Source organism: Oncorhynchus nerka, linkage group LG10 (assembly GCF_034236695.1).
Source record: "Oncorhynchus nerka isolate Pitt River linkage group LG10, Oner_Uvic_2.0, whole genome shotgun sequence".
Lineage (NCBI taxonomy): Eukaryota > Metazoa > Chordata > Actinopteri > Salmoniformes > Salmonidae > Oncorhynchus > Oncorhynchus nerka.
In genome coordinates this window covers 80,298,399-80,420,294 of record NC_088405.1, presented here as the reverse complement: position 1 = coordinate 80,420,294, position 121,896 = coordinate 80,298,399, and the positions used below count along the sequence as shown (strand labels likewise).

Sequence of the window (121,896 nt, the reverse complement as noted above, 5' to 3'; positions counted from 1 at the left end):
CATTCTGTAAGCTATTCAGCAGTCTTATGGCTTAGGGATATAAACTGTTCAGGAGCCTGTTGGTGTCAGACTTGATGTGCCGTTTGTGCAGAAGCAGAGAGAAGTCTATGGCTTGGGTGGTTGCAGTGGTGAACAAGGAATTACTTTATTTTCACAAAGACCATCTGAGAAAGGCTAAAACAAAAACAGAGAATCTGACAATCCCATTTAAAAGTTCTAAAACTGAGATTTTCTCAGTTTAGAAAGATTGAACATGTGGATTGATCAGTTTTGGATTTTGTCTGATTTTCTATGTGAACAGGTTCCAGTGTTCCAAAATCTAAACCAGCTAGTTGAGATTGGTCTAGATTTACTCAGAAGGTCTCTGTGAACTCAGCTTTAGGTATATGGAATGATGGTCAAATAGAGTAGCCTTATCTGCCTGTTTCTGCTTTTTCCATAGATAATGTGCGAGCGTTGATCCTTGCTGGGGCTTCTGCTGGCCTTCTGATGGCCTTACTGGCAGCGAGATGACTTACTCAGGGAGATGGAGAGTGTGACAAGGGTGTTTCCCCAGCCAGCGCTCTGAGGAGTACAATCCACCTGGGGAGGCACCTCCAGAAGGCCCAGCCCTCAGAGCCGGTCATCTTGATGCTGACAGCAAGGCGAAGAAGACATTGCACTGCCAGGCCCAGCGCCTGGCCTCCGCCTTCTCCTCCGCCCTCAATGGCTAGGTCTTCCACATCGACGAGGTCAGCAAGGCCGACCAGGACTGCGACAGAACAACCTGAAATCTGTTTCACAGATTCTTCATAGTAGTGCAATTATCATCATCATATAGAGCAGCCCCCAGGTAATTTTATGTGGCACCCCAAGTTTTCTGTGCAAAAAATACAATAAACGAAATAAAGGGTTTAAAAAAAAAACAATTAATTGTTGGACATAAAAGACTAAAAACACCAGCAAATCAACTACCAGTCATTTTAATTTTGGAAATCTGTTACGAAGTATTCCTACGCATAATAAAGAGATATAGTGAGTGTATAGCGACGTTATCATTACTCATAGCATAGTATTAAGTGTGTTACTTTTCTATTATTTCTTTGGCCTGGTATTGTATCATTAATACAAGGTTGGTATCGTGAAAACACTACAATGTTAAGCCAAGTTATCGTTACTCATTGTATATTATTATAACTTTTACTATTTAGTGTCATTTTTTTATTCTATTGTTTCTCTATTTTTCTTTCTTTCTGCATTGTTAGTCTACAACTGTTGTTTACAAAGCATGTGACAAATATCATTTAATTGGATTTTGATTGGATTTATGTGATGGTATACAAATTTAAGCAAGGTTTGAAATTATGTTTTAGTCTAATGTTATATTTTTTGGGCTTCTTGAGGTCAATTTTCAGTCTGCATAATTATTTGTATTTATGTTCTGGCCCCCTGAACATCTCTCAAGAAAAAATCTAGTTGCTGATCCCTGATATATAAAGTTGTGATGTTATATCACTCCGCATTGTGAATGTTTTGCAGCTGGCTATTGCTTCTGGTTGTTTGTGTGTATAGTATGTATGAGAGACCAGGTTGATAATGATGGATAACTATTTTTCAAGAGGAAAACTAGTGTGATAAAAGGTCTTAGTTAGGCCTCAGAACGGAAAAGGTGTCCCAAATAACCAGCAGGTGGAGAAATAAAATGTAGTGTAATAGTTGTCAAACACTGACCTCTCCAGTTTCTCAGGAGACGCAAGTTTAAAATAAAGACATCTTCGAGATGATCGGCCAATAAGTATTGCAATTTTATTTGATATGCAAAGTCATACACGCACGTGTCAAAATATACACTGGTAGAAATGTATTTGTCCCTTCACTGTAAATCATGTAGTGGTTTATACAAAACTGGCTAAGTTAAAATACTTCCGACCTGCTATATGTCCCTAATCTCCAACTTTGTCTTTAAAATTCCCATAAGGTGGCTGAGGTACAGTACACGTTAGCCCCATACAATGAAAAACCCTTTGTAAATACTATCCATATTATAAATACTATTATTTAACCTACCTCGCATACTAATTTAGAAGACACAATCTCTTCATATTTGTCCCTAAATGTTTCATCCTTCTCTACCAAAAGAAAACCTTGTGCAAAAGTAACAAGAAGAAACAAAACCAGCCCCAGTGTTGCCACCCCTAAGGTCAAACAATATCACTGCCGTCTTCTCTCCTCTTCTCACTTTATGTTGGGAGGGGCTAAGGAGAGAGGGAAGGTGCTGATTGGTTAATTTGTATTTTTCTCCACCCTACTTGCCTGGGCTGGCTACATAACTATATAACTACAGGAAGTTGTGGTATTAGGGGAGGAGTCTCCCTTTCTATGGCCAAAACCAAGCCGGTTGCTCAGGCTCAGGCAGACGCCTTGCTTCCCCCTCGGAATGGAAACACCATCCGAGGTCTCTAAAGCCAGAAAACAGAGGTGGGCATAACCAGTTAATTGGGAATGAGGGTTATTGTGTAATAAGACTATCATTATGAACAACAGAAGATCTACATTGTAAAGTGAGGCGTTATCGACATAGCCATCCATCAATGGGATCTTATTCAAAGGCTGATTAATATACAGATAATACATTTAACAGTGGTGGTTGGTAAAGGAAAGACGGCTCATAGCAATGGCTTGAATGGAATGTTAGCCATTACAATGAACATATCCTTCGATTTAAAGTGACACCAGCCACCGCTGACATATCAACACATGCAATTCAAGGGGGAGGAAAGTACATGATTAGGACACAACAGATCTCACCCCCCAGAGTTGTGATCCTGGATTATTTCTACTTCTGGTCAAGGGTCAAATGAGGAGAACAGGATAAGAGGAAAAGATTGCATAATATGCATCTGCTGGAGATAGTACCAAAGGTCACACAGAACTAGGTGTCAAAAGAGAGGGGTGGGGTGAGGTAGACCTATTACACACACACACACACACACACACACACACTTCTCTACAATAGAACAGCCATGTCAATATGCCTTCTAAAATAGTTAGTATAAAAGCTTTACCTTTTATAGAATGTCATAACAATATCAATCATATGATAAATCAGCAATGCTGCTATGTAACATGAGTTGATTTAAAGGCCCAGTGCAGTCACAATTACATTTGTTGTGTATCATATTGTACAAGAGCTGTTTAAACAAACATTGGTTTCCTCATTGGAAAAACATACATCAGTGTTATTTCCTGATAGTTTCTGGTTGAAAATATAATCTACACAGGACCATCTAATCACCAGGTTTGCATGAGCAGGGGTTTTGGCTTTCCGTGGCGACACAAAAAGCCATTTTCATGTACCGAATACAAATCTGAAGTTCAATGTGTTTCCATTGCATTTTGAAACTCTACTGATAATTTTGTCCAAAAAAAAATTCCGTTAAATAGCGTTTACCTGACAAGATTATTATGGATAAGAGCGAGAATGTTTATTTGTCAAATGGATGTCAAGCATCGATCATCATATCAGTAGAATAAGACCCTCAATATTTATTGTAAAGCAGTATCAAAATCCCTGTGCACTTTCACAAGCCTGTGAAGTTCATACATGTATTTAATCTGAAGCCTAATAAACCATATGGTAACACTGGTATGACCACTAGATGGCACATGACACTTACTATTGAAACCATACCAATGCTGTATGGGCTGCATGTCTCAGAGTAGAAGTGTTCATTTAGGATCAGGTCCCCCTCTAAATATCCTGTTCATGTTGGGATAAAAGTAAACTACATCATTAATGGGATAAAGTTTGGTCAGAGAGTGAAAGAGGAGGGCACGTCACATCTATCTAACGTTTAAACTTACAAGGCACCAATGAGTTTGCAGGAAAAGTTTATTTCTTCTTTCCTCCTAATGACTTGCTCTCAGTTTTTTTCTTCTGTGCCTTGTAGAACAAAAGACACCTTTATGTTAACACAAGATGGCGGTGGAGGGATTTTATAGAGTAATAAAGCTGGTAGATAGTCTAAGGACTAAGGCCACAGTTATTGGGTGAAGTTACCCCTAGCCGCTGATCTTGGGTCAGTTTAAACGTTTCCCCACTAGTGCGAAGGTTAGGATTGAGGAAGCTGAGTCTCGATCTGCACATAGGGGAAACTTCACCCCTGAGCCAGTTATTATCATCACTACTCTGCTGTAGTAGTGCCTTATAACAGGACATACCGCATCTACACACAATAAAAGGAAAGCAATGATGAGGCAGAGGTGTCATGCACTTAATTTTTTCAAGGGGGAACTGATGGCCAAATTCGATATCTTTGAGTTAATTATGCATTGAAGAAACATTTATTTTGTATTTTCAGCAAACAAATGTATAAAAGGACCCCCATTTTCAATGGTCATGACACATTCAGCTTAACTTCAGTCAATTCAGGAAAATAATGAAACGCAATTTTAACTACAAATGCCCATGTTCTCTATTGTTTTTTTTTCTCAAGAGTCTGTATAATGAGTCAGCCATAATGTATTCCATGTTTGTTCCATTTATTTTTAACATACAATGTAAATGAGATTGACCTCGATTCTTGAGGTCAACGAGGTGTGAGGAGAAGGGTTTTACCTCAGTCATGGCATCGTCAATCTGTTTAAGTTCTTCATAGTGGTCTCGAGAATCCCGCAAAGGCTGCACCATAATCTCCTCAATCTGGGGAAAAAGCTAGGACACACATTTAGATGTAGTCATTTAAGAGTGGCTCAGAACATGAATGTGTGTCATCCCATTAGCTTTTTGTCCCAAAATAGTTTTCATCCATTATCCTACAAACATTTTTTTTAAGTCACCTGCCACCACTGATTTACATCCATAGATTAACCTCTACCGGGAAGGTTGAGCTAATGTGATTAGCATGTTGTTGTAAGTAACAAGAACATTTCCCAGGACATAGACATGTCTTACATGGGCAGAAAGTTTAAATTCTTTTTTTATCTAACTGCACTGTCAAATTTACAGTTGCTATTACAGTGAAAAAATACTATGCTATTGTTTGAGGAGAGTGCACAACAACAAAAAACTAGTATCACGGCAACTGGTTTGATACATTCACCTCTGAAGGTAAATAATGTACTTACATTCAGTTATCTTGCTCTGATTTGCCACCCTGAGGGTCCCAGAGATAAAATGTATCATAGTTTTGTTTGATCAAATCAATTTTTATATTAAAATGTAGGAACTGGGTTCTAAAGTTTGAACACCTGTCCAGGAAACTGCCCCACAGTGTTATAGCATACATTTTTGTTGGCAAACATTTTGGATTGTTGAATCTCACTCGGGATCTCAGTCTCAGGCTCACTCGGAAACAGAAACACACCTTCATAACAGTCTCAAACATGGGAATGAGGACGAATTTGATGAAGCCAATCTGAGCGGTGGGTTTGGTCACTTTGTCCCGATCCATGAATGGAGCTACTGGGAGACCCTCAGATTTCTCTCTGTCACTCTGAACACAAAAACAGATCATGAAAGCCTATACAGAACATTTGCTTCTTTCCTCATTGGAAAGAAAGAGGCACACCTCCCCACACCCATTGGCAAATGCATATATAGTTTGCCTTAAACCAAGGATTTGTGTGATTTCATGAGAAGAAATGTAAATATCTTTAAGGTGAAAATACTTCCTTGCAACATTAAAGGTTGGTCAAGACTCGTGGACATCTATCGTTGACAAATACACGTACCATAAATGGTAGTAACATCTGTCGACAGACTGTGGGATTCAACGACTAATGAGAACTTTGTTCCAGTACACAACTGTTTTGTCACTAATCGTTTGGACAAATCTGAATTTCACAGGCTCTCACATTTTCGAAGGGGAAGGGACATTTGTCCCATAGACATGCCCGAAACTGGCTGAGAGTTTTCATTTGGAGGGGTGGAGACTTTGCTACTCTTGTCTCCCCCAGAACTTAATTTGCATGATTTTTGTTCTGTGACCGAGATTAGTCAAGACTATACTTTTTCTTCACAATTATGGTTATTATTTAAAATAATGGTGAGTTAATTGACAATCATTTTCAAAAAAGCAGTAACTCACCTGCATAAAGTATTCCTCCAGCAGGCAGTCTAGCCAGGGCTCGGCCACCTCCGTGGGTCTCACCTCATTGGAGATGTCACAGCACTTGATCAACACCAGCTTTAGCTGCACAGAGACGCAACAACAATCCTCAATCATAACGGATGTAACACCTAACAACCTTGTAAAGAGGTTCAGACGTCTTGGCATTAAGGTTAAGGTGCTGGGTTGTCCATTGCTAGACCCGGGTTTGGGCATCCCCCAAAGTCTCTGCAATACATTTGACACATGCTGTATATCAACCTTGACTTGAGGATATACGTAATTGCATACATACACATGTCACATGCTTGTGGTTGGTGAAGTCAAAGTTGTCCACGTTCTGCTTGAAGGAGTCCAGTATCTCACCGTGTCTGGCCATATCTGTGGCTAAGATGAGAGTGATGATAGCCTGCCAAGGTCGCAAATAATATCATTATACTATACTAGAAACCAATCCTGGCCAAAATCACAAACAAAAGCCATCCCTATGTTTAGGTGGTGATGTGTAATACCATTTATTTTACAATAATGTTGGTTTCTAATCATGGTAGGCTATACACAGTGTACAAAACATGAGGAACACCTGCTCTTTCCATGACCTAGACTGACCAGGTGAATCCAGATGAGCTATGATCCATTATTAAAGTCACTTGTTAAATCCACTTCAAATCAGTATAGAGGAAGGGGAGGAGACAAGTTAAAGAAGGATTTTTAAGCCTTGAGACAATTGAGACAAGGATTGTGTGTGTGCGCCATTCATAGGGTGAATGACAAAAATATTTAAGTGCCTTTGAACGGGGTATGGTAGTAGATGCCAGGCGCACCGGTTTGAATGTGTCAAGAAGTGCAACGCGGCTGGGGTTTTCATGCTCAACAGTTTCCTGTGTGTATCAAGAATGATCCACCACCCAAAAGACATCCAGCCAACATGACACAACTGTGGAAAGCATTGGAGTCAACATGGGCCAGCATCCCTGTGGAATGCTTTCGACAACTTGAACAGTCCATGCCTGATGAATTGAGGCTGTTCTGAGGACAAAAGGGGGTACAACTCAATAATAGGAAGGTGATCCTAATGTTTTGTACACTCAGTGTATAGTTATCCTACCTTAGCTAAACCCCATTTTTAGCTTCTGAACTATAATACATGCTACTTCACAAATGCTTTGTTATTCAAATTGCAGTGAGGTCCTTGCTGTGAGAAACCTGGTGCCTCACCTGTCTGAGGTGTTTGAAGGCTTCCGTTTCTATGTTGGCGAAGATGTTACACTCTGGCATGGAGATGATCTGGAAGGCCACGGCACAGTGATGGTTCTCCAGGGGCGAGATGTCGTTGTAGCGCACCGCCAGCTCTGTGTGAGCATTTATCTGGTACCTGCCACAGGACATAGCATTAGCACACAAGTATATTCAGGTCTCTCCAGATATGTTAAATCGGTTTCCAAGTCCGGGCTCTAGCTGGGCCACTCAAGGACATTCAGAGACTTGTCCCAAAGCCACTCCTGCATTGTCTTGGCAGTGTGCTGAGGATCGTAGTCCTGTTGGAAGGTGAATCTTTGCTCCAGTTTGAGGTCTCCCTCCTCCCCTTTCTTATTTAGTAAGTTTAATTGTCATCATTGCTGTTCTTATTATAAGTAAGTTTTCATCCAGGATTTTCTGTACTTTGCTCCGTTCATCTTTGCCTCTATCCTGACTAGTCTCCCAGTCCCTGCTGCTGAAAAACATCCCCACAGCATGGCGCTTGGCATTCAGGCCAAAGAATTCGTCAGACCCAAGAATCTTATTTCTCAAAGTCAGAGTCTTCAGGTGCCTTTAAACACACTTTAAGCGGGCTGTCATGTGCCTTTTTCTGAGGAGTGGCTTCCGTCTGGCCACTCTACCATAAAGGCCTGCTTGGTGGAGTGCTGCAGAGATGGTTGTCCTCCTGGAAGGTTCTTCCATCTCCACAGATGAACTCTAGAGCTCTGTCAGAGTGACCATCCAGTTCTTGGTCACCTCCCTGAAGGCCCTTCTCCCCTGATTTCTCAGTTTGGCTGGGCTGACAGCTTTCGGAAGAGTCTTGGTGGTTCCAAACTTCTTCCATTTAAGAATGATGGAGGACACTGCATTGTTGGGGACCTTAATGTTGCAGACATGTTCTGGCACCCTTCCCCAGATCTGAGCCTCAACATAATTGAATAACTTTTAAAATAATAGATGTGCACATATTGTACAATCTACATGTGCAAAGCTCTTAGAGACAGATTTGCAGCTGTAATTGCTACCAAAGGTGATTCTAACATGTATTGACTCAGGGTTGTGAATACTTATGTAAATTAGATATTTCTGTATGGATTTTTTATACATTTGCAAAAATGAAGAACTTATCCAAGAACTTATCCTCTGCAGCAGAGGTAACTCTGGGTCTTCCTTTCCTTTGGCGGTCCTCAGAGCCAGTTAACTCTAATGAACTTATCCTCTGCAGCAGAGGTAACTCTGGGTCTTCCTTTCTTTTGGCGGTCCTCATGAGAGCCAGTTAACGCTAATGAACTTATCCTCTGCAGCAGAGGTAACTCTGGGTCTTCCTTTCCTTTGGCGGTCCTCATGAGAGCCAGTTTCATCATAGCACTTGATGGTTTTTGCGACTGCACATTTTACGTATTGACTGACCTTCATGTCTTCAATCAATGATGGACTGACGTTTCTCTTTGCTTATCTGAGCTGTTCTTGCCATAATATGGACTTGGTCATTGACCAAATAGGGCCATCTTCTGTATACCACACCTACCTTCTCACAACACAACTGATTGGCTAAAACTCATAAAGATGGAAAGAAATTCCACAAATTAACTTTTAACAAGGCATAACTGTTAATTGAAATGCATTCCAGGTGACAACCTCATGAAGCTGGTTGAGAGAATGCCAAGAGTGTTCAAAGCTGGCATCAAGGCAAAGGGTGGCTACTTTGAAGAATCTCAAATCTAAAATATACTTTTGTTTAACATTTTTTTGGTTTCTACATGATTCCATACGTGTTATTTCTTCACTATTATGCTACAATGTAGAAAATAGTAAAAATAAAGAAAAACCCATGAATGAGTAGGTGTGTCCAAACTTTTGACTGGTACTATATATAGACATAAACAGTGGGGAGAACAAGTATTTGATACACTGCTGATTTTCCTACTTACAAAGCATGTAGAGGTCTGTAATTTTTATCATAGGTACACTTCAACTGAGACGGAATCTAAAACAAAAATCCAAAAATGATAATGTGATTTTCTAAGTAATTAATTTGCATTTTATTGCATTGGTTGGTAGGTGATTTTCTGGATTTTTGTTTTAGATTCCGTTTCTCACAGTTGAAGTGTACCTATGATAAAAATGACAGATCTCTACATGCTTTGTAAGTAGGAAAACCTGCAAAATCGGCAGTGTATCAAATACTTGTTCTCCCCACTGTGTGTATATGTATATGTGTGTGTATATATATATACACACACATATATATACACATACACACACACACAGTTGAAGACGGAAGTTAACATACACCTTAGCCAAATACATTTAAACTCAGTTTTTCACAACTCCTGACATGTAATCCTAGTAAACATTTCCTGTCTTAGATCAGTTACGATCACCACTTTATTTGAAGAATGTGAAATGTCAGAATAATAGTAGAGATAATGATTTATTTCAGCTTTATTTATTTCATCACATTTCTAGTGGGTCAGAAGTTTACATACACTCAATTAGTATTTGGGAGCATTGCCTTTAAATTGTTTAACTTGGGTAAAACATTTTGGGAAGCCTTCCACAAGCTTCCCACAATAAGTTGGGTGAATTTTGGCCCATTCCTCCTGACAGAGCTGGTGTAACTGAGTCAGGTTTGTAGGCCTCCTTGCTCTCACACGCTTTTTCAGTTCTGCCCACAAATGTTCTATATGTTTGAGGTCAGGGCTTGTGATGGCCTCTCCAATACCTTGACTTTGTTGTCCTTTAGCCATAACTTTCGAAGTATGCTTGGGGTCATTGTCCATTTGGAAGACCCATTTGCGACCAAGCTTTAACTTCCTGACTGATAATTGTCCTTCCTCATGATGCCATCTGTTTTGTGAAGTGCACCAGTCTCTCCTGCAGCAAAGCACCCCCACAACATGATGCTGCCACCCCCGTGCTTCACAGTTGGGATGGTGTTCTTCGGCTTGCAAGCCTCCCCCTTTTTCCTCCAAACATAACGATGGTCATTATGGCCAAACAGTTCTATTTTTGTTTCATCAGACCAGAGGACATTTCTCCAAAAAGTACGATATTTGTCCCCATGTGCAGTTGCAAACTGTAGTCTGGCTTTTTATGGCAGTTTTGGAGCAGTGGCTTGTCCTCTTGTTGAGAGGACTTTCAGGTTATGTCGATATAGGACTCGTTTTACTGTTGATATAGATACTTTTGTATCTGTTTCCTCCAGCATCTTTACAACGTCCTTTGCTGTTGTTCTGGGATTGATTTGCGCTTTTCATAACCAAAGTACGTTCATCTCCAGGAGACAGAACGCATCTCCTTCCTGAGTGCTATGACAGCTGCGTGGTACCATGGTGTTTCTACTTGCGTACTATTGTTTGTACAGATGAACATGGTACCTCAGGCATTTGGAAATTGCTCCCAAGGATGAACCAGACTTGTGGAGGTCAACAATTTTTTTTCCTGAGGTCTTGGATGATTTTCCCATGATGTCAAGCAAAGAGGCAGAGTTGGAAGGTAGGCTTTGAAATACATCCACAGATTCACTTCCAATTGACTCAAATTATGTAAATTAGCATATCAGAAGCTTCTAAAGCAATGACATAATTAATTTGTGGAGTGGTTTAAAAACGAGTTTTAATGACTCCAACCTAAGTGTATGTAAACCTTCAACTGTATATATATATAAAGGTATATGTAATGTGACCTACGTGTTGTTGTAGCCTGGGTGATCTAGGTCGTGACACACGGCAGCTGTCATGAGGATGCACATGTCAGTCATGGTGAGCCTCTCCTGAGAAACACAGCTAGAGTCAGAGTGACACACACACACACACACACACACACACACACACACACACACACACACACACACACACACACACACACACACACACACACACACACACACACACACACACACACACAATATGAGGTGTGTTCTCACTTGTAAGTTGCACAAGTGAATCATTCCATACATCATCTGACTGACACAGAAGCAGTGGCGGAAGTTATGGAACGGGTTGTTGCGGTAATTCTCCTGGATTCCAAGCTGAAACACAAAGCAACAAACATCTTACAAACAAGAAATCAAGCCTTTTTTTTAATAGTGTGCATATTTTGAATCAGCTCATAAGTGCATATTTTTACTTCCATGAGATAAAGAATGGAAATCGAGGCAAATGACTACTTGGGTAAAGATAGGGGTTTCACAAGTGTGGATATAACTCACCAGCCATCGTTTCAGTGTGATGGGGTTCATATTAAATTCCTTCACCAGGCCCAGATCATGATACATGTACTCCAGACAGCTTAACATCTCCACAATGGAAACACAATACAGTAATGAGTACCATCAGAATATGTTTAATGCTACACATAGCAATTGGGACTAAGACGCTGATTAGCTATCTTTATAGATTGCCTTGGAAAAAGTACCAAAGCAAGAATAATCATTTGTCAGATAAAAATACATTTATACATACATGCAATGCATATTTGCCCAAATTAGGCTACATGAAATATCCCCAACCTCATTGTGCTCCCAATGCCAAACATCAAATGTAGGTTTCTTCAGAGCTTCTATGGTCTCCTGGGATAGAGTATACTGTAGACATAGTGCAAAGAGTAATGTAAGTCATTTATTCACCATTAACAAACGGTGTACTGGTTATTATGCTTTAACGGTTTACCTTTGGGTAATTTGGAACGTCTCGTCTTGGGGAGAGTTTCTTGCCATCCTCTGTGAAGCTATATTTGCAACCACAAGTCACTCTAATAATAAGAAGCAATATTGGGGAAAACAGAGGGGTGGTAGCTTACAAGTTAAGAATATATAAGAACATATTCAAGGGTCTTTCATGTAATGGGCCTTCAATCAACACTGATTTAAGGGCAACATATGGCTTATTTGAATCATAATAGACCACGCATGCAGTATTAATTAGACAATCTGCAGTTTAAAGAATAACAAAAGCGGCTACCCTGCCTCTGTTTTGGAAAGAGCTGAGGATTGAGCTGGAGAATGGTAACCACTCAAATTCATAGACAAATCTGACTATCCACTAGGAAACAATTATGGTTTGAACCATGTTTTGAGGGTATACAGTGTTTGTTTACAATTACATTGTTTACAAAAAAGGTATTAAAACATGCTTATATTTTGGGATCTGATGGGGTAGGACAGTTGAACTTAGGCATTTATAAGTTATATTCTTTAAGAATCAATGGATATCATTAATTTAACAATCCAAAAATGGATGTAGCAATTGCAGATTGCCCCTTAAAGGGAAATGTACTGAACAATATGTTACTTTGGGCCCTTAAAAGGCCTTTTGAATGAATCAACACGGATTTGAGTGTCTTCTATATAATCTTTTCAACATTGACCTCACCAACATTGACCTTTTAAACTTAAATGTTGTAAATGTAGACATATACATCTGGATTCTGTTTAATTCATTATTATTATTATTATTACTACTATCTGATATGATAATTTGGTTTATTTGCAGTTGTCTGACCTTCCTCCTCCCTTTGAGGTCATCTCATCCCGTAATTTCCTCAGGTCATTCTTGCACTTCTCAATCTCCACCATTTTAAGCCCCTCTACTGCAACAGAGAGTCAATGTATACAGTATTTCACAACAAAACCGATATTATTTTTTATATATTCCATTTTTATATTGCATATAAAAGTATATACAGTGTAGGTGTGAATATTCCCACAAACTAAAGCCAGTGGCGCCAACGTTAATACAGTAACGCCATCACTCACACTCCACTCTCTTCTCCAACATGGCAAGCCTATTGGTCACCTCTGTCTTCAACTCATTGATTCTAAAAGCCCTGAAACAGAAATAGAGGAAAACATAGCTCCTTGAATTGAGCAGAAATCTGTGTGAGCCTAGGCAACAGTGGACACGTATGCATTCTTAAAATCAATCAAATCAACACATTAGACTGAACAGATGAATGAAAAGAGAGACAAAACCAGAAATTGGTGCGATGGCCACAGATATTTTCTCAGATATAATTTCTAACTTGATCAAATAAACTATACTAAACACTCTGGATAAGAGTTTCTGCTAAATGACTAAAATATGACAAATGTAATACTTGTATATCACCTGCTAAATTGCTCTGCCACCTGAGACAAAACATTCTGGAACATGTCTTCTTTGTCTGAAAGGAGGAAAAATATGTATCGGTGGTTCTGACTTTGTTTCTGTATTATCTGTTTACCATTACTGTATGTGTGACTGAAAATTATAGAATTCGCAAATGCTTCGTATTGTAGCGTACCTCCCACCTGACCAGTCGACTGAGGCATTACCTTGTACTGGGAGCTGCGATGAGACAAAACAACAACAGATTTCAGTAACCACAGTAATTGCAGCTAGTATCCCACCCTCCAATTTAAGTGATTTAGCTTGAACCATCTGGAAAAACGTTTACAGTGTCACAATATTACTTTAAAGTATTGTTCCAGTTCATTTTTTGTTGTTTACATTTGACATACCCCAAGCGACTTACAGCTGTAATCGCAGCAAAAGGTGGCGCTACAAAGTATTAACTTAAGGGGGCTGAATAATCTTGCACGCCCAATTTTTCAGTTTTTGATTTGTTAAAAAAGTTTGAAATATCCAATAAATGTCGTTCCACTTCATGATTGTGTCCCACTTGTTGTTGATTCTTCACAAAAAAAATACAGTTTTATTTCTTTGTTTGAAGCCTGAAATGTGGCAAAAGGTCGCAAAGTTCAAGGGGGCCGAATACTTTCGCAAGGCACTGTATATACACTACCGTTCAAAAGTTTGGGGTCACTTAGAAATGTCCTTGTTTGTGAAAGAAAATATTTTTTTTTGTCCATTAAAATAACATCAAACTGATCAGAAATACAGTGTAGACATTGTTAATGTTGCAAATGACTATTGTAGCTGGAAACACCTGTTTCTTTTAACAGAATATCTACATTAGGCGTACAGAGGCCCATTATCAGCAACCATCACTCCTGTGTTCCAATGGCACATTGTGTTAGCTAATCTAAATGTATAATTTTAAAAGGCTAATTTATCATTAGAAAACCCTTTTGCAGTTATGTTAGCACAGCTGAAAACTGTTGTTCTGATTAAAGAAGCAATAAAACTGGCCTTCTTTAGACTAGTTGAGTATCTGGAGGATCAGCATTTGTGGGTTCGATTACAGGCTCAAAATGGCCAGAAACAAAGAACTTTCTTCTGAAACTCGTCAGTCTATTCTTGTTCTGAGAAATGAAGACTATTCCATGTGAGAAATTGCCAAGAAACTGAAGATCTCGTACAACGCTGTGTACTATTCCCTTCACAGAACAGAGCAAATTGGCTCTAACCAGAATAGAAACAGGAGTGGGATGCCCCGGTGCACAACTGAGCAAGAGGACAAGTACATTAAAGTGTCTAGTTTGAGAGGCCTCACTAGTCATCAACTGGCAGCTTCATTAAATAGTACCCGTAAAACACCAGTCTCAACATCAACATTGAAGAGGCGACTCCGGTATGCTGGCCTTCTAGGCAGAGTTGCAAGGAAGACGCCATATCTCAGACTGGCCAATAAAAAGAAAAGATTAAGATGGGCAAAATAACACAGACACAGGAACACTGTCTAGAAGGCCCGCATCCCAGAGTCACCTCTTCACTGTTTTGCAGGTACTATTTAATGAATCTGCCAGTTGAGGACTTGTGAGGCGTCTGTTTCTCAAACTTTTCTTTAAAAAAAAGAACATTTCTAAGTGACCCCAAACTTTTGCACTGTAGTGTATATATTGTAGGAAATGATATGGTAATAATGTATACTTTCTGCTACCATGTCTACACCAAACCAATGACTAATATAAGCGTATTACCTATTCACACTGTATTATCTGAATAAATACCAGGTCAAACAACGGACTGTAAAAAATAGTGTTTCCAAAAACACGTGTCATTACTTTGGGGTGTTGGTAGGCATTGTGGGATCGATGGAGACCAGCGCTCCCTCCGAGTCCACCAGCCTTATAGCAGTATTTCTGAGGACAAATCAAAGTATTACACAAAGTATTAAATAAATCAAAGTATTGTAGGCTGCATCATGTTAAGTGGGGAAAAGGGAAATGGTAAGTAAAAAAAACACTTTGAAGCAGAGGACAGACAATGCAAACTTCAAAGGCGAGGAGATCCATAATGCAAACTCAAGAGTTTTAGCATAATAAGTAATGTTAGACAGTTGGCATATTGATTTAACATTGTTGATAAGTGCAGGACATAAGGGTGTACAGATGTATGATCTTAATTTGACCACCCTGCTGCAGGAGAATTTTCCTGCAATAGACGAAATGTAAAACTGGTGTATTTGAGGATTAAAAACGCTTCTGACGTTTGTAATTTCCACTTTAAAATTTTAGACTTGATTTCACCTTACAAAAAATGTATCAACCCCAACCAAAATGTCCATGAATTATAATCCACATTTTCTGTTGCTGCAGGACTATTTTCCTGCTGTAGCAAACTGGCTCAAATGAAGATGTGTTTGTGTTTGAGTGAAAAGGGGCAGTGAGGTGCCACTGACCTAGCTATGTTAGAGGAAGAACACAGCAGTTCTCGGATGTCACAGGGGCTGCAGTATCGACTGAAAATCACCTAAAAACAGGGGCAAGAACATTTAAAGATACAAATAGTACTGATGTTGATCAAACTGCACATCTTCATACTTAATAGTGCCTTGGTACTGTAATTCAGGGATACTGAAGATAAATAATACTACTCAAGTAATGGTTTTCTTTATAACCGTAAACTCCTAACAACTGAAATCAATAGAATGAATATCAATAATGATGACAGCATGTTCACTCCAGGTGTTAGACCTGCCTTTGTGTCACAACCACCTGTGAATCACCTGTGTCTTATCTCGGCATCTCTTGACCTGACCAAAGCCCCCATACGTTCACAGGAGATGAACACAAGGTGGTCACATGTAAGGCAGAGAGAGTTCAAGTGGTTTGAGTTGTAAGCTCTATCCTTCAAACTACTTCACATTTACTACATCTAAAAATCCGCTAATGCAATCAACGTCAAACATAAAACACATTTTCCTTCAACTTTCTTTACATCCTCATTCATGACAATTACAAATTAATATAATTGATGTACCTCAAGCATCCATCCCTTCAATACCTATGATTCAGTTACACTACTTAAAGCTCCTCCTTATAAAGTGTTATATAATTCCTTAAAAACATGCATGTCATTGTTGTTGTAATGCTGTAATGAACTGATAATGGCAGCTGGTGTACCAGGATCATAAGTTGTGTCACTCAGTCTCACCAAAGAGGAAGAGGCAAGAAGTTTCACTCTTGCCAAAATCTGTCAAAAATAAGCCCAATGTGTTTTCATGAGCTTATTTGGGACCTAAGCTTGTCGCCTGCCTCCCCGCCTTTGGAACATGAGCATCTTGTCATTATATACAGATCGCTGGTCTCACTCACCTTCTGCATTTTCCCATCCACATCTAGGTAGACTGTCTTGGGGGCGTATGATGAGGAGCTGGTACCCATAGTGACCTTGTACCTCACTCTGTGAAAAAATGAAACGGGAACTGAGAAAGGCACAAATAACAGTTGTACTTTACTCATGTGGATCGTTGGTACCACACTCACCGGTCTACAATTCATTTCATATCATTGTGGTGTACCGTGGGGTTGAGAATAAGTATGCAGGTACAGAAGGAAATACAAATGTTGATGTCTAGGATGAAATTAATTCAGAGCAGCTATTTATCCATTCCATGTATTACATTCATGCTGGATCATTACCATGAAAAGCAAGTAAAAGTAACCTTATTTATCATAATTTTTAAAATATTAATTGCATATACTTTCAATAAATTAATTAATAGATGAATATAGATAAATACTATAATTTTCCTGTCAACCAGTTGCTACATAACACATTGAAATATAAATGCACTCCTGTAGCAAAAAAAGAATATCAAGATCAAAAAGTATCTCAATGCTAATTCATCTTGCAAAGAATCTAATGAAACTAGACTTACATACTTCCGTCAGTCACTGTCAGAAGCAAACCTCTCCTGCCTGTTGATATGCTGCAGATCCAGAGAGCGAGTGAATACAACCTGTATGAAACCTGGGGGAGGGATCCACGACCAGCCCTTTAAATATCACCCATTAACTCTGCAGTTGCCAAGGTACCATTACTACCGCGAAGTAGGCTATCCCCTGACCCTCTCACATCATACACTCCTTTCAGGAAACTCTGAATTGAGATCATGGAGGTAAAATCTCAATAGTATTTAATTGATTCCTCGCGTCCAACACAGTTCAAGGAGGCGGCTAAGAAAAAGGAATCAAGGAAACACATGAGATGCACCCATGGTGGTGGAATAGAATCAAATATTGACATCATGTGCATGTGTTTAGCTTTGATGGTCTCATTAGGTAATGCCTATTCAAGGGGTTACCTCAGATTTGAATGGTGAACGTCATACATCATTAATAAAGTGGGCTTGTTCTGATTAATTATTAGTTCACTAAGGGTCATGGAAATGAAAGGTCCAGATGGTGTTAGAAGTATGTGTGCATCCCAAATGGTACCCTTTTACCTATATTGTACACTACTATTGACAAGTCTCACGGGCCCTGGTCAAAAGTACTGCACTATAAAGGGAATAGGGTGCCTTTTGGAATGCAACGCAGACATGGGTGATGTGGTAGCAGAATATGTTTTTGATGGATATGGGATTTAGATAAGCGAGTATGAGCCGTTAACAATGAAATACGACAAGATAAAAACATCCTGGAGCATGTTTACACCAGTCAAGTAAAGTAAAACAAGCCCTTTTCAGGAAATGAAATACAGTTGGTCATGCTCAGATTTATTCAGCTTAAATCAGACATCTGATGTATACACACTACTTCATCATTTACATTTTTTCTTAATGTATTTGGAATATTAGTCATGTAACATAATACAGCCTGCCCTCTGCATAGCTTATGCATGGTATAACATCTGACTTTATTTGGGGCACTGCAACTATCTGCATCCCTCCTCAATTATATTAAAAAAGATTACGCCCCCTCTAACAATGCCTCTGACTACAACAAAGCAACAGAGGGTCCCTGAAGTACAATTATCACCTTAATAACATGGGCCACCGGCGAGGATGCTCAGTTGGTAGAGGATGATGCTTGTAATGCAGGGTTGTTGGTTCGATTCCCTTGGGGGACCAGTACAAAAAAAAGTATGAAAATGTATGCACTCACTACTGTAAGTCACTCTGGGTAAGAGTGTCTTCGAAATGACTAAAATGTCAACAACAAAAATAAATATCTACAAAGAATTCATTGAAAAAAAAAAAAAAAGAATACCATTTGTGGACACTGGTCCCCTAGGTATTTACTTGGCCAGTGAAGCTAAAACTTTTAAATTCAGCTCAAAACTCCAGCATTTTGGATTTGATATTAAATGTCTTATATGAACCTACAAGATAGAATGTCACCTGTTATTTGAGGGTGAATAAGGATGAGCGAGACAGTTAGACGCACAAAGATCATGCCCCTAAAACATTCTAACCGCTCACCATTATCAATAACAGGAGAGGTTAGGGTATAATATTTATGCCTCTAACTTCCTCACTCATCATTATTCACAAATCACTCATGATTATCTGGAATCATGGAAGCATCCACATTAATGTAGAAGTGTTCAGAAACATATCATATTCTTATTTACAATAGAAGTGACTCCAAAATGACAAAATACATTATATACCATTACATTTCTATTGGGCAGAGTAATCTGAAACACAACCTAAAAAAGCAAATGCATCCAACAAATTTGTAGTCACAAGCTTGATGTAGCCATAGTGTGCTAGGAATATGGGACCAAATACTAAACTTGAATAAATGTAATACACTAAGTGAATTTGTCTAAAAACGTGTGAAACCTTCAAAAATGGGGGGACTAGATACATAAAATGCTTTCATTTCTAGATAGTGTTAAGGGATTTTTTTAATCAATGACTAATTATGTATACATTTCAATCAGGACTGACTAATCAGAATACTATTATGTTACTGTATAGATGTATGAATTTTATTTTAATCCTAGTACTGAATGTGTGTGTAATTATAATCAAGAATTAGAACAATGACTGGCTGTTCCTTGGTAGAAACGAATGAACTTATCGTCAGACTGGCTAGAATGCTTATCTACACAGGAAGACCTTGGCTTGGTCATAAATGATCTAAACCCCTACAACTCATCCAGAACGCCGCAGCCCGTCTGGTGTTCAACCTTCCCAAGTTCTCTCACGTCACCCCGCTCCTCCGCTCTCTCCACTGGCTTCCAGTTGAAGCTCGCATCCGCTACAAGACCATGGTGCTTGCCTATGGAGCTGTGAGGGGAACGGCACCTCAGTACCTCCAGGCTCTGATCAGGCCCTACACCCAAACAAGGGCACTGCGTTCATCCACCTCTGGCCTGCTCGCCTCCCTACCACTGAGGAAGTACAGTTCCCGCTCAGCCCAGTCAAAACTGTTCGCTGCTCTGGCCCCCCAATGGTGGAACAAACTCCCTCACGACGCCAGGACAGCGGAGTCAATCACCACCTTCCGGAGACACCTGAAACCCCACCTCTTTAAGGAATACCTAGGATAGGATAAAGTAATCCTTCTCACCCCCCCCCCCCCCTTAAAATATTTAGATGCACTATTGTAAAGTGGCTGCTCCACTGGATGTCATAAGGTGAATGCACCAATTTGTAAGTCGCTCTGGATAAGAGCGTCTGCTAAATGACTTAAATGTAAATGTAAATGAAGGAAGGCTTGAGAACTATACTGCCATTGTACCGGAGTGGGGGAGAGACGGGACAGTTCGAAACCTAATGACGTCATTTTCTGTTTATAACCTGTTGTAAATTGTATCATGTTCAGTACTCTCGAGAATAAACGCTAGTGCTTGATTTTGAGACAGGTGTCCGCCCATTTTATGCAAATAAGTTTCTTACAAATCCTTAGAAATGGGCTGAGTGTATTACTTTAATTGGGTATTAAACATATAGAAATTTAATTCCACTAACAAAACACCCCAAAATAAAAAATGATGTATTTTCGGCTCATTTGATTTCAAATCCAAAAAGCTGGAGTATAGAGCCAAATTACATTTTTAGCTTCTCTGCCAAATAAATGTAGGAGAGTAGGTAGCGTGCCACTAAAAGAGATACATTTACAATCAAAGTCACACGTGAAAACATTGGGTGAGCTCGTTTTGCATGGCTCGGTCCCCTGGCTGTTTGTCAACTTGCAATTTAGGAGCCCGACGGCAAAAGTCAAAACCCCTGTTATGATACCGATGGTTTGTCGGGATAGATGGTTCCTACGATTGTGACTAGATGGAGTACAGCTCCATCTAGATGTCGCGTCGAGGACAACAGTTGTTGACAAACGTTGCATTTTAGCTAAGCCCAACCCTTTTCCTAACCTTAACTTCATTCTCTTAAGCTGCTAAATTATTTATCCTAACGTGCCATGTACAGAAACTTCTCTCCATAGCTGAACTCCATCTAGCCCACCGTTTTCCAATGGGGGTCGCAAGAGAAAGTCTGAAATCTTGCTTAGTTCATAGAAGCTGCAAGTTTTAGTTGTAATAAACAGAGTGGTTTCTGTTTTCTTCCTACAAATGTGGCTCTATCCTTTGAATGGTTTAAGCTACAAAATATTATGACCCCATGACTGAAAGATAAGACTCTTAGGAACACGTATGTTTTCCTCTACAATGCCCACAAGCCACGCAGGACTCATTAGAACAGAGTGCAAAAGACTAGGCGCTAACTAAATCAAACTGGGGGGGGATCATCAATGATGGTATTCTTTTCTACACAGAATTATTGACTGATGATCTTCTGAACTTCCCAATACCGCTGATGCATTTCAGTCATTTCAAACCATACTTCCTTCAGATTGAAATACTGTCAAAAGTGCTGTCAGATTGATTTGTAATAGACGGTTATAGACAATTTAAAAAAAGTAAATGTTGGCCGTTTGGCAATTATTATTTTATTTTTTTACATGGTGGGCAGGGGGGGGCGTCACAAACAAAATTGAAAGGGGTCGTGGGACAAAAAAAGTTTGGGAACTCGTTATCTAGCCACAACCGTAAAAACGTTTAGTCCAGACAAACCATCAGTATCATCACATACCCTGCTCAAAATTGACAACAGGGCCGGCTAGGAGGGGTGGAGTCAAAAACAAAACAACGAAGTGCACATGGAGGATAAAAACTAACTTCTAATCATTGATCAATAAACATTTCAACAAACATTTGCATCAGAGACAAATGGAATAATGTGATGGTGCAGTCAGATTTGTTTTTGATCAGTCAGCAAACTTTTCCTTATCCGTTGAGTTTTTGTTGGTGATGACATTCACCTCCACAGCCCTTGATTACCTTGAAACTCCTCCTTTACTGCTTATGTAGTTTGGCATCCCTCGGCTGTGCAAAATGAGCTCCCCCTGTATTCAACTTGCCCAATACTGGTATGTGATGTCAACTGGAGGGGAGATTGGGGAAAGGCACAGTGTGCACAGAATTGTAATGATAAAACATGAAAGATGCACACAGCACTGAGAGGGGCTATAAGAGAGACAGTCTATAAAAACATGTTTTAAAGTGTATTTTTTGGGGTTTAAAAGAGAAAGAGCTTTGCGGTCACTTGAGGAAGGGACATGTTCTCTCTGTCAGACGGTCCCAGAATATCAATGGCCCCTTCCTCCTTTTTCAGCTCCTTTCATCTGCTGGTGACGAGGTATGGATCTATTAAGGCTGAAGGATGAAAGGACCAGTACTGTATGAATCACGGTGTGCCTCAGGGATTATTACTGGGTCATTTTTCCTGCGCCCTTCCTCGCAGGTGTGATACGGTCTCTTGTCCCAGGCGGCCACTCAGATTTCTTTGAACCTGCAAACACAAGGTTAGATTAGCCTATTTCAGAATGGACCGAATGCAAACCTATTCCGGTTATTAACATAGGCACCAGATCATTGGATCTGATTAATTCAATGTCATTTCATATTTGAGGACTGGCAGTGTAGGAACAACCACAGAATCTTCAACTGAGAATATCTTGCTACCCGAATAAAGCACTAAATAAACTTCAGTTAGTGCTAAATAAGGCTGCTAGAATCTTGAACCAAAAAATTTGATCATATTACTCCAGTTCTAGCCTCTATACATTGGCTTCCTGTTAAGGCAATGGCTGATTTCAAGGTTTTACTGCTAACCTACAAAGCATTACATGGGCTTCCACCTACCCATCTTTTCGATTTGGTCCTGCCGTACATACCTACACGTACGCTACGGTCACAAGACGCAGGCCTCCTTACTGTCCCTAGAATTTCTAAGCAAACAGCTGGAGGCAGGGCGTTCTCCTACAGAGCTCAATTTTTATGGAATGGTATGCCTACCCATGTGAGAGACGCAGGCTCGGTCTCAAATTTCAAGTCTTTATTGAAGACTCATCTCTTAAGTAGGTCTTATGATTGAGTGTAGTCTGGCCCAGGAGTGTGAAGGTGAACGGAAAGGCACTGGAGCAATGAACAGACCTTGCTGTCTCTGCCTGGCCGGTTCCCCTCTCTCCACTGAGATTCTCTGCCTCAAACCCTATTACAGGGGCTGAGTGACTGGCTTAATGGTGCTCTTCCATGCCATCCCTAGGAAGGGTGCATCACTGACGTGGTCTTCCTGTCCGGGTTGGCGTCCCCCTTTGAGTTATGCCGTGGGGGAGATCTTCTTGGTCTATACTCGGCCTTGTCTCAGGATGGAAGGTTGGTGGTTGAAGATATCCCTCTAGTGGTGTGGGGGATGTGCTTTGGCACAGTGGGTGTGGTTATATCCTGCCTGTTTGGCCCTGTCCGGGGGTATCGTCGGACGGGGCCACAGTGTCTCCTGACCCCTTCGGTCTCAGTCTCCAGTATTTATGCTGCAGTAGTTTGTGTCGGGGGGCTAGGGTCAGTCTGTTATATCTAGAGTATTTCTCCGGTCTTAACTGGTGTCCTGTGTGAATTTAAGTATGCTCTCTAATTCTCTCTCTCTCGGAGGACCTGAGCCCTAGGACCATGCCTCATGACTACCTGGCTTGATGACTCCTTGCTGTCCCCAGTCCACCTGGCCGTGCTGCTGCTCCAGTTTCAACTGTTCTGCCTGCGGCTATGGAACCCTGACCATGTTCTGTTATAATCTCCACCCGGCACAGCCAGAAGAGGACTAGTCACCCCCCATAGCCTGCTTCCTCTCCAGGTTTCTTCCTAGGTTCTGGCCTTTCTAGGGAGTTTTTCCTAGCCACCGTGCTTCTACACCTGCATTGCTTACCGTTTGGAGTTTTAGGCTGGGTTTCTGTACAGCACTTCGTGACATCAGCTGATGTAAGAAGGGCTTTATAAATACATTTGATTGATTGATTGATAAAATTAACAAGTCAACAATGGCACCTAGCCTACTCACAATTGTGCTGGAGAGAGGCTAATGCTATTGAGTTAGTTTGGGAGGTGGAATAAATGGGGGGCAGCATAGAGCCATGAGGCGCACAATTGTTGTTGGGGATGGAGTCTTGCTTTATTTGAAAGCAACATTATTTCACAGGATGTGAGGGTTAGTTTGGAACTTGGAATAAACGGGACAGCGTGTGGCCAGCGCGATGCGGTTGTGGATTATCCACCATACAGCTTCCTTTAACCTTCAACACTGTCTTGTAGCACAAAGAAACAGACACCGTGGCTGGTAGTGCAACTGTATTATGACAAACCCAGACACATTACACTGTGTATTATGCTATCATTTTTTTTAAAGCCTACAAGCCCCAGTGCAGCCAAAAACTAGATTTTCAATGTTTTATTTATTTATTTGGTGTAGGAGCTGGTCAAAAACACTGCCTGAAATGTCAGCCTGTTTTGGTGTGATGGAGTTTTGGTCTGCCTGGTGACCTCATCAGGTGGTAAATTAGTTAATAAAACAATAAGGAAGAGCATTCTAAATTCCATTAGCTAGTTTTCAGTGTTCCCCTCACCACTCAGACCACACCAAGACAGCCCTAGCAAAATTAGTGCCTGAGTAACATGAACATTTCCCAGGATACAGACATATCTGATATGGGCAGAAAGCTTACATTCTTGTTAATCTAACTGCGCTGTCCAAGTTACAGTAGCTATTATATTGAAAGACTACTGTGCTATTGTTTGAGGACCGTGCACAATTATTAACTTAAATGTATTAGTAAACCAATTAGGCACATTTGGGTAGACTTGATACAACATTTTGAACAGATTGGATCAGTCTAAAACTTTGCAAATACATTGCTAAATCTAAATTGCAACTGGGCTAGAATAATATACTATGGCCTTTCTCTTGCATTTCAAAGATGGTAAAACATTTTTTTAAATATATGTACACTGCTCAAAAAAATAAAGGGAACACTTAAACAACACAATGTAACTCCAACTCACATGCTGTTGTACAAATGGAATAGACAACAGGTGGAAATTATAGGCAATTAGCAAGACACCCCCAATAAAGGAGTTGTTCTGCAGGTGGGGACCAGACCACTTCTCAGTTCCTATGCTTCCTGGCTGATGTTTTGGTCACTTTTGAATGCTGGCGGTGCTTTCACTCTAGTGGTAGCGTGAGACGGAGTCTACAACCCACACAAGTGGCTCAGGTAGTACAGCTCATCCAGGATGGCACATCAATGCGAGATGTGGCAAGAAGGTTTGCAGTGTCTGTCAGCGTAGTGTCCAGAGCATGGAGGCGCTACCAGGAGACAGGCCAGTACATCAGAAGACGTGGAGGAGGCCGTAGGAGGGCAACAACCCAGCAGCAGGACCGCTACCTCCGCCTTTGTGCAAGGAGGAGCACTGCCAGAGACTTGCAAAATGACCTCCAGCAGGCCATAAATGTGCATGTGTCTGCTCAAACAGTCAGAAACAGACTCCATGAGGGTGGTATGAGGGCCCGACGTCCACAGGTGGGGGTTGTGCTTACAGCCCAACACCGTGCAGGACGTTTGGCATTTGCCAGAGAACAACAAGATTGGAAAATTCGCCGCTAGCGCCCTGTGCTCTTCACAGATGAAAGCAGGTTCACACTGAGCACATGTGACAGAGTCTGGAGACGCCGTGGAGAACGTTCTACTGCCTACAACATCCTCCAGCATGACCGATTTGGCAGTGGTTCAGTCATGGTGTGGGGTGGCATTTCTATGGAGGGCCGCACAGCACTCCATGTGCTCGCCAGAGGTAGCCTGACTGCCAGTAGGTACCGAGATGAGATCCTCAGACCCCTTGTGAGACCATATGCCGGTGCGTTTGGCCCTGGGTTCCTCCTAATGCAAGACAATGCTAGACCTCATGTGGCTGGAGTGTGTCAGCAGTTCCTGTTTTAAGGACATTACATCAAAGTTGGATCAGGCGGTAGAGTGGTTTTCCACTTTAATTTTGAGTGTGACTCCAAATCCAGACCTCCATGAGTTGATAAATTTGATTTCCATTGATCATTTTGGTATCAAGAACATGCATATCCTTGCGTCAGGTCCTGAGCTACAGGCAGCAGGATTTAGGCATGTCATTTTAGGCGAAAATTGAAAAAAGGGTGGAATCCTTAAGAGCTTTAATGCAATAGCTTCCCGGACTATCTACATTGAGCCTTTTTGTACTAACTTCTTTTACTCATCACATAAGCTGCTGATACAGTTTATTATGTCACTTTACCCCCATCTATTTATTTATTTTATTTTATTTCACCTTTATTTAACCAGGTAGGCAAGTTGAGAACAAGTTCTCATTTACAATTGCGACCTGGCCAAGATAAAGCAAGTTCATCTATATGCACATACAATATCAACCTCAATTACTTCGTACCCCTGCACATCGACTAGGCACTGGCATTGTGTATTTAATATTAGTTTTTTTTTTTTTACATTGCTATTATTTCTCCATTTTCATTCTCTGCATCGTTGAGAAAGGCCTATATGTAAGCATGTCACTGTTAGTCTACACCTGTTTACCAAGCATGTGATGAACACACACACACACAGCAAAAAAATAAACATCCCCTTTTCAGGACCCTGTGTTTCAAAGATAATTCGTAAAAATCCAAATAACTTCACAGATCTTCATTGTAAAGGGTTTAAAACACTGTTTCCCATGCTTGTTCAATGAACAATTAATGAACATACACCTGTGGAACGGTCGTTAAGACACTAACAGCTTACGGTAGGCAATTCAGGTCACAGTTATGAAAACACAAATGGCCTTTCTACGGACTCTGAAAAACACCAAAAGAAAGATGCTCAGGGTCCCAACTCATCTGCGTGAACGTGCCTTAGGCATGCTGCAAGGTGGCATGAGGACTGCAGATGTGGCCAGGGCAATAAATTGCAATGTCTGTACTGTGACACACCTAAGACAGCGCTACAGGCTGGACAGCTGCTTGTCCTCGCAGTGGCAGACCACGTTGGACACCTGCACAGGATCGGTACATCCGAACATCACACCTGCGGACAGGTACTGGATGGCAACAACTGGCCGAGTTACACCAGGAACACACAATCCCTATCAGTGTTCAGACTGTCCGCAATAGGCTGAGAGAGCCTGGACTGAGGGCTTGTAGGCCTGTTGTAAGGCAGGTCCTCACCAGACATCACCGGCAACAGCGTCGCCTATGGGCACAAACCCACTGTCGCTGAACCAGACAGGACTGGCAAAAAGTGCTCTTCACTGATGAGTCGCGGTGTTGTCTCACCAGGGGTGATGGTCGGATTTGCGTTTATCGTCAAAGGAATGAGCGTTACACTGAGGCCTGTGCTCTGGAGCGAGATCGATTTGGAGGTGGAGGGTCCGTCGTGGTCTGGGGCGGTGTGTCACTGCATCCTCTGACTGAGCTTGTCATTGCAGGCAATCTCAACGCTGTGCATTACAGGGAAGACATCCTCCTCCCCCATGTGGTACCCTTCCTGCAGGCTCATCCTGACATGAACCTTTAGCATGACAATGCCACCAGCCATACTGCTCATTCTGTGCGTGATTTCCTGCAAGACAGGAATGTCAGTGTTCTACCATGGCCAGCGAAGAGCCCGGATCTCAATCCCATTGAGCACGTCTGGGAACTGTTGGATCGGAGGGTGAGGGCTAGGACCATTCCCCCCAGAAATGTCCAGGAACTTGAAGGTGCCTTGGTGGAAGAGTGGGGTAACATCTCACAGCAAGAACTGGCAAATCTGGTGTAGTCCATGAGGAGGAGAAGCACTGCAGTACTTAATGCAGCTGGTGGCCACGCCAGATACTGACCGTTACTTTTGATTTTGACCCCCCCTCCTTTGTTCAGGGACACATTATTCCATTTCTGTTAGTCACATGTCTGTGGAACTTGTTCAGTTTTTGTCTCAGTTGTTGAGTCTTGTTATGTTCATACAAATATTTACACATGTTAAGTTTGCTGAAAATGAGAGGATGTTTCTTTTTTTGCTGACTTTATACATACTACCGTTCATAAGTTTGGGATCACTTAGAAATGTCCTTGTTGAAAGGCACATTTTTTGTCCATTAAAATAACATCAAATTGATCAGAAATACAGCGTAGACATTTTTAATGTTGTAAATGACTATTGTAGCTGGAAACGGCTCATTTATGAAATATTTACATAGGCGTACAGAGGCCCATTATCAGCAACCATCACTCCTGTGTTCCAACGGCACGTTGTGTTAGCTAATCCAAGTTAATCATTTTAAAAGGCTAATTGATCATTCGAAAACCCTTTTGCAATTATGTTAGCACAGCTGATAACTGATTAAAGGAGCAATAAAACTGGCCTAAATTAGACTAGTTGAGTGTCTAGAGAATAAGCATTTGTGGGTTCGATTACAGGCTCAAAATGGCCAGAAACAAAGAACATTCTTATGAAACTCGTCAGTCTATTCTTGTTCTGAGAAATTAAGTCTATTCCATGCGAGAAATTGCCAAGAAACTGAAGATCTCGTACAACGCTGTGTACTTCCCCCTTTACAGAACAGCACAAACTGGCCCTAACTAAAATAGAAAGAGTGAGAGGCCCCGGTGCACAACTGAGCAAGAGGAAAAGTACATTAGTGTCTAGTTTGAGAAACAGACACCTCACAAGTCCTCAACTGGCAGCTTCATTAAATACTACCCGCAAAACCCCAGTCTCAACGTCAACAGTGAAGAGGCGACTCCGGGATGCTGGCCTTCTAGGCAGAGTTGCAAAGAAAAAGCCATATCTCAGACTGGCCAATAAAAATTCAAGATTAGATGGGCAAAAGAACACAGACACTGGACAGAGGAACAATGTGTAGAAGGCCCGCATCCCGGAGTCGCCTCTTCACTGTTTTGCGGGTACTATTTTATGAATCTGCCAGTTGAAGACTTGTGAGGCATCTGTTTTGGACAGATGAAAGTTTTGGACAGTTATGGACAGACAAATCTAAGTTTGAGGTGTTCGAATCATAAACAAAAACAATAGTGAGATGCAGAAAAAATAAAAAGATGGAAGAGTGCTTGACACCATCTATCAAGCATGGTGGAGGCAATGTGATGGTCTGGGGATGCTTTGGTGGTGGTAAAGTGGGACATTTGTACAGGGTAGAATGGATCTTGAAGGAAGGCAGGCTATCACTCAATTTTACAACGTCATGCCATACCCTGTGGACGGCGCTTATCTTGAGCCAATTTCTTGCTACAACAGGACAATGACCCAAAGAACAGCTCCAAACTATGCAAGAAATATTTAGGGAAGAAGCGGTCAGCTGGTATTCTATCTATAATGAAGTGGCCAGCACAGTCACCAGATCTCAACTCTATTGAGCTTTTGTGGGAGCAGATTGACCCTATTGTACGTATGAAGTGCTCATCAAGCCAATCCAATGTGGGGGATGCTTCAGGAAGCATGGGGTGAAATCTCTTCAGATTACCTCAATAAATTGACAACTAGAATGCCAAAGGTCTGCAGGGCTGTAATTGCTGTAAATGGAGGATTCTTTGACGAAAGCAAAGTTTGAAGGACACAATTATTATTTCAATTAAAAATCATTATTTATAACCTTGTCAACGTCTTGACTACATTTCCATGGAAAACAAGGAAATTTCTAAGTGACCCCAAACTTTTGAACGGTAGTGTATGTATGTATGTATATAAATAATTATGATCCAGTGTCTAATAACACCAACTCTATTCATCCATTCAAAGACAATCACGTCTCAAGTCCTATGGGAACCTGGTGGAACTATACTCTCAAGACGCAATCAAGGTCCCAGGTTAATCGTGAATGACAACTTCTGATTTTTAAAAATAGCCTGAGGTGCAATTGCGATTTTCCCCTTAAAGCTAGCCAATTAATCAGCAGCCTGGAGGCCACTTTGGAGTAGAATAATGAGCACCCTTAACCTCTAGGGAAAGGCTAATGTATAAAGCCCTGGGGAGTAGCTCTATTTGTGGCTTTGACCTGTATTTAAAGGAATAGTCATTTTAGTCCACACTCAAGTTCAATTGCATTTTGCCCCTTTTAAGTGGAGTAGCCAGTATTTGTCCACTTCTTGGATAAAATGGGTATGATTTTATGACTAACATGACTAATTGCACTTAGCAGCCACTTTATCATAATAAAAGGAAACCAACTTTGGGTTTCCTGTTTGGTTATATGATTCCCAGCGGTGTAGTCGTGAGCGGCTTACCCTCTATGTCTGGGGCTGTGTCCACACCAGCCCCTCACCTCTTTATACACCAGCCTGGACAGCAGCTGGAAAACAGGGAGACAGCACACTCAACACAGCTTACTAAAATAGATCTATGTTTTTACACATATAAATATAAAAAATATATATGTAACACAATTTAAAAACAGTCCCAGAACATTATTCCTCCACCAAACTTTACAGTTGGCACTATGCAGTCGGGCAGTTAGCGTTCTCCTGGCATCTGTCAAACCCAGATACGTCCGTCGGACTGCAAGATGGTGAAACTTGATTCATCACTCTAGAGAACGTGTTTCCACTGTTCCACCCACCAATGGCACCCACCCCACTCCACAATACGCTTGGCATTACACATGGTGATCTTAGGCTTGTATGAGGCTGCTCGGCCATGGAAACCCATCTCATGAAGCTCCCAATGAACAGTTCTTGTGCTGACGTTGCTTCCAGAGGCAGTTTGGAATTCAGTAGAAGTGTTGCAACCGAGGATATACGATTTTTAAACGCGACATGCTTCAGCACTCGGTGGTTCTGTTCTCTGAGCTTGTGTGGTCTATCACTTTGTGGCTGAGCCGTTGTTGCTCCTAGACATTTCCACTTCACAATAACCGCAATTACAGTTGACCGGGACAGCTCTTGCAGGGCAGAAATTTGACGAACTGACTTGTTGGAAAGGTGGCATCCCATGACGGTGCCACGTTGAAAGTCACTGAGCTCTTCAGTACGAGCCATTCTACTGCAAATGTTTGTCTCAGGAGATTGCATGGCTGTGTGCTCGATTTTATACATGTGGCTGAAATAGACAAATCCATTAATTTGAAGGGGTGTCCACATACCAAATTATACTTTTGGCCATGTCGTGTATCAAGGGTATCATTAATTTTGTACACAATCCACAGGTGTAGCACCTTCTTTGAACATGTGGCAAAAATCTTGTAGTGGTTTATAAAACATGTTAATAAAAACAAAGACTAAAAACTAACCAAACAGGCGAGGATATCAGCAGTGATCAGCATGAAAAAGACATTGTTCCATCCCGTCGGAGAGATCAGCCCTGCTAACAAAGGACCTAGGGCGGCACCTAGAGGAGAGTCAGAAAATAAGAGTCATGGGAACCCTAGCACCTAAAACCAGGACTGGATATACAATCTGATTTGGGACAACAGTCATAAAAAGTCTGCCTTTAGAACACTACATGACTTACAATAGAAAATAGTTTTGTATGAGCCATGGACCTTGTACATAAACTGTATACAATTTGTAATTGTCACATAACACTGCAATGACTGAGCATTGAAGTTAATCTCTCAAAACATAGGCAACCTAAAATAAAAACCTTCCTTCATGCATTGACACAGGCACCCAAAGGCATCTTAGCACCACCAACCCATTACAAGCATCAAATCTAAAAACAACAATATGAAAGAGTACCAATCCCCCGTGTGTGTCCTAGAAATTCCCCACATACCTATTGACCCTGTGCCGTCAATAATCGCAGTGACCGTTGACAATGCTCTAGAATTTCCTCTCAGGCTCTCATGCGTCCCCTATGAAAGGAAAACCCTAATTTTGAATCAACATTCAGCATAAAAGACTTGGGCTCTTTCCAAATGTTTCTCTCCTCAATTCCTTGTGTTCTCTCTCTCCTCTGCCTCTTCTCAAAACGCATGGAAGGTGAAGGTCTGACGGGAGGGACCTTGGGATCTTCTTCTCCAATACGGTTTGAGAAAGAGGTGAGGGAGATAGAATGCAAGGAATCGAGTAAAGACGCTTTAGAAAGTGTTTTGGACTAACAGGGAACCTGGGGAATTTGGGGCGAGAGGGGCAATGACGGGCTTATCTCCTGTGTGACTTCGGGAGAGCTGAGGACTTCATGTGAGAAAGGCATGCAGCAGTGCAGTCTGGGATGGATGTGCTTACCAGGTCAGCAGACACAGCGGTGGTGATGAGGGCGTAGGGTCCGTTCACCAGGGCTCCGCACACCAACAGCATCCCTACAAGGCAGAGGAAAACAGCAACAAGTGGATCAGGCATGTACAGTACGCTAGCTAGCAGACAAAGGCTATTTTTAATAAGCTTTTCATAGTGATATTGTGGTTGTTATGTTGGTTGCACCGATTGCAAGTCATAGATAAGAGTGTCTGCCAAATGACAAAGCGTAAATGTGAAATCCACAGGCTACAAACACACAACCGACACACAGTAAAGACAATGTGTTAAATTGGAGCATTTAGGTAGTTTTCAGTAAGAGGCGTTGAAACCAAAATAGCTCCATGGCTTCAAAGTCAAATTTCATACAGAATAACTTAAATCTTACCGATTGTGGTTGCTAGGCTATGCTGTCCAATGTGGTTGTACAGGAACAGCTAGGAAAGCAACAAAAACAAACATTTAGACTGGATCGTGGGTCAAATGTGTCACTTTTGAAGGATTTACTAACCCACATGCAGACCCAAAGGAAAACATTGAGCTATGCTGAAAAACGGATTGACACACTACTGTAAAGGAGCTCACGGACTAACATAAAATGTTTTCAGGCTTGGGCAGCGGGTGAAGTTCACTGCCAAATCCAGAGTTCCAAGCACAGCCAAATTCCTTTTTCTGTGTCCATAATGGAGTCATATTTACATTGCATATATGTGATTGTGTGATCAAAACTTTGACATAGAGAATTGCCTCTTTTCATAAGTGAATATAAAGTGTCTAGTCCACATTTATAATTCAGGCATTTGTGCAGGCCTTTCCTTATCTACAGTATATTTTGCCCAGCACCGGTTTTCTAAAGTCTGGAATGTACAGATTTCCCTGTGAACGGCGCTTAGAGACACTATAAATGGCCCTGGTGTTACACATGGTTAAAAGCCAGTGATGTCTTATGTGTGAATGCACACTCACCATAGGGGCAGCCAGGATTAACATGACACAGCAGGTAGAGGCTCTGCCCCCAGTTTGGTCCGACACCAGTCCAGCCACGATGCCCCCTGCAGAAACACAGCACACACCCTTAACACACAGGGGGAGACAGCAGTCCTACATTAATGATCAATATTATGGGAAGTGCTCTGACACCATACAGTAAGAGCCATTAATTGACCCATTCTAATGAGAACTCTTCTGGCAGACTACTACAGCAGTTACTTGTTATGACTATGGTCTGTATTGTGTTACAAAATGGGATTAAAATCGATTTCATTGTAAATGTTATAACTAAAATATAGTTGTTGCTTAAGGATTGAGCTCCCTCAGTCAATACATGTTAGAAACACCTTTGTCTGCGATTACGGCTATGCATCTTCTTGGGTAAATCTAAGAGCTTTACACACCTGGATTGTGCAATATCCAAGCTCTGTCAAAAGGTTGGGGATGATGGCTAGACAGACATTAAGACTTTCCATAGATTTTCAAGCAGCTTTAAGTCAAAACTGTAACTAGGCCACTCAGGAATATTCACAGTCTTCTTGGTAAGCAACTCCAGTGTAGATTTGGCCTTGTGTGGTAGGTTATTGTCCTGCTGAAAGGGGAATTCCTCTCCCAGTGTGTTGGAAAGCAGACTAACCAGGTTCTCCTCTAGGATTTTGCCTGTGCTTAGATCCATCCCGTTTCTTTTTATCCTGAAAAATTACCCAGCATTTGCCGTTGTCAAGCGCACCTATACCATGATGCAGCCACCACCATGCTTGACAATAAGGAGGCAGTTCCTCAGTGAGGAGTTGTGTTGGATTTTCCCCAAACATAAGGCCTTGAATTGGGCTAAAAGTGTATCGTTTTGTGTTTTTTTTAAGCATTATTCATTTTGTGCCTTGTTGCATACAAGATGAATGTTTTGTAATATTTTTTATTATGTCCGTTGTATTCTCCTTTTTAGGTCATTATTGTTGAGTCACTACAATATTGTTGATCCATCCTCAGTTCTCTCATCACAGCCACTGAACTCTAGCTCTTAACATCCCCAATGACATGGTAATATCCCTGAGCCGTTTCATTCCTGTCCTGCAGCTCAGTTCAGAAGGACGACTGTATCTTTGATGTGTCTGGGTAGTTTAATACATAATCCATAGCATATTTATTAACTTGACAATGCTTAAAGAGATATTGTAAGTCTGATTTGTTATTGTTACCCATCTACCAATCACTGCCCTTCTTTATGAGGCTTTCGAAAAGCTCCTTGGTCTTGGTTTTTGAATCTGTGCTTGAAATTCAATACTTGACTGAGGGACCTTACAGATGTAGTACAGTTGAAGTCGGAAGTTTACATACACCTTAGCCAAATACATTTAAAGTCAGTTTTTCACAATTCCTGACATTTAATCCATGTAAAAATTCCCTGTTTTAGGTCAGTTAGGATCACCACTTTATTTTAAGAATGTGAAATGTCAGAATAATAGTAGAGAGAATGATTTCAGCTTTTATTTATTTCATCACATTCCCAGTGGGTCAGAAGTTTACATACACTCAATTAGTATTTGGTAGCATTGCCTTTAAATTGTTTCACTTGGGTCTAACGTTTTGGGTAGCCTTCCAGAACCTTCCCACAATAAGTTGGTTGAATTTTGGCCTATTCCCCCTGACAGAGCTGGTGTAACTGAGTCAGGTTTGTAGGCCTCCTTGCTCGCACACGCTTTTTCAGTTCTGCCCACAAATTTTCTATAGGATTGAGGTCAGGGCTTTGTGACAGCCACGCCAATACCTTGACTTTGTTATCCTTAAGCCTTTTTGCCACAACTTCGGAAGTGTGCTTGGGGTCATTTTCCATTTGGAAGACTCATTTGCAACCATGCTTTAACTCCCTGACTGATATCTTGACATGTTGCTTCAACATATGCACGTACTTTTCCTTCCCCATGATGCCATTTATTTTATGAAGTGCACCAGTCCCTCCTGCAGCAAAGCACCCACACAATATGATGCAGCCACCCCCGTACTTCACGTTTGGGATGGCAGTCTTTGACTTGCAAGCCTCCCCCTTTTTCCTCCAAACATAATGATGGTCATTATGGCCAAACAGTTCTATGTTTTGTTTCTTTGTTTCATCAGACCAGAGGACATTTCTCCAAAAAGTACGATCTTTGTCCCCATGTGCAGTTGCAAACCGTAGTCTGGCTTTTTCACAGTGGTTTTGGAGCAGTGGTGAGTGGCCTTTCAGGTTATGTCGATATCGGACTCGTTTTACTGTGGATATAGATACCTTTGTACCAGTTTCCTCCAGCATCTTCACAAGGTCCTTTGATGTTGTCCTGGGATTGATTTGCACTTTTCGCACCAAAGTACACTCATCTCTAGGAGAGAGAATGCGTCTCCTTCCTGAGTGGTATGACGGCTGCGCAGTCCCATGGTGTTTATACTTGTAATCTAATGTTTGTACAGATGAACGTGGTACCTTCAGGCATTTGGAAATTGCTCCCAAGGATGAACCAGACTTGTGGAGGTCTATAAAAAAAATCTGAGGTCTTGGCTGATTACTTTTGATTTTCCCATGATGTCAAGCAAAGAGGCACTGAGTTTGAAGGTAGGCCTTGAAATACATCCACAGGTACACCTCCAATTGACTCAAATTATGTCAATTAGCCTATCTGAAGCTTCTAAAGCCATGACATCATTTTCTGGAATTTTCCAAGCTGTTTAAAAGGCACAGTCAACTTAGTGCATGTAAACTTCTGACCCACTGGAATTCTGATAGAGTGAATTATAATTGATATAATCTGTCTGTAAACAATTGTTGGAAAAATGACTTGTGTCATGCAAAGTCGATGTCCTAACCGACTTGCCAAAACTATAGTTTGTCAACAAGAAATTTGTGGAGTGGTTGAAAAACGAGATTTAATGACTCCAACCTAAGTGTATGTAAACTTCCGACTTCAACTGTATGTATGGGGGGGACAGAGGAAGGGTTAGTCATTCAAAAATCATGTTAACCTCTATTTCTCACAGTGAGTCAAATCTTTCAGTTAGAATTGTTCCACGTTGACAGAGTATTTTGAGTAGATTGTTGACAGAAAAATGCAACTAAATCCATTTTTATCCCGCTTTGTAACACAATAAACTGAATAAATCCAAGGGATATGAATACTTTTCCAAGACACTGTATATGGTTTGTTTTGTTATGACTGCAGACATGACTTGTTAAGCCTGTTTTGTTATGACTGCAGACATGACTTGTTAAGCCTATTTTGTTATGACTGCAGACATGACTTGTTAAGCCTATTTTGTTATGACTGCAGACATGACTTGTTAAGCCTATTTTGTTATGACTGCAGACATGACTTGTTAAGCCTATTTTGTTATGACTGCAGACATGACTTGTTAAGCCTATTTTGTTATGACTGCAGACTTTACTTGTTAAGCCTATTTTGTTATGACTGCAGACTTTACTTGTTATACCTGTTTTGTTATGACTGCAGACATTAGTTGTTATGACTGCAGAAACCACTCATTATTTCTATGATTTGTTAAAACTACAGTGCAGACAAAACATCCAGGTAATCAGGGAAGAGCTTCCTGGTTCCTCATATGATCTTATAGATTATTGGGCTATAAGAAACAATCCACCACAAAACTGTTAAGGCTTACCAACAATTCCTCCTACATCAAATAGTGTTGACATGTCCCCAGCTTCCTTGGGGTCAAAATGGGCTGAGGAAATAAACATTGGTAATTTTAAGTGACACAGTACGCAATTGACAGTGCATCTCACAATGAAAAGCAAATCATTATCAGCTTATAAACATTGTTAGCATTTGAACCCTCAGGTGAAATGACAACTGTAAACAAATAGACGCTAAACTGAGTACGTACCAACGTTAGCAATGTAGAGAGGAAGCCAGTAGAGGAAGGTGTAGCTAACGAGCTTAGCGAACAGAAGACAGAGGGAGAACTCCATCACGCCCTGTAAGATAACACACATATTACACAGTTATAGCAACTGTCATAACAACAGTCAACTGCATTCATGTGGGTTTGGAGAGTAATTACAAACAATGAGTCACAACAGAGGTGAAACAGGAATTCAAGGCTTAGGTGCAATGACATAAAATTACAACCCATTATTATGTTGATTGCCTGTGTCTGTTTTGCCAGAGGGATACTTGTGTAACATTTGATGAAATTCAGCAACTGAAAAGGCTTGAAATGAAAGTAGATTGTGATCCCCACTCACAGGTATCCTGAGGGCCCCGCAGAAGCTGATGGCCTTGGTGTGCTCCTCTGCCGACTCAGAGGAGATAGAGTTGGACTGGCCAGGACTGCTGAAGATCTCATTACTGGATGAGTTCTGTAAGAGAGGCTCCTTCTCATTGTCCTCCTGCCCATACACAGCAATTAGCATGGTTCTAACCAGGGCTGCAACTATTGACTGTTTTAAGGTTGAATAGATCTGTTTGACATTTATTTTATTACTCTATAATATCAAGTCTTACAAAGGAAAGTAATGTAATGACAAAACGTTGGTCATCACAAAACAAAAATAAGGTCAAAAACTGGGCATAGCTGGTAGCCTAGAGGTTAGTGAAGCGGGCCAGCATCATATCTCAGGTGCAACCTACACCTACTGCCCTTGTGGCCTTTAGCAAGGTAGCCCTTCTCTATACTACTAAGGGCACCAATTACTTCATGTGTTCTTTGGTTGTACTTACATGGTGTTGTGGAGGGCTGCAACCGATATCTTCTGGTTCTGTGACAGAAAAAAGGTTTTGCTCACAAATACATTTTCATGTCAAAATACAGTCTTGGGACAAGCCAACTCTCATTTTACATTTTGTCTTAATGTTAACAGTCTAAGTTTAAGATGAAATGCCTGCAGTGAAAACTCTGATAAATGTAGCATGATCCTTTTTCAAACTAGCTTAATAAAAATGTCTCCTCCATAATAACTGTATAGTGGCAATGAACATGACTATGATCTATCAAGCTTCAATAGGTTGTAATGGATTACAGTCAGCACTATTGGCATGTTTTGAACAAGGTCTGGGCATATCGATAAAGCGTCTCAATGTAGGAACTCTGAACTAGGATAAGGCCCCCTCTGTCCATTCATTATAATCTCAAAGGCAAAACTTCTAGATCAGCAATCCTACTCTGAGACGCTTTAAGAATACGGGCCAAGAGGTCAGACTCACTTTCCACCAGGAAGAAGAAACAGAGAACGCCAGTGGAGGCGATGATGATGCCAGGCACGATGAAGGACATGCCCCAGGCCGAAGATACGAAGACGCCAGCGATGAGTGAGCCCAGTATGTTGCCTACCGAGGTGTGGGAGTTCCAGACGCCCATGATGAATCCTCGCCTGGAGGGAGAGGGACAGACACATACAGATAGGATAGAAATGAGAGGTAGATTTACCTTGAGAAACATTGTACATCTTGACGGTGAACAGTGAGACAGCTTACTAAATACTGAGGACAGCTTTTGGCATTGGCATTGGACGCCTGTTGCTTTTACTTTCACATCATGTGACTGACTGTGAGCAACAGATAAAAACCCTGCACGAGATGGAAAAGAGGGTACTGATACTGCGTAGTCAGCATTGCTGAACCAGTCTACAGTAAGGATGTCTCACTCACTTCCCTTTTCCGAACCAGTTCCCAACGCAGGCCACCACTGCAGGCCAGCCTGTCGTCTGCACCAGTCCATTCATTGCCTACGAAAGTAAGAGGGAGATTGAGGTCTTTAAATTCTGTTATTTCAACATTAAATATGTCCCTACACCAGACCCAATGAGAGAAAAAGAGAGGGAGATAGAGATACTTTTTGTATCCCAACAAGAAAGAGAGAAAGAAAGGGATACAAATAAAAATAGAGAAGGGGGGTGGGCTGGTTTCCTACATTACATTCTCACAAACGGCCTTGAGAAAAGCACTGGCAATGAAACACTCTTTCAGCCTCCCTCACACTATCACGGTCATATGATACTGAAACAGAGAGGGGCTACCTGGACTTGTGCAATAAGAAATGCCTAGCCAGTTATAGCTCAATCTTGGGTGCAATGATCACGTTCCCGCACTGACTGACTGTGTGGAGGCTCATTGATTTAACGTTAGTCTACATGATACACTTGTAGAGTAATAAAATATATATAGCTGTCGGTTATATTAGCCACGACTTACCGTTCTTTGTGCAGCTTCAAATGTTGAACAAAGTTGGAAATGGTTGCACCTCCGTCTGTAATTTTATTCCCGCATGTTTTGCAAGTTGCAATCCGTTTTTTGTTGATAAAGCGTCGTCTTTATATCCGAAAATAATAATTTTGGCTATCATCTTTCCAAGGGCTCCATCTGAATTCACCCGCCGACGTTCCTCTGCACTGCCGTGCACAACTTTTTCTCAGCTGGCACAATTTGATTGGCTGCTGTCCGTTAAATGAAGAGTTGATGCGCTGCGCACTTGATTTAATAGCATAATTTTTTATATATTTGGGCTTGGGAAGGGTATCAAGTCAGGTCGAGTCATAAGGCTAAAATTCAAGTCAAGTCACGAGTCATTGGTGTCAAAGACGATTTTCAAGTCATCATATTTGTGAATCGAATCTGACTCGAGTCCAAGTCATGTGACTTGAATCAACACCTCTGGCTGTAAGTAGCAGTAGAAGTATTGTTTCCCGTTAGTTTACTCCAGTCAGGGTAGGGATGGTAGTGTATGGCGAAAAAAAAGTATATTTAATAAAAAAAATAAAAAAGGTAACTATGCTGCAGAGTGTGAGCAAGTGACTGAATGGTTTTACATTTACATTTAAGTCATTTAGCAGACGCTCTTATCCAGAGTTTTGGAGGAGATTTAACCCGTACCTGGAAGAAGGCGTAGTACCATATTGAGTGGATGTTCAAGTAGAAGCCCAGGCCTAACAGACATGTGAAGAGACCACTGAGAAGCATACCGATGGTCAAGTAGTAGCGCAGGGGCACGCGCTCTCCAAATATCCCACTGTCAAACCGCACAACATTATCTGGTCAACTGCTTGTAGTGAGTTAACACACATATACAAAACACAATCAAATACATAATTCAGCCTACCTGAAAAACATGCCAATGGCATAAGCAACCAGGAAGGAGTTGTCCACGGCTCCAAACAGTGTCTTGTAGTTGTCCTGGTCTGGACAGAACAAGAGGACACTGAAAATATCCAAATGAAATCTGCTGTCCCATTCTACTGACATTTTGTGCGTTCTAAATATTTGTTTTGTAAGCACTCAGAAAACTTTGGAAGAATTTCTATTTCATCTTAAAATTAACAAAGAACTTGAGTCAAGCAGAGGACTTACCAAAGGGCACCCAGTCACACCAGGTTTCATTGTCCGTTCCATTGAGGTTTGGAGGTCGAATGAGGGTGGAACAATTTCTGTGCAGCTGACTCTGTACATGCATGGGGCAATAAGCAGAGATTACACACATGGACACAAAACACTCAGCCTTTAAGACAACCTGCATAAAGATGGTAAAGAACTAAACGTCTCGAAAGAAAAACAACTATGAAATAATTTTCTCACAAACTATACTGAACATAAACACAACAGGCAACAATTTCAAATATTTGACTGAGTTACAGTTCATATAAGGAAATCAGTAAATTGAAATATATGAATTAGACCCTAATCCATGGATTTCACATGACTTGGCAAAGGCACAGCCATGGATGGGCATAGGCCTACCCACTTGGGAGACTGCCCCCCCAATGGGCGTAAGGCCCAGCCAATCAGAATGAGCTTTTCCCCACAAAAGGGATTTATTAAATACAGAAATACTCCTCAGTTTCATCAGCTGTCTGGGTGGCTGGTCTCACGATCCCACAGGTAAAGAGGCCGGATGCGGCAGTCCTGGACTGGCATGGTTAAACGTGGTCTGCGGTTGTGAGGCCGGTTGGAAGTACTGACAAATTCTCTAAAACGACGTTGCTTATGGTAGAGAAATTAACATTAAATTCCCTAGCAGCTCTGGTGGACATTCCCACAGTCAGCATGCCAATTGCATGCTCCCTCAAAACTTGAGACATCTGTGGCATAGTGTTGTGTGGCAAAACTGCACATTTTAAAGTGGCCTTGTATTGACCCGAGCACAAGACGCACATGTGTAATGATCATGCTGTTTAATCAGCTTCTTGATATGCCACACCTGTCAGGTGGTTTGATTATCTTGGCAAAGGAGAAATGCTCACTAACAGGGATGTAAACAAATTTGTGCACAACAGAAATACACTGTGTGTATGGAACATTTCTGGGATCTTTTATTTCAGGTCATGAAACATGATACCAACACTTTACATGTTGTTTTTATATTTTTGTTCAGTATATAGTGTTAACCATTGTAGTGCGGCTCGAGTGTTCTAGGGATTTTGTGGTCTAGAACACCTAGAGATGTTACAATATAAAACTGAACAGTGTGGCCATACATTTCAATAACGTTTAATACAGGCTTGTGGAGTCAGTGTATCACCTTAATGATGCTGATGGGTTTCCGGGAGAGATGGTAGCTGGTATAGAAGAGGAAGGTGAGGAAGAGGGTGAAACCTCGGTACCTGGACAGAGAGAGTAGAAGAAGAGCTCATTCTAATGTTATCCAAAGCAAATACCATGCCATGAACTTCGTCCTCTTTGTAAGTCAAAGCACACCCTCTACAGTTTTTAGGACAATCTCTTTCTTTCACATGGTCTAGACTAGAAGTCTCCAGGGATGTTAGCATCATAGGTTCTGGAAGGAGGGAGAGGGGAGAGAGGCCGAGAGGCAGGCTTCAAACTACCATCCTGGCGAAGGTTCTGGGGAGAACACAAAACCATTGTTCACATGGACTTGTCTGTACAGTAGAAAGTACACATAAGCACTTTTTTTTTGTGGGAACCTGACATGGAAACAAAACAGGGTATTCAGAATAGTTATTCAGTGCTGGGACCAGTACAGGGACCTGGCTGCCTCATGACACTAGGTGCACACTGCACAGGAAGGCAGCTAGTTACAACCCAGACACTGCATGCTCTGTACTGACTTTTTACTTTTCCTGGAGTGGAAAGGCAGGTTTTTACCACGAGTTAGATTCCGTTAACACATCACTTACAACCTGGTGTAACCTCCTCATCCCCAGGCTAATTGCACACAACACATAGAATTCATTTCAAATTACACCATATTAGTGTCCTACTTTTGACCATGTGCTGTCGTCAAAAGTGGTACACTACATAGGGAATTGGATGCCATTTCAGACTCAGCCATTCGGGAGGAAGTGTAGTGCATGAGACTAAACCTGCTGTGACCTTTAACCCTTTACTGGATCAGTGACAGCAATAATGCAGAAGGTTTTGTTGATTGCAGAATAGTTACAGAAATCCAATAACCTTCACCTAGGATGATTGCATGTAACATTCTATGATTGTCAACGCTTCTTTTTGCAAATACATCTTTGAATATGGGGTTTAACTATACCTAATGAAACACTCAAATGAAATCTAGACTGTTGACTAATTCCTAACATTCTAGAATGTCAGTATGTCAGTAATGCATAGATAGAATGACACCAAATCTCTCGCCAATCATTGACATCTAGCTGATTAAGGACAACACCGCCGTTTCCCCTCCCCCATCATCAAAGTACATACTGTAAAATGCAATGCATTTAGTTTTGTTTACATAAAGGGTGTCACAATATAATTCAAAGACAGTGTAAACTTACCAGCTGTCTCTTGAGAAGGACGTGATCAGTCTAATGCCGGGAGCCAAAGAAGACCTCATCTTTGGTGTAGTAGCCTAAACAACTTCGTAAAACTTGTTAAAAACCGCTTACAATTTTCTCTCAGACATGGCTTCAAAAGTTATATCGGGTGCCTTATATACACCCAATTGATGATATAGTATTTGTACAAAAACTAGGACTACAAAAAAAATCTCTATAAAACTAGCTAAAACAAACTTAAACTATTACGTTTCGTTACATGGGACAGCTTCTTTTCTCACAGGCTCTCGCTTGAAATTTCTTTCCACTTGTCTTTGATTAAAAACACACCGATTTTTATTTTCTTTAAAAAAAAAAAAGTAAAATATAAAGAACAAAAACACTCCGAGCACTGATCAAAAAAGTTTCCGTCGCTTTGCTATTCCTGCTTCATGATGATGTGGGTGAATCTCCACAAACAATGAATTCCCATCGATTTCCATACTGGCTCGAGTCCGCTGATAGCGTTATAAAAGCCGGTTCCTATAAATACTCTATGCACTTCTCTGCCGTGTCACACGGAAATGTGTACATATGTTAACAGATTGTGTCCATAATAGTTTGAAGGCAGTCCTCCCCTAATGTTTTCCAAACTCAGGCAAAACGCCTCAACAAAATCTATATTCCGAAGTGTGTGGACACGTGTTTCCCGTGTCTGACGTCACTGAATTAAAGAAGCGATGATTGAATGGGAAAGTTCGTTTTACATGGCCAGTTGCCTTGGTTGGGCAGAGTTTGTATAGTCAGTCCATTCTATTGTACATGAATGTAATATGTAATTTCCACTCAACCGGGGCACCGGGCTATAAAAACAATCTCGTCCATTAACTCTTCAAGTAGCAGAGAAGTACGGTTTGTCTTCCTTGATGTGTTATAACCTACTTACAGCAGAAAATGAAAATATGCAAAAATGGCTATATGTTTTAAATGCAATCTCTAAAATTAAAAATTTAAACGTTTCTTGGGTCATGTTGAGAGAGATTTTCGGCACAACACCGGCAAGGTGGAAAAATCAGCCGTTCTGCCCTTGAGCAAAGCAGTTAACCCCCCAAACAACACCTGCTCCCGGCCGCCGATGACATGATTGGTGTTTTTAAATATCACTGATGAAGGATTTTGAGGCTGATTCCCTGACCTGTCAATGTTTTTAATTTATTTGCTATTTTATACGCTTGTGAATTCAATGGTTTTTACTAGATTACTTGTAGTTTTTCATGTTGTCTGTGTCTGTAATTTTTTTGTAATGACTTGGTGCTGCCCATCTTGGCCAGGGCGCTCTTGAAAAATAGATTTTAATCTCAATGAGCCCTTCCTGGTTAAATAAAGGTTAAATAAATAAAACAATGATGTCAATTAAGGCATCTCTGATTTCAGAGGGGTTGGATTAAATGCATAAAACACTTTTCGGTTGAACGCCTTCAGTTGTACAACTAACTAGATATCCCCCTTCCCCAGAAGTGTGCTGAAAAGAACCGTGTGAAAATAACATATTATTCATTAGTTTGTGAAAAGGGTACTGATGCACAAACACCTTGAGGGTGGTCATGATGAGTGAGTCTCATGATTAGAGTTTATAAACTGTGTTACAGTTAGAGTGGAAAAACACACAGCAGAATTTCAAATAAAATATTGAGAAAACATTTAACTATTAGCCATGTTAACCATCAAATTAGAACTACACACATTAGCAATTTGTGAAAAAGCAGAAGAATCTGTGCACTCTCTAATAGTAATAGTTTATGGTAATGTGATCTCTTTTACCAGGCTTAGTTGGGGCATTGATGTTAGACTCGCTTTTATCTTCTGGTAAGAATATCTGTCGTCTCTGCCCCTGAACAAGGCAGTTAACCCACTGTTCCTAGGCCGTCATTGAAAATAAGACTTTGTTCTTAACTGACTTGCCCAGTCAAATAAAGGAAAACATTTTTTTAAAGAATGCTTTGGGAGTTTTTGGGAAGTATTCGGACCCCTGGACTTTTTCCTCATTTTGTTATATTACAGCCTCATTCTAAAATTGATTACATATATATTTTTCCTCTCACCAATCTCCAAACAATCCCCCATTATGACCAAGAAAAAAGTGTTTTTGAAATTCAGGCAAATGTATTAAATATAAATATTTACATAAGTATTCAGACCCTTTGCTATGAGACTCGAAATTGAGCTCAGGTGCATCCTGTTTCCATTGATCGCCCTTGAGATGTTTCTACAACTTGGAGTCCAACTGTGGTAAATTCAATTGATTGGACATGATTTGGAAAGGCACACACCTGTCTATATAAGGTCCCACAGTTGACAGTGCATGTCAGAGAGGTGACCAAGAACCCGATGGTCACTCTGACAGAGCTCCTCTGTGGAGATGGGAGAACCTTCCAGAAGGGCAACCATCTCTGCAGCACTCCACCAATCAGATCTTTATGGTAGAGTTGCCAGAATGAAGTCACTCCTCTGTAAAAGGCACAACAGCCTGCTTGGAGTTTGCTAAAAGGCACCTAAAGGACTCTAAGACTATGAGAAACAAGGTTGAAGTAAAGATGAATAGAGCAATGTACAGAGAGATCCTTGCTGAAAACCTGCTCCAGAGCCCTCGGGACCTGACTGCGGCAAAGGTTCACCTGCAAACAGGACAATGACCCTAAGCACACGAGACAACGCAGGAATGGATTCTGTAAATGTCTCTGAATGTCCTTGAGTGGCCCAGACAGAACCCGGATTTGAACACGATCGAACATCTCTGGAGAGACCTGAAAATAGCTGCGCTGCGAAGCCCCCCATCCAACCTGACTGGGCCTGCTAGGATCTGCTGCAGAGAAGAATGGGAGAAACTCCCCAAATACAGGTGTGTCAAGCTTGACGCGTCATAATCAAGAAGACTCGAGGCTGTAATCACTGCCAAACAAAGTGCTGAGTAAAGGGTCTGAATACTTATGTAAATGTAATATTTCCATAACAAAAATTGCAAAACAAATCTACATGTTTTTGCTTTGTAACGTAACAAAATGTAAGGCCTTAATGTAACAACATTTGGGAAAAGTCAAGGGGTCTGAATACTTCAAATGCACTGTATCCTACAAGTTTAGCTTCTCATTTTTTCATGACCCCTTGGCTCCAGGTCCCACTGGCTCCAAGTCATCTACAAGTCCATGCTAGGTAAAGCTCCGCCTTATCTCAGTTCACTGGTCACGATGGCAACACCCATCCGTAGCACGCGCTCCAGCAGGTGCATCTCACTGATCATCCCTAAAGCCAACACCTCATTTGGCCGCCTTTCGTTCCAGTTCTCTGCTGCCTGTGACTGGAACGAATTGCAAAAATCACTGAAGTTGGAGACTTTTATCTCCCTCACCAACTTCAAACATCTGCTATCTGAGCAGCTAACCGATCGCTGCAGCTGTACATAGTCTATCGGTAAATAGCCCACCCATTTTACCTACCTCATCCCCATACTGTTTTTATTTATTTACTTTTCTGCTCTTTTGCACACCAATATCTCTACCTGTACATGACCATCTGATCATTTATCACTCCAGTGTTAATCTGCAAAATTGTAATTATTCGCCTACCTCCTCATGCCTTTTGCACACAATGTATATAGACTCCCCCTTTTTTTCTACTGTGTTATTGACTTGTTAATTGTTTACTCCATGTGTAACTCTGTGTTGTCTGTTCACACTGCTATGCTTTATCTTGGCCAGGTCACAGTTGCAAATGTGAACTTGTTCTCAACTAGCCTACCTGGTTAAATAAAGGTGAAATAAAAAAATGTAATAAAAAATAAACATGAGCATTTATCATATAGGAAGGCCTTTTACATTCATTCAGTTTTGGTGAACACTAAAAAATTCATTAAATCTTACCGTAAAAGGAAACAGTAACAAATCACCCAAACAATGCAGTGAGTAAGACATTATAATACATTGATATAAAAAAAATATTTAATCATCGGTCTGTTGCCTAGGACAAGTCACTCTTTCCCAATTTTATAGGAAATGAAACCAGCTGACATTTTCATCCCCCACTTTTCCATAGGAATGGAATAATATATACTGTCATCGGAAGGATTAGGACACTACCAGTGATTATGCCCACTGCTGCATCCAAAATACATTATAGGACTAACAAACACCACTGACGCATCATCCCGAGGTTCAAAAGATAAAATGTCAGGTTTTAAATCAGACATGTTTCAGCAATTAAGCACAGCGTAAAACCAAGTGTACATCTTTGACATAACTAAAGACAGATAATTAAAATAAAACCATACCAAATAAAGGACATCACGTTTCAAGGAAATACAACTGATAAGTATTTGAGAGTGAGAGACGGCAAGGTTTGATTCAAAATCAATAGCATGACAAAATGTTTAAAGGTCATTATTGATTTTAAAAAAACAAAGAGGGCTGAAATTCAAATGTCCTCTTTTTTTTTGTTCCTTTGCGAGGTGGCTAACTTCCTATGAGCTGTGGTTTCCTTCCTGGGTGAAAGGGCGTGCATGGAGGCAATCTGGCGAGCCGAGGCTCGCTGGTGAGTGGAGTGGCTCCTGTCCTTCAGATCACAGCTCAACAGCGCAGATCGCAGAGCCTGGACATAGGCTGGATGAAAGACAAACACAATCATTAACACATACACCCCATTAATAGCACATCATTCTGAACCTCTGGCTCATGTTCATCAGGAACCAAATGTAGGAGAACTGACTGAAAATACGACTTGCCCAATAAGAAAAACGAATTATAATTTTCGGTTTGGTATTTGGTATCTTATTAGGATCGCCATTAGCTGTTGCAAAAGCAGCAGTTAGTCTTCCTTGGGTCCACACAAAACATGAAACATAATACAGAACATCATTAGACAAGAACAGCTCAAGAACAAAACTACATACATTTTTAAAAAGGTACACGTAGTCTACATATCAATGCATACACACAAACTATCTTGGTCAAATAGGGGAGAGGCGTTGTGCCACGAGATGTTGCTTTTTCTGTTTTTTTTAAACCAGGTTTGCTGTTTATTTGAGATGGAAGAAAGTTCCATGCAATAAGGGCTCTATATAATACTATGCGTTTTCTTGAGTTTGTTATGGATTTGGGGACTATGAAAAGACCCCTGGTGGCATGTCTGGTGGGATAAGTGTGTGTGTCAGAGCTGTGTGTAAGTTGATTATGCACTAACTACTTAGGATTTTCAACACATGAATGTTTCTTATAAAAAGAAGAAGTGATGCAGTCAGTCTCTCCTCAACTCTTAACCAAGAGAGACTGGCATGAATAGTATTAATATCAGCTCTCTGATTATAATTAAAGAGCAAAATGTGCCGCTCTGTTCTGGGCCAACTGCAGCTTAACTAGGTCTTTCCTTGCAGCACTGGACCACACGACTGGACAATAATCAAGATTAGACAACACTAGAGCCTGCAGAACTTGCTTTTTGGAGTGTGGGGTCAAAAAAGCAGAGCATTTCTTTATTATGCCTAGACCTCTCCCCATCTTTGCAACCAGTGAATCTACATGTTTTGACCATGACAATTTACAATATTTTTACAAAGTTTTGTACATTTTCTATTATATTGCGTGCCCTAATGAACATGACCCAAGTAGACTAGAATCGGGAAAATAGGAAATAATAAAAATAAGGGAAAAATCAAAATAGGGAAGAATCCAAAATGTGGAAAATATGGAAGGAATATGATTGTTTGAATGAACAGGAGGTAACTATATTGGGTAACTGATAAACGTCAGTAGGTTCATGTTGAGGGACCTTGACATAGTTGCGTTAATTACTCCTCGAGGCATGTTGCCAGAAACTAAAAAGTGAACATTCCGAACATTGATGAAAATATTATATGGGAAATAATACATCCTCTATATAGTAAACATACATCAAGGGTGCAAGTCACTTATCTTGGCTTGCAGCAGGTCAAATAATTACCATACTGTTCTTTTGGAGGTAGCCTATTGGCTTGTGGTTGAGACATTTGGTACCGTTTGTACCTTTAGGGTTGTTGTAGAAGACACAGTTATTTGCGCAGGTGTCAGGATGGGAGTCCCAGAAACTGTCCCCGCAGCAACAGAGGGGGGGGAGCTCTGTATTCTCCAGAACTATCCTCTCCTTCATCTGAGCTCTCAGAGCCTCGATGTACCTACCACAAGACACAAAACAATGTGTATTGTTCAATTTTCTGTCAAAGTACCCAACGTGTCACACAATAACACAGGCTGGGACACAGGGCCTTATTCTCTAGTTGACCAGCACAAACATATTTAGGGCCAATTTCCTGGACCAAGATTATTCCAGGACAAAAAAGTACTTTCAAAGGAGATGAATCATTCAGCATGCTTTCTAGTCTAGGAGTGGGGTCAGGGGTAGGATAGAATGTAGATGTGTTATCTAAAGTATAAAAAAATTGGTTGCCATGATTATCACGAGCAAACATCAGAATTTCATTTTTTACACTGGTATTTTCTAGAAAGAATAAGGTCTTTCATATTTCCCAATGTGACTTTTGGAGCAGTAGTGCACATGATGTGTTGCTCAAGGACAAAACAATTATATATATTGGCAGAAGATGGTCCCTTCATTCTATGTCAGATACTGTACAAATATCAAAAACCTTCTGGGCTGAATCTAGTCCATTTAATTTCAGATTGTATTGATTAATAAAGTTACCTTGTGGCTTCTTTATCTTTCTTTGCTCTCTCTTTCTTCTCTAACACCTCTGCCCTCTCCCCTTCCTCAAGCCTCAGTCGCTCCAGAATTAGAAATTCCCTCTCAGCCATTTCCAGTCTATCCTCCTCGAGCTGCCGCAGTCTCTCCAGGCTCCTCTCCTCTTCCAACCTAGTCTGTTCCTTTTCTGCTTTTATCCTAAAAGGAAATTCAGACAAAACTACATTAAAATGTGTTCTTATTTTGCAATGGAATGGAATGCCACTGTCTGCATTGTTAACAACACATTTTATCCATGATATTGAAGAGACCATGTTGAAGGAGTATGAATGTTTATAAAGTGCCAGTCAAAAGTTTGGACACACCTACTCATTCAAGAGTTTATTTATTTGTACTATTTTCTACATTGTAGAATAATAGTGAAGACATCACAACTATGAAATAACACATATGGAATCATGTAGTAAACAAATCAAAATATATCTTATATTTGAGATTCTTCAAAGTAGCCACCCTTTGTCTTGAGAGCTTTGCACACTCTTGGCATTCTCTCAACCAGCTTCATGGAGGTAGTCACCTGGAATGCATTTCAATTAACAGGTGTGCATTGCTGAAAGTTAGTATACAAAAGACCAAGTCCATATTATGGCAAGAACAGCTCAAATAAGCAAAGAGAAACGACAGTCCATCATTACTTTAAGACATGAAGGTCAGTCAATGTGGACAATTTCAAGAATTTTGAAAGTTTCTTCCAAGTGCATTTGCAAAAACCATCAAGTGCTATGATGAAACTGGCTCTCATGAGGACCGCCACAGAAAAGGAAGACCCAGAGTTACCTCTGCTGCAAAGGACAAGTTCATTAGAGTTACAAGCCTTAGAAAATGCAGCCCAAATAAATGCTTCAGAGTTCACGTAACAGACATCTCAAAATCAACTGTTCAGAGGAGACTGCATGAATCTGGCCTTCATGGTTGAATTGCTGCAAAGAAACCACTACTAAAGGACACCAATAAGAAGAGACTTGCTTGGGCCAAGAAACACAAGCAATGGACATTAGACCGGTGGAAATCTGTCCTTTGGTCTGATGAGTCAAAATCTGAGATTTTGGTTTCAACCGCCATGTCTTTGTGAGACACAGAGCAGGTGAACGGATGATCTCCGCATGTGTGGTTTCCACTGTGAAGCATGGAGGAGGAGGTGTGATGGTGTGGGTGTACTTTGCTGGTGACACGGTCAGTGATTTATTTAGAATTCAAGTCACACTTAACCATCATCGCTACCACAGCATTTTGCAGCAATACGCCATCCCATCTGGTTTGCGCTTAGTGGGACTATCGTTTGTTTTTCAACAGGACAATGACCCAACACACCTCCAGGCTGTGTAAAGGCTATTTGACCAAGAAGGAGAGTGATGCAGCATATGACCTGACCTGGCCTCCACAATCACCTGACCACAACCCAATTGTTATGGTTTGGGATGATTTGGGCCGCAGAGTGAAGGAAACGCATCCAAAAAGTGCTCAGCATATGTGCTCATCATATGTCAGAACTCCATGAAGACTGTTGGAAAAGCATTCCAGGAGAAGCTGGTTGAGAGAACGCCAAGCGTGTGCAAAGATGTTATCAAGGCAAAGGGTGGCAACTTTGAAGAACATAAAATATATTTAAAAACTAGGGAAATTTATCATTTCAGTTTAATATCTCAATTGACTGCATTGAAATGAGATGTACCCCAACCCTGATATGAATGCAAATGTGACAGCACAGTTTACTAATAGTGACATTTTTTGAAAACCAGTATATCCAGAGGAACTACATTTGTTTATTGTGGTTGTGCCGAGTCACCTTCCGATTCTCCTCAGGTGCTTCCTATGTCTCTGATGCTCCTTGACTTGTTCTCTCTCAATGTCCATGAATAGGCGTCGGTACATCAGAAACTGAGACTGACCCTACAAACAAACATTGTTAGAGTTAAGGTAAAGTTATTTCATGGTGTCAAGGGGTAATATTTTTTATAAAATGTGCATATGGAGAAAAATAATGTTCCAGCACATTAATGCAATTGAAGCAGAGACCAAAGTTTAAAGCAAATTCACTACATGACCAAAAGTATGCTTGTCGAACATCTCATTCTAAAATCATATGGAGCTGGTCCGCCCTTTGCTGTAACAACAGCCCCCACACTTCTGGGAAGGCTTTCCACTAGATGTTGGAATATTGCTGCGGGGACCTGCTTCCATTCAGCCACAAGACCATTAGTGAGGTCGGGCACTGATGATGGGTGAATAGGTCTGCGTTCCAAATCATCCCAAAGGTCAGGGCTCTCTGCAGGCCAGTCAAATTCTTCTACACCGATCTCAACAAACCATTTCTGTACGGACCACGATTTGTGCACGGGGGCATTGTCATTCTGAAACAGGGAAGGGCCTTCCCCAAACTGTTGCCCCAAAGTTGGAAGCACAGAATCGTCTAGAATGTCATTGTGTGCTTGTCTAGAATTTCATTGTGTAGCGTTAAGATTCCCCTTCTCTGGAACTAAAAGGGCCTAGCCCGAACTATGAAAACAACCCCAGACCAATATTCCTCCCCCACCAAACTTTACAGTTGGCACTATGCATTCGGGCAGGTAGCATTCTCATGGCATCCACCAAACCCAGATTCGTCCGTCGGACTGCCAGATGGTGAAGCGTGATTCGATTCATCACTCTAAAGAACGCGTTTCCACTGCTCCAGTGTCCAATGGCGGAGAGCTTTACACCACTCCAGCTGACGCTTGGCATTGTGATCTTAGGCTTGAGTGCGGCTGCTCAGCCATGGAAACCCATTTCATGAAGCTCCCAACTAACAGTTCTTGTGCTGACATTGCTTCCAGGGTTAGTTTGGAACGCGGTAGTGGGTGTTTCAACCGAGGACAGACCATGCTTACGTGCTACATGCTTCAGCACTCGGTGGTTCTGTAAGCTTGTGTGGCCTACCATTTCATGGCTGAGCCGTTGTTGCTCCAAGACATTTCCACCTCACAATAACACCACTTACAGTTGACCGGGCAGCTTTAGCAGGGATGACTTGTTGGAAAGGTGGCATCCAAACAACAGCCAATGTTTGTCTGTGAAGATTGCATGGCTGTGTGCTCGATTTTATACACGTCTGCAACGGGGTGCGGCTGAAATAGCCAAATCCATTCATTTGAAGCAGTGTCCACATACTGTTGGCCATGTAGTGTATTTCACTAAATGCTAACTAGCTGAAAGTGTGTACTTTTTGGGCTGAAAATACACTGGGCTACCGTGCTGCATGAATCATTATGTGTCATACAGTGTTAGTTGATCTCTAAAGGGGGGATTTGGTGGAGGGCTGTGTGTAAATATGGTCAGTGATAAGGGTTATTTAATAGCCATCTAAGAAGGGCCAGGGCGTATATTCATAAACACTAAAACCCTATAATGTAGTTCTAATCCAGTCTATGTAGGCCTTAATCACCTGTCTCTTCAGTTCCTCCTGGTCTTCTTGGGGCCACAGCACTTGAGTAGCTCTATGGTCAGTCCTCAAATCATCACTATGACCTGCAGGATAAGGCTCACTAAAGAGCTTCTGACAGACCTGCAACAAAGAAGGTATGAAAGATGTATTATTAGCTGTCACAATAGATGTGTTTTGGCCTTAAAAGCAGTCTTTTTCATAAAAGTCAGGTGACTCCTGGACAAAAGCACCCATCCTGGACAAAAGCATAATAATTTACAGAACTTAGTAAGAGTTGAGCACCTCTTGTTGTGCATTATGTAAGATTAAACCTTTAGGGTAGTTTAGTTGGAGTTAGAAAGGTAACTATATAGATTGATAAACAATTTGCTATAGCCTGACTAAAGGAATGTTAGGACAAGCATGTGAGTCACAGGACTATTGACTGTGTGGGGATTGGGAATGGGAGCGTTTGGAAATTGGAGAAGTGTCAAAAAGAGAACACTTGTGGTGACAGACTGGATTGTTGTCAAAGGTGACAGTCTTGCTCCTGTGACCCTCGTGAGGGTCAAAGTTCTGAAGAGGGGAGTCATGTTGCCCAATCAAAGGAATATCTTCCTCCTCCTTTTCATGATCCTCTTCTTCTCTTGTCACCCGATATACAGGTTTCTGTTTTGAGTTAGAAAGCACAATAATTCCTTTTACTAAAATGTTGACACAAATTTGACAGAAAAGACAGTATTCCTGCAATTGAGAGTTCCAAATGATAAAATATTTTTATTTTACCAGGTAAGTTGACTGAGAACACATTCTCATTTGCAGCAAATACTTGGGGAATAGTTACAGGGGAGCGGGGGGATGAATGAGCCAATTCTAAGCTGGGGATGATTAGGTAGCCATGATGGTACAGTATGGAGCCAGATTGGGAATTTAGCCAGGACACCGGGGTTAACACCCTTACGATAAGTGCCATGAGATCTTCAGTGACCACAGAGGGCAAAGTCCCCAATCAATGCCCTGGGGCATTGGGATATATATATAAATTATTATTTTTTTAGACCAGAGGAAAGAGTGCCTCATACTGGCCCTCCAACACCATTTCCAGCAGCATCTGGTCTCCCATCCAGGGACAGACCAGGACAAACCCTGCTTAGCTTCAGAGGCAAGCCAGCAGTGGGATGCAGGGTAGTATGCTGCTGGGCAAATCATAGGAGGTAAAATAAATTAATTCTAATTCTACGGTTATCTGACATTTTTGTTCAAATTGAATTTGGCCTGTTAGAAAGGGTCAGTATAAACAAACTCACATCTCTGGTAGGATACACCTTCCATATTCCCCCAGGGAGCTCTGACATCACTTCTCCGTCACGGACCGTCTGACAGGCTGCCAGTCTGTGTCTGACCTGCCTCGTGACTTTGCTGAGCTGAAATTCCAGAACCAACCCATATGATTATCTACTTTATCTATAGCGCTAATGATAGAAGTAATGGCAATGTCACTGACTTAATATGAGCAAAATGGCTTTAACATCCGTGTAAATAATCCTTTGGCATTATTGAGGATAAAAAGGTAGGTAGCCTAGGTCTATATGGCGGCATTTACACAGGCACCCCAATTCTGATCATTTGCCCAATTATAGACAAAGGATCTAATTGGTCAAAAGACCAATTAGTGTCAAAAAGATCAGAATTGGCATGCCTGTGTAAATGCAGCCTTTGTTGCAGAGATCAATGACGGACATAGGTTGTGTTTACACAGGCTTCCCAATTCTAATCTTTTGCCCAAAAGATCTGATCTGATTGGTCTGATACTACTTGCTTTTCCTTTACTGTAACAAGCACAGATTTTGCAAAGCTACTGGTATTTTGAAGTTTTTTCCCTTGCAATGATCGAGATATGTGGTCGTTTTTCTTACTTCCATTTAATGCATGGAATAGAAGATGCTCTGGAGAAGAGCATCTTCTAAATGACTAAAATGTCAATGTAGATCGTCACAGATAAATTTTGCCACCTGATGCGTTTGCTGATCTGTCCTGTTTTCTCTGTTGCTGCTATCATAGCCCTGTGCTCGAACCCAGCAGGAGTTGGGGCTGCAGATGGCTAGCTCTCTCTCTGGGGAGTAGGAGCACGGATTCTTCCTGGGGGTCAATCTCTGCGCTGCATCGCTGGACTGCTGGAGCACTCTCCCCTCCTGCTCTGCCTGTAAAGACAAACAACGCAGGCTTTAAACTGGCTAATATGCTGTCATTAAATGAGGAGTTTGAGGACTCTGCATGGTATACCCAGGTTGTGTCACTAGCCTGTGACATTCTTGATAGAGGTGGTGCTCATTTACCCATAGTCCATGTCATTTACATGTGCAGTTGCTAGCTACAATACTTGGAAACCAAGATAACTGTATTCTTGCCATTTGTAATGCTTTGTTGTTTTATAATGATGTTGGCCTACTAACTGTCTTCCATCATGAACAGCAATTGTAATACAATATGTTAATTATCCACATTATATTGCCTAGTCACCATCTCGCATGACTTCTGAAGCTGCCACCTCTTGCGGATTTGAGCCTGTTGTGCCACGCGGCGGCGCACTTCTTCCTGAAACCGGCGAAGACTCTCCTCTTTCTCCCGTTGAATCTCCATCTGTAGCTCCTCAGTTAGCAGGGCACGAACCTGGCTCATACGAAAGAATAAGTCAACGGGTAAATATGCTAACTGCTACCTGTTCAAGTAGAATAACTGATGTACGGCTACACTTACATTTGGATGCTCATCCTGGCAGTCTTGTCCACTCTCCACCCAGGCGCCCACAGGTGCAACTGCCTGATTCCTCTCGGCCAATACATTATTTCGATGACAATGTTTGCTTTGAGCATGTACTGTTATCCCACTAATTGAAACTTTGGTTGTGCCCTTTACTTTAGGATTGATTATATGGGGCATGTTGCTAGCCAGATTGCTAACTATCCAGGCAACGTTTGCTAAGTTCTGAGTTAACGTTAGCTAGCTACTTCTAAAACCAACCTAATACGTTTCACGATGTGCAACAGCGTTGACATGAGTATGAATTGTCCGGAGGGTTATAAATTATTTGTTAGTATCTGTGAACATAACCTTTCTTAAATACTGAAGTGTGTTTGGCTTCTCAACTGCCACAGTAGACGCTTCTTGTTGTTGGAGACGTAATAATAGTGCGACCATTTTTGCTCCGCCCACTTAATTTATTTGGGTTTCTTCTGGATTCGAGAATCTGAGATCTGAATGGTCGTACCAGGTGTCCATCAAAATTTAGTTTGACTCAAACATGCGCAGTCTAGCCTGCTCAAAACTTCCTCTCTGCTCAGAAGCACCCTAGGCATAAAAGTGAGTTGATTCAAATTATATTTAGGCTGTTAGAATCTGTGGAACAGATGTATTCAACGTCTCCCTGTCTATTCCCTGCCCTCCACGATTAAAAGAGGGGCAATTATTTGATACATGGTAATAAAGCAGCAAAAAAGTGGTGGACAGCATACTACCATTACTACTAAAGGCCAGGCTTTTGTTTAGGTTATAAACCATTGACTAAGCTTGCACACACACACTATACACACATCGCTGTCCTGATGCTCGTCTGCACTGCTGGGTCCACGGCCCGAGTCCACCTTCTCACCTGCTGTCGCAGCTGCCTATGTGTGTGAAGACACTTTTCCCAACTGCCTATGTGTGTGAAGACACTTTTCCCAACTGCCTATGTGTGTGAAGACACTTTTCCCAACTGCCTATGTGTGTGAAGACACTTTTCCCAACTGCCTATGTGTGTGAAGACACTTTTCCCAACTGCCTATGTGTGTGAAGACACTTTTCCCAACTGCCTATGTGTGTGAAGACACTTTTCCCGAGAGAGCGGGAATGTAAGCAGTGCATGTGCCAGTACCCAAGGCCCAGCTTTTGGTGTACCTGTCGTGACCATAGACGGTCTTCTCTGCGCTACAGTCCCCCTCTTCAGCTGTGTTACTCTTTCTGCACTGGTCAGCTGCTAATACATTACATAAACCTCATGTCAAACTCTTCTCCGGTAGCTGAATCAAGCTGGATTGGTTTGAAATATATTTGCAGATAAATTGCTAATTTCCATCTATGGAAATAGGCCGTTTGATTTAGGCCCACTGAAAAGTCCAAGTACACAGTGACATAGTTTTCTCGTGAGAAAACATAGTAACAACACAAAATTGTTATCCAGGCATGTAATAATCTTTCCCTGTTCTGTGGACACATTTTCTAATGTCTTTACTCTCCAACGTATACATTTTTTGTCCATTAAAATAACATCAAATTGATCAGAAATACATTGTAGACATTGACAATGTTGTAAATTACTATTGTAGCTGGAAACTGCACATTTTTTATGGAATATCTACAAAGGCGTACAGAGGCCCATTATCAGCAACCATCACTCCTGTGTTCCAATGGCACGTTGTGTTAGATAATCCAAGTTTATAATTTTAAAAGGCTAGTTGATCATTAGAAATCCTTTTGCAATTATGTTAGCACAGCTGAAAACTGTTGTTCTGATTAAAGAAGCAGTACAACTGGCCTTCTATAGACAAGCTGAGTATCGTGCATCAGCATTTGTGGGTTCGATTACAGGCTCAAAATGTCCAGAAACAAAGAACTTTCTTCTGAAACTCATCAGTCTATTCTTGTTCTGAGAAATGAAGGCTATTACATGCGAGAAATTGCCAAGAAACTGAAGATATCGTACAACGCTTTGTACTACTCCCTTCACAGAACACAGCAAACTGGCTCTAACCAGAATAGAAAGAGGAGTGGGAGGCCCCAGTGCACAACTGAGCAAGAGGACAAGTACATTAGTGTCTAGTTTGAGAAATAGACGCCTCACAAGTCCTCAACTGGCAGCTTCATTAAATAGTACCCGGAAAACACCAGTCTCAACGTCAACAGTGAAGAGGCGACTCCGGGATGCTGGCCTTCTAGGCAGAATTGCAAAGAAAAATCCATATCTCAGACTGACCAATAAAAAGAAAATAATAAGATGGGCAAAAGAGCACAGACATGGATTAGCTAATACAACGTGCCACTGGAACACAGGGGTGATGGTTGCTGATAATGGGCCCCTGTACACCTATGTAGATATTCCATAAAAAATCAGCAGTTCCCAGCTACAATAGTCATTTACAACATTAACAATGTCTACACTGTATTTGTGATCAATTTGATGTTATTTTAATGGACAAAACCATTTGCTTTTCTTTCAAAAACAAGGACATTTCTAAGTGACCCCAAACTTTTGAACGGTAGTGTATATATTGGGATAGGTAGAATAATCACTTTCTTTCTTCTCCATGCCTCAACTACACAGCTGTAGTGGTCACTGAACAGGCATACTATTGTCCTATGACTGTGAATCAGCAAACAAATGATCTGTGTATGTGTGAGAACAGAATGAGGAGCATTTGACAAAAAGGAACAAATTACATAAAGCTTGTACTGTACATCGTTGAAAGTATGTCCCCTCTGTTTTATTGCAGGGCACAAACATTCTCTGTGGAGAGAGATGAAGAGATTGCATTTATGTCGACAACGATGGGTGCAGCCTACCACTGTCTGAAGAAGTCCCACATAAGCTAATGTTAAGGAAGTCACACTGCTTGCTTAGCGAGTACTGTTTACTCCTGATTCGGCTCATACCAAGTCTGCAACCCAGGACCTCTGCCTTGCTAACACCCCTGATCACCTTCCAGAAGCATCTTACCCTGTTGCGCCACCTAAAGGCTAGCTATTCGGCAGCACAAGTAGAGACATTTCAGGCTGAGGAGTGAGTATCACACATCGCCTTATGCTACATTTACCCCCCAAACCCACTCCACAGCGACCCCATCATTGAGCTGAGCCCAACTGATGATCCGGAACACGGCACCATTGTAAAATACGTCACACTGCTTGGTTAGCGGGTACAGCTTCCTCCTGATTCACTCATACCGAGGCTCGAACCCAGGACCTCTGCCTCGCTATCACACGTAACTGCCCTCTCGAAGGGTCTTATATTGTCGCACCACTGAAAAAGTAGCTATTCAGCAGCGCAAGTGGAGGCACTTCAGGCTGAGTTTCACAGATTGCCATCTGCTACACCAACTTATTTTTCCAATTCATTTCTGCATAGATAAATGGCAAAAATGCATGCTCACCTGAAGATGCAAATTGACAATATTGAGGATAAAGTGTTTGAAACATTCAAACATTCACTAAAGTTTCACTTTGAGTGAAACAAATGTATAAATGACAACCAATATTTCCTCCTCATCATGCCTTTAATAAACATCTCTACTGATATGTACAATGTATCCTTTGATTTTCATAATAATTCTATGAATCTATACAAAGGAAAAACATTGAATGATTATTCAGCTATGATACCCAATAACAAAGAAAATGATTAGTTAAATTACAAACATCCACACAATACAACATGTACCAACATATGAATAAATGGGTATCTTTAAAGAGAGGTTTTATACATTTGAACAGGTCTTATGAATAGGACATAATATAATTGAAGAAAAAATAATCGGCTCACTAACGTGTCATAACTTAAAACCTAAACCTGACTCATACAGTTGTGGAGGATGACAGTGTATTTACAAACATATTGAGATGATTAAGTGCTGTGTTGGGTTCTGAGACAAACATTACTGCACTATAACTTCATATAAAATCTATTTACATATATACATACAGTCACCATGTAAACACACAGATACATGTCTCTCTACAGCACCAAGGCATGGAGGGGGGAAGAACATGTTGACCAGGGGTAGACAACAGGAGACACACTGTGCCAGCTTTTTTTCTGGCCCAGCCATGGCATTCAAAATAACTTTTTACAAAGAAAAAAGAAAATGAATGTTTCTTTTGGAAAATTCCAGTTAGTCCATCACTGTTTCAGGCCATTTTGTTCCGTTTTGTGCCTAATGAATACAATCCTTTTTCAACTAGTCAAGGTTTTCAATTTAGACCAGATGTCTTATTGCTGGGCTGAAACATAAGTATGCACACACTTCATCCCTCCAGGACTTGTAGATAGACAATCAAGGCTGAGTGGTACCGTTGCTCTCCAGTGTGGGGGTGGGCTCTTCCAACTGACTGGCAGGCGGTATGCCCACTGGGGAGCCAAACATGTGCCCGGAGCATCGAGTGCGGGGTGGGGAGGGGGTGGAGGACTTGCTCTGCACCTTGTTGTGATGTGAAGGGGGGGAGCTGATCGGGGTGCGGGGGTACCTGCGAGAGGAGTGGGCGGGGGGTTCAGGGGAGCGTGAGGAGGGAGTCAGGGAGCTGCTGTAGCCGGGGGGGCTGCTGGGTGGTTCAGAGGAGGGGCCAAGGCCCATGTTGCCGGGTGAGTCATGGTGGCCCTGAGGGAAATCCTACAACGAGGGAAACCAAGTCAATACTCAGACACACACACAATGCTCTGAACAGGTCCAAAACAATACATACTGGCTGTATTTTTTCTACATTGAGATATTGTAGTCATCTTAACACCTGAATGAGGGTTGAGAAATAAAAACCTACAAGTCCCCACAGTATCTCTGGGATTTTTATTGATTTATTGAATTAAATATATTTTTTAGCTATGTTTTGAGTCAGATACTGATGACAGCTTTTTTGTTATTTAAAGAGGTACCTCTTTGAGGATGTAGAGTGCCACTGGATTCTTGCGTTCATGTTCAGTCATCATTTTTGGTACAACGTCAACTGTAGAGGATGAAAAATACATTGGATGAAGACTTTTGGTGTAGCACAACAATTTATCATTCTTATAAATAACTAGGAAATATAAATACAATTAATTATTAGGTTCCTTACCTGCATGATTGATTGGGGAATAATCAGGGTGTTCTATTAAATGCCTTGGCAGTCCTGCCAAACCTCTGGGCTTCATTTGCTGTTTCTGCCGCTCTCTGCACAATAAACACACAAAATACTGTACGTGAGAATCAACTGTGTGCTTCAATTATACAGTATAAAACTGTTCAAAACAACATTGTTCATGTCACATTTAGCATTTTGTCTATTTAACACTACAGTATATCAGTACAATTTTGAACAGAGCCTCGCGGGCCCTGGTCAAAAGTGCACACTAAATATGGAAAAGGGTGCCTATAAAGGGTGCTATAAAATAGTAATTATTATTTTAATACAAATTTGACTAATAATTGTATAATTCAATAATTATTATCAAGTTAACTGGATTGCATTAATGAACTTGCCTATCAATATGCTTCTGCCATGTTACTAATCATCTTGCTGTATTCCCAACCCATAGGACCATGAACAGACCGAAGCATCCAGAAACATGTAGAGAGTGAGACAAAAGTGGCTCTTACTTCTTGGACGGCCCCCAGCAGGCGCACACCGTAACCAAGGTGATAAGGAGGAAAATACCCCCGGTGGAGAGAATGATGTAGAGGGAACTCCTCCCTGTTGGGGGAGGGTCAGGAGGGTAGGAGGGTCATAGGGGTTTGTCCCAAATGGCACCCTTTTCCATATTTAGTGTACACTTCTGACCAGGGCCCGAGGCTCTGTTCAAAAGTAGCGCACTATATAGGGAATAGGGTGCTATTTGGGACGCAGACACATAGGAAAACAAACAGCACAGTAGAACTACTTAACAATATGTTGAAGCAGAATTACAGCATGTACTTCCTCCCCTGTCCTCCCACACACACACTCATGTCTCTGTGATGTAGTCATGTACTGGATGTATAGCCAGTGATCAACTTCCCTCCCACTCATTATCTTTTTGCTGCTGGTACATTAGGCTACAGTTAGTATTGCCTTTTTTTCACCCCTTCTCTGACATACAAGGACTTGCTTTTCAGTGAAGTATTTGTTGCACGCCCTGGGCTTGAACCAGTGACAAGTAGGACTTTAAGGGAAAAGCGCTCTGAGATGACATTATGAAAATAATTTTAATTGATTTAGTGTGATTAGTGTGTACTTTCTAAAGTTGCCTATATAATGGATTAAATAGCCAGAGATTATTACAGGAGTTATCCAGCCTCATCCCTCACTTTTATAGCAAAGCATGTGGCAACGTTGCCGTTTGACCTAAAATCGGATTAAAGATTGTGACTGAATTGCCACTGGTTCAAGCCTATAGTGCCACTGTATAGCCTACTGTAGACAGTGAGTTTGATGGGCAGGCTCTTCATGCTCCCAATAGGGTTCTCGACCGCGCATCCGTAGATGTCATCATCCACCATCAGCACCCGCACAATGGTCAAGAGCTTCTGGTCAGGTGACAGCTGCAGACGGGTCTCATTGGTCAACAGTTTCCCTCCTTTCTGCCAGCTGTACTTGGCATTGGTTCCGTTGTCATGGGAGCAGTTGAGGGTGAAGTGCTCGCTGAGCTCCAGTACTGAGGACGCCTCCATGTGGACGTAAGGTCTGGATATGGGCTCTATGGAGAATAAGTATAGTAGTCAGACACGTCAAGATATGTCTCTTCCTTCTGGGCCAAAGGTTATACTGATATGATGGGTTAAAAAAATTAGCTCAGGTGTACATTAACAACTTCTCAGGTGACCCTCATTGCAACAATGCCTTTACAAGAACAACATGGTTTGGACCATTGTCCCCTGCATTTTCCTTGACAATTCAGCCGATGTTTCAGTCATACAAATGTGTGAGAAATATGTATAAACAAAAAGGAAAAAAATCCTTTGGTTTTATCACAGACAATCCCAGCAGTTCCAACATGCAAGTCATGTCATAAAGGACAAGTAAACTTATACTAAAATATGCATCAACCATCTCAATTGCCTTGTGGATCGAGTGTCTTCCCTGAGATTGGAAGGTTGGGGGGTCAAGTCATACCAAAGACTCTAAAAATTGTACCCAAGACCCTGTGATAGACTAGCATCCTGTCCAAGGGGTTTACTTGTACATCAAGCTGCCTCTGCTACAGAATCAGGAGATAGGCTCTTGCTTACACTATGGACCACATACCATCCACAGTCAGGTCGATACTCCCCTCTCCGGTGAAGGTATCATCCGTGATGGAGATCTCCACTTCATAGGTGCCCTCATCAGAGAGTTTGAGGTTGTGGAGTAGGAGGGTGCCATTCTCAAACACCAGGATGCGGTCCCGGTACTCGGGCCTCAGGTTGCCAATGATCTCGGTGCCAATGGACTGGACCACGGTGACGGGCTTGTCGTCCCTCTTCAGCTGCCACTTGATGACTGGCGCGTCGGGGCTGGAGCTGCTGTAACGAACAGAGAGGAGTGCCTCCCCGCCCAACGTGCCCCGGATCAGAGAGCCAGGGCTGGTGATGTTGACTCCCTTGACACGTCCTGACCCAGAGGAGATGGAACGGAGTCTATTTATTCAGGTTATACTGTATATTTAGCAGATTTCTATTCTATACACGTCTCAGTTCATATGAATGGAACACGTGTTCTACCACTTACACGCATGTGTGACATGGATAAACTGATACATGCATTACACTGCAATAGGGTACAGGTGTACCCTACCTGCAATGCCATTTCAACTTGCTACAAGTGTATTTTAAATAGGCCTAGTGTAACAGTGTTGCTTCCATCTCTTTTCTCGCCCCAACCTGGGCTCGAACCAGGGACCCTCTGTCACCTCACCGATTGAAATGCTAGCCATTTCACACCGGTTACACTAGCAAGCCATCCAACAAACCAGATTTACCCAGATCGTGTACCCAAGGACACTTGGCACACTTCCCTCAGAGGTTGGTGGCGCCTTAATTGGGGGAGACTGGCTCGTGGTAATGGCTGGAGTGGAATTACTGGAATGGTATCAAATACATCAAACACATGGTTTCCAAGTGTTTGATGTCATTTCATTCAGTCTATTCCAGAAAGTATTATGGGCCGTCCTCCCCTCAGCATCCTCCTGTGGACCTTTCCTATTCCATTACACTGTGGAGGTTAGTATTCAGAAAAATATTGGGCTGTCCACAATCTCCACATCACCAATACCACCATCACAGTCGTGTCTAAACCGTCCTTGATTAAGTGACATGCTTCTATTCAAGCATTTGTGGCTAGAAGGCGTGACATTGTTAACAGGTCATTGTCTGGGTTATGCTAAGAATTATCTTAGCCCCTTAGCTAGTTCAACAACTTCCCTACAAGGCATATCTCAAACCGTCTAACTTATGGCCAACAGATTTTGCAGAAATTCTTTCAGAGTTGATTGACCAGAGGATTATTTTTGATGGTAATAGCCTACAGTATGTGATCAGAGTGGGCTTATAAAGTGAGAGCCAAAGGACTGTAACTAGCTCTGCTGGCTGTTGTTGTGGGCGGCAGGCTGCTGATGACTCGACTGTGGGCACCGGGCCCCCTCCTCCGCCGGGGCAGAGTGCGCTGCATGGAGCCTGTGTGGCAGCACTGCATCACCGTGGTAACGGCTCACAGTCCTCTTGGACGGCTGTGATGAGCTGACAAAAGGGGGGATTGTTTGGGCCAATTTCCTTCCTGGCAGCCCATGAAAGAGGCCTCAGAGCAACACAAGCTCCCCGATTGGCTGAGCCCAAAGACAGAGGGCCCCAGTGATTCTGCTGATGACAACACAACCGCAATGACATGACACAACCGCACCTCTAAAAGTATCATGAAAAGTATCAAAGTATCATGTTTCTATGTTTGACTCTGCACACCTTTTTTCTATATCTCATATACAATTAGAATTATATATGTACAAAATGATCAATTCCTCGTATAGCTTTCCATTTATGTATCTAGGTCACACCTCAATAGCCTGAGCTCAGGTCCCTCTCCAACCTTTGGCAAACCTGCTGAACCAACCGGAAGACATCTGAGTAGCATAGTTTCCACATGGGCTCTACAGAGATCAAATACCATTGATATGAACTAAACAGCTTTTTGTACAGACCGAACGCCTAAACTCTCTAAAGTCTAAACAATATTTGCCGGTTTCCCAAACCCAGATTAAGCAGTCCTGGACTAAAAACCGTTCTCAATAGAGAATGTCCATTGAAAGTACATTTTACTCCAGGTTTGAATCTGGGTCCCATTGTGACTGCTTTCTGCCAAATAATATATCTTCATCAATCTATTTTTAAATCCACAGATTATGTATAGTTTTATGAGTGTCATCGGAGTGTAAGTGTCATCAGAGAGCAATAGTAATAAAAAGACATACTGTGTGGCATTGTGAAGTCTATTTCAATGTTTTAAATAAAGTGTTTTTCAGAATATAAGCTAGTACACAACAAGGAAATGTGTATTTGCTTGTTTGACATGGAAATTGTGTTTTATGTCATTTATATGGTACCTATGCATATATGCTAATCAAATTAATTCAATAAATATTCTGAGACATTTAAATTCATAATAGGGGTCTTATTAGGGGCTGTTGAATGATTAACCGTCATATTTTTTTACTGAATAGATGAATTTACATGAACGAATTTACATGCAAAAGTATCCATAATTTAGTAGGACACAAAATGTATGTGTCCAACTTATCAGCCAAACAAACGTCAGTCAGAAAACATGCATAAACCAACCTACACTTGCCCACTCCACTCTAAATACTTCCCACCCACATTGTCTTAGCCTTGCAAGTGAACACTACACATTCCTTTAATAAGTCAGTACAGATGCGTTTTCCAAAAACAGGGGAAAGTTTCCCTTACCTGACTGAGGTGAGACAAGAAGACACCAGAGCAGCAAAAGTTGAGGAGCGGCTATGGCTTTGGAGAGATCCTCCCTCTCTGCCTTCATCTTGGGTCTAACGCTCTGTTTCTCACCAAGACAATTAGCATGATTTGTCCACTCTGGGCACGTCCCCCGAGAGAGCACACAGACATTCCTCCAAGGCAGGGCTCCACCAGGACTGGGTGCACTGCACAACAAAGCAACACAACAGCAGTGTGTGTGTGTTTGTGTTTAGTAGAACAATTGTACAGAAAATAAAGCACACATCTTGTTTATTTTCTGTACAATTCTGGATTTGTAGTTAGACTACTTTTAAAACGTGCATAGTAAGCTTCTAAGCATGAGTGAAATTCCAAGTGCAGCAATAAATACACAAATGTCCATTTAGAACATCACTTAAGCTTATTCAAATACACTCCTGGAATGGAAATGGCCATATTGCGCTGACAATGCCATGGCAAGACCTAGGCTATTTAGGTTTTACCCTGGCCACTGAACGCTTATACTTTGAATCAGTCTGAAGCCACTTGTTGTTACTCTGTTCTCAGTATTAGGGGCATAGAGAGGAGGGCCCTTCTCTAATGGTCCTGCTGAGTAAGGTCTGCATCTTAAATGGCATCCTTTCCCCTATAGTGCTATTTGGGCGTTGGTAAAAAAGCACTATAAAGGGAATAGGGTTAGGGCTGTGGCGGTCATGAAATTTTGTCAGCCTGTGATTGTCAAGAAAATAACTGCCGGTCTCAGTGTAATTGACCGTTAATTAGCACAAACACATGTAGTATCTCCTGGCTTCCACGCATAGCCTACAAGCCACTGATGCAGACCTGATGCAGACATTTTAAAAAGTATATTAAATGAATTTAATATAGCCTACACCATCACAATAAATCCATTATTTATTTTAGACAGGTCTAAAGAAACAGGATATGAAGAAATGTAGTCTATTTCAGAACAACAGAATAGCATACTATGAGTTGTCCTTATCAAATCAAATGTATTTATAAAGCTCTTCTTACATCAACTGATGTCACAAAGTGCAGTACAGAATCCCAGCCTAAAACCCCAAACAGCAAGCAATACAGGTGTAGAAGCACGGTGGCTAGGAAAAACTCTCTAGAAAGGCCAGAACCTAGGAAGAAACCTGGAGAGGAATCAGGCTATGAGGGGTGGCCAGTCCTATTCTGGCTGTGCCGGGTGGAGATTACAACAGAACATGGCCAAGATGTTCAAATGTTCATAGATGACCAGCAGTGTCAAATAATAATTATCACAGTGGTTGTCGAGGGTACAACAGTATCTCTACCACTCCTGCTGTCTCTAGAGAGTTGAAAATAGCAGATCTGGGACAGGTAGCATGTCTGGTGAAAAGGTCAGGGTTCCATAGGCAGAACAGTTGAAACTGGAGCAGCAGCACGGCCAGGTGGACTGGGGACAGCAAGGAGTCATCAGGCCAAGTAGTCCTGAGGCATGGTCCTAGGGCTCAGGTCCTCCGAGAGAGGGAAAGAAAGAAATAGAGAAAGAGAGAAAAAGAGAGAAAGAATTAGAGAGAGCATACTTAAATTCACACAGGACACCGGATAAGACAAGAGAAATACTCCAGATATAACAGACTGAACCTAGCCCCCCGACATATAAACTACTGCAGCATAAATATTGGAGGCTGAGACAGGAGGGGTCAGGAGAAACTGTGGCCCCATCCGACAATACCCCCGGACAGGGCCAAACAGGCAGGATATAACTCCACCCACTTTGCCAAAGCACAGCCCCCACACCACTAGAGGGATATCTTCAACCACCAACTTACCATCCTGAGACAAGACCGAGTATAAACCAACCTACACTTGCCCACAAAGATCTCCGCCACAACACAACCCAAAGGGGGGCGCCAACCCGGACAGGAAGATCACGTCAGTGACTCAACCCACTCAAGTGACGCACGCCTCCTAGGGACGGCATGGAAGAGCACCAGTAAGCCAGTGACTCAGCCCCTGTAATAGGGTTAGAGGCAGAGAATCCCAGTGGAGAGATGGGAACCGGCCAGGCAGAGACAGCAAGGGCGGTTCGTTGTTCCAGTACCTTTCCGTTCACCTTCACACTCTTGGACCAGACTACACTCAATCATAGGACCTACTGAAGAGTTGAGTCTTCAATAAAGACTTAAAGGTTGAGACCGAGTCTGCATCTCTCACATGGGTAGGCAGACCATTCCATAAAAATTGAGCTCTGTAGGAGAAAGCCCTGCCTCCAGCTGTTTGCTTAGAAATTCTAGGGACAGTAAAGAAGGCCTGCGTCTTGTGACCGTAGCGTACGTGTAGGTATGTACGGCAGGACCAAATCGGAAAGATTGGTTGGAGCAAGCCCATGTAATGCTTATGTTAGGACCTGATATGGCTATGCCATGTGGCTGTGGGCTTCACTAGTTCATTTAGCAGACAATAATTGCTTAGAATTCCGTGGCATTATTTTACAATAATTTTATAGTATGAAGTATATTTTTTCAAAATGATTTCAAAGGAAGTGCGCACATGCGGCTATTGTGTGTTGATCGGTTAACAAAGAAACTGGTCCTAAATGCTTAATTTAGAGTTATTAATGCAATTTAATTGTGATACAAATGTCGGGATATATGTTTAGATTTTTAATACATTCTGTGTCACGTCTGCTCCCGCTCCTTCCTCCCCCTGGCGCTTGAGGGCGCCAAGTTGCCCTGCATCACACACTCCTGCCATCCATCAAGCACACCTGCCTTCCCTCGTCACATGCATCAGCGTTATTGGACTCACCTGGACTCACTTATCACCTGTTTTTTTCCTCCCCTATATTTTTCAGTTCCCCAGCTCTATTCCCCGCGGCTGCATTGTATTGTTTTTTTATTAGTTTGCTGACGCTGTTCCTGTCTCATTCCATGTCCGTTATTTATTCAATGTTTTACTCCCCGTACCTGCCTCGTCTCTCCAGCGTGAACTCATGTGACACTAAGACTGCGTGATTGGACTCTAATGATGATCTGAAAAAAGTTGCAAGCTGCACACACTTCATCAGTCTCTCATTCTGAGTCGTGCCTGGCCATGCAGTCGTGGGTGAACAGGGAGTACAGGAGGGGACTGAGCACGCACCCCTGGGGAGCTCCATTGTTGAGGATCAGTGTGGCAGATGTGTTGCTACCTACCCTCACTACCTGGAGGCGGCCTGTCAGGAAGTCCAGGATCCAGTTGCAGAGGGAGGTGTTTAGTCTCAGGATCCTTAGCTTAATGATGAGCTTTGAGGGTACTATGGTGTTGAACGCTGAGCTGTAGTCAATGAATAGCATTCTCACATAAGTGTTCCTTTTGTTCAGGTGGAAAAGGGCAGTGTGGAGTGCAATAGAGATTGTGTCATCTGTAGATCTGTTTGGGCGGTATGCAAATTGGAGTGGGTGTAGGGTTTCTGGAATAATGGTGTTGAGGTGAGCCATTGCCAACCTTTCAAAGCACGTCATGGCTACGGGTCTGTAGTCATTTAGGCAGGTTGCCTTTGTATTCTTGGGCACAGGGACTATGGTTTCTGCTTGAAACATGTTGGTATTAAAAACTCAATCAGGGACATGTTGAAAATATCAGTGAAGACACCTGCCAGTTGGTCAGCACATGCCCGGAACACGTGTCCTGGTAATCCGTCTGGCCCTGCAGCCTTGTGCATATGTTGACCTGTTTAAGGGTCTTACTCACGTCAGCTACGGAGAGTGTGATCACACAGTCGACCCGGAACAGCTGATGCTCTCATGCATGCCTCAGTGTTGCTTGCCTCGAAGTGAGCATAGAAGTGATTTAGCTCATCTGGTAGGCTCGTGTCACTGGGCAGCTCGCGACTGTTCTTCCCTTTGTAGTCTGTAATAGTTTTTAAGCCCTGCCACATAAGATGAGCGTCGGAGCCGATGTAGTATGGTTCAATCTTAGACCTGTATTGACGCTTTGCCTGTTTGATGGTTTGTCGCAGGGCATAGCCAGATTTCTTGTAAGCTTCCAGGTTAGAGTCCCACACCTTGAAAGTGGCAGCTCTACCCTTTAGCTCAGTGCGAATGTTGCCTGTAATCCATGGCTTCTGGTTGGGGTATGTACGTACAGTCACTGTGGGGACGACGTCCTCGATGCACTTATTGATAAAGCCAGTGACTGATGTGGTGTATTCCTCAATGCCATCGGAAGAATCCCGTAACATGTTCCAGTCTGTGAAAGCAAAACAGTTCTGTAGTTTAGCATCTGCTTCATCTGACCAATTTAATATAGACCGAGTCACTGGTGCTTCCTGCTTTAATTTTTGCTTGTAAGCAGGAATCAGGAGGATAGAGTTATGGTTGGATTTACCAAATGGAGGGTGAGCTTTGTACGGGTCTGTGTGTGGAGTACAGGTGATCTAGACAATTTTTGTTCCCTGGTTGCACAGGAACCAGGGGTGAATACAAAAACAGGAGTACCGTCTAAACATGGAAACAGGAAACAATACTACCTAATACAACGGAGCGCTAGATAAAGGGGAAGTAATCAGGGAGTGATGAAGTTCAGATGTGCCTCATGATTATTGACAGGTGTGCGTAATAATGGGTTGCTGGGACAGGTGGTTAGTAGACCGGCAACATCGAGCGCCAGAGTGGGGGAGCAGGAGTAGACTTGACAAGTTCAGAATTTGACAAGCACTTGATAATATTCTCACCAGGCCTCAAATTTCCCTGCGGCATCCTTGTGTAGCCGTAATGCCCCTTAAAAAACATGCCTTTCGCGGCCAAAGTGGCTGTTGTGCCCTTGGGCTAAATATAATAGGCAAATTATAATCCCCTTCCCCCGGCTGCCTTGCTCCGAAGCACCTCTCACTCACATGGCTCTCTGAGATGTAGCCAATGCCCATCACGTGATGGGGTCATTCTCACAGGCATTTCAGAAGTAGGCTACAAGTGAATGAAGGTAGACGCATCCGGGGCGCCACTGCTTGCATCCCTGTTATCGAATTCCCAGGCACATATTGATGATAGAACTGTCCACATTTAGCTGACTGAAATTTCGTCAGCCAAAAAGACGTGTAAGCCCAACTAACAGCAAAAGCACTAGCCTACAGTATGACAATCTACTTTACAAAAGTTGACCTATTATATTGGTCAACTTGTCCTATATGTGGATGTTCCAATATTCAATCAATTAGTGGGAAAACACTTATCAAAAGTGATGGAAAATGCGATTATGCATGTACTGATTTACAGTGGAAGTCGGAAGTTTACATACACTTAGGTTGGAGTCATTAAATCTCATTTTTCAACCACCCCACAAATTTCTTGTTAATTAACAAACTATAGTTTTGGCAAGTCGGTTAGGACATCTACTTTGTGCATGACACAAGTAATTTTTCCAACAATTGTTTACAGAGAGATTACAGAGAGATTATTTCAATTATAATTCCCTGTATCACAATTCCAGTGGGTCAAAAGTTTACATACTGTGCCTTTAAACAGCTTGGAAAATTCCAGAAAGTGATGTCATGGCTTTAGAAGCTTCTGTTAGGCTAATTTACATAATTTGAGTCAATTGGAGGTGTACCTGTGGATGTATTTCAAGGCCTACCTTCAAACTCAGTTCCTCTTTGCTTGACATCATGAGAAAATCAAAAGAAATCAGCCAAGACCTCAGAAAAACAATTGTAGACCTCCACAAGTCTGGTTCGTCCTTGGGAGCAATTTCCAAACACCTGAAGGTACCACGTTCATCTGTACAAACAATGGTACACAAGTATAAACACCATGGGACCAAGCAGCCATCATACTGCTCAGGAAGGAGACACGTTCTGTCTCCTTGAGATGAACGTACTTTGGTGCGAAAAGTGCAAATCAATCCCAGAACAACAGCAAAGGACCATGTGAAGATGCTGGAGGAAACAGGTACAAAAGTATCTATATCCACAGTAAAATGAGTCCTATATCGACATAAGCTGATAGGCCGCTCAGCAAGGAAGAAGCTACTGCTCCAAAACCGCCATGAAAAATCCAGACTACAATTTGCAACTGCACATGGGGACAAAGAGCTTACTTTTTTGAGAAATGTCCTCTGGTCTGATGAAACAAAAATAGAACTGTTTGGCCATAATGACCATCATTATGTTTGGAGGAAAAAGGAGAGGCTTGCAAGCTGAAGAACACCATCTCAACCGTCAAGCGCGGGAGGGGCAGCATCATGTTGTGGGGGTGCTTTGCTGCAGGAGGGACTGGTGCACTTCACAAAATAGATGGATACATGAGGGAGGAAAATTATGTGGATATGTTGAAGCAAAATATCAAGACATCAGTCAGGAAGTTAAAGCTTGGTCGCAAATGGTTTTCCAAATGGAAAATGACCCCAAACGTACTTCCAAAGTTTTGGCAAAATGGCTTCATTAAGGACAACAAAGTCAAGGTATTGGAGTGGCCATCACAAAGCCCTGACCTCAATCCCATAGAAAATTTGTGGGCAGCATTGAAAAAGCGTGTGCGTGCAAGGAGGCCTACAAACCTGACTCAGTTACACCAGCTCTGTCAGGAGGAATGGGACAAAATTCACCCAACTTATTGTGGGAAGCTTGTGGAAGCCTACCCGAAGCTTTTGACCGAAGTTAAACAATTTAAAGGCAATGCTACCAAATACTATTTGAGTGTATGTAAACTTCTTACCCATTGGGAATGTGATGAAAGAAATAAAAGCTGAAATAAATCATTCTCCCTACAATTATTCTGACATTTCACATTCTTAAAATGAAGTGGTGATCCTAACTGACATAAAACAGGGAATTTGTACTAGGATTAAATGTCAGGAATGGTGAAAAAATGATTTTAAATGTATTTGGCTAAGGTGCATGTAAACTTCTGACTTCAACTGTATTATAAAGGTCCATTTTAATGGTGAAAAGGATCTTCCCTAAACGTGAAACTCACAAGCAGCCTATGTATGTCAGTTAGGCTCTACACCGGTTATGAAGCAGATTAATGTTTTAATTTTAAGAAGTTATTGGGCCACTTTAGTTGTGATTACAAACCTTATCAAAACATATAGACCTATGGACTATGATACATGAGGTATACAACTATGATTTGATAAAAAGTCGCAAAAAAGTGTGCTCTGTTTCTTGCCTTAATGAACAAGCTAGGCATAATTCACAAGTGATAATACATCATTCACAAGTGATAGGCTAATATTGTCACCCATCAGACTATTCTTCATTTAATGTTGTCTTTACATATAAAGAATATTATACAGTAGCAGTCAAATGTTTGGACACACCTACTCATTCAAGGTTTTTCTTTATTTCTATTAATTTCTATATTGTAGAATAATAGTGAAGACATCAAAACTTTGAAATAACACATATGGAATCATGTAGTAACCAAAAAAGTGTTATATTTGCGATTCTTCAAAGTAGCCACCCTTTGCCTTGATAGCTTTGCACACTCTTAGCATTCTCTCAACCAACAGTCTTAACTTCTTGATGCACCCATCCCGTTAGCGGGATCATTTTCGTCAACATTCGCTGAATTGCAGTGCGCCAAATTCAAATTAAATTACTAAAAATAATTCATTTTCATGAAATCACAAGTGCAATATAGCAAAACACAGCTTAGCTTGTTGTTAATCCACAGGCTCGAGTGGTCACGACATCGCAGACGAAAATTCCAAATAGTATCCGTAATGTTCACAGAAACATGTCAAACGTTTTTCATAATCAATCCTCAGGTTGTTTTTTCAATATATAATCGATAATATATCAACCCAGAATTTAGCTTCTTCAATAGGAGAGAGAGAGAGACAATGGCTGCCATCCTACTGTTGCGCAAGCAAAACTCTGGGGACACCCAGCTATTCACTGACGCGATGTGATCTTTCTCGCTCATTTTTCAAAATAAAAGCCTGAAACTATGTCTTAAGACTGTTCACAACATGGGGAAGCCATAGGAAAAGGAATCTGTTTGATATCCCTTTAAATGGAGGGAAGGCATTCAATGGAACATGGAGCTTTCAAAATAGAGGCCACTTCCTGGTTGAATTTTCCTCGGGTTTTCGCCTGCAATATCAATTCTGTTATACTCACAGACAATATTTTGACCGTTTTGGAAACTTTAGAGTGTTTTCTATACTAATCTGACAATTATATGCATATTCTAGATTCTGGGCCTGAGAAATTTACATTTGGGTACGTTTTTCATCCAAAAATCTAAATAATGCCCCCTACACTCAACAGGTAGGAATTCCCACATATATACTCGTTGGCTGCTTTTCCTTCACTCTGCGGTCCATCTCATCCCAAACCATCTCAATTGGGTTGAGGTCAGGTGCTTGTGGAGGCCAGGTCATCGGATGCAGCACTCCATCACTCTCCTTATTGGTCATATAGCCCTTCAATAGGATGTGTTTGAGGTGTGTTTTGGGTCATTGTCCTGTTCAAAAACAAATGATAGTCACACTAAGCTCAAACCAGATGGGATTGCGTATCACTGCAGAATGCTGTAGTAGCCATGCTGGTTAAGTGTGCTTTGAATTCTAGATACCTCACAGACAGTGTCATCAGCAAAGCACCCCCACACCATCACACCTCCTCCTCCATGCTTCACAGTGGGAACCACACATGCAGAGATCATCCGTTCACCTACTCTGCGTCTCACAAAGACACGGCGGTTCAACCAAAAATCTCAGATTTGGACTCATCAGACCAAAGGACAGATTTCCACCGGTCTAATGTCTATTGCGCTTGTTTCTTGGCCCAAGCAAGTCTCTTCTTATTATTGGTGTCCTTTAGTAGTGGTTTCTTTGCAGCAATTTGACCATGAAGGCCTGATTCATGCAGTCTCCTGGGCACTCATTTGCATTGATGTCAGCATGATTAGAGTGTTGAGTACCAGGCAGTTAGCAAGTTTGGTAGGCTACTAATGACCATCAGCAGTATCAGAGCTTGGAGAAGCCTCATTACCGTGACTAAATGGTCATGTGGAATTTGACTGCCATCATGACTGGTGACTGCCGGTGTGGCAGTAATATGGTTGGGACGCAACAGTGTGTATGGGCAAAATACACTTCATGGTAAAGAGGGATTTTCGCTCATATCATTGTTTTTCCTATAAAACAACCATAGATTTTTCATCAAAAACGGCATCTGTAGGATGATAAATATTATCTCTGATATTTGGGCATCAACATGGTTTATGGGTGGTAGCGAGAGGTATACTATCAAAATCGGGAAAAGCCTGACAAAACTGAACAGGAGGCACTATCCTTTGTTGTTTTGTATGTTCTCATTTACATTTTGGAACTCAACTTGCCCATCATCTGTATAAAGAAGAGCACTTCTGTTACCTCCCACATCCATTCACTAAAAACAGACAACAGCATTCTTGATGAATGGAAGGGGGATTGATAGCATTCATGGTAAATTGGCATTTATTTGCTGAATAAAATAGATTTAAAAAAAATCTTGTTTCATTTGGTTACCTTAAAGGGACATTTCACTCATAAATGGAAGTTTGCTCCATCTTTTCACACCTCAAAATTAAAGTAATGTCAAGATGAAACCACGTCCCATGACATTAGAGGACTGAAAACATCTGACAAACTTTTAATGTCACTTTAAGTACTCATTGCATTAAGAACTCTAAATGATTATGGTAGTACAGATTAAGATCAGAGGTGGCAGAGGAAGTATAGAAGTGTTAATATTGCAGTTTCTCTCTCCTTAGGAGCTGCAAGGGCCTCAACTGTGCTCACTGATCAATCACTGATGCAGAAACTGATTGTAAGGCGCAGGGTGTCTCATTGGGTGTTCCACGAACATCTATTACGTCACCTTTCATCATCCTTCGGACCCTATAAAACTGCTAACTAAATGTAATTAAAAGAGCAGACCCCCTCCCCATTATCAAATAAAATCATTCAGCAAAGTCACCTCATTGATATCAACATATTCTTATATTGAGATATACTGTATCCAATAGTTATTTTTGTTAGCAGTTTACCTTCAGTAGATGAATTGAAATTTCACAAATAGATGAGTGTAATATGACCTCTGGGTTACTCTATTTGGTTGTCTCCATCTATCCCCTCTGGCACCAAACTGGTCTCAGGGCATTTCGTATTATTCTGTACATAAATCTGAGACACACCATTTAGTATGATATGTTACGATATGTATTCATTTGTGGATGGATGTCCATCATCCATTTCGTATGATATGTTACGAATTTGCAAATGTGCAATATGTTACAAATCTGCTAAACTTATTTTATATATAAAAATGTTTTATTTATTTTACCAGGTTGGCAAGTTGAGAACAAGTTCTCATTTACAATAGCGACCTGCCCAAGATAAAGCAAAGCAGTTCGACACATACAATGACACAGAGTTACACATGGAGTAAAACAAACATACAGTTATGATATGTTACGAATTCCAATTTGTTGTGGCACTAACGTTAGCTAGCTGGCTAACGTTAGATATGGGGTTAGGGTTAAAATTAGGAGTTAGGTGAAGGGCTTGCTAAAATGGTTAAGGTTAGGGGAAGGGTATGCTAACATGCTAAGAAGTTGCAAAGTAGCTAAAAAGTAGCAAGTAGCTGAAAAGTTTCGAATTAGTTAAAATGCGAAAGTTGTCCGTGATGAGATTCATACATACAATGTTTGGATTGCTAGACGTTCCCGTTATACGACGTCCCATCCACACCGACCAAGGATAGTTTGTGTTACACGCTCACCCATCCACCTCGGCCAACCACCCTACTTTTGTTTTTGCCTGAAGTAAGCTTCTGTCTTATGTAACCATACCAAACGTAAAATATCATACGAATTTGAGTGTCCTGGATTTACATTTACTATGTTACATCTGGTCTATGAGACCAGGATCCTGTCACTTGTCACAGTTGTTGTGCTCTGATGACACCCTCTGCTGTTCACTTTACACCACAGAAAGTTCCAGTGGCCACATGACTAAATCAAATCAAATAAAATGTTATTGGTCATGTACACATATTTTGCAGACGTTATCGATGGTGCAGCAAAATGCTTATGTTTATATCTCCAACAATGCAGTAACACCTAGCTACAAGAATAGTGGCCAAAAAGGACAAAACCAACTGTTTTTATAAAAAATATCCCACAATGTGTCTCCTTACAAATGAATCCAGCTCATCAAATGTGTTTACACGAGTCAGCAGGGTCATTTTCATTAATGCACACCGTAGGAAAACATTTTACAACGAAAAATGGAAATTTGTGTTTCTTATTGGACAAGTTCAGGTTTTTAAAGTGTGTGTGTGTGTGTGTCTCTGTCTGTCTGTCACCAGATCTCAAACCAATTGAACACTTATGGAAGATCTAGAATTCCAGACACTCTTAAAATCTATGCCAAGGCACATTGAAGCTGTTCTGGCGGCTCGTGGTTGCCCAATATCCTATTAAGACACTATTTCTGAGTTTTAACAATGTAGCTAGCCATTGACAGGCTCTTCCCAGTTGTAATAGTGGGTGAGAGAGGGCTGAGAGTGGACACCAATATAAATTGTCCCTGAGATGCCATCTGGCCGAGCTCAGAACCCACTTTATCCACCTTGACAAGTGAAAATAAGCACAATATTTGTTTCTTAATTTTTTCATTAGGTTCAATGCTACTGTCAAATATTATAAGGGTCTAAACTCTATGGCGAGGGTGCAGTTGTGTTGCTCTACTCATTCCCCCTATGTTCTTCTCATTGCTCATCTCAACCTTCATGAATCCTTCATATGCCTGACCACATCTCGGCTAATATGCTACAATGCATCTCTTTAAAACTGTGTAATCTGCTAAACATAAGTCATACTCGTTCGCTCTCCACAGCTCCAAGTGGCATGTTTCAAACCGACAAGACCAGAGGGGGAGGAGGGCAACAACATTGGCGGTGGTGGGTTGCTATTGGAAACCCTCTGAAAAATGCAGCTTTCACAACTCCCACCTCAGTGATTTGAGCCTGCATTAGCATCCCAGAGCTGATTCCCACTCCATGGCAGGGAGACTGCGTGGGCGGCCGTTGGGCTCCGAGTGGCCCGAGTGCAAGTCTACACAGGAGGGTTCAACTTCAACAAGTGCAACTTGAAAAAATCTGATGTGCGGCTCCACAGCATACGGCTAGGGCTGTTGTGTCTCTGCTATTTCTGTATCTGAGGATGTGTGTTCAAATTCAAATGGCAAAACTGGCTACATAAACTATAGTTAGTAATGAGGATGTTTTAATTCATATGTTGTGCTGCTTAGTCTGCGGCTATACTACAGTGTCTGTTTCATGGTGGGGGTTCCGGTTCAGAAAACTGCACACTTGAGGAAATTTCACCAGCAAACTATTCTTATCCTTGAGAATAAGCAAAGAAACAGTTGCAAAGCTAGGTCACATATTTATGGTACAGCCAAGCATTCCTTGACCGAGATGGCAACTCCAAAAGAAATGGCGATAAAATCCCTACACAGTAGCTTGGTGTTTTTAGACGAAAATCTTCCAGCAACTCCAGCAACTCCATAGCAAGCACCACCACCACAATAAATAGCACCGTGATAGTCTGTCTCACTTAACAGTTGCTGATGTGGATAATGTATGAATCCTACATCGGTAGCATGATTCAGCCTGTGCCCTTTTAGCTGGCGTTAAATATAACTGAGGTAGTTACTATCCGGAACGGAAGGCATGATGGGATAATTACCACATGCTCCAGTTTCCCTTGTCCTCTCCTGTCCATTGTGATTTGTGCATAGTAATTAAAACATAAGTGCTGCTGGTTAAAAGTTGCACATAGTGTATTAGCTAAGGGAGGAGCCATGGAGGGTGGAAAGCAACTAGAATGTCAAAAGAGGACAAACTTGAAAATGGATGAAGGGGAAGGTGTTTAGGAGTGGGTTTTATCATTGCTGTTGTTGTATACAGTATGTGTGTGTTGGGAAGGTGTCTGTGTGTGGATGGGTGTGTGTGAGTGAGAGAGACAGGGGCAAAGAGAGAGAGTGATAAGGTGGGTGGGTGGGAGTGCATACCATTGGTACAGTAGATTACAAGTAATATCCTCCGAAAAGCTTTCCAAACAGATGAATCCAAACATTCAGTGTAAAGGTGTTGTAATGTGTTATTCTGTAAGACTGTACATAGTGAGTGGTGAGTGCATTCCACTATATACATTTTTAGCATGCAATCAGTTCTACATGAGCCAAATTTGCCAGGTTTAAAAGATTGATTAGCCACAACACAAGGGAAAGAAATCACACTGTTAAGGGCCTATGGCAAGAAGAAGGTAACAAACTGAACACTGTGCTCATATTACTACTTCAATCGCTATTCCACTATTTATTTGTTTTTCACCACAATCAAACCTGCCAAACACCATACAGACTTCTACACTTAAGACATTTTTATTGAACCATGTAGATACTTTACTGTTATATACACACACACACACACACACACACACACACACACACACACACACACACACAGGGACAACCATGACAACCAAAGAAGGTCCCATAAATAATAAAACATTAACGTAATTGAATGTTATGTACTGAGCAGTCCTAACGATTCTATTTCAATGAATTTCACTTTAGAGTTGCACAAAACACACATTAAAAAAGTTTAACTGTCAGATCAGAAAAGTCATACATCTTTATTGTAAAATGTATACGATTATATAGCCAGTTCAGTGAGTACAAACGTACATTCCCCCAAATCATCTGCACACACCTTGCCATTACCTTGCTAACTTGCTATTACACTTGCTCTTCAAATCCATCAAAATGCACTTTCCACTTGAGTGCACTTGTTTTGTTTACAACAAACAAAATCATGCTGTAAAATGTTATTTTGGGTCATAGACATTTATAGACCCGATACTTGGGGAGGAAGGAGAGTGTGTTTGTGAATAAGAAAGTAAGAGTGTGTGTGTGTGTGTGTGTGTGTGTGTGTGTGTGTGTTAGAGAAAGAGAGTCTGTGGGGGTCTTCCAAACCTAGATCTAGTTCTATTTGTGTTATACGGTACGGTGACACGGTGATTTTTTCTCTTCATGAAAAGAGCTCTTGATATTGGAGTGGCATGCATCTTTCTGCCAGGAACCACGACCTAACAGTTCAAGCTCTGACGCTTCATCTCTCTCTCCTCTACTTCTGCTCCCGTCGCTTCTGAAAAGCACACACACAGACAACACAGCATCACAGACTGGAATGGCAGGATATGACTGGTCCAAACTCATTAGCACAGTGATGGTGATCTAAAATACAGCTTTTAAAGGGTTCACTGAATGATGAGAGCAAATTACCACCATTACTTTAGCAACTGTGAAAATGTTAAGAAAGAAAGTTTATTGGAACATCATTCCTACATGCACACTTTTAAATCTTTAGTGCTAAAAGTAGTTGTGTAGTGCTAAAAGTTGTGAGATCATCAAGAGTGCATCATGTCCAAAGTAGTATGGTATGCTAAATATCCACTATAACTAACCATCATGAATGATGTCTTATCAAATCTTATGAAGTAAATCATATCGTGTAGAACTGTCAGACAATGCTATAACAATGCTATAACAACTTATACATGTAAATGTAATTATAGAAAATAGGTACAAAACTCCTTGTCTACATAGGTATTTGACTGGTGTAAGTGTTCATTACTCATACAAAACACAGTCGAGATCTTGCACTCTCATGACATTAACTGGATACCATCTGTATTATTGCCTAGAAACACGGAATGAAGTCAGCAATGCTCTGAAAGCTTTTTTTCCTATCCGGGGGTTAGGTGATAGGAGGCTGGCTGGGTTACTGATTCCTGAGGGAACACACACAGTTTGCTAACACTCTGTTGAGGGTATTGAAACGATTAAGAGTATATTAGTAATATAAAGAGTAAGAATAAGACTAATGTTAAGAGTAATAGTAAGTAATATCAACAAGACTACCTTAACTCTGACAGGAAACATACCTCAGCCATTGTGTAAAACTGTGGCAATTATTTTGTACTGATAAGGCAGCTAATATATGCCAGTCATCCCTACTGTGGGTATCAATGACATATCCTTTGATTTATTGGAATCTGGAACCTGAAGTTGTGTCCAATGAATGATAGACAGTAAGTGTTATTGCATATTAGCATCATGTAATAACATGGTCATTAATCCCTCTTGTGATCAATGTAACTACTATGTGACTAAATATTATTTTCCACTTTCTTTCCCAGTCCTCTAACATTACAAACAAAACTGTATACAAAGTTACTAACTTTCGTATGACCTCGTTACATTGTACAATACAGTTGATCACTAGAATGACTTCTTAAAGATCACAGTCTATGTACCAAAGCCTGTCTCTAAAAGCCAAACTTGTTGTGTATTCAAGTTCTGTTTAAAGTATTCTAAAGTTTGTAATTTCCACATTAATTATTATCCATATAATAATTCACATTTCCTCGTTCTCTGGGATTTTTTTCCTGCTGTAGCAAACTGGCTCAAATTAAGATCCTACATCTGTAATACAAAAAAATTGGTTTCTGGTGCATGATAATAGAAAGGGGAGACACTTATAAACACGATGGTGTTCTCCGTTTTGCTTTACGACCCCCACAAGGTAACTCGGTACAGCTTTATGGAGGTAGTTTTATGCCATCCAAAAAAATGGGTTTAAATATGAATCCAAAACACAGAAATATTTCCTGAGCTTTCTTTTATCACCTAGATATAGGAGAGACACTTTTAAACCGTATGATTATTTTTTGTATGTCTGTTTTCCCATTTATGAATGTATTATTCATTATGTTTCTATGAGCGTCACGACTTTTGCTGAAGTTGGTCCCTCTCCTCGTTCGAAGTCGCCGACCTTCTAGCCATCGCTGATCCTTTTTCCATATTACTTTGGTTTTGTCTTGTATCACACCTGGTTTCAATCACATTCATTATATGCTGTGTATTTAACCCTCTGTCCCTCCTCATTGTCTTTGTCGGTGATTGTTTGTTTGTTAGCATTGTGCAAGTTATGTTCTGGTGTGCGACGGGTTTTGTACCCACTTGTTTTTATTTAGTATATTTTGGTTTTCTGAGTTTGAGCACTTATTAAACTGCTCCGTTTATACCAAGTTCGATCTCCTGCGCCTGACTTCCCTGCCACCAGCACACACCCTTACAGAGCGATAGTAGTAAATGCCAAATTCAATACTTTATTTTAAAAAATATATGTTTTTTTTTTTTATACTTACAGGGGTCCTAAAATTCCAAATCTAATATCTAAATGATCCATAGTATGACCATATTAAAACAATTCCATATGTTAGCTTAGTAGTAGAAAGTTACCAGAATGTTGCTACCCTAATTCTGCAGAAGCTCTCACCTCCTCTCTGGGTTTGTCTTCCTTCATTCTCTTGCGAGTCATGTGACCACGGAAGCTGGCCTGGATCTTGGCAGCAGCTTTGTTGGCCTCGGGGTCATCCAGGGGGATATCCATGATGTCATCCTCGTGGGTCCTGGGACTCCCATCCTGAGGGGGACAAACACTCGGTTGGGGTCGGTTCCTTTTTCAAATTAATTTAACTGGAATTTATGTTTTATTCTCTTTGAAACACCAAGGCCAATGTCAGCTGTTCTCATCCAATTCACTGACTGACTCTTGTACAATGTGAAAGCTAGCCTGGGTGCCTGTCTGTCTCTCCTTTAGCCAACTTGTTGCTGTCCAGCCAAACAATGGAAGGTAAATTTTCTGTCATTCTGAATACAGTAACAGATACAGGCTATAAGAAAGCTCCTTTGATTTGGCCAACCATCTGTATATCTGTCTAGGGCAGATGTAACTTACTGTAGTTATATAGATAGCAACCTAAAAGTTTATGAGCAATCTAGCTCTTATAACATGGTTTGATGGTCCGATATTGGAAGTTCAAAAATTTCTGGTCTGCATGTATGGCTATGTGTCAAGTGGACCAAATATGCTACTCCAAGTAATGAGGTATAATTTCCAAACAATTTGATATAAATGAAAGTGAAAGACAAATGGTGCTCAAAATTCACTGATAATAGAAAAAAGAAAAGATTGACAAGAGTTAGAACACAGTATAGGTATAGTACCAGTACATATGAGAAGGGTTAGAACACAGTATAGGTATAGTACATGTGAGAAGGGTTAGAACACAGTATAGGTATAGTACATATGACAAGGGTTAGAACACAGTATAGGTATAGTACCAGTACATATGAGAAGGGTTAGAACACAGTATAGGTATAGTACATATGACAAGGGTTAGAACCCAGCATAGGTATAGTACATATGACAAGGGTTAGAACCCAGCATAGGTATAGTACATATGACAAGGGTTAGAACCTAGTATAGGTATAGGACATATGACAAGGGTTAGAACACAGTATAGGTATAGTACATATGACAAGGGTTAGAACCCAGCATAGGTATAGTACATATGACAAGGGTTAGAACACAGTATAGGTATAGTACATATGACAAGGGTTAGAACCCAGCATAGGTATAGTACATATGCACAAGCCAGCGCAAGTCCAGGCCCGTCTGAAGTTTGCCAATGACCATCTGGATGATCCAGAGGAGGAATGGGAGAAGGTCATGTGGTCTGATGAGACAAAAATAGAGCTTTTTGATCTAAACTCCACTCGCAGTGTTTGGAGGAAGAAGAAGGATGAGTACAACCCCAAGAACACCCTCCCAACCGTGAAGCATGGAGGTGGAAACATCATTCTTTGGGGATGCTTTTCTGCAAAGGGGACAGGACGACTGCACCGTATTGAGGGGAGGATGGATGGGGCCATGTATCGCGAGATCTTGACCAACAACCTCCTACCCTCAGTAAGAGCATTGAAGATGGGTTGTGGCTGGCTCTTCCAGCATGACAACGACCCGAAACACACAGCCAGGGCAACTAAGGAGTGGCTACGTAAGAAGCATCTCAAGGTCCTGGAGTGGCCTAGCCAGTCTCCAGACCTGAACCCAATAGAAAATCTTTGGAGGGAGCTGAAAGTCCGTATTGCCCAGCGACAGCCCCGAAACCTGAAGGATCTGGAGAAGGTCTGCATGGAGGACTTGGCCAAAATCCCTGCTGCAGTGTGTGCAAACCTGGTCAAGAACTACAGGAAACGTATGATCTCTAATTGCAAACAAAGGTTTCTGTACCAAATATTAAGTTCTGCTGTTCTGATTTATCAAATACTTATGTCATGCAATAAAATGCAAATTAATTACTTATAAATCATACAATGTGATTTTCTGGATTTTTGTTTTAGATTCTGTCTCTCACAGTTGAAGTGTACCTATGGTAAAAATTACAGACCTCTACATACTTTGTAAGTAGGAAAACCTACAAACTCGGCAGTGTATTAAATACTTGTTCTCCCCACTGTATGACAAGGGTTAGAACACAGTTGAAGTCGGAAGTTTACGTACACTTAGGTTGGAGTCATTAAAACTCGTTTTTCAACCACTCCACAAATTTCTTGTTAACAAACTACAATTTTGGCAAGTCGGTTAGGATAATTTTTCCAACAATTGCTTACAGAAAGATTTCACTGTATCACAATTCCAGTGGATCAGAGGTTTACATACACTAAATTGACTGTGCCTTTAAACAGCTTGGAAGTTTCCAGAAAATGATGTAATGGCTTTAGAAGCTTCTGATAGGCTAATTGACATAATTTGAGTCAATTAGAGTTGTACCTGTGGATGTACTCCAAGGTCTACCTTCAAACTCAGTGCCTCTTTGCTTTGACATCATAGGAAAATCAAAAGAAATCAGCCAAGACCTCAGAAAACAAATTGTAGACCTCCACAAGTCTGGTTCATCCTTGGGAGCATTTTCCAAATGCCTGAAGGTACCACGTTCATCTGTACAAACAATAGATTGCAAGTATAAACACCATGGGACTGCGCAGCCGTCATACCGCTCAGGAAGGAGACGCCTTCTGTCTGCTAGAGATTAACAACAAGCTGCACAAGAACTCACTACTGTAATGGTCCAGGTTACAAAGTGGCTCAGTGACTCGTGTTTGCATCTCAATGTGAAAAAAACTGTTTGCATGTTCTTCACAAAGAGGGCAACAGATGCTACTGAGCCAGATGTCTATGTGTCAGGGGAGAAACTCCAGGTGGTATCCGATTTTAAGTACCTTGGCATCATACTTGATTCCAACCTCTCTTTTAAAAAGCATGTGAAAAAGGTAATTCAAATAACCAAATTCAACCTAGCTAATTTCCGATTTATACGAAATTGTTTGACTACAGAGGTAGCAAAACTGTACTTCGAATCTATGATACTCCCCCACTTAACATACTGCTTGACTAGTTGGGCCCAAGCTTGCTGTACAACATTAAAACCTATTCAGTCTGTCTACAAACAGGCTCTCAAAGTGCTTGATAGGAAGCCCAATAGCCATCATCATTGTCACATCCTTAGAAAGCATGAGCTCTTGAGTTGGGATAATCTTGTGCAATACACCGACGCATGTCTTGTATTCAAGATCCTTAATGGCCTGGCTCCCCCTCCACTCAATATTTTTGTTAAACAGAAAACCCAGACATATGGCAGCAGATCCACAAGGTCTGCCATGAGAGGTGACTGTATAGTTCCCCTAAGGAAAAGCACCTTTAGTAAATCTGCATTCTCTGTGAGAGCTTCCCATGTCTGGAATACACTGCCATCAGACACACATAACTGCACCACATATCACACTTTCACAAAATGCTTGAAGACATGGCTAAAGGTCAATCAGATTTGTGAACATGGTCCCTAGCTGTGTGTTGCCGCTTTCCATGTTGTCTGTTGTCTGTAGCTTGTGAGATGTGGAAACACTTTGTTGCTTTTATGAATTGTGTCTTGCTGCTTTTTGTTCTATGTTGCTCTGTCTGTATGCTACGTCTTGCTTGTCCTATGTTGCTCTGTCTGTATGCTATGTCTTGCTTGTCCTATGTTGCTATGTCTTGCTTGTTCTATGTCGCTATTGTCTATATTGTAATTGTTTTTAATAACCTGCCCAGGGACTGCGGTTGAAAATTAGCCGGCTGGCTAAAACCGGCACTTTTACTGAAACATTGATTAATGTGCACTGTCCCTGTAAAAAAAAAAGAAGAAAAAAAAGAAAACGTACTTTGGTGCGTAAAGTGTAAATCAATCCCAGAACAACAGCAAAGGACCTTGTGAAGATGCTGGAGGAAATAGGTACAAAAGTATCTATATCCACAGTAAAACAAGTCCTATATTGACATAACCTGAAAGGTCGCTCAGCAAGAAAGAAGCCACTGCTCCAAAACCACCATAAAAGAAGCCAAACTACAGTTTGCAACTGCACATGAGGACAAAGATCGTACTTTTTGGAGAAATGTCCTCCAGTCTAATGAAACAAAAATAGAACTGTTTGGCCATAATGACCATCGTTAAGCGCGGGAGTGGCAGCATTATGTTGTGGGGGTGCTTTGCTGCAGAAGGGACTGGTACACTTCACAAAATAGATTGCTTATTGAGGAAGGAAAATGATGTGGATATATTGAAGCAACATCACAAGACATCAGTCAGGAAGTTAAAGCTTTGTCGCAAGTGGGTCTTCCAAATGGTAAATAACCCCAAGCATACTTCCAAAGTTGTGGCAAAATGGCTTAAGGACAACAAAGTCAAGATATTGGAGTGGCCATCACAAAGCCCTGACCTCAATCCCATAGAACATTTGTGGGCAGAACTGAAAAAGCGTGTGCAAGCAAGGAGGCATATAAACCTGACTCAGTTACACCAGCTCTGTCAGGAGGAATGGGACAAAATTCACCCAACTTATTGTGGGAAGCTTGTGGATGGCTACCTGAAACATTTGACCCAAGTTAAACAATTTAAAGGCAATGCTACCAAATACTAATTGAGTGCATGTAAACTTTTGAACCACTGGGAATGTGATGAAATAAAGAAATCATTCTCTCTACTAATATTCTGACATTTCACATTTATAAAATAAAGTGGTGATCCTAACTGACCTAAGACAGGGAAGTTTTACGAGGATTAAATGTCAGGAATTGTGAAAAACTGAGTTTAAATGTATTTGTCTAAGGTGTATGTAAACTTCTGACTCCAACTGTAGGTATAGTACCAGTACATAGGCTACCACAGATACCTGCTTATCCCTAATGATCAGTATGCACATGTAAAATAAGAGATAATCAACGTTAATAAACTATACACTAATAAAAAAAATGTAAACAGAAAAAAACAAATGGCTTATAAGTCGATTTATCATTCTATACCAATAACATACAGTGACATTGGGCCTTGTATTGTCATATCATTGCGGAGCAGATAAACAGTCTCGAAGCGCATTGTTCACCTCTAAGGAATAGGCTAAGGAACAAAATCTCCTCAAAGAAAATAGCTTCCTGTGCTTTGTCTGTAGCTCTCCAGCCAGGTCTTGAGCTGAGTTTCATCTCCACATCTATTTTTTTCTTGACTGTTAGGGGATGACTGTGTCCCAATTGCTATTCTATTGCATGTATAGTGCACTACAGAGCCCTATTGGCCCTGGTCAAAAGTAATGCACTATATATGAAATAGGGTGACATTTTGGACACAACTGATGTTTGTTATAGGTCAGAAGCCTTCCTTGTCTAATGAAGCTTGCTATTACATGTTGGTAGTTTAGTGAAATTAAAGCAAGATCCTCAGGTGAATTTCATGCCAAGGAAAACAAGGGCATGTTATACAACAAGTGTGGCCTCGCAGTTATAAAATATTCCTGAGGCCTAAACTATCTGACTTTCACAGAGGTAAATCGATAGGCCACTCTAGTGGGTTGTTTTTTTCCCATCTTTAGATAATGGCCTCCAACACTTTACCATTGTCTTACATCTGACAAGGTAAAAATCTGTCGTTCTACCCCTGAACAGGCAGTTAACCCACTGTTCCTAGGCCGTCATTGAAAATAAGAATTTGTTCTTAACTGACCTGCCTAGTTAAATAAAAGGTAACATTTAAAAAAACATTGGATTCTGCCTGCACGGATCTGTCTCGTATCTCGCAAAGGGTAATGGAATAAATCAAAAGTAGTCTGGCTACAATGGGCTGCCATAACATTAGAAAGTATTACCATCAAATATGAATACGAGTTCCACGTTAGACAAGACAGATCAATTTGACGGACGAGCGTCACGGAGGAGTGACGCCATCTTGCGTGAGACAATGAAACTTTACTTAAAGGACAAAGGTCATAATTCATTATGATGCAGTAATAATACATAATCATTATGCATTATTGACATAAGCACATATGACCTCGTATGATGCCTTACCATTATTCCTGATTCATCCTGAATAATCAGCCCTAGGCATTAATGAGTGCATAATTAAACATAAAGGCTCATACCTAATTACAACAAGTTATAATGCATTATACCTGTTGACCTGAGTTATTTCAATGATGTGGTCACAAAACAAAAAACAAAAGACGAGGAGTGGTTTGCGAGGTGGTTACCACTGAAATAACTTGGTGGCAGTTACATTTGCCAAGACACACAGTTACATGTGCCAAACACATCTTATGCAGTATACTATGAGCAGAAACGAGATTGAAGAGGGAATATTTAGGTCAAGTGGCACCCAAAATCTTTTTAATATTCAAATAGAATGCCATGTTGTTGGGCAGAAACACACCCATACCCTAGCAGAAATGTACCCTAGCTCAAAATATCCAAGCTCCGTGTCAAGATATATACTTTTTATGTAATTATCAATCATTGACCAAGTCATCTGACATAATGGATCTTCAAATTATGCAGATCAAATGATTGGTGAGAGTTAGTATACAAATTACCATCTGTCTACTCTATTCACAAGCACATGGTAGCAAGTCTTCAAATTATACACAGATAATGGAAGTTTCTTGAAAGTCTGGGGTCCACCTTCAAACACACAACTTTCAAGCCCACGCAGTTCAGCAAGGATGAGTTGTGTAATGTACCAACTGCTTCTATCCCTCCCGGAAAAAAATGAAAGCCAAACACTTTGCATGAAATCATCCACCCCAACTGAATATAGCTCTCTTTGCTCAAATCCCAATAGAATAAGTTGTCAATGTTGGATTGCTTTTGAAGATCTCCTTTTCTAAAATGATTCACAGAGTGAAGTTCAGTGATTATGCTACACATTATACAGCTGCCATTGTAGCCCTTTCCTGCAGTCAAATGACCTCGTGACCGTATGGAATGTTATTCATATTTTTCATAATTAATAAGAATTATTTTGGAGAAAAAAAACTACGAAAATATGGCATTTCGATGTCAAACAGTTTTGTTATATTTCAGTCTTCTATGGTACAAAGTATATAAAGTGTAATATTGGGATGCAAACTCAATATGTAATACATTTCAACTCTATATCTGTCACACCCTGACCTTGGGTTATCTTTGTTTTCTTGATTATTTTGGTTAGGTCAGGGTGTGACGAGGGTGGTATGTGTGTTTTTGTATTGTCTAGTGGTTTCTCTAGTCTAGGTGTTTATATGTCTATGGTTGCAGTAAAAGGTTAAGCTGTCATGTTACTATGCCATAGGAATCAAGAATCTACAACTGAACTGGTTACAGTACACAGGGCAGCCTTGCAGGTGAAGGCTTGTGCAGACACCAGGTTATGAACTTGGTAGTATTCAACTTACAGCCTGCAGGTATAGTGCTTTATAACTTGTTATAAGAATGTATAAGCCTTTATAATGTCTTATAAACAAGGGATGTGTTATGTCTCAATGTGTCCACATTTAATTTAAACTGACTCAAAGTGGCTGGTATTTAGCCAAGGTCCTTGTGAGATAATAAGACATAAGGTTATATGCTTATAACAAGTCTTACGATGCATTATACCTGTGTTACACTATATATACACACACAAAAGTATGTGGACACCCCTTCAAATTAGTGTATTCGGCTATTTCAGCCACACCTGTTGCTGACAGGTATATAAAATCAAGCACACAGCCATGCAATCTACATTGGCCTTACAGAAGAGCTCAGTGACTTTCAATGTAGCACTGTCATAGGATGCCACCTTTCCAACAAGTCAGTTCATCAATTTATTTTTTGCATTGGATATATTTACCATATCATATGGAGACAGAAACAAACATTTTACCTTATAAATAGATATAATTGCAAATTATTAAATCCTTCCAATAGAAATAAATAAAAACAATTTAGTTACAAATTGAAATTTAATTAAATGAGTTGACTCTTCACATGGGATGATTTCACTGAATAACAAAATAAAGGGAATATAGAAAAATCTCCAATGATCCATTGAATCTTCCAAAAACATTTTCAACATTCATCTGTAAAATGAAACTAAAGCTTTGGTTGTCTTCCATGTCTTCTCCCTGGACCTCCTCAGTGTCCACCTCTTAAACATCAGACTCTGAGGCCTCATCTTCACTGTCACTTTCCAACCTTGTTGAAGATGACTCGTTGTCAGGCTCAAAAAGCCTCAAATTCTGCGGATGGCCACGAATATCCTTGTATTGGTCAGCCTGTTGTGTGCTTTGGTGAGTGTTCCCAAACAAGGACCAGTTGCGCTCTGATTCGGCTGATGTTGGTGGGATTTGGAGAATGATGGAGGCAACAGGGGAAAGAGCTTTAGATCAACAAAGTCCCCTCCACCAGGTGGCTGATGAGATACTGTATGTTGGCACGACTGCCCTTGCTTGAAAGTACACTTTGCCAGACTGCCAAGAACCTTGCCCTCATCCAGGCCAAGGTGACAAGACACGGTAGTGATGACACCATAAGCCTTGTTGATCTCTGCACCAGACAGGATGATCTTGCCAGCATACTTGGGGTCCAACATGTACACTGCGGCGTGTATGGACTTCAGGCAGAAGACTTCACGCTTTTTGATGTATTTCAGAACTGCAGTTTCCTCTGCTTGGAGCAACAGTGAAGTGGGCAGGGGAGTACGGGTTTCTTCTCTTACTTCAGCAAGCAGAGTCTGAACATCAGACAGGATGGCATTGTCTCCCTCAATCCATGCAATGGCTACTGCGATAGGTTTCAGGAGTTTCAGGCTGCTTTACCACTCCCCCAAAATACATCATCCAGGAGGATCCTCTTGAAGGGCTGTCCATATTGGCAGACTGTGAAATGGCCATTTCTTGGAGAGACTCCTGCTGCTATAACCTGATGACCCTTAACATACCTAACCATTTCATTGGCTCTCTTGTAGAGTGTATCCATTGTTTTCAGTGCCATGATGTCCTTGAGGAGCAGATTCAATGCATGATCAGCACATGCATAGAATCCACTTTAGACCAAGCAGCCTTCATGTTCGCAGCATTGTCTGTCACCAGTGCAAATACCTTCTGTGGTCGAAGGTCATTGATGACTGCCTTCAGCTCATCTGCAATGTAGAGACCAGTGTGTCTGTTGTCCTTCGTGTCTGTGCTCTTGTAGAATACTGGTTGAGGTGTGGAGATGATGTAGTTAATTATTCCTTGCCCATGAACCAGCCATCAGAGATGATTGCAATATATTCTGCTTTCTCTATGATTTGCTTGACCTTCACTTGAACTCTGTTGAAGTCTGCATCCAGCAAATGAGTAGATAAAGCATGTCTGGTTGGAGGGGTCTATGCTGGGCGAATAACATTCAGAAATCTCTTCCAATACACATTGCCTATTTTTTTTATATATTTTTTTTATTTTTTACCTTTATTTAACCAGGCAAGTCAGTTAAGAACAAATTCTTATTTTCAATGACGGCCTGGGAACAGTGGGTTAACTGCCTGTTCAGGGGCAGAACGACAGATGTGTACCTTGTCAGCTCGGGGGTTTGAACTCGCAACCTTCCGGTTACTAGTCCAACGCTCTAACCACTAGGCTAATCAGAGGTGAACCAGTTGCATACACAGCTCGAGCAAGACATTCATCAGCATTTCTCTGACTACGTTCCTCCATTGTGTCAAAAGAACTTCGGATTCCAGAAGGACCATGTGCTGGTGCTATCGATAAAGTGTCTGATTCATAATTTTCACCTCGAATAGAAGTAGAGGGACTTTTGTCAGAGGTTGCTTGTTGTGAGTGCTGAGGGAACTTTATGCACTTGGCCAGACGATTCTGCATCTTTGTTGCATTCTTCACATATGATTTGGCACAGTATTTGCAAATGTACACAGCTTTTCCTTCTACATTAGCTGCAATGAAATGTCTCCACACGTGGCATTTTCCTGTAAAGATTAGTAAAAAAATAGTAAAAAAATAAATAATACAATTCCATGTACAGATAAATAGTTAAGCAGTTAGATCAATCAACTCCTTTGTAAATGTTGTAAAATTAATCATGTATGGAAACAGGTGAATTAACACTCCTCAGTTAGCAGCCTCAAGCAAGCTAAAACCCACATGGTAGCAAAAACTAACTAGCAGAAATTGTTAACAAGTTAGAAATGATTTAAACATACTTTGCTGTAGGCTACTATTTACTAGTTAACAAAAAAATATGTCGTATAAAATAGATTCACCCCACCCAGTATTGTAATCAAAACTTACCAGAAAGCATGTAGTCCTTGGCTCAGACACTGTAGTAGTGTGGGCTCAATAGCATCTCATTAGTGTGCAAGATCTTGAGAATCAGCTGTACATGTGATGGAAGAATGCACTGTGCATGCAGAGAGTTGCTATAGTTTAACCAAAATATGCCACAAGACCTAGAATTGCCTTGTGTATCCCACGAAAAAAAGATTCACTGATAAAAGCTAACTTTATGATGAATTTAAGCGAAATTCCAGTGCTTAACTTCTCATGGAAAATATCCGGAAACATTCTGGACATTCGGCGGAAAGTTTCCAACACTTTGCAACACTAGTGCCAACTGTAAAGTTTGGTGGAGGAGGAATAATGGTCTGGGGCTGTTTTTCATGTTTTGGGTTAGGGCCCTTAAAGCTGCAGCATTCAATGCAGTTTGGGGAAGTCCCTTTCCTGTTTCAGCATTACAATATCCCTGTGCACAAAGCGAGGTCCATACAGAAATGCTTTGTCGAGATTGGTGTGGAAGATCTTGACTGGCCTGCACAGAGCCCTGACCTCAACCCTATCGGACACCTTTGGGATGAATTGGAAGGCCGACTGCGAGCCAGGCCTAATTGTCCAACATTAGTGCACAACCTCACTAATGCTCTTGTGGCTGAATGGAAGCAAGTCCCCACAGCAATGTTCCAAAATCTAGTGGAAAGAGTGGAGAAGAGTGGAGGCTGTTACAGCAGCAAAGGGGGGACCAACTCCATATTAATGCCCATGATTTTGGAATGAGATGTTCGACGTGCAGGTGTCCACATAGTTTTGGTCATGTAGTGTATAATGCATTATACCTGCATTACTGCACAAACCAGTCATTGGAGTACAGGTAATACAGTATTTAACCAAATGTTTGTCCTCATTCTTGCCTGGATTTTCCTGAGTGATTTGCATGTGCCTGTGCTTATTATACCGAAGGTCAATAAGGTTAACATTATCTGTTGGAACCAGTCCAAACACCTGCACAAGATCTTTTTACCACCCTCAATCAAATGTTGGTACCATGGCGATTTTGGGCAGTCTGGCAATTTTGGCAAATGCTAGAAGGGCCGGACCATCTTTTATTGGGGTGGGCTGATCAAAATATTAAATATATCATATTAAATCATTATAAAAAAAATTAAAAACATTGACACTGCCGGCAGCCCATGGACCTGCTTTTTTTAATGACATTTGAACAATTTGTCATGATAATCTATATTGAGCATTTGGCTGACCATTGGGGTACAGGCATTGGATTGCGAGTGGCACCGATGAGATGTGGGCTGGTGTAGCTGAATTGTTGTCCCAGTCCGCCCATGGTTGGCATTATCATCCTGTTTTAGCATAGTTTTAAATCTTTCCAATAATTATTACGCAAATCTACATTGGACTGAAAATGACATACAGCCGAAAACAGTTTACTAAAACAGTACAAAAACTGTAGTAAATATAAATTACATCAGATGAGTTAAACACATTATCTGTCAACAGTTCTATGCACTACTGATTTGAAATCAATCAAATAATGCCAGGCTGAGCCTGCAGCTGCTCTCCCACCTCCATGATTAGAAGGCTAGCCGAACCAAATAATTACTTTGTCTCATCATCTCTACATGGATCCAAATTCTTTGTGCAATTTTGTGTTGAGTCTCTAGTCAGCTTTTGTTTTGGAGTAGTTTTCTTTTCATAAACGCACCAAAAACACATTGACTTTGTTTGGAACGTCAATTTTGTTTTACCCATTTCGGTGCCTTGGAACGTCATGTCAATGTCTGAATGCCGTTTTATCCGATTGATTTACTATATCCATTAGTTTAACCTGTCTCCCGTTATTTTCATTATGAAATACATCTAACAAGGTAGCCTAAAACGTAAGACTTTATGTTCAACATTTCAAATTTTGACAAATGTAGCCTAGAGTTCGATACTTACATTTCGACATTCCATTGCGAGAGAATGGAAAAGAAAAATCCTGTACTGAAACGTAACGTTCACTTCTCAGACTTTTTGTTTGATATTTTTGAAGAATAAACTTCGTCCTGTTCGTCACGTCTTTCCGGTAACTATTTCACTCCTATATGGCAGTATGCATGGAAATCGGGATTCATTCTCCAATCAGCTGATAGCACATGAACGAGCTCTGACGTGATTCCTTGCCCTGCTCTCCGAAATCACACAAAAAAAAACATTACAGAAGTGTACGAAAAGGTTATGGCAATGACTCATGATAGCAATGACGGGTATATCTATTGTTCAATGCATTTTCCCTCGTTATCTTCATAATATTACATACTGACAGCCTGTAAATTCCCCACTGGCCAAACCATGTCATTTCAACTTATAAATGTGGTTAATATTTGGTTGAGATGTTGAACAATGAGATTGCAACCTTTATTCAACCACTCAAAAAGACAGCCAGTAGTTGAATTCCCGACTTGTTATCACTATACCATCTAGAAGCATAACCAAATTCCAATGGAAAACAATGTCAGATTTTTGGTTTAGTTGTCATCAAAATGTCTCCAACACAATCATTAAGTTTGCTGACGACACAACAGTGGTAGGCCTGATCAACAACAACAATGAGACAGCCTATAGGGAGGAGGTCAGAGACCTGGCAGTGTGGTGCCAGGACAACAACCTCTCCCTCAATGTGAGCAAGACACAGGAGCTGATCGTGGACTACAGAACAGGCCCTCATTAACATTGACGGGGCTGTAGTGGAGCGGGGGTCGAGAGTTTCAAGTTCCTTGGTGTCCACATCACCAACGAACTATGATGGTCCAAGCACACCAAGACAGTCATTAAGAGGGCACGACAACACCTTTTCCCCCTCAGGAGACTGAAAAGATTTGGCATGGGTCCCCAAATCCTCAAAAAGTTCAACAGCTGCACCATTGAGAGCATCCTGACCAGTTGCATCACCGCCTGGTATGGCAACTGCTCGGCATCTGATCGTAAGGCGCTACAGAGGGTTGTGCGTACGGCCCAGTACATCGCTGGAGCCATGCTTCCTGCCACCCAGGACCTATATACTAGGCTGTGTAAGAGGAAGACCCAAAAATGGTCAGAGACTCCAGTCACCCTAGTCATAGACTGTTTTCTCTGCTACCGCATGGCAAGCGGTACCGGAGCGCCAAGTCTTGGACCAAAAGGTTCCTTAACAACTTCTACCCCCAAGCCACAAGACTGCTGAACAATTAATCAAATGGCCACCGGACTATTTACATTGACCCCCCCCCCCCCCTCCATTTGTTTTGTACACTGCTGCTACTCACTGTTTATTATCTATGCATAGTCACTTCACCCCTACCTACAAGTACAAATTACCTCAACTAACCTGTACCCCCACACATTTACTCAGTACCGGTAACCCCTGTATATGGACTCGTTATTGTTATTTTATTTTGTTACTTTTAATTTGTTTTTACTTTCGTTTATTTGGTAAATATTGTCTTAACACTTTCTTGAACTGCGCTGTTGGTTAAGGGCTTGTAAGTAAGCATTTCACGATAAGATCTACACTTGTTGTATTCGGCGCATCTGACAAATAAAGTTTTATTTATTTATTTGTGGACAAATATTTTCTGGAGGATTTGTGATGTTTTATTTGTGCTTCACATGAGTTTGTTTTGGTATTTTAATGTGTGTATACTGTATACCAAACAAAAATATAAACGCAACATGTAAAGTGTTTCATGAGCTGAAATTAAAGATCCCAGAAATGTTCCTTACGCACAAAAAAGCTTATTTCTCTCACATTTTGTGCACAAATTTGTTTCCATCCCTGATAGTGAGCATTTCTCCTTTGCCAAGATAATCCATCCACCTGACAGGTGTGGCATATCAAAAAGCTGATTAAACAGCATGATCATTACACAGGTGCACCTTGTCCTGAGGACAATAAAAGGCCACTCTAAAATGTGCAGTTTTGTCACACAACACAATGCCACAGATGTCTCAAGTTTTGAGGGAGCGTGCAATTTGCATGCTGACTGCAGAAATGTCCACTAGAGCTGTTGCCAGATAATTGTATGTTAATTTCTCTACCATAAGCCGCATCCAATGTTGTTTTAGAAAATTTGGCAGTACATCCAACCAGCCTCACAACCGCACACCACGTGTCACCACTCCACCCCAGGACCTCCACATCCAGCTTCTTCACATGCGGGATCGTCTGAGACGAGCCAACCAGACAGTTGATGAAAGTTTGCTTTTTTGTCTTTAATAAAGCCCTTTTGTGGGGAAAAACTCATTCTGATTGGCTGGGCCTGGCTCCCAAATGGGTAAGCCTATCCCCTTCCATGCCCACTCATGGTTGCGCCCCTGCCCAATCATGTGAAATCTATAGATTAGGGTGTAATTTATTTATTTCAATTGATTTCCTCATATGAACTCAGTAAAATCATTGAAATTGTTGCATGTTGTGTTTATATTTTTGTTCAGTGTAAACAGCCCCTTGACTTTTTCCACATTTTGTTATGTTATAGCCTATTTCTAAAATGTATTAATTTGTTTCCCCCCCCCCTCACAAATCTACACACAATATCCCATAATGACAAAGCAAAAACAGGCTTTTGGAAATGTTTGAAAGTTTAAAAAATATCACATTTACATATTGATTCAGACCCTTTACTTTGTTGGAGCACCTTTGGCAGCAATTACAGCCTTGAGTATGATACTAAAAGCTTGGCACTGTGCACTGCTGCTACTCTGTTTATTATATATCCTGGTTGCCTAGTCACTTTTACCCCTAATGTATTACTTCAATACCTCAACTACATCCTACCCCTGCACATTTAATCGGTACTGATACTCCTTGTGTATAGCCTTGTTATTATAGCCTCATTATTATTTTATTACTATTTTTTCTTCTTTTTTCGCAAATATTTGTATTGCTATTTTTTTTAATATATTTTTTTGTTTTTCCCCTTTTCCTTATTATCAGTAGTTACTATCTTGTCTCATCGCTACAACTCCCGTACGAGCTCGGGAGAGACGAAGGTCGAAAGCCATGCGTTCCCCCGAAACACAACCCAACCAAGCCAAATGACTGCCAAATATTGTAAACGTTATCGTTAGGTAGGCCTATAACTTCTCTTAATTATCATATTATTACAAAATACTAACGGATAAACAAAGTATGTGGGACAAGTAACCATTTTAAATAGTGCCCTTTATTCATGTGTTCTTTATGCATCTTATTTGCTGATAAATAAATACATTCTCCATGATATTGGATAATCTTAATAAACAGTTATTTGTTGCCTTCATCATACTTATACCATACTGTATCTAACATGTCATACTTTGTTCAGGCAGAACAGTACCATAGCAGATGTGAAAACCTTGTTTCCTGTGGGATCTTTCCAGTCTCCGTAGGCTGTTCATCAGTGTTGGCCCTATGTTCCTCCTCTAACTTCCCTACCATGTGGTGTTATGATAATATGTTTCCACATCTTTGTTCAATTCTTTTCTTCTGTGGTGTTATTTTAAGAGCAATCATCACACAACTCCCTGAGACAGTTCAAATACAGTATGGTCTGTCTGAGTGGGCAAATTGTCACTTTAACTTCTCACATAATGGAATAAATATTGATTAGAATTGCATTGCAGGAATGGTATGTTATACAGGACCTATGCAAAAAGGTTATATCCAAAGCTTAACTGTGCATAATTAGCCTACAGTGCCTACTCTGTGTGCAAGCATATGCTTTTGTTGAATCGGTTTTCAATTATAAAACTAGTTGAGAACAAGTTCTCTCAGCGAAGTAAATACAATATGGCGAGTAAAACACTGGAATGGTTGATTTGCAGTGGAAGAATGTGCTGAGGAGAGATAGAAATAATGGGGTGCAAAGGAGCAAAATAAATAAATACAGTAGGGAAAGAGGTAGTTGTTTGGGCTAAATTATAGATGTGCTATGTACAGGTGCAGTAATGAGCTGCTCTGACAGCTGGTGCTTAAAGCTAGTGAGGGAGATAAGTATTTCCAGTTTCAGAGATTTTTGTAGTTCGTTCCAGTCATTGGCAGCAGAGAACTGGAAGGAGAGGCGGCCAAAGGAAGAATTGGTTTTGGGGGTGACCAGAGAGATATACCTGCTGGAGCGCGTGCTACAGATGGGTGCTGCTATGGTGACCAGCGAGCTGAGCTAAGGGGGGACTTTACCTAGCAGGGTCTTGTAGATGACATGGAGCCAGTGAGTTTGGCGACGAGTATGAAGCGAGGGCCAGCCAACGAGAGCGCACAGGTTGCAGTGGTGGGTAGTATATGGGGCTTTGGTGACAAAATGGATGACAAAACGGATATAAACGGATAAAACGGATAAATACAGTGTATGAAATAAAACGGAAGTGACAGGTTCATCCAAATATAGCATTCTCCCTTGAGAACGCAGACAGGCAATATCACTTGGTGATGCTCACGCAATCCCTAGAATTGTGTGAGTAAAGGGGATAGTGTATTGGTAGTGTCTTGGTCGCACAGTATAATATATAGTATACAATAGAACAGCAGCGTTGACTGTGTGTGTGTGTGTATGTGTGTGTGCTTGTGTGTGTTTATGTGTGGTTGTGTGTGTGTTTATGTGTGGTTGTGTGTGGTTGTGTATGGCTGTGCTTGTGTGTAAGGGTTGGATGTGTGGAGAGTCAGTAGTGCAGATAGTCTCTGAGGTGCAGGTCTGTGCAGGTCGACAGCTAGGGTTACCTGTTTAGCAGTCTGATGGCCTGGTTGTAGAAGCTGTCTTGGAGCCTATTGTTCCGAGACCTGATGATCCGATACCATTTGGCAGATAGTAGCAGAGTGAACAGTCCATGGGTGACGGAGTCCTCAACAATCTTCGGGCCTTCCTCAGACACCGCATGATATTGCTATTGCTTACTAGCCATTTAACAGTTAGAGTCCTATTTCATTAGATAGGAAAATGGCTTGTGGCAGTTAAAACACTGTATAAACAAAGTGTTGAGATTTCACTTCAGGAGGAATTTCTTCACTCTGCAGGTATCCATGGCAACATACTCACAAGAGTAACTCAGTCCCTCATTGTTGCCTGCCAATTTCAAGAGAGTCTACATCAGATGCCTGGGAGAAATGTTCACATTTGAGAATAAAAATTGGTTGAATTGGATGGTGTTTGCCTCTGTCTCGAAATGTCAATGTATGTGACAATCAGCACATCACATTGAACTGTTAATGTGCCAGTGTTTGAACCACAAGTTATTTCTGAGGACACCTCTAGTTTCTCTTTATTTGGGTGTGAGCGAATCATATCAGTGATATGATATCACCCAATGCACCATGGGTTGTATATGTATCGATCGTCTCCAAGTAGGAGAGCTGTTCTTGGATTAGTTCCCTCCTGTCCATATAATTGTATCAATTGTGGGGTTGGCTTAGACTGTTGAAAACAAATACATTTGCACATTGAGCACTCGAACTTCCGGCGCCGACAGAGATGGCCGCCTCGCTTCGCGTTCCTAGGAAACTATGCAGTTTTTTGTTTTTTTACGTGTTATTTCTTACATTAGTACCCCAGGTCATCTTAGGTTTCATTACATGCAGTCGAGAAGAACTACTGAATATAAGATCAGCGTCAACTCACCATCAGTACGACCAAGAATATGATTTTCGCGAAGCGGATCCTGTGTTCTGCCTTTCAACCAGGACAACGGAATGGATCCCAGCCGGCGACCCCAAAAAACGACTCCGTAAAAAAGAGGGAAACGAGGCGGTCTTCTGGTCAGACTCCGGAGACGGGCACATCGTGCACCACTCCCTAGCATTCTTCTCGCCAATGTCCAGTCTCTTGACAACAAGGTTGATGAAATCCGAGCAAGGGTAGCATTCCAGAGGGACATCAGAGACTGTAACGTTCTTTGCTTCACGGAAACATGGCTCACTGGAGAGACGCCATCGGAGGCGGTGCAGCCAGCGGGTTTCTCCACGCATCGCGCCGACAGAAACAAACATCTTTCTGGTAAGAAGAGGGGCGGGGGCGTATGCCTTATGGCTAACGAGACGTGGTGTGATCACAGAAACATACAGGATCTCAAATCCTTCTGTTCACCTGATTTAGAATTCCTCACAACCAAATGTCGACCGCATTATCTACCAAAAGAATTCTCTTCGATTATAATCACAGCCGTATATATTCCCCCCCAAGCAGACACATCGATGGCTCTGAACGAACTTTATTTGACTCTTTGCAAACTGGAATACATACATCCTGAGGCTGCATTCATTGTAGCTGGGGATTTTAACAAGGCTAATCTGAAAACAAGACTCCCTAAATTGTATCAGCATATCGATTGCGCAACCAGGGCGGGAAAAACCTTGGATCATTGTTATTCTAACTTCCGCGACGCATATAAGGCCCTGCCCCGCCCTCCTTTCGGAAAAGCTGACCACGACTCCATTTTGCTGATCCCTGCCTACAGACAGAAACTAAAACAAGAAGCTCCCACGCTGAGGTCTGTCCAACGCTGGTCCGACCAAGCTGATTCCACACTCCAAGACTGCTTCCATCACGTGGACTGGGATATGTTTCGTATTGCGTCAGATAACAACATTGACGAATACGCTGATTCGGTGTGCGAGTTCATTAGAACGTGCGTTGAAGATGTTGTTCCCATAGCAACGATTAAAACATTCCCTAACCAGAAACCGTGGATTGATGGCAGCATTCGCGTGAAACTGAAAGCGCGAACCACTGCTTTTAATCAGGGCAAGGTGACTGGTAACATGACCGAATACAAACAGTGCAGCTATTCCCTCCGCAAGGCTATCAAACAAGCTAAGCGTCAGTATAGAGACAAAGTAGAATCTCAATTCAACGGCTCAGACACAAGAGGTATGTGGCAGGGTCTACAGTCAATCACGGACTACAAGAAGAAAACCAGCCCAGTCACGAACCAGGATGTCTTACATTTTACATTTACATTTAAGTCATTTAGCAGACGCTCTTATCCAGAGCGACTTACAAATTGGTGCGTTCACCTTATGACATCCAGTGGAACAGCCACTTTACAATAGTGCATCTAAATCTTTTAAGGGGGGTGAGAAGGATTACTTTATCCTATCCTAGGTATTCCTTAAAGAGGTGGGGTTTCAGGTGTCTCCGGAAGGTGGTGATTGACTCCGCTGTCCTGGCGTCGTGAGGGAGTTTGTTCCACCATTGGGGGGCCAGAGCAGCGAACAGTTTTGACTGGGCTGAGCGGGAACTGTACTTCCTCAGTGGTAGGGAGGCGAGCAGGCCAGAGGTGGATGAATGCAGTGCCCTTGTTTGGGTGTAGGGCCTGATCAGAGCCTGGAGGTACTGAGGTGCCGTTCCCCTCACAGCTCCGTAGGCAAGCACCATGGTCTTGTAGCGGATGCGAGCTTCAACTGGAAGCCAGTGGAGGGAGCGGAGGAGCGGGGTGACGTGAGAGAACTTGGGAAGGTTGAACACCAGACGGGCTGCGGCGTTCTGGATGAGTTGTAGGGGTTTAATGGCACAGGCAGGGAGCCCAGCCAACAGCGAGTTGCAGTAATCCAGACGGGAGATGACAAGTGCCTGGATTAGGACCTGCGCCGCTTCCTGTGTGACGCAGGGTCGTACTCTGCGGATGTTGTAGAGCATGAACCTACAGGAACGGGCCACCGCCTTGATGTTAGTTGAGAACGACAGGGTGTTGTCCAGGATCACGCCAAGGTTCTTAGCGCTCTGGGAGGAGGACACAATGGAGTTGTCAACCGTGATGGCGAGATCATGGAACGGGCAGTCCTTCCCGGGAGGAAGAGCAGCTCCGTCTTGCCGAGGTTCAGCTTGAGGTGGTGATCCGTCATCCACACTGATATGTCTGCCAGACATGCAGAGATGCGATTCGCCACCTGGTCATCAGAAGGGGGAAAGGAGAAGATTAATTGTGTGTCGTCTGCATAGCAATGATAGGAGAGACCATGTGAGGTTATGACAGAGCCAAGTGACTTGGTGTATAGCGAGAATAGGAGAGGGCCTAGAACAGAGCCCTGGGGACGCCAGTGGTGAGAGCGCGTGGTGAGGAGACAGATTCTCGCCACGCCACCTGGTAGGAGCGACCTGTCAGGTAGGACGCAATCCAAGCGTGGGCCGCGCCGGAGATGCCCAACTCGGAGAGGGTGGAGAGGAGGATCTGATGGTTCACAGTATCGAAGGCAGCCGATAGGTCTAGAAGGATGAGAGCAGAGGAGAGAGAGTTAGCTTTAGCAGTGCGGAGTGCCTCCGTGATACAGAGAAGAGCAGTCTCAGTTGAATGACTAGTCTTGAAACCTGACTGATTTGGATCAAGAAGGTCATTCTGAGAGAGATAGCGGGAGAGCTGGCCAAGGACGGCACGTTCAAGAGTTTTGGAGAGAAAAGAAAGAAGGGATACTGGTCTGTAGTTGTTGACATCGGAGGGATCGAGTGTAGGTTTTTTCAGAAGGGGTGCAACTCTCGCTCTCTTGAAAACGGAAGGGACGTAGCCAGCGGTCAGGGATGAGTTGATGAGCGAGGTGAGGTAAGGGAGAAGGTCTCCGGAAATGGTCTGGAGAAGAGAGGAGGGGATAAGGTCAAGCGGGCAGGTTGTTGGGCGGCCGTCCGTCACAAGACGCGAGATTTCATCTGGAGAGAGAGGGGAGAAAGAGGTCAGAGCACAGGGTAGGGCAGTGTGAGCAGAACCAGCGGTGTCGTTTGACTTAGCAAACGAGGATCGGATGTCGTCGACCTTCTTTTCAAAATGGTTGACGAAGTAATCTGCAGAGAGGGAGGAGGGGGGGGGAGGGGGAGGAGGATTCAGGAGGGAGGAGAAGGTGGCAAAGAGCTTCCTAGGGTTAGAGGCAGATGCTTGGAATTTAGAGTGGAAGAAAGTGGCTTTAGCAGCAGAGACAGAAGAGGAAAATGTAGAGAGGAGGGAGTGAAAGGATGCCAGGTCCGCAGGGAGGCGAGTTTTCCTCCATTTCCGCTCGGCTGCCCGGAGCCTTGTTCTGTGAGCTCGCAATGAGTCGTCAAGCCACGGAGCGGGAGGGGAGGACCGAGCCGGCCTGGAGGATAGGGGACATAGAGAATCAAAGGATGCAGAAAGGGAGGGAGAGGAGGGTTGAGGAGGCAGAATCAGGAGATAGGTTGGAGAAGGTTTGAGCAGAGGGAAGAGATGATAGGATGGAAGAGGAGAGAGTAGCGGGGAGAGAGAGCGAAGGTTGGGACGGCGCGATACCATCCGAGTAGGGGCAGTGTGGGAAGTGTTGGATGAGAGCGAGAGGGAAAAGGATACAAGGTAGTGGTCGGAGACTTGGAGGGGAGTTGCAATGAGGTTAGTGGAAGAACAGCATCTAGTAAAGATGAGGTCGAGCGTATTGCCTGCCTTGTGAGTAGGGGGAAGGTGAGAGGGTGAGGTCAAAAGAGGAGAGGAGTGGAAAGAAGGAGGCAGAGAGGAATGAGTCAAAGGTAGACGTGGGGAGGTTAAAGTCGCCCAGAACTGTGAGAGGTGAGCCGTCCTCAGGAAAGGAGCTTATCAAGGCATCAAGCTCATTGATGAACTCTCCGAGGGAACCTGGAGGGCGATAAATGATAAGGATGTTAAGCTTGAAAGGGCTGGTAACTGTGACAGCATAGAATTCAAAGGAGGCGATAGACAGATGGGTAAGGGGAGAAAGAGAGAATGACCACTTGGGAGGGATGAGGATCCCGGTGCCACCACCCCGCTGACCAGAAGCTCTCGGGGTGTGCGAGAACACATGGGCGGACAAAGAGAGAGCAGTAGGAGTAGCAGTGTTATCTGTGGTGATCCATGTTTCCGTCAGTGCCAAGAAGTCGAGGGACTGGAGGGAGGCATAGGCTGAGATGAACTCTGCCTTGTTGGCCGCAGATCGGCAGTTCCAGAGGCTACCGGAGACCTGGAACTCCACGTGGGTCGTGCGCGCTGGGACCACCAGATTAGGGTGGCCGCGGCCACGCGGTGTGGAGCGTTTGTATGGTCTGTGCAGAGAGGAGAGAACAGGGATAGACAGACACATAGTTGACAGGCTACAGAAGAGGCTACGCTAATGCAAAGGAGATTGGAATGACAAGTGGACTACACGTCTCCAATGTTCAGAAAGTTAAGCTTACGTAGCAAGAATCTTATTGACTAAAATGATTAAAATGATACAGTACTGCTGAAGTAGGCTAGCTGGCAGTGGCTGCGTTGTTGACTTTGTAGGCTAGCTGGCAGTGGCTGCGTTGTTGACACTACACTAATCAAGTCGTTCCGTTGAGTGTGATAGTTTCTACAGTGCTGCTATTCGGGGGCTAGCTGGCTAGCTAGGAGTGTTGATTACGTTACGTTGCGTTAAAAGAACGACAATAGCTGGCTAGCTAACCTAGGAAATCGCTCTAGACTACACAATTATCTTTGATACAAAGACGGCTATGTAGCTAGCTATGTAGCTAGCTACGATCAAACAAATCAAACCGTTGTACTGTAATGAAATGAAATGAAAATGTGATACTACCTGTGGGGCGAAGCGGAATGCGACCGGGTTGTTGAGTGAGGAAGTTCAATTCGGTAGACGTTGGCTAGCTGTTGGCTAGCTAGCAGTGTCTCCTACGTTAAGGACGACAGATAGCTGGCTAGCTAACCTCGGTAAATTAAGATAATCACTCTAAGACTACACACTCTAAACTACACAATTATCTTGGATACGAAGACAGCAAAGACAACTATGTAGCTAGCTAACACTACACTAATCAAGTCGTTCAGTTGAGTGTAATAGTTTTTACAGTGCTGCTATTCGGTAGACGGTGGACGATAGCTAGCTGGCTAGCTGGCTAGCTGCTGGGCAGATAGCAGTGTAGACTACGTTAGGACGACGAAATACGATAATTACGCAATTATCTTTGATACAAAGACGGCTATGTAGCTAGCTAAGAAGAAATTGCTAAGATTAGACAAATCAAACCGTTGTGCTATAGTGAAATGTAATGAAATGTAGTGAAAAGTTATACTACCTGCGGGCCGAAGTGCGAATGCGACCGCTCGCTCCAACCCGGAAGTACTTGCTCCCAGGCAGACTAAATAACTTTTTTGCCCGATTTGAGGACAATACAGTGCCACTGACACGGCCTGCAACGAAAACATGCGGACTCTCCTTCACTGCATCCGAGGTGAGTAAAACATTTAAACGTGTTAACCCTCACAAGGCTGCAGGCCCAGACGGCATCCCCAGCCGCGCCCTCAGAGCATGCGCAGACCAGCTGGCCGGTGTGTTTACGGACATATTCAATCAATCCCTATACCAGTCTGCTGTTCCCACATGCTTCAAGAGGGCCACCATTGTTCCTGTTCCCAAGAAAGCTAAGGTAACTGAGCTAAACGACTACCGCCCCGTAGCACTCACTTCCGTCATCATGAAGTGCTTTGAGAGACTAGTCAAGGACCATATCACCTCCACCCTACCTGACACCCTAGACCCACTCCAATTTGCTTACCGCCCAAATAGGTCCACAGACTATGCAATCTCAACCACACTGCACACTGCCCTAACCCATCTGGACAAGAGGAATACCTATGTGAGAATGCTGTTCATCGACTACAGCTCGGCATTCAACACCATAGTACCCTCCAAGCTCGTCATCAAGCTCGAGACCCTGGGTCTTGACCCCGCCCTGTGCAACTGGGTACTGGACTTCCTGACGGGCCGCCCCCAGGTGGTGAGGGTAGGCAACAACATCTCCACCCCGCTGATCCTCAACACTGGGGCCCCACAAGGGTGCGTTCTGAGCCCTCTCCTGTACTCCCTGTTCACCCACGACTGCGTGGCCACGCACGCCTCCAACTCAATCATCAAGTTTGCGGACGACACAACAGTGGTAGGCTTGATTACCAACAACGACGAGACGGCCTACAGGGAGGAGGTGAGGGCCCTCGGAGTGTGGTGTCAGGAAAATAACCTCACACTCAACATCAACAAAACTAAGGAGATGATTGTGGACTTCAGGAAACAGCAGAGGGAACACCCCCCTATCCACATCGATGGAACAGTAGTGGAGAGGGTAGTAAGTTTTAAGTTCCTCGGCATACACATCACAGACAAACTGAATTGGTCCAGGAGGCTGAAGAAATTCGGCTTGTCACCAAAAGCACTCACAAACTTCTACAGATGCACAATCGAGAGCATCCTGGCGGGCTGTATCACCGCCTGGTACGGCAACTGCCCACAACCGTAAGGCTCTCCAGAGGGTAGTGAGGTCTGCACAACGCATCACCGGGGGCAAACTACCTGCCCTCCAGGACACCTACACCACCCGATGTTACAGGAAGGCCATAAAGATCATCAAGGACAACAACCACCCGAGCCACTGCCTGTTCACCCCGCTACCATCCAGAAGGCGAGGTCAGTACAGGTGCATCAAAGCTGGGACCGAGAGACTGAAAAACAGCTTCTATCTCAAGGCCATCAGACTGTTAAACAGCCACCACTAACATTGAGTGGCTGCTGCCAACACACTGACTCAACTCCAGCCACTTTAATAATGGGAATTGATGGGAAATTATGTAAAATATATCACTAGCCACTTTAAACAATGCTACCTAATATAATGTTTACATACCCTACATTATTCATCTCATATGTATACGTATATACTGTACTCTATATCATCTACTGCATCCTTATGTAATACATGTATCACTAGCCACTTTAACTATGCCACTTTGTTTACATACTCATCTCATATGTATATACTGTACTCGATACCATCTACTGTATCTTGCCTATGCTGCTCTGTACCATCACTCATTCATATATCTTTATGTACATATTCTTTATCCCCTTACACTGTGTATAAGACAGTAGTTTTGGAATTGTTAGTTAGATTACTTGTTGGTTATTACTGCATTGTCGGAACTAGAAGCACAAGCATTTCGCTACACACGCATTAACATCTGCTAACCATGTGTATGTGACAAATAAAATTGGATTGGATTTGATTTGATTTTGACTTGTTGTCTCTAAAATATGTTGTTATAGTTGTTGGTTAGCCACTAGTCAGCCAGGATCCGCCAGAGCCGCCAGTCAGCCAGGATCCGCCAGAGCCGCCAGTCAGCCAGGATCTTCCAGAGCCGCCAGTTAGCCAGGATCTTCCAGAGCCGTCAGTCAGCCAGGATCTGCCAGAGCCGCCATTCAGCCAGGATCTGCCAGAGCCGCCATCCGGCCAGGATCTGCCAGAGCCGCCATTCAGCCAGGATCTGCCAGAGCCGCCATTCTCTCAGTCCTGAGCTACCCCTCAGTCCTGAGCTACCCCTCAGTCCTGAGATACCCCTCAGTCCTGAGCTACCCCTCAGTCCTGAGATACCCCTCAGTTCTGAGCTGCTCCTCAGTTCTGAGCTACCCCTCAGTCCGGAGCTGCCCCTCAGTCCGGAGGAGTTTGTTTAGTCCAGTGGGGCACTTTAGTAGGGTTGCCAGTCCTAGGTTGGTGGCGCCGTTCCTAGGAGGAGACTAAAGAGGACAAAGACTTTGGTGGAGTGGGGTCCACGTCCTGCGCCAGAGCCGCCACCGCGGACAGATGCCCACCCAGACCTTCCTCTATATGTTCAGGTTTTGAGGCCGGAGTCTGCACCTTGGAGGGGGCGTACTGTCACGTTCTGACCATAGTTCTTTTGTGTTTTCTTTGTTTTAGTGTTGGTCAGGACGTGAGCTGAGTGGGCATTTTATGTTGTGTGTCGAGTTTTCCCATTTCTATGTTTGGCCTGATATGGTTCTCAATCAGAGGCAGGTGTTAGTCATTGTCTCTGATTGGGAACCATATTTAGGTAGCCTGTTTTGTTTTGTGTTGGGTTTTGTGGGTGGTTGTCTTCTGTCTTTGTGTTTATGCACCAGATAGGACTGTTTCGGTTTTTTCACATTTGTTGTTTTGTATTTTGTAGTGTTCAAGTTTATTGTCCTTGTTAAACATGTTGAACACCAACCACGCTGCATTTTGGTCCTCCTCTCTTTCAACGGAAGAAAACCGTTACACTCCCCATCCAACTTAACTGAGCTTGAGAGAATCTGCAAAGAAGATTGGGAGAAATTCCCCAAATACAGGTGTGCCAAGCTTGTAGCGTCATAACCAAGAATACTCAAGGCTGTAATTGCTGCCAAAGGTGCTACAACAAAGTAATGAGTAAAGGATCTTAATACTTATGTAAATTTGATATTTCCGGGGTTTGTTTTATGTAAATTTGCAAACATTTCTAAAAACCTGTTTTTGCTTTGTGATTATGGGGTATTGTGTTTAGATTCATGAGGATTTTAAAAAATGTTTTAGAATAAGGCTGTAACGTAACAAAATGTTGAAAAGTGAAGGCGTCTGAAAACTTTCCGAATGCACTGTAAAGTTTCTCCCTTTTCTCTTTCCCGGTCGCTCACTCAAACTCACACACATACGCAGTTGCAGAGAAGAGGATGATATTTACCAAATACACCCATTTCTAACAATGTTTGTTGCAGGAATGATATGACAGACATAACTTATTATTTTTTTGTCTCTTAATGTCTCGTTACGCAAACAGTTTTTGCAGTTACCTTTCTTGGGGGAACCGCTGTCCGGGACAATGTCCTCAGGATTATGGAACTGTGTGTTTATATAGCCCTTCTTGCATCAGCTGATATCTCAAAGTGCTGTACAGAAACCCAGCCTAAAACCCCAAACAGCAAGCAATGCAGGTGTAGAAGCACGGTGGCCAGGAAAAACTCCCTAGAAAGGCCAAAACCTAGGAAGAAACCTAGAGAGGAACCAGGCTATGAGGGGTGGCCAGTCCTCTTCTGGCTGTGCCGGGTGGAGATTATAACAGAACATGGCCAAGATGTTCAAATGTTCATAAATGACCAGCATGGTCAAATAATAATAATCACAGTAGTTGTCGAGGGTGCAACAAGTCAGCACATCAGGAGTAAATGTCAGTTGGCTTTTCATAGCCAACTGACATTTGAGAGAATTTAATTTTAATTTCTCTACCACAAGTCGCTTCCAACATAATTTTAGACAATTTGACAGTACGTCCAACTGGCCTCACAACTGCAGACCACATGTAAACGCAGGGTAGCCTAGTGGTTAGAGCGTTGGACGAGTAACCGGAAGGTTGCAAGTTCAAACCCCTGAGCTGACAAGGTACAAATCTGTCGTTCTGCCCCTGAACAGGCAGTTAACCCGCTGTTCCCAGGCCGTCATTGAAAATAAGAATTTGTTCTTAACTGACTTGCCTGGTTAAATAAAGGTTCAAATAAATAAATAAATAAATAAAAAACCACGCCAACCCAAGATCTCCACGTCCGGCTTCTTCACCTGCAGGATTGTCTTAAACCAGCCACCCGGACAGCTGATGTAACTGAGGAGCATTTTGGGCTGTAATAAAGCCCTTTTGTGGGGATTGTTTCCCCCTGATTGGCTGGGCCTGGCTAGCCAGTGGGTATGTCTGGCTCCCAAGTGGGTGGGCTTATACCCCCCCCCCCCCTAGGCCCACCCATGGCTGCGCCCCTGCCCAGTCATGTGAAATCCATAGATTAGGGCCTAATGAATTTATTTAAATAGACTGATTCCTTATATGAACTGTATCTCGGTAAAATAAAATAAAAATGTCACATGTAATATGTGATATTTGGCATTTCATTAGGATCCCTATTAGATGTTGTGAAAGCAGCAGCTACTCATCCTGGGGTCCACACAAAACACAAACATGACATAATACAGAACATTAATAGAAAATAATATCTCAAAGACAGAACAACATAAAGGTAAAAACGGCACACAGCCTACATACATATTAATACATACACACAAAATATCTAGGTCAAATAGGGGACATGCATTGTGTGTGAAAGAGGTGTGTGTAAGTTGATTATTCAAACAATTTGGAATTTGTAGAACATTAATGTTTCTTATAAAAAGAAGTGACGCAGTCAGTCTCTCCTCAACTCTTAGCCAAGGGAGACTGGCATGCATAGTATTTATATTGCCCTCTTATTACAATGAAGAGAAAGGTGTGCCGTTCTGTTCTGGGCCAGCTGCAGCTTAACTATGTCTTTCTTTGCAGTACTTGACCACATGACTGGACAATAATCAAGGTATGACAAAACTAGAGCCTGCAGGACTTGCTTTTTGGAGTGTGGTGTCAAAAAAGCAGAGCATATCTTTATTATGGACAGACCTCTCCCCATCTTTACAACCACTGAATCTATATGTTTTGACTATGACAGTTTACAATCTAAGGTAACTCCAAGTAATTTAGTCTCCTCTTGTTCAACAGTCACACCATTCATTATCAGATTCAACTGAGGTCTAGAGTTAAGGGAACGATTTGTACCAAATACAATGCTCATGAAAAGAGGAATTTGTGGCGGAGTTGAAGTAGTAAAATGTGATTATTTCAAGCCCTCAGACAATCTGTTATCTGTACACTACTGCAGTATTGCAAACACATTGGCCAAAATGGATGTATGGCCACCTAGTGGTATTAAAATGCATATACTGTATTTAAATGTGCCAAGAGAGGGCAAGAGTAAGGTCCTTCTCAGCAGCGGCATATTTGTTCAAAATAAGTAAAAATTCATTATAATTAACAGGGAGAGAACAACACAGAACTATATTAGACATTTGGTCCAAGGTAAACTACCATTCAAAAGTTTGGGGTCACTTAGAAATGTCCTTGTTCTTGAAAGAAAAGCAATTTTTTTGTCCATTAAAATAACATCAAATTGATCAAAAATACAGCGTAGACATTGTTAATGTTGAACTTGACTATTGAAGCCCTGTGGGACTCCCAATCACAGCCTGGTTGTGATACAGCCTGGATTTGAACCAGCGTGTCTGTAGTGACACCTTAAGCGCTGAAATGCAGTGCCTTAAACCGCTGTGCCACTCAGGAGTCTGAGTTACAACATAATAGTGAAGACATCAAAACTATGAAATAACACATACATGTAGTAACCAAACAAGTGTTAATATATTTAATATTCAAGATTCTTCAAATAGCCACCCTTTGCCTTGATGACAGCTTTGCACACTCTTGACATTCTCTTAACCAGCTTCACCTGGAATGCTTTTCCAACATTCTTCAAGGAGTTCCCACATATGCTGAGCACTTGATGGCTGCTTTCCCTTCACTCTGCGGTCCGACTCATCCCAAACCATCTAAATTGGGTTGAGGTTGGGGGATTGTGGAGGCCAGGTTATCTGATGCAGCACTCCATAACTCTCCTTCTTGGTAAAATAGCCCTTACACAGCTTGGAGGTGTGTTGGGTCATTGTCCTGTTGAAAAACAAATGATAGTCCCACAAAGCGCAAGCCAGATTGGATGGCATATAATGCTGAAGAATGCTGTGGTAGCCATGCTGGTTAAGTGTGCCTTGAATTCTAAATAAATCACAGACAGTGTCACCAGCAAAGCACCCTCACACCATAACACCTCCTCCTCCATGCTTTGCAGTGGTAAATACACATGCAGAGATCCTCCGTTCACCCACACCGAGTCTCACAAAGACCTGGAGGTTGGAAACAAAAATCTCCAATTTGGACTCCAGACCAAAGGACAAATTTCCACCGGTCTAATGTCCATTGCTCGTGTTTCTTGGCCCAAGCAAGTCTTCTTCTTCTTGCTGTCCTGTTAGTAATGGTTTCTTTGCAGCAATTCGACTATGAAGGCTTGATTCACACAGTCTTCTTTGAACAGTTCATGTTGAGATGTGAACTCTGTGAAGCATTCATTTGGGCTGCAATTTCGGAGGCTGGTAATTCTTTTTTTTTTTCTTTTTTTTGTTGAATTTTACCCCTTTTTCTCCCCAATTTCGTAGTGTCCAATTGTTGTAGTAGCTAATATCTTGTCTCATCGCTACAACTCCCGTACGGGCTCGGGAGAGACGAAGGTTGAAAGTCATGCTCCCTCACGACGCCAGGACAGCGGAGTCAATCACCACCTTCCGGAGACACCTGAAACCCCACCTCTTTAAGGAATACCTAGGATAGGATAAAGTAATCCTTCTCATCCCCCCCCTTAAAAGACCTAGATGCACTATTGTAAAGTGGCTGTTCCACTGGATGTCATAAGGTGAAAGCACCAATTTGTAAGTCGCTCTGGATAAGAGCGTCTGCTAAATGACTTAAATGTAAATGTAATGCGTCCTCCAATACACAACCCAACCTAGCCGCACTGCTTCTTAACACAGCGCGCATCCAACCCGGAAGCCAGCCGCACCAATGTGTCAGAGGAAACACCGTGCACCTGGCAACCTTGGTTAGCGCGCACTGTGCCCGGTCCGCCACAGGAGTCGCTGGTGTGCGATGAGACAAGGACATCCCTACTGACCAAGCCCTCCCTAACCCGGACGACGCTAGGCCAATTGTGCGTCGCCCAACGGACCTCCCGGTCGCGGCCGGTTACGACAGAGCCTGGGCGCGAACCCAGGGAGGCTGGTAATTCTAATGAAGTTCATCATAGTGCTTTATGGTTTCTGCAACTGCATTTGAAGAAACTTTCCAAGTTTCTGAAATGTTCTGTAATGTCTGACCTTCATGCCTTAAAGTAATGATGGACTGTTGTTTATTTTTGCTTATTTGAGCTGTTCTTGCCATAATATGGACTTGGTCTTTTACCAAATAGGGCTATCCCTCTAACTTGTCACAACACAACTGATTGACTGAAACGCATTAAGAAGGAACAACAATTCCACAAATGAACTTTTAAGGCACACCTGTTAACTGAAATGCATTCCAGGTAACTACCTCATGAATCTGGTTGAGAGAATGCCAAGAGTATGCAAAGTTGCCATCAAGGCAAAGTGTGGCTACTTTGAAGAATATAAAATATTACTCCAAATCTTAAAGACGTGTTCACTTAAAAGTATATGCTTTTGCTCACTAAGATTAAACAGGACCTGATTAACTGGTCTACGCCAAACTCTGTTTGGCAGAATGAATGTCCTTCCTCTATTCCAAAATATCCCCTGCCATCTATTTCAGTACTTTTTTCAGGAAATGAATGCCAATATTTCTAAATATATCTGGAACAATAAGAAACCTAGAACCAAATTTACCAAACTAATTAAGCCGAAGGATTTAGGAGCGGTCTCTTTGCCAAATCTGCAACTATATTACTGGTCTGCTCAGATTAAACACATGATTAGTTGGTGCCTAGACAGACACCACTTACTTTGGGTTTGGATGGAATCAATAGCATGTCATCCAAGTACATTAGCCTTATCTGACAATTATCTGACAGTACACAATACACTCTTCGCTTTGGAAAGATGCAAGGACGTACTTGCAGATTCCAGACCATATATCACTCTGGTCACCGATTGCCCTTAATCCAGCTTTTCCCCCCCAAATAAGGAGTATTGGACTTCTGGACTGGAAGACAAAGGGTATTGCTGACCTTACGCCTTTATTTACTCAGGACACTCTGAAATCGTTCCAACAAATAAAAACTGAGTTTGACTTACCCAACAAATATTATTTTAGGAACCTACAACTTAGACACTTCATAGAAGAAGAAAGAAAGTTGATTAACTATATTTTTTATCAAGGCACAAGGCGAGACCCAAATGCAGACACAGGAGGCAGATGGTTGGAGTCTTACAATCTTTATTAATCCAAAGGGGTAGGCAAGAGAATTGTCGTGGACAGGCAAAAAGGTCAAAACCAGATCAGAGTCCTGGAGGTACAGAGTGGCAGACAGGCTCGTGGTCAAGGCAAGCAGAATGGTCAGGCAGGCGGGTACAAAGTCCAGAAACAGGCAAGGGTCAAAACCGGGAGGACTAGAAAAAGGAGAACGCAAAAAGCAGGAGAACAGGAAATCCGCTGGTTGACTTGGAAACATACAAGACAAACTGACACAGAGAGACAGGAAACTGGGATAAATATACTGGGGAAAATAAGTGACACCTGGAGGGGGTGGAGACAATCACAGGACAGGTGAAACAGATCAGGGCGTGACAGTTTTCAAATGACTGAAGTTATAACACTATTTACGAATCCTGCTGTTCGGAGAGGTTTAATCTCCAACATTTTATTGAACAGAAGTGCCTCATCCTATGATGTGTTGAGACATGTTTGGGAGAGAGACATTGGACATGCATACTATCTGCGAAAGGGTTTACTCCAAATGCACCTCCATAAACATCCAATAACCAATAACTACAATTTTTTCATAGAACCTACTTTACACCTGTCCGCCTTCACAGGATGTTTTCCAATGCATCATTTATGTGTGTCCTCGGATGGGGCCACAGTGTCTCCTGACCCCTCCTGTCTCAGCCTCCAGTATTTATGCTGCAGTAGTTTGTGTCGGGGGGCTAGGGTTAGTTTGTTATATCTGGAGTACTTCTCCTGTCCTATTCGGTGTCCTGTGTGAATCTAAGTGTGCGTTCTCGAATTCTTTCCTTCTCTCTTTCTTTCTCTCTCTCGGAGGACCTGAGCCCTAGGACCATGCCCCAGGACTACCTGACATGATGACTCCTTGCTGTCCCCAGTCCACCTGGCTGTGCTGCTGCTCCAGTTTCAACTGTTCTGCCTTATTATTATTCGACCATGCTGGTCATTTATGAACATTTGAACATCTTGGCCATGTTCTGTTATAATCTCCACCCGGCACAGCCAGAAGAGGACTGGCCACCCCACATAGCCTGGTTCCTCTCTAGGTTTCTTCCTAGGTTTTGGCCTTTCTAGGGAGTTTTTCCTAGCCACCGTGCTTCTACACCTGCATTGCTTGCTGTTTGGGGTTTTAGGCTGGGTTTCTGTACAGCACTTTGAGATATCAGCTGATGTACAAAGGGCTATATAAATACATTTGATTTGATTTGATTTATGTTTCAAATGTAAACAGGATACTGGCACCTTCATGCACGTTTTTTGGTATTGTAGCAGAATCCAGTCTTATTGGAATGATATTCATTTACACATCCAGAAGATCTTGGGTAGGCAATTTTCTTTTTCACCTTATATACTTTGATTGTAACTTTGTGTTTTGACTCTGAACATCTGTTCAATACCCTTGTTTACCCAAAAAAACAATTGTCCACACCTGAAGTACCATCTGCGAGAATGTGGCTTTCTCAAGCTTCTGCTATTCTACCCCTAGAGAAACGCCTCTCTGGCGCTCGAGTGCACCAGGTTTCCCATCATTACGCACACCTGTCACCATCATTATGTGTATCCGTGCTTCTTTGACTCCTTCGCGTTTTTGATTGCCTCCCCTATATCTGTCTATTTCTCAGTTTCATCCCCATGTCAGCATTATTGTCGTTATGTTTCCCTTGTCCAGACGCTGTCCTTGTTTCGTTTCATCGTTTCATTCATTAAATGTTCACTCCCTGTCCTCACAAAGACAACTTGGAATAAAACGAGATCAAATCATGACATTAGTTATCTTCAAGTTGGAAAGTCGGAGCTCTAGAAAGATGCCCAAGTTTCCAACTTCGAATTCCGAGATGGATGACCGTTCAAAACTATTTTTCCCAGTCGGATCAAAACATTTTCTGAGTACCCAGTTGTCTTGAACTCACTGAAGACAGCTATTTCCGACTTCCCAGTTGTTTTGAACATGGCATTAGTCTCAGCTGTGAGACTGACCAGAGAGGGGACACCTTCTTCCACGAAACTCAAGTCACACCGCATTTGCCTCATGCACAAATTCTGGTTGTTCCTATGACCAGAGAAAGTGAAATATGATTTGATAATTTATATGAATATAGACATGATGAGCTGCTAATAATAATAAAAACAGAAGGCTTTCAATACACTTGTCTACTCATTCATTGCAGCTGTAGCGTGAGTGGGACTACGGAGAAGCTAGTTCTGTTTTGTGATAGTGTTGAAAAAAAGTGTTGACAGTAGAGAATTAGGCATGAACTCATTCATAAAAACAGGAGCTCTGCAGTATTCTTTGGCAGTCTCTCTCTGGTCATTGTTTTAAAAGTTACAAAATCTCAGGCTAATATTAAACTTTACTGTGGCCGTGGTCCCTGTAGGCACGGTGATTTGTGCTATCCGATTGGCCAGTGCAGTAGGTACACTCGATTTAGCCACAGATCTGCCAAGTAGGCAGAGTTTGTATTTCAGGCAAATGAAATGGTTCAGAATGGGAACACTTTGCCTACCCTTAATTTTAGCATTAAAAGACTTCAAAAATGGCCAACAATTTCAGGTTCCAGTACCATTGTTGGGCTGCGGGTGTGAAAGATTCAGCAGACTGCTGGCATTACACATCTGGCTAAAAGACTACTGTAGCTCTGCTGGAGTCACTTTTATTGATAACTTTGACACCTTCTGGGAACAGAAGATACTCTACAGCAGGGGTGTCAAAGTCAAATGGACGGAGGGCCAAATAAAAAAATCAGCTACAAGACGAGGGCCGGACTGTTCGAATGTTCATTGAAAAATTTTTAAATGACGCATATAGTCTAGTGAACCTAATTGAACCTACTGAAAACCTAACAAATATATTACAATATGATCAGATAAATAAAGCAATATTTTCTTATGGCTCTGTCAGTAATCTTTAATTTTCAACAGACACAAAAGACAAATTTCCTTTATATAAATATCCCCATAACATGAACATTAAATGAAAGAAACCGGTATTCAAGGCACCATCAGTAGACTATATTTTCTATTTTAGCAAAAGTGGGCTAAATTTACTTCAAAGAAAAAACAATAATAGCAATTTTCTATCATCCACTCAACTGAAATATTTTTAAAATATAATTGGATTGAAATACAAAAAAATAAAGTGCAAAAATCTATTAATCAAAAACAACACTTTGTTTAAGGAGAAGTAACATGCAGTGAAAACAAATATTAAATTTTAACTTTTAAACTTGAACTGAGTAAAAACTCTAAATATGTGATTGCACAGTAATGTTCACTTGTTTGAGGTTGAGGGTGATACTTGGTGGTGTCCCATCTTTTCCACAAGTTCATCAATGTTCGGGGTAAGGCTCTGAGCTGAAGAAATCCTCAGAATTGAGTGGAGGTGTTCAGCAGTAAGTCGACTTCTGTGTGATGTTTTGTTCAGGTTCATCAAAGAAAACAGTTGTTCACACAGGTATGTGCTGCCAAACATAGACAACGTTTGAGCAGCCTGGATGCGCAGCTGGGGCATTGTGCCGGGAGGAAACGGGCGAACTCCGCAGCACCCACTGCCGCATATTTTGCCCTCAGTGCATCATTGCATTGGAGGTCAATCAACTCCATTTGGAGGTTTGGTGGTGAGCTTTCCACGTCAACAGCAAATGGGTTACCGAGCAGTTCCAACCTGCTTTTTTGTGCTTCAAAGTCAGCAAATCGGCGTCGAAAGTCAGCGGCAAGCATACCTATTTTATCAGCCAACTGTGTGCTCGGGAACGCACTGGTAGAGAGCTTCTCTTTCATGGTCTGGCAGCTGGGAAAGTGGCTCAAATTTTCTTTCCGCATCTGCGTCTCCCACAGAGTCAGTTTGGTTTTAAATGCCTTCACTGTACTGTACATATCAGAGATGACACGATCCCGACCCTGCAGCTGCAAGTTTATTGCATTCAGATGACTCGTAATGTCACACAGAAAAGCCATTTCACACAGAAACATTTCGTCTCGGAGTTGTGTTGTGTCTTTCCCTTTGCTGTCCAAGAACAGACAAATCTCCTCACGAAGCTCGAAACATCTTTGAAGCACCTTTCCCTGGCTTAGCCATCGCACCTCTGTGTGATAAGGCAAATCACCATGCTCCGTTTCTAACTCCGTCAGAAATGCCTTGAACTGGCGGTGATTCAAACCTTTGGCTCTGATAAAGTTAACTGTGCGCGTGATGATGCTCATTACATGCTCCATTTTCAAGGCTTTACCGCACAACGCTTCCTGGTGTATGATACAATGATAAGCTGTCAGCTCACCTGTCGCGTTTTCCTCTTGCATCTTTTCCCGTATCTTCGCCACCAGTCCGCTCCTGTGTCCACACATCGCAGGTGCTCCGTCGGTTGTCAAACCCACGAGTTTTTCCCAAGGCAGCTCCATCTCATTTACACATCTTGACACCTCTTCATACAAATCATGCCCCGTAGTTGTGCCATGCATAGGACGTAAAGCCAAAAACTCCTCTGTCACGCTTAGGTTGGAGTCCACTCCGCGGATGAAAATTGACAACTGGGCAATGTCAGAAATGTCGGTGCTCTCATCCACAGCCAAGGAATATGCAATAAAATCTTTTCCCTTTTTCACAAGCTGCTCTTTTAGATTGATGGACAACTGGTCTACTCTCTCGGCAATGGTGTTTCTGCTCAGACTCACATTTAAAAAGAGTTGCCTTTTTCTGGGCAAACTTCGTCACAAACTTTAATCATGCAGTTTTTGATGAAATCCCCCTCCGTAAATGGCCGGGCTGATTTAGCGATCTCTTCTGCCAAAATAAAACTGGCCTTGACAGCAGCCTGGCCTTGTGATTTGGCTTTTTTGAACAGAGCCTGTCGAGATTTGAGGCCTCGTTTTAATTCCTCTGCCTTTTGTAGCCTTTGTTCCATGTCCATATTCTTGTTTTTGTCCGCGTGTTTCGTTTCATAATGTCGTCTCAGATTATACTCTTTCAGTACCGCCACACTTTCTCCACACAGAAGACACACAGGTTTTCCAGCTACCTTCGTGAACATATACTCCGACTCCCACCTTGTTTGAAACCCCGGTTCTCAGTATCCACCTTCCGTTTTGCCATTTTTGATGGGTATCTGAAAGTTAATTTTACTGTGATGCTGACGACTGCTGTGCCAATAAATATTGAAATGAAGCAGCCTACTGCTCGGTGCGTCACCTTTGCATTGTGGGAAATGTAGTATTGGTGCGTGTAAAAGATCTGCGGGCTGCCGGCTTGCTGCGGGCCGGTTCTAATAATAAATCAAGATCATCCCAGGGGCCGTAAAAAACCTTCTTGCGGGCCGGATGTGGCCCGCGGGCCTTGACTCTGACATATGTGCTCTACAGGAATGACGGAGTCCATCCAAATCATCTTGGCTCCTGGACTCTGTCCACGCATTTCAAGGCTGTGTTAAAACAATGACTGGCAAATCATCCAAGACCAGCTCAGTTAATCCCTACCATTGTGACAATGAGTCGTCATAATGCTGCATCAAATGTACAGTACATGATATTAGGGGCATTGGCAAACACAATGTAAGTAATTTAATTGATGTACCCCCAATTGCACCAAATACATATGTTTATCCTACAGCTATTGTAAGCAATAATGATGAGCCTATAAAACAGAGTTACACTGTTAGCACTGAGTCAGTGTGCAATAGTAGGAAGACTACTTTATGCAGCTCACTGTTAGAGGAAATTATAGTTGAAATGATTAATTATGTATACATTTCTGATTAAAACCATTTATTCTGATACTATTATGTTATGATATGAAATGTATGGGCTCTTGGTTAAGCTGTTACTGAAAATGTAAGGAAAACAAATTAATTGTCTGTACCTTGCGGGTTTAATTAAGGGGGAGAGATGCTATAGCTTTTCAGACAGATAAGAATGTTTGGATTGTGTTCCATTAGTGGAGAAAAGTATATCTTTTAGACAGTTTGGAATGTAGTTTTATGAGGGGAGTAGAAGAAGAGTTCCGGACCTAAAAACAATGGGCTCTTGTGAGAATCGGAGAGAGTGTGGGGAACTGATGATGTCATTTTCAGTTTATAACCTGTGGAAATATGTGTATGCGTTTAGTACTCTCTTGAAATAAACGCTGTTACCTTTGGCTTTTAAGACTGGTCTCAATCTACTTCATGCATAATTAATGAACTTACAACTCATTAATGAATTAGAAATGAGTGCGAATTTGGTTTTGGCTATAAAGCACATAGGAATTTAGAATTCCTCTATCAATTTGGTCCTTCGAGCCGGATCTAAATACCTCTCCCTGTTGTCTGGAGGTAGTACGCTGGAAATCGTGCACGGACTCGTTTTTGACTCGTTTTACTAAAGACCTGACCTCTGAATTGAGGTTAAAATTGAAACAGGCCTGCGTATTATCACAGAGGACAGAGAGGGTGACTAGATTCAAACGAACAATGTTTTCCCAGCCGGCAGCAGGTAAAGTAGCCTTTATTCTCGATTCTGGGGGATTTGAGCTCTTTAACTGATGTTCTGAAATTTTCAGAAATCATCAATAATGGGGGCCTTGCTATTCCCACAGGGTATGTATGACCATCATACACTGGGTTTTGTATAACCAATATACACTGAAGCAGGTTCGAAAATAACCTGTGGTAATGTGCACTACCGTAAATAAACTAAAACTTAATCATGAGAGGCACACCCGCCCGAGATTAAGACGGGATATTAAATAGGTACTGGGGGATAGAACGGTGAACTTGTACAAATACTGGGCGTAGGGAGACGGCAAGAATGCGCAAGATAACTGGATTGGTCATTTGAATAGTGGCAGAATTGATCACCGTTCCGATTCAACTAATACTACGGAAATATCCAAATAAGGAGGAGAGGGAATTAAAAATCTAAAGATATGAGATAAAAGCCATATCTATAGACAGGATAGTTCCATGCGAGAGGGAGTCTAACAATTAGTGGCGTGAGATAGCGATTATTAGCGTTCTTTAAAAGCTCTCTGACACAACCGGAAAATAAGATTTTAACTAGGGCTTTACAAACCCTGGGCTTATGGTTGTAAGGTTAGACCTAATATTTGATTCAAAAGTCAAAGCTATTGGTAAGATTTCCATAAAAGAGCTAAACTTAATCATGAGAAACGCACCCGCCCGAGATTAAGACGGGATATTAAATAAGGTACTGGGAAATAGAACGGTAATCTTGTAAAAATATTGATCATCGTTCCTATTGAACTAATACTACTGAAATATCCAAATAAAGATACACATAGCCAGACAGAAAAACTAAGTAATTAAGTAACGGTAAATTGCTAATTCGTAGAAAGCCACACATAAAGAATAGAAAAATGAATAAGGTGAGTCAAAAGAAAAGTACAAGATTGTTTAATTGTAATCCCGGCCGAGGCGTTTAACTAAAATTGATTTTAGATCGTAATTGACCTATTTGCATGTTTTGCCTGAAAAATACGGTCGCCAGTGTTTGCAAAAGATATAACTGAACGGATATTATGTGTTCTAGATATAATTGAAAAAAGAAGTCATTAAAAATAACGGCGAGGCAATTTCGATGTAAAACGCTATTTCGCCCAAAATGATCTGGTGGAATAATGTATTGAGATGGGAGTCGTATTTAAATAGATGTATCATAGAAGAGAGAGTTACCTCAAGTTAAATGGAGGGGATAACGGAGAGATACGATACAATTTCGGGCTATCCGGACGTTATAGCTATTTATGAATCGATTGACATATGAGAAGTTTAACACAAAAACATGGTACTTTTAAATGTTAGTGTATTGTAAGTTGAGAAGTTTGGTTGGGTTTACTCTGATGATTAGAATTTAAAACTGAACTCAATCTGAATAGGGAATATATATTTTTCAAAGGCAGGCAGATTTGTGGCTATAGCCAGCAACGGAATTGCTAGACACTCAATGGGGCTATATAGTGCAACGCTTTGGACTATAAATTAGGTAAGAATAGTTTAATCGTAAAAAGTTGTGATTGTTTTTCCGAGTATTGATTTTTGGTTAAGGTAACGCCAGTGCATTTGAACAAAAAGTAACGTATTCTAAAAAGTATCTGTTTTCCGTTCTCATTGCGGGGAACAAATAAAATGTCTTATCTTAAAGGGACAG

At 41.8% G+C, this 121,896-nt stretch overlaps 4 protein-coding genes across 7 annotated transcripts; all 4 read right to left on the bottom strand.

Moving 5' to 3' along the window:
• Positions 1-1,765: 1,765 nt before the first annotated feature.
• pde9ab (phosphodiesterase 9ab) lies at positions 1,766-17,448 on the bottom strand. 2 transcript variants are annotated; one of them, XM_065023788.1, is made up of 21 exons: positions 17,376-17,448; positions 16,810-16,897; positions 15,894-15,964; positions 15,277-15,354; positions 13,614-13,657; positions 13,439-13,493; positions 13,087-13,157; positions 12,833-12,920; positions 12,002-12,083; positions 11,842-11,916; positions 11,542-11,628; positions 11,257-11,361; positions 11,021-11,103; positions 7,308-7,464; positions 6,385-6,498; positions 6,069-6,173; positions 5,346-5,474; positions 4,598-4,693; positions 3,844-3,922; positions 3,657-3,739; positions 1,766-2,234 (listed from the first exon to the last, which is right to left on the bottom strand). In XM_065023788.1, exons 2-19 carry the CDS (start codon positions 16,876-16,878, stop codon positions 3,872-3,874), a joined length of 1,560 nt encoding a protein of 519 aa, XP_064879860.1. In that variant the 5' UTR covers positions 16,879-16,897; positions 17,376-17,448; the 3' UTR covers positions 1,766-2,234; positions 3,657-3,739; positions 3,844-3,871. The 2 variants fall into 2 exon arrangements, with proteins under 2 accessions (XP_064879860.1, XP_029527372.1); XM_029671512.2 differs by lacking the exons at positions 3,657-3,739; positions 3,844-3,922.
• A 2,851-nt stretch (positions 17,449-20,299) lies between these two features.
• On the bottom strand, positions 20,300-43,409 carry slc37a2 (solute carrier family 37 member 2). Of its 2 annotated transcripts, none has more exons than XM_029671504.2 (18): positions 42,739-43,409; positions 41,511-41,592; positions 40,343-40,433; positions 40,095-40,173; positions 39,869-40,004; positions 38,648-38,724; positions 38,204-38,370; positions 37,721-37,758; positions 37,246-37,359; positions 36,885-36,975; positions 36,660-36,722; positions 32,988-33,073; positions 32,410-32,458; positions 32,013-32,086; positions 31,561-31,639; positions 31,076-31,173; positions 30,075-30,139; positions 20,300-22,298 (listed from the first exon to the last, which is right to left on the bottom strand). In XM_029671504.2, the coding sequence occupies exons 1-18, from the start codon at positions 42,795-42,797 to the stop codon at positions 22,283-22,285; spliced, it is 1,464 nt and encodes a 487-aa protein (XP_029527364.1). In that variant the 5' UTR covers positions 42,798-43,409; the 3' UTR covers positions 20,300-22,282. The 2 variants fall into 2 exon arrangements, with proteins under 2 accessions (XP_029527364.1, XP_029527362.1); XM_029671502.2 differs by having other exon boundaries at positions 37,246-37,389; positions 42,739-43,408.
• Positions 43,410-46,545: 3,136 nt separating this feature from the next.
• ccdc15 (coiled-coil domain containing 15) lies at positions 46,546-56,096 on the bottom strand. Of its 2 annotated transcripts, none has more exons than XM_029671500.2 (10): positions 55,658-56,094; positions 55,421-55,570; positions 54,913-55,101; positions 54,208-54,324; positions 53,420-53,569; positions 52,922-53,041; positions 51,287-51,390; positions 49,444-49,638; positions 48,768-48,916; positions 46,546-47,369 (listed from the first exon to the last, which is right to left on the bottom strand). In XM_029671500.2, the coding sequence occupies exons 1-10, from the start codon at positions 55,838-55,840 to the stop codon at positions 47,185-47,187; spliced, it is 1,542 nt and encodes a 513-aa protein (XP_029527360.1). In that variant the 5' UTR covers positions 55,841-56,094; the 3' UTR covers positions 46,546-47,184. The 2 variants fall into 2 exon arrangements, with proteins under 2 accessions (XP_029527360.1, XP_029527361.1); XM_029671501.2 differs by having other exon boundaries at positions 47,248-47,369; positions 48,706-48,916; positions 55,658-56,096.
• A 2,975-nt stretch (positions 56,097-59,071) lies between these two features.
• Positions 59,072-65,750, bottom strand: hepacamb (hepatic and glial cell adhesion molecule b). Its single transcript, XM_029671499.2, has 7 exons — positions 65,596-65,750; positions 62,906-63,250; positions 62,076-62,357; positions 61,282-61,375; positions 60,761-60,855; positions 60,579-60,649; positions 59,072-60,318 (listed from the first exon to the last, which is right to left on the bottom strand). Exons 1-7 carry the CDS (start codon positions 65,681-65,683, stop codon positions 59,986-59,988), a joined length of 1,308 nt encoding a protein of 435 aa, XP_029527359.1. The 5' UTR covers positions 65,684-65,750; the 3' UTR covers positions 59,072-59,985.
• Positions 65,751-121,896: the final 56,146 nt, after the last annotated feature.

Bases quoted from the DNA above. Each gene is read 5' to 3' on its own strand.
- pde9ab (XM_065023788.1), bottom strand. From the start codon at position 16,878: ATGGGTACCAGCTCCTCATCATACGCCCCCAAGACAGTCTACCTAGAT. The intron at 12,084-12,832 runs GTCAGACAACTG...TCTTATTATTAG, and splicing joins ACCTCAAAGGGAGGAGGAAG to AGTGACTTGTGGTTGCAAAT. The intron at 11,629-11,841 runs GTTGGGGATATT...TCCATTGTGGAG, and splicing joins GGCATTGGGAGCACAATGAG to ATGTTAAGCTGTCTGGAGTA.
- slc37a2 (XM_029671502.2), bottom strand. From the start codon at position 42,797: ATGAGGTCTTCTTTGGCTCCCGGCATTAGACTGATCACGTCCTTCTCA. The intron at 40,005-40,094 runs GTAGGCTGAATT...GCGGTTTGACAG, and splicing joins GCCATTGGCATGTTTTTCAG to TGGGATATTTGGAGAGCGCG. The intron at 32,087-32,409 runs GTAAGATTTAAG...TCTGCCTTGTAG, and splicing joins TAGCCTAGCAACCACAATCG to GGATGCTGTTGGTGTGCGGA.
- ccdc15 (XM_029671500.2), bottom strand. From the start codon at position 55,840: ATGCCCCATATAATCAATCCTAAAGTAAAGGGCACAACCAAAGTTTCA. The intron at 55,102-55,420 runs GTGACTAGGCAA...TTGTCTTTACAG, and splicing joins TTCAGAAGTCATGCGAGATG to GCAGAGCAGGAGGGGAGAGT. The intron at 53,042-53,419 runs GTCTGTCACCAC...TCTTTGTTGCAG, and splicing joins TCACCTTTGACAACAATCCA to GTCTGTCAGAAGCTCTTTAG.
- hepacamb (XM_029671499.2), bottom strand. From the start codon at position 65,683: ATGAAGGCAGAGAGGGAGGATCTCTCCAAAGCCATAGCCGCTCCTCAA. The intron at 62,358-62,905 runs GTATGTGGTCCA...TATTCTCCATAG, and splicing joins TATCGACCTGACTGTGGATG to AGCCCATATCCAGACCTTAC. The intron at 61,376-62,075 runs GTAGGCTATACA...CTCCCCCAACAG, and splicing joins CATCAAACTCACTGTCTACA to GGAGGAGTTCCCTCTACATC.